Source organism: Archocentrus centrarchus, chromosome 2 (assembly GCF_007364275.1).
Source record: "Archocentrus centrarchus isolate MPI-CPG fArcCen1 chromosome 2, fArcCen1, whole genome shotgun sequence".
Taxonomy (NCBI): domain Eukaryota; kingdom Metazoa; phylum Chordata; class Actinopteri; order Cichliformes; family Cichlidae; genus Archocentrus; species Archocentrus centrarchus.
Window position 1 is genome coordinate 3310101 of NC_044347.1, and position 144179 is coordinate 3454279.

The 144179-nt window shown below is 42.2% G+C and overlaps 5 protein-coding genes and 1 pseudogene across 5 annotated transcripts; 5 read left to right on the top strand and 1 right to left on the bottom strand.

The window, feature by feature from the left end:
- Positions 1-15631: 15631 nt before the first annotated feature.
- LOC115795384 (uncharacterized protein K02A2.6-like) lies at positions 15632-18547 on the top strand (annotated as a pseudogene).
- Positions 18548-20067: 1520 nt separating this feature from the next.
- Positions 20068-50905, top strand: LOC115794027 (hydroperoxide isomerase ALOXE3-like). Its single transcript, XM_030749262.1, has 16 exons — positions 20068-20211; positions 33157-33334; positions 33584-33782; positions 33927-34011; positions 34171-34178; positions 34370-34547; positions 34639-34742; positions 35255-35421; positions 35551-35694; positions 39045-39248; positions 46872-46958; positions 47067-47236; positions 47578-47699; positions 48267-48367; positions 49478-49648; positions 49747-50905. Exons 2-16 carry the CDS (start codon positions 33179-33181, stop codon positions 49924-49926), a joined length of 2076 nt encoding a protein of 691 aa, XP_030605122.1. The 5' UTR covers positions 20068-20211; positions 33157-33178; the 3' UTR covers positions 49927-50905.
- Positions 50906-58156: 7251 nt separating this feature from the next.
- Positions 58157-63689, top strand: LOC115794924 (arachidonate 15-lipoxygenase B-like). The gene is made up of 14 exons (XM_030750633.1): positions 58157-58300; positions 58844-59048; positions 59188-59272; positions 59703-59819; positions 60132-60235; positions 60376-60533; positions 60650-60793; positions 61070-61273; positions 61436-61522; positions 61597-61766; positions 62065-62186; positions 62280-62380; positions 63195-63365; positions 63510-63689. The coding sequence occupies exons 1-14, from the start codon at positions 58157-58159 to the stop codon at positions 63687-63689; spliced, it is 1992 nt and encodes a 663-aa protein (XP_030606493.1).
- Positions 63690-69355: 5666 nt separating this feature from the next.
- Positions 69356-79704, top strand: LOC115795353 (hydroperoxide isomerase ALOXE3-like). Its single transcript, XM_030751207.1, has 14 exons — positions 69356-69502; positions 70518-70722; positions 71245-71329; positions 71847-71960; positions 72147-72247; positions 72663-72829; positions 73000-73143; positions 75446-75649; positions 75798-75884; positions 75964-76133; positions 77181-77302; positions 77391-77491; positions 79238-79408; positions 79525-79704. Exons 1-14 carry the CDS (start codon positions 69356-69358, stop codon positions 79702-79704), a joined length of 1998 nt encoding a protein of 665 aa, XP_030607067.1.
- Positions 79705-82537: 2833 nt separating this feature from the next.
- On the bottom strand, positions 82538-88739 carry LOC115794489 (arachidonate 15-lipoxygenase B-like). The gene is made up of 14 exons (XM_030750028.1): positions 88590-88739; positions 87824-88022; positions 87547-87625; positions 86819-86938; positions 86625-86728; positions 86186-86352; positions 85867-86010; positions 84896-85099; positions 84683-84769; positions 84437-84606; positions 83816-83937; positions 83589-83689; positions 82968-83138; positions 82538-82717 (listed from the first exon to the last, which is right to left on the bottom strand). The coding sequence occupies exons 1-14, from the start codon at positions 88737-88739 to the stop codon at positions 82538-82540; spliced, it is 1998 nt and encodes a 665-aa protein (XP_030605888.1).
- Positions 88740-128457: 39718 nt separating this feature from the next.
- On the top strand, positions 128458-136532 carry LOC115793504 (hydroperoxide isomerase ALOXE3-like). The gene is made up of 14 exons (XM_030748536.1): positions 128458-128604; positions 128771-128969; positions 129091-129172; positions 129638-129760; positions 129853-129956; positions 130174-130340; positions 130492-130632; positions 131136-131339; positions 131515-131601; positions 131686-131855; positions 133120-133241; positions 133361-133461; positions 134710-134880; positions 134995-136532. The coding sequence occupies exons 1-14, from the start codon at positions 128458-128460 to the stop codon at positions 135172-135174; spliced, it is 1998 nt and encodes a 665-aa protein (XP_030604396.1). The 3' UTR covers positions 135175-136532.
- The last annotated feature ends 7647 nt before the right edge of the window (positions 136533-144179 follow it).

Below are 144179 nucleotides of genomic sequence, written 5' to 3' on the forward strand. Positions count from 1 at the left end.
CAGTGGCTCCTTCTTCAGTCGGGTGTATATAAAATAAAAATAATTTTGTCATAAAAAAATATATAAACTACAACCATAGAACAAATTATCAAAATAATTTCTGCTTAATTCGTTGCTTTGAAGCACAAATTCTTCTCTGTCCAGGTAAAAACACTCGCAGCTTGTTCCTGTCTAATATCGTCAGTAGAGTCATTCTGTGATTCGATCATGTCCTATTTTAGAGAATTCAGTGAAGCCTTTGAACTGATCTGCCAGACCAGAGGCCATATCACTGCAGACCGTACAATGGTACAGTGGTGTGGATGCTTCAGGCATTGGCGGTCACATGGTAGTGCTCAAATTGCATAGTTCTGACTAATATTTTCTAACTATTTGAAAAGCGTACATTGGGCGTTAACCCCTCCCTCTTGTCATACGGTTTGTACGCTTTGGAAAATGTTGAAAATTGTGAATGATCCCTAAAGGTTTTCTGACTTTGAACACAAATAAGATTTTAACAGCTTCTCCCCTGGTAGTTATACTTCCACCATCTTTCTATCTAATATCTAGTCAGAAATTTCAGTTCAGAGTTGAGCTCCATGACTCTCTCTCTCTCATGTCTCTGCTGCTACCAGGACCTAACCTAGCAGTGACCAAGGATCCCACAGTCTGCCCTGCAGCAGTCCAACAGAGTTCATCACTATAAACTGAACCACAACACTGCAAACTACCCAGTTTAGCTGCACTTACTGTCCAGTGTAAACTTTGAATATCATGTCATTTGCTTTCAGAAAACTTTCTAGAAGATGAAACATCATGTACAGATCTGATATCTGACTAAAAACTCTAAAACGAATGATAACGTTACCTGTAAGCTTTAAATTAGTATTTTATCAAATGAGACTTGCTGAGCAGTCTTTACCTTAGAGAGAATCTCATCTTCCTCTCTTTGTTCCACCGTTCTCCAGCTCACAGAGTCAAAGTGGGATTGATTGGAAGGCTGCAGGAGAAAGTCTATATGAAATGAGCTGCATGAAAAATGAACAGACACACAAGTGTCCAAAATCACTCACTGCTCACTTATAGTGAGTCCCACAGTTTGTTGTGCTGTGTGAATGTACTCTGTATAGTCTGGTGGTGTTATATAGTATTTCATTAGCATTACTGTAGTCAGGGCTGTGGTTGAAATTCAGCTTGGTTTGGAGAGGCTTTTTATCCGATCATCCAACGGACAAAAAAATTCTGATCACCAGCCGGTTCGGCCTGGAAACGACCGGCCATTCGAGAAACCTCCCGAATTGTGGCGATGGAGACTATTTTGGTACCATATAAGCATTATAGTCTTACACTGAAGTAACTGCATATTTACAGCGGTGATAATGCAGTACTACAATTATTATTGTGCTGTGACATTATTATTGTATTACTACATTGGTAGCAGTTCAGTAGGACAGTAATATTGCAGTATTATGGTGGTATTATTGCGGTGTTACAGTGGTAGTACATTAGTATGAGATTAAGGGGTTTTTAGTATTAAATGAGTATTTTTGTTACTTACATTGTCTTTGTGTCTTTGTTTAGCAGCAGAGCGACACAGATGGATCCAGTTCTCAGTCCTGTCATCGCTGTGGTGGTGGGAAAGCGTTTCGCTGTGACCTTTGTGGGAAAACTTTCAATCATCAAGTGAACCTAGAAATACATCAGCGTAGACACACTGGACACAAACTGAACCACTGCAAAGAATGTGGGAGCAGCTTCCCCACAGCAAGTAACTTAAAACAACATGAACTCATCCACAGTGGGGTTAAAAAGCACCTCTGTGACCAGTGTGGGTCATCGTTCACCACTGCAGGTGAGCTTAAAATACATAAACGAGTCCACACAGGAGAGAAACCATACAAGTGCAGACACTGTGAGAAAAGCTTCTCACTATCAGGTAATCGTAACAAGCATGAACGTGCGCACATTGAAGGGAACTACAGCTGTGACCAGTGTGACAAGAGCTTCAGGAATCTCGATTCATACTCCCGACACAAACGATACCACGCTGCAAAGAAACTGTTTCACTGTTACCAATGTCCAAAAACATTCTCTTCATTATCTGCTCTGTCCAAACATCAGCGTGATCATGCAGAGCTGAAATCATTCCCATCATTGGATCACAATGAATCTGCAGACACACAAAGATCCTCTTCTAGTTGCAGAGTCAAACTTGAAATCCTTGAGATCCAGATCCACTGAATTCTGATGGAATCCCCTGTAAAGATTTTCAGCTAATGTCACATTTGGATCTGATGAGTTAGTTCTGATTTCTGGACTTGCAGTGAATAATCCTGAGGCCCCGTTTACACGACTCCGTTTCAAAATGAAAACGGGGTCGTTTTGATGCTTTTCGCCATTCCGTTTACATGACAACGGAGTGAAAACGATGTGTTTCAGAAACGCACCGGCCTGCGTTCTCATGTAAACACCAGGGTCATAATAGTTTTGGATTTTACATTATAGTTTAGTTTTAGTTAGTTTTTACTTTTTTTTCTTTAATTCAGTTAGTTTTAATTAGTTTTCAGAGTGGTTTTTCTCGTTTTTATTTGTTTTTATTTTTGGTTTCATGCTTAGTTTTAGTTAGTTTCAGTATTAGTTTTAGTATTTTCATACCTAATCAGGTGCAAGATTCCAGGCGCAATAGTGACTATTGTGTAATGAAAACTTGACAAAAGATACAGTTTAAAGAAATATATTCAACAACCAGCTGTTCACAAGACATGCTAAATGTGTGTAATATTAAGGACACACATGAACATCAACAGGGAGAAACAAAGAAAAACATGAATTCCCAAACTCAATAAATTCTACAATAAACTCCACAATAAATTTCAGCATCAGTGCAGCAGATTAACAACACCTACATGTGGTGTTTGACACCACCGGGTAAACGCAGACCGTTTTTGAAACGCATCAAAACGATACTGTTTCCAGTGGATACAGTGTCATTTTGTAAAAGGGGTTTGAATGTCACATTTAGGAAACTGCAAGTTTGTGTGTGTGTGTGTAGCTTGGAGCCTATCCCAGCTGACAAAATGTTGGTATTTTTAGTTTAACTCATAATTGTATTCACATTCATCTGTCTCGGTTTTATTGTGCCTGCCTGCTGTTTCCTGTTAAAACATTTTTTATAGTGTGTGAACAGCAGTCGAGGGTTTTACGTCACTCTGCAGTTCAGAGGCTTCGTTGGCTGCAGCTACTCCAGAGTCTCGAGCAGCGTTTATTCCAGAGAGCTCGGCACGTTTTACTTTCTGTATGTTCATCAGAAATTCTTTTATTTTTTGCATTTTTGGCCACAGCGGCTTTTATTGACAGTAGAGAGAGACAGGAAATGGGGGAAAGATACAGGGAAAGCCACACGGGCAAATTGGCGACGGGCCGGGACACGAACCCGCACCGCAACGCGGCGTGTGTATGTGGTCGCCGGCTTCACCACTAAGCCACCCAGGCGCCTGGAAATTGATTTAATAAAAGTTATACTTTGTTTTTATAAGAGTTCAGTGAAAATCCTTTGGATGCAATTCTTCTAAACATAACAGGAAACAGCGGATTTTGACAGTACGCATTTTCTATAATTAAATTAACTGTTTCAATGTGTGTGTCATCTATCTGCATCAGTGGGTTCATCCAGTTTCTAAATTACAAAAATGTTTCAATGCCCACAAAACCAAATAAACATTCAGTGTGGAGGAATTCTGTCTCTGTGGGGGTTACTAGGTCCACATTGCCGTGCTGTATACAGTCTTTGTGATGTTTCATATTATAAGACTTCATCTGGCAAAAATATAGTATGGCTTTATACTTAAAAACAAAAAAACATGAAGTACTCAGAAAAATATGTAGTAGATCTAGAAGTGACAGATTCACGGCTGAACCTTTTTACTGTGACGTCGGTCTTTATCATTAATTCTGACTGAGGTGCAGTTTTGTTTGCTGTAACTATAAACAGGAACGGCTCTTCTGCTGGATTTCTGGCACAGCAGCTTCTCAGGGAGCTTTTCCTCTATTGTTAAACTGCCAAAACCCAAATCTTGAAATGAAAGTTGAGGTAAATTTGTGATCTGTGCTGAATGATAAATTAATGCAACTTCAGCAAAGCAGGAACTGCTTCTCACAATCAGGTGAAGCTCTTAGAGCTGCAGCATTCACGACCGACCCATCACTAATCTGCTGGACCCTCTCACAGTAGTGTGCCCAGTTCAGTTGAAGTTCAAAACTTTATCATATGCACAGTGAAGAAACATTGTTTCCCTGTACAATGAAATTTTTACTTTGCTGCCCACGCTGGCTGTCAGAATACCAAAAATAGATAAAATGAAGCATGCAATAAAAATAAATATAACTCTGGAAGAATAACAGGTTGTGTACATTATGCATATATCCTATGCTGCAACAGGTGTGAACATACATGTGCAGCTGTATGCAGACAGATGAATAGTGACAGTCAAGTGCAGTAATGCCTATGAGGCAGTTATCAGCTCAGCTGTTTAGGAGTCTGATGGCCGTGGGAAAGAAACTTCTTTAGTCTGGTGCTCCTGCATTTCACACTTCTGTACCTCCGGCCTGAAGGTAGAAGTGTAAATAATCCATGTTGGGGGTGGGTGGGGTCTTTGATGATGGAGGCAGCTCTCCTGTGGACTCTGCGATGGTAGATGCTCCGCAGAGAGGGTTGTGCAGTCCTGGTGATTTTTGCGGCAATTGGTGATATAAAGAGAGAGCAATGGGCACGCGCCAACCGCCTGCTTCATGTATTGTGTGTGACACAGCGCCACCACAGGTGAGCTGCAACACTGCACTGCCTCACCCCGCATTTCTTCCATGTGTTTGAACAAGTGATGTATAAATTGTGTGTGTTATTTTCTGATGCTTGAATATATTAAATGTTCCATTTTTCTAATTAAAGTATTTCAGGTGTCCTCCTTCACAAACAATCACACCATAAGACTCCAGTTGATCTTTCAGAGTTAACTTCAATAGTTACTTCCTCCAAACCAGCAACATGTTTATTAGATCCCATTCCTACTAGACTGTTCAAAGAAGTCTTTCCAGTTATTGATGCTTCGATCTTAAAAATGATCAATTTGTCTTTATTAGTTGGCTACGTACCACAGGACAATGGTGTAGTCTACGTGATATGCAGGTATACGTCGTATACCCACTAGAAAACCATGGCAATTTCCATGTACCCACTAAAAGGTGCCCAATGATACGTGATTTGCTTATAAAGACCAGCGCAAAAACTCTTTACTGCTCCTCTCCGATGCTGTCCCCTGCTGCCATATGCTCCCCTTTCCTCCTGTTCATCTGAGGCTCACAGCCATTGGCAGGACTCTGGAGACAAGCAATACATTAAACTGCTTTATTACTGAGATGACAGGCAAGAGCAGAACCAGAGAGAAAACTTAAAACCTACATGGCAAACCAGGACACCGACAGCAACATCACTGAGAGGGGACAACTTGACAAAGAGCAGGAGGAAACTGAGGCAATATATACACAAGGGGTAACCAGACAATAGGAAACTGGGAAAGAAACCCAGGAAGAAAAACTGAACACACCACACAAGGACCAAAAGCACACCAAAATAAAACAGGAAGTGACAGAGACCAAGACCAAGAAACACCAGGACAGGAAGGTAAACAATTAACTGAGACACAACAAACACAAGTAGAGCTAAGGGTGAACGCAGAGACAAGGCAAGACAAGGATGGACTGGAACAAAAAAACCTAGAAATAATGTCAACAACTGTGCTATTGATCAGCTCTTATATTTCTGACAGTAAAGATATATTGAAATAAACAGATATTTTTATTGTTTATTCATTAAAACTTTTAATTATCCACACAGTGAGGAGATAGTGATCATAATAAGTTTGTTTCACTCACTAGAAGTAATCCAAACAAGCAGGACTATCACACAGGTTGAGGTGCTATGATAAAACTTTACAGTCTGAAAATCACAACTTTTATCAGCAGGATCAATAACATACAGAAAGATAATCAGTTTTCTATCAGTCTGCATTTTTCTGTTTTTTATATTTTTAGTTTTTCCCCACTCTTGGGTGCAGCTCTAAATCAGGTATTATTACCGAGACCATCCAGATTTACTGTGTTTGTGTAATTTGTTGCGTATTTCTCCAACAGCCTGCGTGTTTCTCTCACACTGCAGTAATCCCGGCTGTGTCTCGTGGAAGAGAACATGAACCTCCAGCACAATTTTTGAATTCTTTTCAGCCCATTTTCTTCGTCCAGCTGAGTACTCAACATCCCAGGTGTGATGCATCAGCACCAGAATGAGAGGTTTATCACTCTGTGACACTAAAAGACAAAAGAGAGAGACATACGAGACACAGTTCATGGATTTATTCTGTTAGAAAAATTCAGCTGAAAATGTTATGTTACACATAAATTAAAAAAGAAATTTCTCAGTTTCATAACTTTAATAGCTAAACTCAGACAGTAAGACAACAACCTTTGGATATAAATAAAAGGTTTCATAGTGGAGGAAGACCCCCAGATTTAAAGAGACACACTACATGGTTAGTGTTGATTTGAAGTCTATTGGTGGTCACTGTGTTTGGTGACTGGGTGATGAATCTGAGGGTGTATTTGAAATGTGCATGTTCAGTTCATACAGACGAAGACTCAGCTGAAAAAATAGAAGCTGTGCAGAGCAAACAGACATAAATCTGTCTGCTGAGCCTCACTTAGAGGAAGCTGAAAATAAATCACTCACTTCTGTCCTTGGACTCTGCTGATTGCTGGATCTTTTTCCTCCTGATGAGAGATAAAGTTCAGAACTGATACTGAACAGTTTAAAGGTCGATTCTTCAGCCGAACTTTGAGCTGCTCATGATAAATGATGAGTACTAATAAGTAAATGCTAATAAGTAAAAAACCTTTTTTCATATGTAAGTTTAAAAAAGTGTCTTATAATATGATATAATATAATATAATATAATATAATATAATATAATATAATATAATATAATAGCATGATATATTTAAAATACCAGATATTAAAAGTTTTAATAATGGTTTTAATGAATAGTTTTATAAATCTTTTGTATTATTTGTACTGTTAGAGTAGAGAAAATCAGTTTTAGCAGCTTATCAAGGTTTTGGTATTTTAATTTATAACAAAGTATCATCTTCTATAAACGAATCATACTGTAAGCTTTGTCTCCAGCAGCTAAAGTGTCACATGAATGTTATGGAGCAAAAACTTCAATATTTCACTTTGATTTGGTCACAGTGCTCCAACAGCAGAGTCTCTGGTTCAGATCTTTACTCCACTGTCTCTTTATTCTCCATCTCTGACGTGTTACATCAAAGAAAGGAAAAAAATGCCAAAGTAATGAAAATCTTCAGCAAAATAATATTATTAACAATACACATGAAACTGTATTAGTGTGAAAAAAGTGTAAACAAATCAAGTATGTTCCATACGTCCTCATAGCCTCAGTTTGTCTTTACTTTGACCTTCACTCTGACCTTCACCAGCTTCATGATGTCATCACCTGTCACCTGTGTCGGGATATATGGAAATATATCTTTGAAATGAAAGGTCCAGAAGATGACCTCATGAAGCCGGTTGGAGGACAGTGTTAAAACATTTGCCTGATTTTGCTTCATGACGCGTTCTTTCTTCTCCACATAAATCCAGATTTAACAGTTCTGATGTCTGGATTTATTCTAAACTCAATAAACCATAAACACATAGAACCAGAACTTTGAGTCATTGTGTCCTAACATTTGACTTGTAGTATGTTATATTATAACCTTTCTGTCGATGTCTGTCCAGCAAAACTGTGCAGAGCTCCAACACTTCACTCTGGGTAACTGAGATTTTCTGCAGCAAATGTATAGCATCTATAGAGAGAACACACACACACACACACACACACACACACACACACACACACACACACACACACACACACACACACACACACTTATTATAAAACCATCTCACATGTTAAATAACTTTTATATAAGCATTTACTATTTAAAAAAATGTAATCAAAAACGTCTGATTTTATAACCCATCAAGTATGAATAATTGTACATACACTGATACTCCTGTGGTGGTAGCACACACTTCAGCTTCTGACAGACGTCCTGCAGTTTACCTTCATTTACATCTCCAACCATCTACATTTAAGACACATGAAAACATGCAAATACAGAAACTAGCAGAACTGTACATTTACTCAAATACAGTATTTTCTGTAGTACTTTTGTGTCATAGTTTGACTGATGATGTTTGATCTTTACAGATTTGTGATGATGTCCTTCTTACTCAGTAGCTCGAACTCTGGAACACTTTTAGTCTCTGGTATTTCTGACCTTTGTTTTTCTTTCATGTAAGCTAAAACCTAAAATATTTAACTCCTCCACCACTACTACACTAAAATACTGACTCAACATGTTCAGCGGCTCTTCAGGTTCAGAGACCTGTAGAGTAATTTAAAAAGACATTTAAAGAGGTTTGGAGGTAACAGTGAGTATTTCAAGCTCACACATTCAGCTTTAAAGAATTTGTAATGTTCAAATGTTCAAAGGATGGTGGGAAGAAGTTAAGTGGAGGATTTTGTTAGAATAAACTTAAACTCTTAGCATGAACAGAAACTCTGATTGTTATGATGCTATCAAGAAAGAAGGTGTAACTCTGACAGGACCAGTAACCCTGAAGTTCACACTCTTTCTTCACAAGAAGAGTGGACTGAAGTATTAATCTGTATCCACAGTGTAGCAGAAATTAAATCAACTTAAATTTTCAATGTGACGGTAAATGTTGGGGGAGTTCATATTATCAGAACATGATCAGAGGTGGCAAAAGTACTGACATTCTGTACTTTAGTAGAAGTACAAGTACTTGTGTTAAAAACTACTCTGGTAAAAGTTGAAGTACTAGTTCAACTTCTTTACTCAAAAGTATAAAAGTACAGGCTCTGAAATGTACTCAAAGTAAGAAAGTAAAAGTAGCTCTTTGGAGGACGTTTCTACCTGCTATTTTTCTGTAAAGCTAACTGAACCTCATTATATATTATTGTAATAATATAAAATAATACATGAGAATAGAAACGTTATTCCAATCTAAATTGGAATAAATTAATTAAATGAATAATTAATAAATTAATAATTTAATGAATGAATTAATAAATCCTAATGAGTGCACTCAGCTTGAATCTGTTATGTAGGACACAAACTGTGAAAGTGAATTTAACCACAGCTCTGTTCTCTGTGTCCTCCATAGTAGAGGGTGACTGTGCCTCCACCTAAACACCAACATGAGGATACTCAGGGGTTACAGTGGGATTCAGAAGGTGGAGGAACCCTAAGATCAGCTGTAGTGTCTCTGCATGGGGAGAAGAATCACAGCTTTCTATTGTAGCTGCAGTAAATGATGTTGGTGTGCAGGCTGTGATCAGCTGACCTGCTGCTGCTGCTCTCCATCTTTCTCCATGTGAGTGAAGTTGTCGCTCATTCTTTGCTCTCCCTGTAAATACAGCAGCTCTTCTTTTAGCTAGCAGACACACTGTGGAACAAACTGCACACACTTTGTGTGCTGATATTTGTTGAGCATTTAGAAACGTTGCATTTAAAATTACCTGCTGCATGTTATTCTCTTTATGCTCGCTCCTCTTCTGTAGTGCTAGCTAAATGCTGAATTACCTTACTACTTAAGTACAGTAACGAAGTATTTGTACTTTGTTAATTCCCACCTCTGAACATGAGTCAAATTAGAAACACTGATCGGTCTGACTTACTTTCCTGAGAGGAACCAGTTTTGTTTTTGTTGACTTTTAACTGACTGTAAATGAAGTAAATAAATTCCTGACCTCTTTGGGTTGTTGAGCTTCCTGAAGTGATGACCTCTTGGTATCAGGTGACCAGTTATCTGTATCCATAGATATATCTTTACTTGTAGATGCAGGGAGGAGAAAGAGATGCAGATTTAAGGTTTATCTGCCACACCTGAAATTGAATCAATGTGATCACACTACATAATCACAGAGCTAGAATCAGCAGCAGGACATTTTTTAATTAACTCAGTGAGATCTCAGAGGCTCCTCTCAGTCTGATAAACTGATGTTTTAATCCTCTGAGATCACAGCAGAGCTTCCATTTAAGTATTAATATCACAGAAATCTGTAGCCAGCATAAAGGTTCATACAGTCAGCACAGCAGTTTCCTGTGAGGAGAGAAATGTTTACCTGCAGGCTGCTGCTCTACATTTTGTGACACTGTAACTGTGGTGTTAAGTGAATTTTCTGTTTTGCAGTTCCTTATTTTTAAAACTTTGTGATACTTTAAGTATTTAAATTTTGTGTCTTTTATATTGTTCTGTCCTATGTCTGTGCTTGTTGCTGTGATTGGTGTGTTCTACAGCTCTGTTGTTTTTAACGTGCTTTATAAATAAATTGATATGGTATTGTTTGGTATTATCATCTAATTTTTGATAAAATTTGACAAAGAGAGGATTTAAGATTATTTTTAGGGTTTTAAATAATTTCTAAAATTAATAAAATTTCATTACAACTTTTAAAGTTGAAATATAGCATAGAATAAACAAATAAAGTGTGCAACAAATAACACAGTAGCTAACACATCTAAATGATTTCATTATAACTGAGGGTATAGTTGCACGGTGGAAGGAACACTTCAAGGACCCCCTTCACCCCACTGATACGCCTTCTGTAGTGGAAGCAGAGTCTGGAGATGAAGGGAACAACTCGCCCATCATCAAGTAAATTATAAGTATCCAGTTGAAGTGCATTTTATTTTTGTCAGTTCAGTTTTTGTTGTAGTTTTAAACTGGAACATTATTGTGATCTTGAAATATTAAAATAAAATCATTTTATTTATCTATTTATTTATTTTCGTTTCACAATATATGTGTCACTCGCAGTAGCGGCTTCGGGCTTCCGCTAGTATTTGCGGCTCTCACCGTTTTATTTTCTGTGGAAACCGGGTTCAAATGGCTCTTTCCGGATTACAGGTTGCCGACCCCTGGTCTACAGTGATGCAGATGTTGCAGTGGTACTTCGTGGTTTAGAAAGAGCTGAGCAGGAAAGAGTCTACATCCCTATTGTGGATACACTTGGCAGAAATGAGCTTCCTCCAAAAGGTGGCTGGCTTCTCCCTGAGAGAGAGGGTGATGAGTGCAGTTACTCAGGAGGGGCTCAGAATAGGGCTGCTGCCAATTGAGGTGATTGGGGCATCTGACCAGGATGCCTCCCGGGCACCTCTTGGGTCAAGTGTTCCAGGCATGTCCTACCATTAGGAGGCACACTGGGCAGACCCAGGACATGCTGGAGAGATTATATCTCTCGGCTGGCCTGGGAGTCCCTCCGGATGAGCTAGAGGAGGTGGCTGCTGCCCCTCATGACCTGGCCCAGGATAAGTGGGAAAATAAAATGGATGGATGTTGTTTAAAGTTATTTCAGTGACCATTTTGTTTTGTTTTTTCTTTCTTTAACAGAATAGTCCATGCAATTTTGTCCTTCGGCCCACCCACATCTACCTTGTGGTTTACAATAAGTTGCACAACTTCTCAACAGCAACAATCACTTTCACTCTGAGTGTGTGTGTGAGAGAGAGAGAGAAAGCATGAAGTTTTCTCCGCACTCTGACTCTATGGAAGGTCATCAGGGATGGGTTCTGCAGCGGATAGTGATGCAGATTGTACGGCATCATGAGGTTTATAAAAGCAGGAGGATTTTCAGATGATCAGTCCCTCCATCTGCAGCAGAACTACTACCACAACACAATGGGTAAGACTCCATTTTTTGGCATCATTTGTGTGTTTCTTCTTTTTTTAATTGAGCTGATTTCAACCACCTTCCACAGCCTGTAAATTCTGTAGCTCCAACATTTAGTTATCTGCAGTTTACCACAGATGTTTGTGCTTGAACAAATCAGAATTATTTCATTGGCGTCGTTTTGATGCGTTTTGCCCTTCCGTTTACACGACAACGGAGTGAAAACGATGTGTTTCAGAAACAGAGTCCAGAGTGGAGCGTTCTCATGTAAATGCTTTAAACCGGGGTGATTTAAAAACGGGTGACTCGCACATGCGCACTATGGTTGCGACGGCCACAATTTTCCGCTCATGCGCAAATTGATAAACAGTACTCCCAGATTCACGGGCGCTTCTTGTGTTTTTCTTGTGCTTTTACCGTTTTGTAATTCAGCGTTGGGTGCAGCAGCGATCCAACCTCATCACCCACACAAAACCTCTCACATTGGCCGTTTTGTAAGTAATGAACAATTTGCCGCGTTTCCTACTGTGTCCTTCCACGCACGCACGTCTCGCGTAAACAAGCTTTGCAAAGAGAAAACCAACACCAACTTGTGGCCTGGCGTGGGAACTACATCGCCTTCATCGTTTCACGTGTCATCGTGTAAACACAGCGTTTCTGAAACGCCATCGTGTAAACGGAAGGCTGAAACGCATCAAAATGGAAACGGTGTCGTGTAAACGGGGCCTTAGTGTAGTCACAGTGATTATTTCCTTGTAAAATGCAGGTTGTTTCATCTTGCACATGATGTAGCTGCAGCGGTCACTGCTGCGTGTCTTTAGCTTTTTGTCTCCTGCTCTTTGTGTTTTGTCCTGTGTGTTGTTGCTGGGATCTCTGTGCTCCTCTTTTCTCCCCTCTCATTTTAGGAGTTCACTTCCTCTCACGTGTTCATCCACAGCAGCTGGACAATAAAGTTTCCTGTGACCCTGATCCTGCAGCAGATCGCTCTCATTTATTTCCTGCTCTCCTTCAAGCAGAAATGAGGCTGCAGAGGTTTGGAGCAGGCAGAGAAACAGAGTTTGTGCTCCACCTTCTGCCAGCATGCTGAGCTAATGATTAGCTGCTGTTGGTCTCCAAACACTCTCTCACTCTCCTCTCAGCGTGTTCACCATAAAGTGAACAGACACCGAGGAGAGCAGCAGAAGAGCTCATTCAGGAGCTCAGCTGCAGATGAACTGAGCTCACATTAAAGTTAGCTCCTGCTTACCTTTAGATGAAGCTGCAACTCTTTCCAAACACACGAAGAGGCCAGCGAGCACAGAAACGCGCGCTTAACGGCAGACCCACTTTCGGTTAATCTCACTGAACCGGAAGTGGCTGCGAGTGAGCCGGGAGCGCAGCAGGGGGCGCTCCAGAGTCGAGTCTGAGCTCCCAAAGAAATGAATCCAAATCCGTCCTTCCTCCTTTTCCTGATCACTTTACCTTCTGAACGTGCTCGCAGGCGAGAGGGGTTCGATCTGGAGAGAAGGTTCAGTTCTGCACGGTGAGGACGGTAACTAATGAATTTGGATTACTGGATTTACTGAATGGTTCCCCAGTGAGACTGAAGGCTGTTGGAAAAAACAAGCAGCCTGTTCCACAACAACATCTGCATTATCAGGAATTCAGCTCCATAGCGGCCTTGGGCTGGTAATCATATCTCTCCGGGACTATGTGTGATGGTCGCTCTCCCCCTCAGCCCTCTCTGTGATTTATGAAGCTGGATCTGGTGTACCACGGCCGCTGATGAACTTCCATCACTATCAGCGAACTGTTTTGGCTAGGAGCTGGCATCTGGCTCCACAATGCCCCCACCCTCTCGTCTCCGTCTGCATCCCCTCCTGCCCCCGCCCTTACCCAGCATATTGCTATCCTGGCTTTAAATGTGCAAATATGCTTGCTAAGGTGGTTTTTTGGGAACCTGGTAGCACCAGATGACTTTTTTGTTAACCTAACTACCCCATGATGTGTTTGTTTCCTTTTCTGGGGACTGATTGTAGCGGCGGCACCAGTGATAAATGGCAGCGGCTGCGGACACCCATCTCCCCATGTTAGTCTGTCTGTTCTTCTCTGGATGGCTGTTCCGAACGGAATTTCATTATATTATGATGGAATGTCGTTATATAATTTGTTGTATAATGATTTATTTCGTTGTATGTGTAATGACAATAAAGTTCTATTCTATTCATGAGGATGGAAAACGTCATGAGGTGAAGGAAAGGAGTGAAGGAGAGTTGATAAGGAGTTAGGAGGCTCAGTGTGATGTATGAACCTAGAGATGTCCTACCAATACTTACCACAGGGGGGCAGACCGCCACTAGGGCATACAGGGGTTCTGATAGCAACAGTAGCATAATAAACAAATGAGTGAACCAGCAAGAAGTTGTCCTCCATGCTCTGTGTGTCGAGTAATAATGTTTACTTAGTGACACTATAAGGGAGCAACATAACATAAATTGGCGACGAGTCGTGTATTTCGGAATACTTTTCATCGACTGGCTGTGAAAGTTAAGTCAGCTTTGTGCAAGTTTTTGGACCGAAATGAACACCCGCGTTTTTGGATAGCTAATGTGCTGATCAACTATGAGCCAACCATCATCGGAGGGCCCGGGTGCAGCTAGTGTTACATCTGCGGATACAAGGACATCGAGTGCTTCGAGTTCATCTACAGTGCACGTAATCCCAGAAAGACGTATGATGGCTGAAATATATGGACATATGGACATTTTCGATGAGTCTGGTGAGCAATGGGCAACGTATATTGAACGTTTTGAGCATTACGTGGTGGCTAATGACATTCATGAGGCTAAGAAAGTTTCAGTACTGTTCAGTGTGATGGGACCTAAAACGTATGGACTGCTTCGTAGCTTAGTAGCTCCCGTGGCACCTGGCACAATGACTTACAAACAGGCTGTGACTGTGCTTAAAGATCACTTCACACCGAAACCGCTTGTTATAGCCGAGAGGTTCAGGTTCCACAAGCGAAATCAGGGGGAAGGAGAAACGGTAGCACAGTATGTAGCAGTGCTCAAGAAGCTATCGGAACACTGTGAGTTCGGGGCTTACCTAGAGGACGCTCTGAGGGACAGATTTGTTTGCGGATTGAAATGCGAAGCTGTGCAGAAACGCCTTCTGACTGAGGAAAACCTCACGTTCAAGAAAGCTGTTGAACATGCAGTGTCAGCAGAGACAGCAGCACGCGACGTACAGCAGTTAAGTAATTCCCTGAAAGTAAACGCAGTGTTTTCGCAAGGTGAAAAATGCCGCCGCTGTGGGAAGGGAAATCATAGTGATGATGACTGCTGGTACAAAGACCGCGAATGTCACCAGTGCGGGAGGAAGGGCCACACGAAACGAATGTGCAGGAGTAAATCAAAAAGCAGTCATGAAAGAGAACATAAACACAAAGATATTAAGCCTGAACAGAAAAGCCATGCACACAAACGCAGCGTGAAAGATAGAAAGAAAAAGATCCATCACGTCGAGGCGAATGAAAGTGAAAGTGAAGGAACGAAATCGGATAGTGACAGTGACTTGGGACTGTATGCAGTGTCTCAGAAAGGGAAATATTCACGCATATCAGTAGTGCCAACAGTTAACAGAAAGAAAATGGAGATGGAATTGGATACAGGGGCTGCAGTGTCATTGATTCCTTGGGAACTGTACAAACGAAAGCTGTATAAGTTTCCTCTGCAACCCACTGATATCATACTAAAGACATACACAGGAGAGCCTTTGGCACCAGAAGGAGTTGTTAAAGTGCAAGTGGCATTGAACAAGCAACACGCTGTCTTGCCACTGTATGTGGTGAGGGCGGATGCTCCACCATTATTTGGCAGGGAGTGGCTGAGAGCCATTCAACTAAATTGGAGAGACTTAAAGACTGTACATGCAATTGAGTACAGACAGACAGACAGCTTAGAGACAGTGTTAAAGAGACACTCCGCTGTTTTCTCCGATAAGTTAGGCACCATGAGAGGAGTGAAAGCCAGGCTCACTCTAAGACCAAACAGTGTACCCAAATTCTGCCCACCACGCAATGTGCCATATGCTCTTCGACCGCGAGTGGAAGCTGAGCTGACACGCCTCACTGAGCTTGGCGTCATCTCACCTGTGGCGCATAGTGACTGGGCTACGCCAGTGGTGCCCGTGAACAAGAAGGACGGCGCCGTGAGACTCTGCGGGGACTTCAAAGTCACCATCAACCCAGCTCTGCATCGACAAGTACCCAATTCCACGTATTGAGGACTTGTTTGCTTCTCTCGCTGGAGGTCAACGCTTCAGTAAGCTGGATCTATCTAATGCATATCTACAGATGGAAGTAGAAGAGAGCGCCAAGAAGTTGCTGACCATCTCAACACAGAAAGGACTGTTCTGCTTCAACCGCTTGCCGTTTGGTGTAGCGTCATCGCCCGCCTTGTTCCAGAAGGCAATGGACCAGGTGCTCCTCGGACTGCCACACACTCACTGCTACCTGGACGACATACTGGTCAGTGGTCCTGACAAGCAGACACACCTGAAAACTCTGGATGCAGTACTCAGCAGGCTAGAGGAATACGGCCTGCACCTCAAGCAAGAGAAATGTCTCTTCTTCCAGGAATCCGTGGAATACCTGGGCCACATCATCGATGCTGCTGGGCTCCACAAGTCACCGGAGAAGGTACGTGCCATCGTGGAAGCACCAGCACCAGGCGATGTAAGTAAACTTCGATCTTTCCTAGGAATGCTAAACTATTATGGACGCTTTATCCCTGATCTGGCCACTGTGCTAAAGCCGTTGAATGAACTGCTGAACAAAGAAAAGAAATGGCAGTGGACGTCAGCCTGTGCATCAGCGTTCCAGAAAGCCAAAGCACTCCTGGTATCACAAGAGGTGCTCACACACTACAACCCTGAGTTGCCGCTCCGTCTCGCTTGCAATGCTTCACCCTATGGGGTCGGAGCTGTTCTCTCGCATGTCATGCCGGATGGCGATGAAAAACCCATCGCCTATGCATCCAGAACTCTCAGCAAAGCAGAACAAAACTACGCTCAGATTGAGAGGGAGGCGTTAGCGATAGTCTTTGGAGTACGCAAGTTCCACCAGTACCTGTATGGCAATACATTCACGCTACTCACTGACCATCACCCGCTTACAACCATCTTCAGTCCAGTGAAAAGCACACCATCCATGGCTGCAGCTCGCATGCAACGCTGGGCGCTCATGCTTTCCGCTCACAATTACACCATTGAGTACCGAAAGGGGGCCCTACATGCCAACGCTGATGGACTGTCAAGGTTACCGCTCCCTCATGCCCCCAGTGAGAAACAAGGTGCAGTGGAGGTGTTCTACACGTCACAGTTGGACACATTGCCAGTCAGCAACGCCGAGATCAAGCGTCACACCATGTCGGATTCCACCCTGTCCCGTGTCATGGAAATGGTCACAACTGGTCGTTTTCCAGCTGCAAAGGACGCAGGTGAGCTGTCTCCCTATCTCCAGCGCCGCCATGATCTCACTGTGCAGCACGGATGCCTTATGTGGGGGTTGAGAGTGATTGTGCCACCCAAACTGCGCCCCCGGGTGCTGACAGAGCTACACTCAGCACACCCAGGTGTAGTAAGGATGAAGAGCTTAGCTCGTAGCTACGTTTGGTGGCCCAGCATCGACTCCCAGATCGAGCACCAAGCAAAATCGTGCCACTCATGTCAACGAGTGCAGAAAGACCCTGGCCTAGCACCCTTACACCCGTGGATGTGGCCATCCAGTCCTTGGGAACGGATACATGTGGACTTTGCAGGTCCATTTGAAGGGCACATGTACCTGGTCATAGTGGACGCACACTCCAAATGGCCCGAGGTGCACATCATGGATAGCACCACATCCAGCAAAACCATCCAAGTGCTTAGGGGACTTTTTAGTCGCTATGGCATTCCACACAGTCTTGTAAGCGACAACGGCCCTCAGTTCTGCTCTGAAGAATTCAGCACGTTTCTGAAAGCCAATGGAGTTAAACACATTCGCTCAGCACCATACCACCCTGCCTCCAATGGCTTGGCAGAGCGATTTGTGCAAACCTTCAAGCACGCTCTGAAATCTTCCAGAGGAACTACACCAGTGCAGCAGCGTCTGGATACGTTCCTCCTGACCTACCGTAACACCCCCCATGCAACAACCAAGGAAAGCCCTGCAATGCTGTTCATCGGACGCAAGCTGCGTTCTCGACTGGATTTCCTGAAACCAAGTATGGCTGGAACAGTGCACCAGTCACAAGAGGCTCAACAGCAACGACGCCAGCTACACTGTAAACAGAGACAGTTTGAACTTGGTGAGCCAGTGCTCGTGCGTGATTATAGGAGGGGGGAGGATAAGTGGACGCAAGCTGTGGTGATCGAGAAGACCGGACCAGTGTCCTACAAGGTACATGTGGGTACACAAGGGGTCTGGAAGCGTCATGTGGACCAGATGCTGACTCGGCCCGAGTCAGACCCACCAGAGACTGCAGGGAGTTTTCCTGTGAGTTGTCCGCTGTCACTTCCTCAGACAACCACACCTGACCCAAATACACCTCAACAGAAGGAGGATACTGATACAGTGCCACACACACCACATGCACCACCAAAAACACCCAAAACACTCAAGACACCACAGTCCACAGAAATGACACACACAGAACATTCAGAGACAACAGGGACTGTACGACGATATCCTGTGAGGATCACACGTCCGCCGGTACGTTACAGGGATCAGTAAACTTAACAACCACAAAAAAAAAAAAAAGAAAAAAAAAAAGAGTTGAACAATGTTGACATTCCAAGATGTTGTAAAAAAAAAAAAAAAGAAAAGAAAAAGTTGAAGAATGTTTAAGAATGTTTGCTCTTGTAGAATGTTGTTAAATGGTTCTGAGTTTTGATATTTGAAGTGATTATAAGCTGTGACATAACTCTCCTATTTTCTGGTAATGTTGTGGAGAAGTAAAGAAAGAAATAATCTCATGTAGTTTAAAAGGGGATATAATGTCTTACGTTTGTTTCCGAAGAAATGTTTTTGTTACTGACAACAAATCTTAGTGGGGAGGAGATATGTGATGTATGAACCTAGAGATGTCCTACCAATACTTACCACAGGGGGGCAGACCGCCACTAGGGCATACAGGGGTTCTGATAGCAACAGTTGCATAATAAACAAATGAGTGAACCAGCAAGAAGTTGTCCTCCATGCTCTGTGTGTCGAGTAATAATGTTTACTTAGTGACACTATAAGGGAGCAACATAACAGACCGCATCGGTCAGCATGTTGAAAGGAAGGAAGTCAGCCATGAACCTGGCTGACTGTCTGACTCTCTCTCCTTCACGTGATCATCACACACATTAGGAACAGCTTCCCCAGGAAGTAAGAAAGGGAGTAAGAAAGGCGCCTCTTGAATGATATGGCACTATGAGTATTATATTTGAATAAACACTGAATAGGTGTGTTACAATCACCATGTCTTTGGCAAGTGACGTCATCTGAGCTCACCTGATTGCTTTTTGACATGTTGAACGTCACTAGCCGCTGATTGCACATTTGGAGGTATATGGATGCCTAGTTTCATGTTTCAATTTAAAAAAGGAGATCAGAGAGATTAATTGGCTGTAACTTAATTATTTTAGGGGCTATTGATATGGTTTAGTTGTCAAAATTAATCATTTTCCATGCTCTCGTTATCTGCACAGGTTTCAGATATAAGTAGAAATAATGACATTTTTTGTAACATACAATGTTACAAAAACAGCTCCATTATTGAAAGTCCAAAATTCAGTTAAACAACAGCTGTTATTGGCACACAGCAGGTTTGGTGCAAGACATGAAACTGTGTTTCAGTCGTCTTAAATACTCTGAACTGAACTGTCAGCTGATTCGGTCTGAATGAAGCAGTGAAGTGGTTCAAACGTCATCAGTGACGTCAACTGAAGCAAGCTCCGACCCACTGCTTAAAGATAAGCAGTGGGATAAGTAACCAATAGGTTACTTATTGGTTACTTATTGGTTACTTATCATGTTCAAAGTGTGTTTCGAAGCCTCTGTGTCAGCTCCGGTCCAGACTCGGTAATCCTTAAGTGTTTGTTCTCCTCTCGTGGCAGGCCTCTCCTCTAACTCCAGATGATTTGAGTGACAGGAAACAAGCAGCAAACCAAACCAAATAAGCACAGCAACAATAACACACTTGGTACGGGAGCCAGCAACACTAACTGTGATACAGTAAGCAATCCAGCAAAGACTACTGGCAGCTCGCCCGCTTAAATAGTGGTCTTGATGAGATCATTAGGAACAGGTGAATCGCCAGGTGGAAGAGTGCCCAGAGGACAGAGACCAGAACTGTGCCCACCCGCTGAACCACCATCCATGAGACAACACAAGAGAGGACAGAGAGAACAAGAACTGGTAGGACACACACAGGAAGACCAAGCGTCAAATTAAGCTTAAAAAGTCCTTGACCATCGGTTTGTCAGGACAGCACATGTACATTAAAATCTCCAGTAACAAGGACCCAGTCATGTTTAGGCATCATTTCAGGTAATAATTCAGAAAAGCCATTTTAATAGTCCTTAATGTATTTAGGTGACAGATGACAACACACAGCACTGAGTGAGAGCAACCCAGTTTAAAAAAAGCTCAGCTCAGTGTCCAAACTTGGTACTGTAAATGCCTCAAATTAAAAGCTGGCATGTCAGTCTTTTGCCCAAATGTTTTGAGTCTCCAGTAAAAATAAGGGGATTGGCCTCACTGTTCCAATACTTTGGAGAGGAGTGGAAATCCAGAATTCAACAGTTGTTAGGCATATTAGAGAATTACTGTGTTTCACTCATTCTCACATACAGCACGATACAAGGTCTTGAATAATCAGGCCCCACCTTGTCTTAAAGACACGACCATAGCACTGCACTTCACTCTCAGACTGTAGGGTTACTCAGGGCTGCTGAGGCCTTTTAGAGTCCTCAAACCTGTCCTCCTGTTTGATAAGACTCACCAACACGAAGGTTCAACAGCCTTTCATCAGAAGGCTGTCGGAGCAGCACAAACAGTCATTGTCTAACATGCCTAACAACTGTCACAGGTCCCATTTTATATTTAGCATTACTAACTCAGTAGTTACTCCTCCCTGTGCTGCTCCTCTTGTATTTGCTCAGGTAACATATGAACCTGTGTCCTTTCAGTGCTGGCTGATGTAGCTAGCCACTTGAAAAAAGCTCAGCATCAATAAGATGTGTGTTAATAGTCTCTCCCAGCTACTCTCTTGGCTGAAAACTGCATCGTTTCCTCAGCTATTCCTCCTGCAACCAAAGGTCAACAACACAGGCAAATTCCAAAGCAGTGGCTGAAAGCCCCTGGAATCCTTCCACTGAGAAACACACAGAGCAGCTTTTGTATCACACACCCACAAAGAAATGACTCAGGATGAAACTCATCTTGTTTTAGTTTCGGTTTCAACGTTTCCTGCTGGAGTTTATTTTATAAATTCTGATCAGCAGCAGAAACAAAGTGTGGCAGTGTGCACAAATATGGATACAAATTAAAAGAGATTTGTCTGCTGTTGTGTCTCATGTCTGTGTGTTATTGATGAGCTCTCTGTACAGTAGCTAACACCTGTTGTTTGTTTTGTGGTGAAAATCCCACTGCAGGGTTTTAGATTTAAAAATATAGAACTACACAGTGAGGAAAAAAATAGTCAGAGCCTCTGTTTCATTGGCAAAGTAGTGACAACTGCTGATGTTGTTTTAGGTCAAGGTTCTGCATTTTTCCCCTTCATAATTTAGTAACATGAAGTTTTTAAAGCCAGAAAGAATTCTGGCAAACTGTCAGGCAACTCAGGAGGGGAAAGCAGTGCTCCAATCACGCGGTCTATAGTGTGGGTGGGGTGCTGCTGACTTCAACTGAGGCTATAGTCACACGGTGGAAGGAATACTTCGAGGACAGTAAATATAAGCTGCACTGTCAGAACTGATGTGTTGGAAGCAGGGGCGGTTCTAGGGGCGGGGCCACAGGGGCATTGGCCCCATCTGAAATCTGATTGGCCCCCTGAAGTGCCCCTGTCCTGTCACTCATCTGTCCTTTATCCAAGAGTGAGGATCAAATTATAGGTGGATGCAATTCCATGCCGAAACACCAGTAGCGCGAATGAGCCAAATAGGAATGTCCAGCATGAATAAAGCTTACAGAAGAAAAAGAAGATCTGAACGATCTCGTGGAGAAAGTTTTTTAACCGACAACCAATGCCAGTGTATATTTTGAGGAATTTGTCGATAATGATAAGTCATAAATTCTTTTTTACTCACAGCTGTCACACAGCGTAAGTCTGACAAACATTAAATTAAGAAGCAAAGTTAGTTAAGAGTAATGTTAACTGAGGCCCTGCTTGTGTTTGGACATGAATGTTAGCATTTCGCTAATTCATGTACTTCTTTGTAATTTGCATTTGTGTGTTAACATTAACTATAATGTCTGGCAGTCATAGAGAAGAATATGAACAGAAAGGGTCAGTCTCAGGAGGGAATTCAGCAGTTTTTGAGCAAGAGTGAGTCTGCAGCTGAAAATGAGCAGGGTGAGAGGAGGGAGAGAGCAGCAGGACACAGTAGACCAGAGGCTGGTCAGGAGCAGAGCACCTCCAGCCCCTTTTCATCAGGTCAGAAATCATTTAGGGAGAGCAACAACAGTTAATGCTGTAATGTATGAAATGTCTGATATTGTTATTTAGTAAAATGGCACATAAGTTCACTGAATTCTTACAACTCATGGTGATAAGATTTACCATAACTTTAATGTAATGGCTTTAATTTTTATTGGTCCGTATATCACCACATCTACCACAAATACTTGGCCCCTCTATGAATACTGTGGCCCCTTGATGGCCCCTTATTCAGAAAAATCCTAGATCCGCCACTGGTTGGAAGCTGAAGGCTGCATATTCAACTGCTACCTGTGCATTGGTCCAGTTGACAATTTCTTTTTTATACTTGGAGAAAGAGCTTCATAGAGTTGGACTTTGATTTGACCCAAAGATAGATGCAATTGTGACGGTGTGGTCAAGGCCCTTTTTCCGATGTTTAAGTAAATTGCTGCGACAATGCCACCGGAGGGAATTTCACCCTCTGAAAAGTCTTACTTTTAAATGTAGAAAATAAAAAAAACAAACACCTTAATAATTGCACAGGTTCAAAATTATACACTGGGACAGAGATATAGTTCTAGATTAACAGTTTCTTTATTTGTCAAAAATGGGCATAAAACCATAAAACCAGAAATAAAACTACAATAATAAGGGCTCACGCAACCGCAAAATAAACAAAAATAAATAAACCCAAGAGATAAAAGCCAAGCTAGACTTACCAGTAGCAGGGGACCTTCACAACAAAAAGAAAAAAACAAATAATCCCAGCGATACACACACGCAAGGATCTCACCCCAAGTGCAGCACAGCAACCGTGACCACAAACTGGACAAAACCCCACCACCAAGAAGGGCCCACACTGCTACTGGCTCGTCGCTGTCCAGTCACACCTAAAGCCAAAGACAAGAAAAAAAATATAAACAAAAGCAAATAGAAACACTCACAATGAGGTGTGATAATCACACAAATGAGCACCTTATAACAACAATTTGGACAAAGGATAAAAATTAAAAAAATAAAAAATAATTCTAAAATGCCCAGTATAAAACCAACAAATAATAGTTAAAAAAGGACGCCAAGCTAAATTAGATACCACCACTGCATCACAGTCAGTTCCGGTATAATGTGTCAAACTGAAGCGATATACTTAGTCCAGGTGGGTGCGAATCCGTTAGCGAGGCGTGGCAAAACAGCCCTCAGTAGGCAAAACAGCCCTCAGTAGGCAAAACAGTCCTCAGTAGGCAAAACAGTCCTCAGTAGGCAAAACAGCCCTCAGTAGGCAAAACAGCAGGCTGGTTATAGGGGAAAATCACTGCGGTCATGGGTGAAGCATGCAGTAGGAATAGTAAGCTGCAACAGGTGCTGATAACCTGTTTACAAAGCTGGGAATCCAGAAAGGCAGGTTTGTAGATATACCACCACGCTAACAGTCAAGGCTCTTATATCCGGCAGCTACACTGTCGTATTCACACGAGGAATTAACACCATTCGACCAGCTGCTCTGTTACTTCCACACTTTAGACAAAGGAATAATCCAACTCGCAAGCCGCATGCCTTTATCCTAAGGGACGCCACTTTGCAATCAACCACAGGTGTGGTATGACGTCACGTAGAGAGCAAGCGAGAGGAGAGAGAAACAGGGAGCGATCACTCACCGTAACCCAGGTCGGCCACATCTACCCCCTACTTTTGAATCGCCGCCCCGGCGATTGATCATCCAAAACTAACACCAAGGCCTAAAAATTGACCTCTGGGTGCTAGCAATCGATGCCGAAGATGACGGCACATTCACTTGCGAGCCGACCGACCTTGGGAGGTGATGAACATTAGAATGTTGGCCTGCTGTAGTTCGTGCAGACCGTCGCGAGGGTAATTCACTGGCTCCCCCTTGCTCCGCAAGGGGTAAGGGGGAACAATGTACCTGTTGAGCTGGCATGTCAGATGTAGGCAATGGCTTGGGGACCACCGGGGTAGTGGGGCTTGTTGGTTTAGGTACAACAGGTTGTTGCGGAACCCTTGACACCAACAACACCACATCATCCTCACTACCTGAATCCGGTTCGCTGTCAGCCACTGCCGGTGGGATCTCCGGGGAAAGCACAGATGAACCTGGACCCACCTGCGCTTTTAACATGTCCCGATGGACCTGTCGAACCTTACTCGGGTCCCCCACTGGGGCAACGGTGTAAACAGCCCCATCGCCCTGAGGTGCCTTCATGACCTGATGTAAAACAGAACTCCAGGCATCCTAAATTTTGTGCCGACCTCGCACACCATGGTCGCGCAGATAAACCAATGTACCAACCGCCAACGATGCAGCATGCACTCTTTGGTCATGGTGTTCTTTGCGTCGAGCAGCAGCTGCGGACAACCGTTCACGGGCCCCTGCCAAGGCAATATTCAGCCGAGTGCGATGTTCTGGTACCCAATCCTGTACCTCTCCTGGCACGGGATCCTGAACTCGACCCAGCAGGAAGTCAACAGGGAGCCTTGGTTCCCTGCCATCAGCAGAAAAGGTGATTCACCTGTACTCTGATGGGGGGGACTGTTATAACAAAACAGCACATGTGGTAAACACGACGCCCAGTCCCGCTTCCGAGAAGAGGGAAGGGTGCGCAGCAAATCATGGAGGGTCCGGTTAAACCTCTCACACTGCCCATTTCCAGCTGGATGATAAGGGGTGGTACGAGATTTGTCTACCTGATACAGCTCGCATAGCTGTCTGATCAGGGAACTCTCAAAGTTCCGCCCTTGGTCGGAATGAATCCGACTAGGAACCCCAAATTTGAAGAACCATTCATGCATCAAAATTTGGGCTACCATGGAAGCCCGCTGATCTCGAGTGGGAACAGCAACCGTGTATTTACTGAATACATCGGTGATTACCAACACGTGTTCAAATCCATCATGAGAGGGTTCCAGGACAGTGAAGTCCATAGCCACAATCTCATTGGGTCTTGCTGCTAATAGGTGGCCCGTGTAGCTATGTGACCCAGATCCTACCCTTTTGGCTACTTGACAGCGCTCACACCTCTGGACCCATTGCTTAATGTCAGAAGACATGCCGGGCCAGTAACAGCGCTGCCTAACCAACTCAGAAGTGCGCTCTACACCCTGGTGTCCATGGTCATCATGCAACCATTTCAACATCTGTGACCTAAGCACTTCAGGGAGGACCAACTGCAGGCACTCCTCGCCCCCGTCTGAACGCCAAGTCTGGCGACACAGCACCCCATCCCTCTCTGCCAACCGATCCCATTGCCTCAACAAAACCAGTACAAGCCCAGGAACCTGCCGTCTCTCCTCTGGAGAGGGAGGCACCTGCCACTTCCAAAAGATCAAGAAATCCTTCAGCGAGGGGTCGTCTTCCTGCAACACCTGAAGCTCAGCAGGGGAAAGGGAAGGGAAGGCTGAAATGGCCGACTGCATGGTCGGAAGCATTGGTCCCGGACAAGGAGCCTGCTGAAAGAGAGCAGGAACCGGCAACCCAGGAACTGCAGACTCTGCCATCTCCTGGCCAGACTTGCACTGGCGAAAAAGCGCATCAGCGTTTTTATTGCTGCGGCCTGGTCGATACTTTATCTCAAAATCAAAGAGTGCCAGTTGGGCTGCCCACCGATGTTCAAGAGCACCCAGCTTAGCCGTCTGAAGATGACTCAAGGGATTATTGTTGGTGAAGACCGTGCACTTATGACCCAGCAAGTATTCACGAAACTTTTCGGTCACGGCCCACTTGAGCGCCAGGAATTCCAGCTTCATAGAGCTGTAGTTGGTCATGTTGCGCTCAGTGGGCCGCAGGCCCCGACTGGCGTAAGCCACTGGCCTAACCCCATTCTCAGTTTCCTGAGAAAGAACGGCGCCCAGGCCATTATGGCTAGCATCGATCTCCAACACAAAAGGTTGTTTGAAGTTGGCATAAGCTAGCACTGGGGCTGACACCAACCGGGCCTTGAGAGCCTCAAAACTCTCCTCGCACTGTGGTGTCCAGGCTTCACTCAGAGCCTGCCCCGAACCCTTCCTTGATTTCGTGCCATCTATAGCAGCGACCAACCTATGCAGAGGGGCAGCCAACATGGCAAACCTCTCCAAAACAAAACGGCGGTAATAGCTGGCGAAGCCCAAAAAGGAACGCAAAGTGGTTACACTTGTGGGATGAGACCACTTTGCCACTGCCTCAATCTTAGCGGGGTCTGTAGCAACTCCCTCCCTAGAAATCACATGACCCAAATACTTCACCTCTCGCTGGAAAAAGGCGCATTTCTCGAGCTTAACCTTAAGTCCCTCCTGTTGAAGTTGGGCCAAGACAACCTCTAGCCGCTGCAGATGTTGGGATACCGTGGATGAATAGATGATAATATCATCCAAGTATAGCAGCAGCGACTGACACTGCTGGTCCCCAAACAGCCGTTGCATCAACCGCTGGAAGGTACTGGGAGCGTTGCACAGCCCAAATGGCATGCGGTTCCATTCGAACAATCCAAAGGGCGTACAAAACGCGGTCTTTGGTTTGTCTTGTTCAACAACTGGAACTTGGTTGTACCCACTGGCCAGATCGAGAGTAGAGAACCAACGAGCTCCAGCCAGTGCGTCCAGGCTCTCTTCAATACGGGGCAAGGGAAATGCGTCTTTTCTGGTCTTGCTGTTAAGCAGCCGGTAGTCTACGCACAAGCGCAGGCTACCATCTTTTTTACGGACCAGGACAATTGGAGAGGCATAAGGGCTACTACTTTCCCTAATCACCTGGGCTTCCAGAAGCTGGTTGATATGAGCCCTGACGGCCTCATAATCTGAAGGTGGGATTCGCCGGTATGGTTGCCGAACAGGGGTGTCATCAAGTAGCGGTATCTCATGTGAAATGAGGGTTGTACAGCCCAAGTTCCCATCCCCGCTGGAGAACACGGAGTTGTACCGCTGCAAACAAGATTTTACCTCCTGTTGCTCTGACCTGGTCAAGACAGACAAATCCACTTCCTCAATTTTATCCTGACAAGAAGTGGAAGCAGCCTGCGTGAAAACTGTGGCAAGGGGCCCCTGCTCCTCACTAACCCCTGCCGGGAGGCTAACAGCCTGTACCTTGCTTAGCGCCCCGAGGTTAGTGCGCGGGTGCAGAAAGGCTTCGGCTGTCCCCACGTTGGTCACAGGGAGGTATACCGTACCTCTGGTCACCGGTACAAGACACGGGGAAGCAAGTAACCCAGCTGGCAATCCTGACCCCAAAGGTTCAAACAGGACAGTCTTGCCTGAAAACTGCTCAGCGCAAGTGGTGGCTACCAACTTCATAGTTCCTCCTGGGATGCACACTGTTCGGGGACCTCGTACCTTAATGGTCCCAACTGGGTCCCTTGGAACTTGCACCTCCGCCTGATGACATTGCTGCAGGGCCTCCACAACTGATTCTGGAGCCTGGGATACAGCACATGAATGAAACAATGCTGGACCATGCTCCCCAAATAGCTCCTTGTAACACCGGCGAATGACATTCATCCCCAAGATTCCAGGGGCAGACACCACACCAGGGGGGTCCTTTACTATCAGAACCCCACAGCCAGACATCACCTTACCACAAAGTGACACACTGAGCTCCAAATAGCCAACATAGGGAATAGCCAAGCCATTGGCAGCCCGAAGCTGTAACCACTGGCAAGACTGCAAACACTCCTGTCCCCAGGGGGCAAAATGCTCCAGAAAGAAGCTTTCGGTCACAGTAGAGACCATCGAGCCCGTATCTATTAGACATTGGACAGCTACCCCCCCCTAACAAAACATTCATCGTTGGACACGATGACATTAGGTTGCTCAGCCGTTTTTCTATGGAGCCTAGGGACCCCCCACTGAACCGTGGCTCATCAGCTCAGTGGGCGTCAGTTTTCCGACGACCCAGCAGAAGAGCGCGGGTCTACAGAGTTACCCGAAGTACCAGCCATTGCACCCACACGAACATGGCGTGATACACGCTCCCCATCGCACTCCCTAGCGAAATGCCCGGGCTGCTGACACCGCCTGCAAATCACCGGCCCCTTTAACACAGGCCGGCTAGGTGTCCGTGAACGTTGCAGAGAAGCCACTGTCTGAGTAAGCTGCTGCAACTGTTCCTGCTGGTGTTTTAACAGCTCCCGGAGCTCACCTAGCTCTGAATTAACGGGACGGAGCGGAGCGTGACCTGAGCTGCCCTGTACCCCACACTGGAAGCCACATGCTACGGGGAGTGGGTGGTGATGTTCCTGGAGGGAATGGAACCAACCGGGTCAGAGAGGGCAGCCACGGCCCCATCTACTCCTACACTTTTTTCCTGAAGAAGCTGTTCCTTATCAGCTTGCAGCTTTGCAACCAAGTCTCTAAGCTGCTGTAATTCTTCCTCCATATTCAATCATAAAAAAAAAAAAAAAAACAGGGGGAGGGGGGAAATTACCTCAAACTCAAGTACACACCCACCCCTCAGACCAGATACTGCTGTTTTGCCTAAAGTCAGAAAAAAAAAGTTTTAGTTTATTAAAATTGCAAACAAAGAAAACAAATAGATGGCACAATAAATCACAGAACCAATTCTCTGTCCCCAAGGTGTATCCTGAATGTGACGGTGTGGTCAAGGCCCTTTTTCCGATGTTTAAGTAAATTGCTGCGACAATGCCACCGGAGGGAATTTCACCCTCTGAAAAGTCTTACTTTTAAATGTAGAAAATAAAAAAACCAAACACCTTAATAATTGCACAGGTTCAAAATTATACACTGGGACAGAGATATGGTTCTAGATTAACAGTTTCTTTATTTGTCAAAAATGGGCATAAAACCATAAAACCAGAAATAAAACTACAATAATAAGGGCTCACGCAACCGCAAAATAAACAAAAATAAATAAACCCCAAGAGATAAAAGCCAAGCTAGACTTACAAGTAGCAGGGGACCTTCACAACAAAAAGAAAAAAACAAATAATCACAGCGATACACACACGCACCGATCTCACCCCAAGTGCAGCACAGCAACCGTGACCACAAACTGGACAAAACCCCACCACCAAGAAGGGCCCACACTGCTACTGGCTCGTCGCTGTCCAGTCAGAAGAATCTTGATTGGACTGATTAAATATAAATGCTAATACACCTGACAAGAGCATCATTGACAAACCAAAGATGAGATCAATTATTAATATCAATAACCATGGATCAATAGATTATGGGGATGTGAAATAACTTGGTGTGTTCTGATTTATGTGTGTAATGGTGATCTTATATCTCATGCTTAAAACACAACTCAACAAACATTTGCTTCCTTCATTGCAATATGACAGATTCTCTTACTGTACCATGAACTGCATAAATGATGTTTGCACAGCCAAATTCCAAAGTGGAGCTGGAAAGCTTCTGGAGTCCTTTTGCCAGGAAACACACTGAGCAGCTTTTGTTGCACACACTGACGAGGAGATGACTCAGAATGAAACTCATCTTTTAGTTTCAGATTCAACTTTTGCTGCAAAAACCTGTAACATCATCAAAAAACAGTACAAATAATGAAGAACGAATATGTTTCTCTGACTTTTTCATCTTAAGTAAACTACTCAAAGCAACAGGTTTGCATTTTTTATAGGTACTGGGAACTGTGAGAGCCATTTTATAAGAAGTTTGATCCAAAGTTTGGACAGACTTTTGTGAATGTGTAGTTGAATGGAGGGCTGTGAAAGGCATTAGAGTGTCCAGTTTTTCTACTGTGTGACTATGTTGTGATAATTCCTGAATAAATGTTTGAACTCTGAATTATATTATGCCCACATAATCAAAAATGGCCTCCACCTCGCCTCCTGCCCACACTAAGAAGTGGTGCACGCCAAGGCTGTTTCCTGAGTCTAGCACACTACTTCCTGTAAAGTCAGGACTACATACCAATTCACTAACCCACAATTTAATTCACACAACTGCAACACAAAGGGGATGAGACACCATGTAGGAGGGCGCGTGCAGAAACAGTGCAGAGTCAACTTTCTGGGGGCGCTCATAATAATAATAATAACAATAATAATAATAATAATAATATATTATTATTTTTTAAACATCACAAGCCCAAAATGCTCATAATTAGAATTAAATATAGTACAAAATAAGGTGTGAAAATCATATTTCTTATGGCTGCAAACCTCAATTTGCTTTTTATTTATGTTTATTTTTTCTTAAACGTCACTTTTCTCGAAACAGTCCCCCCCCCCCCCCCCCCATCATGTGACCTTCCTCCACGGTATAAAAATCCTTCTGTCGGACTTCTTGTACATTCCTGCCTGCAGACCTCTGTCTCCAGCCTGGCCACTTTCTCTGCTGCACTTTCAGGTAAACTTCTTAGTTAGCAGCTCATTAAGTTAGCAGCTTCTGTGGCGAATCTTTGTAGAGCCTTTCAACTTAAGGGGGCGACGTTGTCGGCATTTATACTTGTGTTGGTGTATTATGCTTTAAGAACCTTGGGGTCGTGTCCCGGTGTTTTATATGCAATGCCAGCCAATAGAATAGAATAAAATATGATGCTTCATGAGAAAAGTGACTCTCGCAGCCACCTTTCATCCCGGAGCCCTGCTGAGGCTTTTCCTTCACTTTCTATGAACTGACAGATTTCCTCAGGCAGCTCATCGCACCTGTGTAATAAGGCGCGTCACCAAATTCAGAAACTATTTACTCCAGAAAAGACTGAAATTGCCTCTTACAAAGTTCCCTGTCTGTGTTACTGTGTTTATGACGCGTTCTGTCTTCAGGACTTTGCTGCGCAGCGTTTCCTGCTGTGTGACGCAGTGATGCACTGTCAGCTCACCTGTGCAGGTCTTCTCTTCATCTTTTCCGTATCTGTCCCACCAATCCGCTCTTTCCCCCGCAGCAAGTGAGGAAAAGAGACAGATGGTTTACCTCCGATGTCAGCGTTCAGGTCTTTTGCCTCCCGCCTGTTTGGAAAATCCCTGTTTTCCACTTTTCTTTTGGTCATTTTTGGGGAGTCAGGCAGCTTAAATGTCACTGTGAAAAGTGCTGACCGATGTTTTATCCGCTGATCACTGATCAATCGGCAACACGGAAAACGGGATAGCGCACAGTTCGTGGCCTGCCGGTGTTGTGCCAAAAAGTGATCGTCTGCCATAAAGTGATTTTCGATGTTTCTATGTGCTTTTATGTGTAATGTCTTTGCTTATATTGGTGAATAGAGTGTAGTCAATAGGATTTATGAAGGGCTTAAATATAAAATGAAGAAATGGCCTGTTTTTCAATTATGTTTATGACTCTGCATTATTGCACGTACATTATAATAAATCCAGTCCTCTTTGGTCACTTAAAATATCTTTATAGAGAGTAATGTTATATTTGTTCTGATTTCTGCTGCTCTCTTGGCCAGATTTCTCTTTAAAATCTGACCGATCACAGTTTTTACCCTGATAAATAAAGAATATATAAAAGTCGCTGCTAAACACTGATTGCAGCGTCTACCTTGTGACAGAAATGTTGTTTCTTACTCAAAATTACTTGGTATCATTCACAAGAGAAATGTTTGACATATTTTTCACAGATTCTAGGTCAGCAAGTCATTTACACAGTATAAATACAGGCAATCATTTTCTGGCAATCACTTTTTGGCAGACGATCACTTTTTGGCACAACAGGCAGCTGCTGCAGTGCGTGGAATTTGTAGTATAAGTGGTGGGAGCACATTTACCCGTAGGCTATTAATAATAACTATATGAAATCATCTTGCTGGCCGTATAAAATTAGATCGTGGGCCGGAAGTGGCCCGCAGACCTTGAGTCTGACACATGTGACATAGAGAAAAATTGCAGTATGGAAGTTAAAATGGGCAGATGAATTGTTAGTACAAAAAATTATTTCTTATCCGATTACTTGATTAATTGATAGAATAATCGATACAGTACTCGATTCTGAAAATAATCGATAGCTGTATTCAGAAAGCCATAGTCAAACATTAGTTTTCAGCACCAGTGGAGCTGTGAAAGGCCTTTAAGAAAAATGACATGAACCTCGAGAAATGTAACTACAGGTTCACAAAGACTGTGATTACGCTTTAGGTGTGCTTTCTGGTTACATGTGTAGGCCCCGTCACTCAGTTAACAAGTGGGAGCAGCTTTTAGCGGTTAGTATTAGCTTGCTAATTAGCATTACCACCCCCGCCCCTGGGGGGGGCGCCTAAAAATGTGGCCGCATACACCTCAGAAAGTATATAGCTGCGCCCCTGCTTCTCATCATTATGTACTGCCGCAGACCTTGCTAATCCAGGTGACCTCCGAGCCTGTGTGGCCTCAGTGAAATTATTTGTTAATTAAAACCTTCCTTTTTAATCGCGCTCATAGTTAAGGCTGGATCAGCTGATCATGAACTGTCCTTTAGTTATGCTGCAGTAGACCAAGGTTGCTGTCAGTGTTCTTCATTCACCTCCTTTCACTCTGTTTATACTCCACTCTGCATTTAATCCAGAGTTATTATTAATCTCTGTCTCTCTCCCCCCTCAGCAGATGACCCCCCCTCCCTGAGCCTGGTTCTGATGGAGGTTTCTTCCTGTTAAAAGGGAGTTTTTCCTTCCCACTGTCACCAAGTGCTGCTCACAGGGGGTCGTTGTGACTGTTGGGTTTTCTCTGTATTATTGTAGGGTCTTTACAATATAAAATGCCTTAAGATGACTGTTGTGATTTGGCGCTATATCAATAAAATTGAACGGAACTGAATGATTATTAAAATTCTCGCCTTATTAGGATTTTTCTACATTCAGACAAAATGGTGAAAACGATGAACTATGAAGTCACCCTGTTCACTGGACATTTGGCCTTTGCCTCCACATTCAACGCTGTCTACATTAAGCTGGTTGGCACAAAAGGAAAGAGCAAACGCACACATCTCCTGAGCTTGGAACCATCCTTCTTCAAAGGAGGCGTAAGTCTGAAAACCATCTGCATATTTATGTATGTCTCATGCTTCCTTTACCTTTGGCTATTTGAGGTGATTTAGGACGTTAAATACTCATTCAGGAAACCTACCACCTACATATAACTCTGTCCACCCTTGTAGTAAGGGTATGCTAATTGCTGTAATGTTAAACCTAGACCTTGATCTAGATTTTATCATATACACGTGATGCTGATCCCTTTTAATTTTTTTCAAAATCTTCTCTGATTATATCAGGTGTCACGCTTTAATGTGTCCTGCCCAACCTCCCTTGGAAAGCTGGTGCTGATAGAGTTAGACAAACAGATTTATTTTTTCAAGGACTCCTGGTATCCTGCTAAAGCGGAAGTGAAATCCCCTGAAGAAGAAACCTACCACTTTCCCATCTACCAGTGGATCACTGACAGTGAGGTGCACTACTTCAGAGAGGGAAGAGGTATGTGGAAATGTGCCTGTTCAACATCCTGCCATGACAACAGAAGATATGAAAGAAAGAAAACATCGATAAAGATGATCAATCAAATTGCAATGAGAATATATTAAACCTTAATATGCTCTCTTTTTTTGTTTCATTTTGAAGCTCTCCTAATCTTTGAAGATGACAGCAATCTTTTTGGTGGATACAGTCGGCAGCAGGAGCTTAAGCAGCGACAGAAAATCTTTCAGTAAGAGATTTTAATTTTTCATATCTCAACATTAAGATGCCTGAAATCCTCTTCTGTCTCTTCTGTCTCCCTCTCTGCCGGAGGGTTGCCGGTTTGAGCCCCTGTCCCTGCGCTGCATTGTGTCCTTGGGCAAGACACTTAAACCACATTGCCTAACAGTAGCGCCGGTCTCTGGCTGCATGACCACAGATGCTCGTCTCTGGATGAGTGATCTGGAACCATCATTTCGTTGTGTGACAATGAGTTGAATCTAACATCTAACATATGAAGATAAATATACAACAAGTAAAATGTAGCAGGATTTATGAAAATGTAATGCTAATTTCATGTTTGTTTTTGTTATATAAACTAGATTAAGACTGCAGATTGACTGCTCTCCAGACTCTTGAATCCCTCACCTGTCTTTCTCCCAGATGGGATGTGTATGAGAAGGGGGTACCCCACTGCATTAAGGCAGACAGCCTTGATTCTCTACCCTACGATGTCCACTTCTCTGTGACCAAGACCGCAGAGATGAGATACACTGCAGTCACAGGGTGAAGTCCTCACGTCCTCTTACATATGTCTGAATATCTCACTACATGTCTGATGAAATGATTTTAAGAATAATAAACTTTTTCTTTTCAGACTGCTAGAGTTGGAACTGATTGAACTGGCTGAGTGTAAGAGCAGCTGGACTCGCATCAGTGACATCAGTCACCTTTTATCTGCTCATCGGACTCAAGTATTAGGTAATAATCAATCAAGTTCATAGAATACTGCATTATGGTATATGTTCAACTACTACTTCAACTACTGTTTCTAGTCATATAATGCTTCATACCCTGCATGTATAATTTTTGTGTTTTTGATTATTTTCTGTCTTTTATCATGCCAATAATTCCAAACATCGTTCTTATTTGAGTTCTTGTTCCCAGGTTAGTTTCAGCTGGCATTTTGGTACAAGCCTAGTTTGCTTTACTGTTAAAATATCAATCTTGAATTCCTTATTTGTCTTAAGCCTCCGTTCATTGTTTGAGTTTAGTAATCTTTTGAGTGTTTAGTTCCCTTAGTGCAGTGGATCCCAAAGTGTGGGACGGTACTGGCAACACGTAACAGAAATTTAGTTTAAAATTACTCACAAGTATGCATAGTTACATATTTATATTAATGTGTTTATTGATTTAAAAAGTGAGTTAAAGCTGGTAATAGGAGGTGGGTCCAAAGTCCCCAAAGTAAAGTCAAACAATATTATTTTTTCCAGACTTTGTTCAGAAACACTGGAAGGAAGACTCTTTTTTTGGCTACCAGTTTCTAAATGGTGTCAACCCCACGTTGATCCGATGTTGTAGAGCACTGCCTGAGAACTTTCCTGTCACTGGGGACATGCTGTCTCTCTATGGTCAGCATAGTTTGGCAGATGAAATGAAGGTAACAGTTTAATTTCCTTGACTGTAACATCCCTTGTCTCATATTGATCTTAATAACACAGTCACTGTAATGTCCTGGTCGCATGCATGGGATCAAATCATTTGTAATTCTTTCTGAAATTTCAAACAGAATGGCAACATCTTCCTGTGTGACTACAAGCTTTTGGATGGAGTGCAATCAAACACCATCAAAGGAAAGAAGCAGTACTTGATGGCTCCTCTCATTCTGCTCCAGAAGACCCCTGATGGTAGGCTAATGCCAATTGCTATTCAGGTGAGTTTAACAGTGAATAATACCAAAACTATAAGTTGAGACACTATCTCTGAATCACACTTAGCATTCTGTTGCATGTGTTGATGCAAAGTATGGGCTCCCACTGTATGTGTGAGTGTGTCAACTGACATTGCTCTGAATCATATAATATAGCAGGACATGTTTTTGTAGGCTTGGGCACAAAGGGGCTTGACTATTGACTGGGCTGAGTGCAGTCTAACCAGTTACAACCAGTTCTGTGCATTCTGCTCATTGTCACTGGCTCTCTGGGCTCTTGCCCCTTGACTGTGGGGGCTCTGTCTGGGGTCTCCCTCCTTCCTCCTCTGGGTTGTGTGCGTGGTTGCCATCAGGATGTGTGGCCTCGGGTCTTCTGAGCTCCGGGTGAACCGTGGATGGCCTGGGTCCCCTGGGTCTTTCCCTGTTTGCATCTGGATCCTGAGGGGCATGGTTGTGGCCTCTTGCCCTCATTATTATGTTCCATGACAGAGGCACATACACATTACTACAAACCACAGCAAGATTGTGTGTATATACGTATATGCACCTATGTACATGTGAATATGTGTATGTATGTGTATTTACCGCCTACGCCTAGAAATTCTGTCCATAAAAATTATCAACAAAATTGGTGACAAAGGGCAGCCCTGGCGAAGTCCACCACCCAGAGGGAACGAGTCTGACTTATTACCAGCTATATGGTACAAGCTCTCACTGTGGTTGTACAGGGACTGAATGGCCCACAACAATGAGCCAGACACCCCATACTCCCGCAGGACCTTCCACAGGATACCCTGAGGGACGCAGTCAAATGCCTTCTCCAGGTCCACAAAGCACATGTAGACTGGATGGGCAAACTGCCATGCACACTTGAATATCCTTGAAAGGATAAAGAGCTGCATTGTTGTATTGTACCTCTTGGATCCGGGGTTTGACTAATAGACGGACCCTCCTTTCCAGAGCACAGGCCATGTGTCGAGGTGAACTCGACTATATCTAGGTGGTATCTCTCAAACTCACACACTAGCTCAGGCTCCTTCCCCACCATAGAGGTGACATTCCATGTCCCAGTAGCCAGTCTCAATAGCCGGGGATGGGTCCGCCAGGGCCTCTGCCCTTGGCCACTGCCCAACACACACTGCACCCAACCCCTTCAATGCCTCATGTGGGTGGTGGGCCTGCAGGAGGGCGGGCCCATGTTGTCTCTTTGGGCTGTGCCTGGCCGGACACCACAGGCTAATGCCCAACCACCAGACGCTTTCCCTTGAGCTCCCTCCCCAGACCTGGCTCCAGGGTGGGGCCCTGGTAACCCTATACTGGACAGGGTAAACAGTTCCCTTGTTGGTGTTTCCATAGCGGTCTTCTGAACCGCTATTTGTCTGGCCCCTCCCCCAGGCCCAATTTGCCATGGGAGACCTTACCAGGGGGATAAGCCCTGGACAACACAGGTCCTGTGATCACTGGGGCACACAAACCCCTCCACCACAATAAGGTGGCGATTCACGGAGGAGGGCAGGAAATTTCCCCCCTACTAAATAATCCACAGTCAGCTGTTTGTGGGATTATATCAAAGTGGAAGTGATTGGGAACAACACAAACTCTGCCATGAAGAGGTAGGCCATGTAAAATCGAAGAGTGGGGTCAGCAGGTGCTGAGGAGCATAGTCCACAGAGGTCACCATCTTTCTACAGAGTCAGTCACTATAAACCTTTGAACTTCATGTGGCCTTCAGATTAGCTCACAAACAGTGTGTAGAGAGCTTCATGGAATGGGTTTCCATGTCTGAGCAGCTGCATCCAAGCCTTACATCACCAAACACAATGCAAACTGTCAGATGCATTCATGTAAATCAGTGGTTTCCAAAGTCAAGAGTGCTGTGGCCCCCTTAAAAACCAGAAAATCTCCATGGGGACCCCCTTTACAGAAAGTTTTGAAATTTTCCTTGCTAGAAAGCTGTCTTCACCTTCATCAAAATACAAGAGAAAGTGATGTATTTACTTGAAAATTTAACTTTAAAAAAATGCATGTAAAATGCTAATGCCAATATGTGACCCACTTGGCAAAGGGACAAAATCGTCAGTACGAGAGCAGCAAAGTTAGGTCCAAGCAACGAGTAATATCACAAACTACCGTATTTTTCGGACTATAAGTCGCACCAGCCAAAAAATGCATAATAAAGAAGAAAAAAACATATATAAGTCTCACTGGATTATAAGTCGCACCGGGGGGGGGGGGTTAATTGATAGAATCCAAGACCCAGAGCAGACATTCCATCTTGAAAGGCAATTTAAAATAATAATGGATTAAAGAGCAGGCCGAACAGGGTTACGCCTACGTTGTGGTAACGTAACACATTCAGCTACATGACGCACACTAAACTGAGTACGTGTCTGGTATGTTAACATAACATTAACAGTTATTCAGATAACCACAGCATAAAGAACATGCAAACAAGTTCACCAAACCATCAATCCATTGAATTCTTCGTCCTCGGTATTACTTCTAAAAAACTCCGCACTCTCCGTAGGTAGACGAAGCGCCGCTTTCTCTTCTGTGTCGCTTTCGTCAGACTCGTCGTCAATTGCAGTTCCAATTATTCTGGCCTTTCTGAATCCTGACAGGATGGTTTCAGTTGTCACTGAAGTCCATGTTTTGTTGATCCATCCAATGACTTCCAGGAAAGTTGGGTGGCGCATTCTCCCGGTTGCCGTGAAGCTGTGCTCTCCATCCATCATCCACTGCTCCCACAGGTTACACAAGACTGCCTTAAAGCTCCGGTTCATGGTTCCGGTTCATGTCAAGTGTCTGAGTATTTTGGTTAATGTGTTAATAATTTCACATATAAGTCTCTCCGGAGTATAAGTCGCACCCCCAGACAAACTATGAAAAAAAGTGCGACTTATAGTCCGGAAAATACGGTAAACACCATCTTAATTCATTTTTTAAATGCATTTTTGTAAATGTGTAACTATATGCATAATTTCATGTTTCTAAATGAGAACTGGTTCTCAAACATTTTATCTGTCTGACACCATCTTCACCACCACGACACTGTTCACACACTCTGCACACCCTTCAAGATTACTCCTATTCTGTTTCTCTTTCTATCTACACCGTGGTAGAACAGCTTTAATGTACCTTCAGTGCACCTGGACTTGCTTCCCTTCCACCAGGTATACTACACACAATATTAAATTTGTCTGCTTTTCTTCTCTCCATATCAGCCAGCTGTCTCCATCTGACAGTTATAATCCCCACATTGTCATGTTAGATTGTTTTCAATCAAATGTAGGTAAAAAAGATCAAATGCAGTGAATAAAAAAATAAAACCTTTTTCCTTCATTCTCCTTCAGCTAAAGCAGAAACCAGCAAAGGACAACCCAATCTTTGTTCCTACTGACTCTGAGACCGACTGGCTGATGGCAAAGATCTTTGTGAGAAGTGCAGATTTCAACTTCTTTGAAGTCAATGCTCACCTGCTGCGCACTCACCTGCTGGCTGAGGTTTTTACAGTGTCAGTGTTGCGCAACTTGCCCATGGTGCATCCTCTGTACAAGGTAACTGAAGCTCAGGAACCATTGTGTTTTAAGCTAACACTGTTAAATGGCATATAAAGCACAAAGACTTCCAACTTTAAGATCTGTCTTTTTCTTTAGTCCACTACGGTTGAATTCTGTGTGGTACCATCAAACCCTAAGTAGACCCCTGTGATTCAGTATCGTATAGAACTAGGGTGGGGAATTAATTTTCCCAGAGGGCCACATGAGAAACTAGGACAGTTGTATGTATACAATAAGTGCTATTGCTATTTTGCTTGTACTTCACCTACAGTTTTCCAGCTCTTTTACAGTATAACTAACTGTTAGTGATTCAGTGTTCTTAACTTGAGGAAGTCAACTATTTTAGTAACAATGTTAATGCCATGGTTCATTTTAGCACTGACTTACAGTCCCTTATAACTTTATTAGACCACCTGAAAAAACAGAAAAAACAAATATTTTAGAAATGTGTTAAAAAACTTGTTTAAAACTAGAAACATGTTATTTATTAGGTGACAAACAAACCAATTCACAATTTATACCAAAATTTGAGCCGGTACATTGGACTTCTCTGAGTCAGAAATGAATCAAGCAAACACATTTTTTCTCTTCAGGGCTGCTTGTAAAGAACATCTAGATCAAAAGTAATAATGTGCTTCATTATTTTGTTAAACAGTTTTTTTGGGGTAAAAATGCTTGTAGATTGCATTTCTCTGAGCGTAACATGGGCTGACATTGGTTTTTTTTTTTTTTTTTTTTTTTTTTTTTTTTTTTTTAGCCTGTCATGTCTGGCATCTTTCACAATCGGAATGATGATCCGAATGCACTGATGTACCAAACATATTTGCTTTGACAAGAACAGCTCTATATGTTTCCTATAGGCTCTTCTTGTTAATGTTTGCAATTTTATTTTTATTTATTTATCTTTTTATTTAGTTATTCATGCCAAGTCTGACAGGCAACAAGGAAGGGGCAAGAACAAGAGGTGGGGGGGAGAAAAGGGGGGGGGGGGGGGGGGGAGAAAAGGAAGAAAGGAGATAGAAAAAAATAAAAAAAAATAAAAGGGGTTGATATACTCACACACACACACACACACATCCATACACACACCCATATGCACCTACATATACACACACACACAAACACACACACACAAGTTTATTGTTTGTAGTAATGTGTGTGTATGCGCCTTTGTCATGCAATGTATTCGATAATGAGGGCGAGAAACTGCAACCATGCCCCCCGCGATCCAGAGGTAGATAGGGAAGGACCCAGGGGACCCAGGCCATCCACAGCACAGGAGCTCAGAAGACTTGGGGCCACACATCCCGATGGCAACCGCGTACACTCCCCAGAAGAGGAAGGAGGGAGGCTACAGACGGAACCCCCACAATCCAGGGGCTAGAGTCCAGAGAGCCAGAGACGACGGGCAGCCCACCCCCCCCGGCAGGCCGGCACCCCCAGCACGAGCCAGGCATGCGGCCCCCGAGGCCCCAAGCGCCCGAGAGCAGCCCGACACCCGGCAGAGCCCCCCCACGCGCCAAATGGTAAATGGTAAATGGACTAGTTCTTATATAGCGCTTTTCTACTCAGTATGAGCACTCAAAGCGCTTATACAACCTGTTTGCATTCACCCATGCACTCCCATTCATACAAGCACTTCCATTTTTACAAAGCTAAGTGCTTTTAATTAACTAACATTCACACGCATTCATACTCCGACAGAACGGTCGGAGAGCAACTTGGGGTTAAGTATCTTGCCCAAGGATACATTGGCATGTAGCCTGGAGTAGCCAGGACTCGAACCGCTGACCTTCCGATCAGTAGGTGACCTGCTCTACCTACTGAGCTACAGCCACCCCAAAGAGGCCCAAGCCACCCCCAGGTCACGGCCGCCAAGGGAGCAGGCCAAAAACCATGCCGAGACATCCGGCCACACATCCCGGGACCCACGGGCACCCACACCCCAGGGGGGGCAGTGACGACCAGTGGGGAGCAGCGTGGAGCGGTAGGGAGGGGTAACTCCCACCCTCCGTGTCCCACCGGTGCCAAGGCTTGGCAAGCCACCAACCCAGGCCCAGCTGTCCACACACACACACTCTCACAAGCACGCACGTACACACCCACACACACGTACCAGTCATTCCCTCATGTACACACACGCACATACACACGCACGCACATTCGCATGCACCAGTCACACACTCATGCATACGCACATGTAACATACATGGACACCTAATGTGGGAGAGCGGGTACCAGCACCAAGCCAGCGGCAACCCAGGGAAGCAGCCAACCCAGCCCCGAACAATGAGCCAGTCCCCATCCCAGGCGGGGTGCATGGAACCGGGGTGTGAGAGGGCCCGCCCGCCCCCTCCTCCCACTCAGCGTGTTGGGGGGGTGATGTGAATGTATGTACTGAGAAGAATGTGTATGGCTGTGTGAAAATTACAGTGCTTTTAAAATTGGAGGGACAGATGTAATATGAGCACTGAATAACAGCGCCCATCCACACCGTCCCCCCAAGGCCCTCAATGTCTAAAATGTAAATAAAATTGAGGTGCAGGCAGCAGTGAACAGTGAAGTGGGGCCACCTCAGCAGTGCCACCCACTAACCACTGTGTGACACACCTGCCCCCCAAGGCCCTATATGTACTATGATGTGTTGTGAGCTGTATAATGCAATTAAAAAAGGAGGAGTGGGACATCACGCAGCACAGCGAGCAGAGTCGGGGTGATGGCCCTACTCACTGCAGCACGAGCCCCCCACCCCCGAGAACCTATGTGTGCATAATGTGATGTTAAACTGAGTGGGAGGAGGGGAGGGGCCAGGATAAATATGACCGGGAGGCAGAGGACTACCCCCCGGAGGAAGAGAGCCAGCTAGCTACTGGCTCACTAGGCACCCCAGTTCCCTACACCCCCCCGCAGCCCAGGGAAGGCAGGTCCAGGGCCTGAAGTGACCGCACCCCCAGGACGCCACCGTACTCCAGGCCGGCACCCACTGCCCCCACTGCAAACAGGACACAACACACACCCCACATGCATACAAAGGACAACAAATATCGCACACACACACACACGCACGTACGCACACATACACACGCACGCACACACACGCACACACACACAGACACACACCCCCACACACATACTCACACATACACACACACGCACACAGTGGTCCTGAGTCAGAACCAACCGGCCCCGTGTGGGGCAACTGCTGCTCCCTCACCTGAGCGCCCCACCACCCCATGGGGGAGGGCACCCAGAATCCCGGAATGCCAGCCAGACACCCCGACACAGCCAACCCACCCCACACGGCGGCGCGCCCAAGGGGGCACAGACCCCTCCAGCGCAGGGAGGGGCCCAGCCAGGAAACGGGCAACCCCGGGCACCAGGGCCCCGACCCCCGCACCCCGGCCCCCACAGAGGAAGCCGGCCACCCGGACGGGGCCAGCACCGCCACCAGGGGACCCCGAGCCCCACACCCCACGACCATAAGAGCACCATCCAAGTCCCCACCACCAACAACCAGGGCCCGGACACAGAAACCACAAAACGGTAGCCACCGCCTCCAGGCCAGAGCCATCAGACACCCAGGCCCCCCCGGCCCACCCCCAGCCACCTACCGGGTGCGCCATGAAACCAGACCACAGCTCGTCACCCCCATCATGCGATGGAGCTGATCAGTGGGGACCAGAGAGATTCAAATTTTGCCAGTTGATTTTTAGAGGTGGCGGACATTCTTTCCAGACTAATGTGGTCTAAAAGTAGATTCTTATAGTGAGTAACGCATAAATCATTTTTTGATTTCCAATTCATGAGGATAGTTTTCTTAGCGATGCATAAGGTAGTAAGAACTATGTGTGATATATTTGTTTCCATGTTTAATTCACTTAAATCACCTAGAATGCACAGTTTTGGTGATGTTGGGATATCGCAATTAAAACATGTGGATAATTCCTCACATATCCTCTGCCAGAACCTCTGAACAGGTGTACAAGACCAAACTGCATGCATATAGTTTTCAGTATGGTTGCCTGAACAGTGGGTGCATATATTTGTGTCTCTGAGGCCCATTTGGAACATCCTGTGTCCTGTATAATGTATTCTATGGAGAGTTTTGTATTGTATAAGTTGTAAATTCGGACTTTTAGTCATTTTGAAAGTGTTTAAACATATCTGTGTCCAGAAGTTTTCCTCTGGGTTAATGGAAAGATCTCGCTCCCATTTTGTAGTTGGGAGGGATATTGAATCATTAATTTTTAATAATAACTTATATATTTTTGATAGTAATTTAGGGGTATAAAGATTTAGAAATTCTGTTACCAGTACAGGGGTTTCTAATTTTAAATTATTTAAATTAAACCTTGCCTGTATGATAGACCTCAACTGCTGGTATTCGAGAAATTTGCTATTGCTAATTTCGTATTTGGAAATAAGTTCTTCAAATGGAATAAAGGTCCCATCGTGAATAACATGTTCTAAGTTCTTTATTCCTTTCTCTTGCCATGTTGAGAAGTTCAGTACTGTTTTTTTCTGACATATATCTGGATTGTTCCAAATGGGTGTCAGTTCACATGGGATAAGTGAAGACTTTGTTATCTTTAAGAATTCCCACCAGACTGTCAGAGAGGTGTTTATGTTAAGACTTTTAAAACCGCTATGATGTTTAATACTGACGCTAATGAAAGGTAAGTCAGAGATTTTCACTTTTCCACAGAGTGTTTGTTCTAAATCCAGCCATGGGCTGTCTAAAGGGCTTGATTTGATCCATCTTGAAATATACTGTAATCTATTGGCTAAGAAATAGTGATAAAAGTTTGGGAGTTCTAGACCACCACTGCATTTTAGCTTTTGTAAAGTTTTTAAACTTATTCTTGAGGTTTTATTTTTCCACAAAAATTTTGAAATGTTTGAGTCTAGAGATTTAAACCAGGCAACAGAAGGTTTATTAGGGATCAGTGAAAACAAATAATTGATTTTAGGCAAAATCATTATTTTTACTGTGGCAACTCTCCCCATGATAGATATAGGTAGAGAGTTCCAACGTGTGAGATCATCCTCTACTGTTTTTAACAGAGGAATATGATTCAACCGTACCAGGTCTGACAGCCTGGGGGAAAAATTAACACCTAAATATTTAATATTGCCAGATTGTAGTGAGGTGGTCGTGGTGTTCTGAAAATTACAATTTAGAGGTAAAACGTTTGATTTACTCCAATTGATGGAGTAGTCTGATATAGATGAGAACTTATCTATAAGTGTGATTGTTTTTAGAAGAGAAGTTTGTGAGTTCTCAAGGAAAAGTAATACATCATCAGCATAAAGGCTTATCTTATGGTCTGTGTTTTCTGTTTGAATTCCTTTAATATCTACATTTTGTCGGATTGTTGCTGCTAGTGGTTCAATGAAAATGACAAAGAGTGAAGGAGAAAGTGGGCAGCCCTGTCTGGTGCCTCTCTGCAGACTGAAGCTTTGGGAAATAAGATCATTTGTTCTAACACGTGCATTTGGAGAGCTGTATAATGTTCTGATCCAGTTTTTGAAGGATGAACCAAATCCAAATTTGTGTAGAACTGCTAACAGAAATTTCCAATTTACTCTATCAAATGCCTTCTCTGCATCTAAAGAGACAACTGTGGTTTCTAATTTATTAATAGAACAGTAATCTATTATATTTATCAGTCTGCGTGTATTATTGGCAGAGTGCCGACCCTTGATAAAACCTGTTTGGTCTGGATGTATAATAGATGGAGTGATTTTTTCTAACCTTCTGGCAAGGACTTTGCAAATTATTTTAAGGTCTACATTAATCAGAGAGATTGGCCTGTAGCTGGATGGGAGTGTGGGGTCTTTGCCTGGTTTAAGAAGTAGACTAATGTTAGCAGAGTTCATGTTTGGAGAGACCGCATGATTGCTCTGAATCTGAGCCACCATTCTGAGAAAAGAGGGTCTTAGTACAGACCAAAATTCTTTATAAAACTCTGCTGGAAAACCATCTGGGCCTGGGGCTTTATTATTTGGGAGATGCTGTATTGCTTCGTAAAATTCAGATGATGAAAGAGGCGAATCAAGAGTCGCGGCCTGTTCATCATTTAGTTTAGGTAGATTAATGTTATTAAGATATTCTTCAATTTCAGCATCAGATGGATTAATCTGCGATGAGTATAAGGCTTCATAGAAGTCTCTAAAAGAGTTATTTATTTGTTGTGGGTCGTGGGTAATATTACCAGTTGAGTCTTTAATAGAATAAATGGCTGTTTTTTCTTTATTTAGCTTTAACTGGTTAGCCAAAAATTTTCCAGATTTATTTCCATGTTCGAAGTTTTCTAAACGCAGCCTCTGCAACATGAATTGTGTCCTTTTATCAATTATTTCATTTAACTCCAGTTTTAGTTTCCTCATGTTGTTAATTATATGTTCTTGTGGTGAAGCGGCATAGGCAGTTTCTAAAGATTTAATTTTCTGTTCTAATTCTAACACAAGTGCTTTTTCTTTATTTTTCTTATGCGAGCAGTAAGATATTATTTTGCCCCTCATTACTGCTTTTCCTGCTTCCCAAAGAACACATGGTGATATTCCAGGTTGATCATTATTTTCTAAATATGCTGACCACTCCTTTTTGAAATAATTAATGAAATCTTGTTCTTTAAGTAATGATGTATTAAATCTCCAGTTCCTGGTTGGTGGTGTGACTCTTTTCTGTGTCAGAGACATAGACACCGGTGCATGATCACTGATAGTGATAGGGTGAATCTGAGTGTCTGTGATATCCATCATCATGGAGCTGCTAATTAAAAAGTAATCTAAGCGGGAGTGAGACTTGTGTACTGGTGAGAAGAAACTATAATCTTTCAGAGTGGGGTGATGTGAACGCCAAGCATCGCAAAGACCAAAATCCTTCATGTACTGTTTAAGAATGTCTGCAGACTGCCAGTTCCTCTGACTCACTGCTGTACTGAGCCTGTCAATATCTGCATTAAGTACCAGGTTGAAGTCTCCTCCTATTATAAGTGTGGTGTCAGAGTGATCGGACAGCAAAGTGAAGAAGGTATGAAAGAAGGAGGGGTCATCAACATTTGGCCCATATATACTAGCAATGCATAAATCTATATTTTGAATAGTTAAATTGAGTATTATAAATCTACCTTCTGGGTCTGATGTAGTATTTCTAATGATGCAGTTTATCTTTTTGTTAATCAATATGGCTACACCTCTTTGTTTGGAGTTGTAGCAGGCTGAGTACATGTGAGGGAACTGTGGAGAGGAGAGTGTGCGCGCAGATGTTCTGGACACATGTGTCTCCTGTAGAAACACTGACATTGGTTTGAATTTACTGGGACATCCACTGCTGTCATTGTGATGATGCATTAATGAATGCTGCAGACCAGCAAACTGCTAAAACATCTGCTTTTAAAGTGGTGGCCACATTTGCTGATGATCAATTAAGTGTGTTTGATTAGCAGCACCTGGCTGTTACTGGCCCTCTTTATTCCTATGGAAGCAGTGGAGGTGTGGTTGGTATTACAGTGTCCTCTGAAAACTTTCTTTTTCATGTAACTGTATGAATAAAAACCATCAAATAAGCAACATAGAAGGAATTTCCTTACTGATGAATTTCCTTCTTTCTATCAGCTTCTCATACCTCACACTCGTTACACTCTGAACATCAACTTCTTGGCTCGGCAACTTCTGATATCCAAGACTGGAGTTTTGACTCGGGTATGAAAAAGACCAACACACTGAACACACCAGAATCTAAGCAATGTTTTCTTTTTCAGTATCATGTAAAGGATTTGACTCTCACTTGTATTTCACTTTTTTTCGTAGTTTGCAGCTTCCGGTGGAAAAGGTGTAGTCACAATCCTGCAGAAAGCGCTGTCCTCACTGACCTACAGCTCCCTCTGTATCCCAGATGATATCGCTGAGCGTGGGCTGAATGATGTACCAAACTTCTACTACAGGGATGATGGACTGAAGCTCTGGGAGATCATCCACAGGTTCCATAAGTGCTTCACACACTGATAAATGAGGCCTAACCTGATCATTAGACTGTGGAAGTGTTACCACTCAAGTACAGTACCACTCAAAAGTTTGGACACACTCAGCCATTCATATGAATGTTTGCAAAGATTTTTAGGGTACATTAGTTATATTAATTCCAAAGTCTAGAGCAAAAACTTTAAGTGATTCATACCTGTATCCTTTCCTGTCATCCATTACTATCAAGAAAATAAGTCATCCATTTAAAAAAGGGTTAAAAAATAATTTATGGTGTACATTGTGTTTAAAAACCTGTAACATGAATGGGTTTGTGTTTCATTGGTTTCATTTATCAAAGGTTTGTGAAGGAAATTCTCAGCTATTACTACAAGACTGATGATGACGTCCAGAAAGACTGTGAACTGCAGAAGTGGATTCAGGACATCTATGAACATGGATTCCTTTCACAAGCAAGCACAGGTGAGCTGCATATGGACCTATTCTGCTCACTTCCTGCTCCATACTTTGACTCTAATAGAGGACATGCGGGACTTGAAGTCCAACCATTACACAGACACAGGAGTAGTTAATGGAACATCAACAATGTAGTAGGTAATGTTTATTATAATTAAAATTAAAGTACAGAAGTAAAGTGATTAGATGTCTTGTCAACCACCAAGACCTGATGCTATGACTATGTCACAGCCCTGGTTCTTGACCAGCTCTAAACTAGCTGACATTATTATACCATAAATAAACCTAATGAAGGCATTTGTGCTCAGATGGCAGAGAATGCATTCAAACACTAATTTCATGAACATTATAATCCAGGTCAAAACTTTCAGCAGTGATTCTCGTCCTCCAAAATTCCAGCAGCTACAAAAATGAATCCGAGCAATTAGAGCAGTTTGGCTTGTATGGCCTGCTAATACATAAGCTGGTCACAGCATAATCTCAGACTTTATTATGATAATAACACTCTGTGTGCACCTAATATTCTCCTAAGTGTTTGGAAGTGATGACAGTTGTTTTCTTTCCGGTGATCAGGAATTCCACAGAAATTCACCACTGTGGCTGAAATGGTCAAGTTTGTTACCATGGTGATCTTCACCTGCTCTGCCCAGCACTCAGCTGTCAACTCTGGACAGGTGAAGCCTCCTGACTTCATTTCATTTCACTGATTTAGGTTGCAGTCATTTAAGGCCATGTCAGAATCATCAAGAGTCTTAAGTGATAAGCTGAACCTGCCTCTAGCTATTTTCTACTTTCCAAACTACTTCAGCACCCATGCTGGCTACTTTCCTAATACATGGAGAGTTTTTAAACTGTAAATATAATTTAAATGCTGATAGAATATTATTTAAATATCTAGATTGGACAGTTGAGCTCAGGAACATCTTGCTTTTCATACTGAACTCCTGCAGCTCCCTGCAAGCTAAGATTAGCTTGAGGCCCCACCCACTCTTGAGCCTACCTCTGGTGACCCACCACCAAGCTTAACCCATGAATAAGTAGTCTCATGTAGTTGTGTTTGGTTTGGTTGGACTTACTGCAGCTCCTGAGTCTGCCAGCCAAAAGTCTCCTCATACTCATATATATTCCCAATATTTGATGGGAATATTAGCACTCTAGTTTCAAGCGTGCTCTTTGTTTCCCCTCCATCAGCTAATCAACAGATTAGCCAAGTCAGGCCTTCATGTTTTTTAGACCCCTGACTCATTGGGCTCACATGGACTCAGCATTATTTAGAGGAATCTGGGAACTTCCCCACAACGGACGATTCTGGTTTAGTTTTCTGTCATTTTGTGATTATTTTTAATCACTCAGCTTGTTTCAAAGTCCTGTTAATTTTCTTCCAGTCCTTTACTTTTATTCTTGTGCATTCCTGGTTCCAATTTGATTTTCCCCTGAATGAAATTTGCCTTTTGTCGCATGTATCAAGATCACATTTGATTATAGATGTTGAATTTTACTCTTCCTCATCTTTCCTGCATGTTGGTTGTTTTCCTTGTGAATCATTACATCATGAGCTTGAGTCATCACCTGGGATCTCCGCTCTCTAAGTGTTCATAAAGATATATCCAGTTGTTTTTGAAACATTGTGGACTGACTCGTGCTACCATCCCTGGAGTCTGCAGGTTTTAGAATTTGGCTGTTTGAGCATAAGAAAGCCTAAAAACACAGAAGTATTTAAACACTGAGATCACACTGCTCTGTGCTTCAAACCCCATTCATGACCTGTTCATTATTTCCTGCAGTACGACTTTGGTGCATGGATGCCCAATAGTCCTGTCACCCTGCAGCTTCCCCCGCCAACCAAAAAAGGGAAAACAAGTGAGAAACAGATGCTGGACACATTCCCCAGCATCAATACAACAGTTCATGGCATGGCCGTCATGTGGCTGCTCAGCAAGCAGTCCTCTGACTCTGTAAGTGTTCACGTTGTGCGATGTACATTAAAATGTCTAAATGCTTAAGTCATACTCGTGTAGTTAATGTGCCTCTGATCTCATGTCACTCTCCTCAGGTCTTTCTTGGCCAGTACCCACAGGAGCATTTCACTGAGGAGTTTCCCCTCCAGAAGATCAAGTATTTTCAAGAAGAGCTCAAAAACCTGAGTGCAGAGATCAAAGCCAGAAATGAGAGTTTGGACCTGCCGTACACATATTTGGATCCTGAGATGGTTGAAAACAGTGTTTCCATTTAAATATTGGAAGCTTTTGTTTACCAGCAGGATCTAATATATGTGGTCTTGATAAATTTGTAAATTGGAGCAGTTTCAGTCACGTTGTCACAGCTTTGAGACAGTGATACAACCATACACAACAGGAAGTTCCTCCATTATCATACACTTTCCTCTTCAGCTGAATGTAAATCCATTTATGGCATCATTATTGTTGTGTGCCTGAGCATGCAGGTGTGCTACATCTGAACTGTAGGTGCGCTTCCCTTTTCTGTGAAGCACAAGAACAACAATATGTACTTAATAGGCAACCTCTTAATGCTGGATATTTTTGATCATACTAGTCAGAAGCAGGCTTCATATTATGCCTCTTAATACTGTGCAGGATTATACTGTAGCATGGTTAAACATGTGATTAACAAAGAATTAATACTCATGTAAATTTACTGTAAAAGCTGCATGTAAGCCTGTGACTTGTCCAAAATGCCCCCTGCCCTATGACCTGGAATAGGCCCCAGGCCCCTGTGACACAGAACTTATGGAGAGGGAGAGAAAAAATATGAAATGATGGTAAATTTTTGCTAAAGTTCACATTAGGAGAAATGCATAAAGGATCTTTTGGGGAGTGAAATCTCAGCAGAGGGCTGCTGAGCTGATCAATAATCTAGTTTACTGTCTGCATCTTTAAGGTGGATTCACTTCAATTGTGTGTTCATGCAATATTATCAGAAATATGGAAACAGACAAAATGATTCTTTCTGTTTAAAGCAGTTCTCAGAGGTCAGTGATTCCTTTGGACTTTAGTCATGTCACTGTATTTACTGTGAATATCACTTGTTGGTCTGAGTGTTTTTATGAGTTCAAAGTATAAATTAATAATAAATTAGAGAGCTTTATCAAAGCTGTAGCTACTTTATCCATCCACTGGGTGGAGACATGACTCTTCATTAGGAAGAGCTGAAGAGCAACTGGGAAAAATGGCTGTGAATGACTTCAGTGACAGAGAGTGTTTCAGAAACTGTTTTGGTGTCAGACCGTATCTTAGAATAAAGCAAAACAAACAGGAAGTGTGATGTCGTCTTTCTCACATGAACTAATGTCTCTGAGGAGTGTTTCATGCAGCTTCTTGAATCTGCTGCAATGAATGAAAACAGCTCTTAACACAGTGAAGTGTGCCCAATAAAGTGACCTGTTTGTGTAGACTCAGAGAACAGACAGTGGTGAACAGCAGGAAGTTAACGAGCTTCTCAAGGTGATGATTTAGGGAGCCAAGGTGACTGAAGGTCAGGTCACCTGTGAAACAGCATGGCTGCTACCTGAACAAGTGGCTGCTGACCATAAAGCTGCTGTTTGCTCACACAGTGCACCAGAGGATACACTGGATTTATTGATAAATCTTCAGATTCCCTGTTCCTGCCCACCATATTTACAGAAATATATGGAGAGGCACTGGACAACCTGCAGCCCTCGGTTTTTAGTTCACTGCTCATACAAACAGTGAAGCACTTCCACCACAGACTGAACTGACTCCAGCTCCTTTCTGTCTATCTGACGACATGTGAACATGACAGCTTTATGTGGTAATGACACCCTTTCACTTTTCACTGTGCGCTGATTACCACATATGTGATGACACACAGACAGGTTTCGTTAGAACTGTTTCCACTGTTCTTTATTACAGTGTACACATGTACAACAATATGTCTGTGTAGATTCTCAGTCATCCAGGTCATAGTAGTCTCTGGAGCTTGAAAAAGGCGACTGGACTTCTTTTTGTTTCTTGAAGACGTTTCACCTCTCATCCGAAAGGCTTCTTCAGTTCTCAACCAAATGGTGGAGAGACCCAGGTATTTAAACCACTGTGGGCGTAGTCCCCTGGAGGTGGTTATGACCCTCTATTGATCATGTGCGTGAACACATGTGCCCAGGTGTGAAGAGGGCGTGGGTCATATTTAATCAGTGGTTTCAGTTGAAACCAATTTAGGACTCCGCTCCATTGTTTCCTGTGGCCTATTGAGGTCACTGGGACAAAGGTGTGAATGGGGGTTGAGACGTCTGGGAAGGGAGCTCAGGACAGCACTGTAAGCGGGGGAAAGTTGGTGACGTAATCCACCTCCTCTGTTCAATGATGGTTGTTCACAGTGGACATAGATGGCTTCTTTCACTCCTCTTTCAAACCATCTGTTTTCCCTGTCCAAAATGTGAACATTGGCATCCTCAAAAGAGTGCCCTTTTTCCTTCAGATGCAGATGTACTGCTGAATCTTGTCCTGTCGAGGTGGCTCTTCTATGTTGTGCCATTCGTTTGTGAAGAGGCTGTTTGGTTTCACCAATGTAGAGGTCCGAGCACTCTTCACTGCACTGAACAGCATACACTACATCGCTGATCTTGTGTTTGGCGGGTTTGTCCTTGGGATGAACCAGTTTTTGTCTTAGGGTGTGACTTGGTTTGAAGTATACTGAGATGTCATGCTTGGAGAAAATTCTTCTGAGTTTCTCTGACAAGCCTGACACATATGGGATGACAATGTTGTTCCTCTTGTCCTTCCTATTCTCTGTAGTTTGTGTTTGGCCTTCATTCCTGTGCATCTTAGCTGATTTGATGAAGGCCCAGTTGGGGTAACCGCATGTTTTGAGGGCTTTCTTAATGTGTGTGTGTTCCTTATGCTTCCCTTCTGCCTTAGAGGGAACACTTTCCGCACGGTGTTGTAGGGTCCTGATCACCCCAAGTTTGTGTTCCAGAGGGTGGTGGGAGTCAAAGAGGAGATACTGGTCTGTGTGTGTGGGCTTCCGGTAAACAACAATAATACATTTCTCACAGAGCCGGCAAGATAAAGTGAAAATGAGGTCAGTGAACAAATAAGATAAAGTAATGTATTAGATATTCTGTTTCCTGCTCACCATCAGAGACTGCACAGATGTGTATTATCCATCAATTATTCTTAAATCTATTGAATAGAAAGTGGTTACTTTAGACAGAAACAAGCTGTTTTAGCTTGAGCAAGGCCTGTTGACAAATATACGATAAAGTTGGATTATTTTGAACTATGAATCATACAAAGCTACTCTATAAAAAAAAAAAAACATGGAGGTGGGCAGGAGAAGAAATGAAATGTAAGAAGTCAGTGAGTGCTGGGCTGTAATAGATATTCATGATACTTTCAAACTTTGCATATAGTTCAAATTTCTGTATGCAGAAATCAAATCAGCTGTCATGTTTTCACTTTATGAGTCCACTTTAAACAGCAAATTAAATAAAACTTCACCACAGCTGACCAAGAAGGTGACAATAACCATGGATACAGTGAGACAGCTGACTCTGCCCTGTTTTGTAACCTGGACATGAAGAACTGGAGACCCAACAGCCCACAGAATCATTCCTGTTATGTTTCTTTAAGTCTGCTGCCTGGTTGTTCATGTGTCGTTGGTGCATTGGAACCTAACTTCTCCTGTGTGGTCACAAAATGCAGGCAGGTCTGCGGACGTCTACACGACCCTCTCACTATCTGATAAAAAATTAATTCACTGGCACCCAAGTGGACCCTAGCAGGAATTATAATCCCTACTTTAGGGTTTAGTTTGATTTTAGCCACATGCTAAACAAGCACAGTTAAAAAAAAAAAGACATCAAGTATATTGTATGCATTTGGACTTCTGTTATAAGATTTCCATTTGGTGCTCCATATAGATGGGAAAAGGAGGCAAAACTGAAAGCACAACACAAAGAGCAACAGCTCACAATATAAAACAGGAAGTGAGACAACCAAAGAGCTGACACGACCTAAACACGGGAGACTTGGCACAAAAGGGAGGAATGCTTGAATTTCTTCAAATACTCACACCATCCCATTTGTACTGTCTTTCCCACTTTACACTCTTCAGGAGAGGAACCAGCAACCTTTGTTCCATCAAGACTCTGGAGACCTTTGCTCTCTGTCCACAGGTTTAATAATGTAGAAAATGGTGTCGTTATACTGTTTGCATTTGTGTAATATCGATGCCACCATTGGTATTGATATTGATCAATATCAGTGTAATGAGACCGATACTTTAGCTTCAGTTCCTCTCCTGCATGCGCTGCTGCAGTTTCATCAAAGATGCACGCCGACCCTTTAAGTTCTGCTCCAGTCACAGCACAGAGCAGGCACACTTTGCTCCCCACCCCCACTGGGTTTTGATGTCGTACCGTCACATGACTCCGTGGCGCCAGACAAAAAGCAAGTAAGCAGGCCCGGCCAGCCGGCAGCAGCATACAAACACTGGCAGTGCTGAGACGGCGCAGAGCAAAGTGAAAGATTTGGTCTCAAGTAAATACAGGGCCAGAATCACCAATACTGATACCAATACTGATAAGATACTCTTTAATAATTAAGGTGAATTCTACATGTGGGAAAGACTGTCTGAGTAAAAGGAGGCGGTTACCACAGTCCTCTGTCTCCTTGGAAAGAGCTCACTTTGCTTAATGGTCTGTCATCAGTCTCTCCACCAATGCACTGAGATCATTTGAGGAATTAACCAGGGAGATATCAACTGAAAATCATGTTTCGGTTTCAGAAGTGATTCCTGGTGTCACTGCTTCTCAGAACCACTGCAACGTCTGAGTGCCAAAGTAGCAAACTGCTGTCATCGTCATTTCAGAGGTACTGAATTGTTTTATGGCCTTTCTGTCAGCACCTAGCTGGACATTAGATTTAAAAACCTGGGAAATATTGAGCCTGTAAAAGTTCAACTTGTCACTGAAATGCAGTTTCTGAGTCAGATCTCTTCATCTTCATCATTTTCATCATCTTCATCATCTGCATCAAGCTCAAACTCTGCCATCAGCTCCTAAAACTACTTCAAGCTCATCTGCAGAGGCTGCTGCATCCACGTGTGTCCCACAGCTAAGAAGCTAGCAGAGGAACAATGATTCCAAACCAGAGTGACTGAAAAAGAATCAAATTATTGCAATGACCCAGTCAAAACTCAGACCTGAGCCTGATCAATATGTTGTGACAGGACCTGAAATCAGTACCACAATAACAGTTTATGTTCACATTCTTCAGCTGTGTGCTTCATCCCAGTTCAGAGCAATGCAGACCACACATGTGGCTGACAGCAGGGATTTGCTTCTGTTGGAACCCAGATATGAACTAAAGCCCGACTATTTTTGTGATAAGAAGAAACCTCAGCCAGAGCCAGGACATGAGCAGAAAAAACAGGTTAATACTAAATTAATCAAGTTTCTCATGAAGGTCACTTCTTTGAAATTAATCAGAAACTGAACAGACGTCAGTCTACACTACACACCAGACTCATGGAACAGCCTGGGCTAACTAGCCCATTCATGCCAACACACGTGGGCAGCATTGTGCTGTGTGTGTTGTGTATTTATTTCTTGCACCTGATGCATGTGTACTGTGTGTTCCAGTTCACACACCTTGCAGCTTTTTTCTTTTGTTGCTACTGGATCTAGAGCAGAGTTCAGATCATATCTAATGATATGGATGAACTTTTAGATGGCGTCACAAATGAAAAGTCTAACATGAGATTTGTTGTCATACACAAGCATAGCACCATTTATGCTGCCCCTTGTTGCAGCCTTTGCAGAGCTGTGCGGTGGCTCATTCGTTGGCCAAAATGATCCACTTTCATACACACTCGAAATATATAATCCGACTCATTTTCTGTTTTAATCTCTGTGAGCTGAAGTTTGAGCTAGTTTTGTTACAGGCTCCTCGTAACATCTCTGAAAAGAACTTTCTGTTCATTACTTGTCATTATTGTCATTATGCCGAGTTTCTGATAAGCGCTCGCTACGTTCACTGTTGAACTTTTCCCCGTTTCTCCTTTGTGTATTGTGAGGTTTCACTTGCTTGTTGTTAGTTGCGTAATCATAGTCTACTCTTCCAAGTATTTGCTGTCATCAGGACCAAATCACAACAAACAGTCGCCTGAAGGCGCGTTTCCTCTCACTGAAAAACCAGTTTCAGCCTTTGGGATAACTTGCAAACACGTGACCCAGAACACCATCTCTATATCAGATCATGTTAATCCAGAAAACGATTCAGTCTAGAGTCAGCTGATTTTATTTAACCTGTTTGCATTTAAAGAACAGAGATCGATTAAAGTCATTTGATGAAGTGAATCATTAAGGCAAAGGTTTGGGAGGACTCAGAGGAATGCAGGGGAACTTATCAGGCTTATAGAAGTCATCATTCTCCAAATTATTTATTAAAAAGTAAATAAATATTCAAGTTAGATGGAAATGATTAAAATTCATATTTATACAGATTACAGCAGTTCTTAGAACTTAGAGCTGGTATCATCAGCTATTTTCATTAATTAGATTACTAAGACCTCTAAAATATCCTTTTATGTATTTGTTTTGCAAGACATTTCATAAAAACATTTCTGCAGCGCATCATGTACAGATCTGCTGAACCTGCTGCCCTTAATTATATTTTCACACTTTATTTTTACACTTTTCCCAGTTCAGAACAAGCGTATTGGCGACAAAGCCAGCGACGACCTAGAATTGAATGCTGTAAGTAAGCGATGCATCTGAGTGAGCTGTCAGGAGAAGACCAGTTCCATCGAAGTTTAGGTTTGCCTTGGTCATAGTTCAGTAAAGATTAATGACATATAAAATGAAAGGAGCAGTGTTAGAGCTGATCTCTGGGGCGAGGCCTTTATTACCAATGTAGAGGTGAGTCTTAGTCCCACACACTGAAATGTGTCTGAAATAGAACTGAAAACTTTGCTAACTTTAAGAGACATATAAAAATTTTTTAAAAACTTTAAAATTCCAGCTGGTCCTGGTGAAAATCTGTGAGTTACTGTTCATGGACATCATTCCCAACAATAAATCAGCTGCTGTATCACACTCTGCGACTCTCTGAGCTGGGAAGGTGACAGTGACTGGGAGTTGCATGCGTGGTAGAACTGAGCAGCTCTTTGAAAAAGAAAGTAACTAAAAATGAAAATAAGACATGAAAGTAAAACCGATCTGTTTTAATCTCTGACTCGCACATTGAGCAAGTTATTTCCTCGACACTGGATGAATGACAGTTTCCTCATAACTTATCTGATTTGAAGAGAGCTCTCTCTTCAAGGAGGTAACTTACCTGCCATAGTGCTGGCTTTTTAGAGAGTATTTGTTTCCTCATATTGATTTCTTACTCTTTCTTTTCCTCGTGCCTCCTTTGTGGTTCTCCAGGTTTCACCTGTTTCTAGACAGTTTCTCTTCATCTCGTGTTCAAAGTCCCGTTTGTCTTCATGAGTGTGATGAGGTGAGCTGCCCATCACTGCAGGAATAGTTTGTAAAACCTTTGAGATTATCTGAATTTCTGCAAACATTGCCTCGAAAACCTCCCCTCTATATCAGACAGATAACCTGTTTAAGGAAATTCAATGAAAGCATTTCATTTGTTTAATTAATGTAATCCACACATCTTCTGCTTATCCAATGTCACTGGCATTATAAACAGCAGTTATTTCAAAGTAAAATGAAGAATTTGAAATGTTGTCATCTGTGTGACATGTCATTATAAAGGTGCAGCATGTACCAGCTGTGAAAGGCGTTTTGCTGACAGCTGACTCTCAGGTTGTTTTTGACAGGAGGAACCGTGAGACCGTCAGAACCTCCTGAAATGTTTGGAACGTTCAACTAAACGCCACCGTTTTGGTTTCTGCTCAGACTGCTGTTGTTTAACTGAACAGCTCAGTTATAAGAACATACTGCTGCATGCTGATGCTGTGGGAGTACTATTGCACAAAACTTGGCAAACACGTCCAAAGCAGTTCAAAATTGACTTCTGCTATAACAGGAAGTCACTCATTTTCAATTTGCTCTGTACTCTTAGTGCAGTTTCCAGGTGTCGTAAAAGTTGTGATTCTCTTCATATGATGCAGTTTTTCTCTCTCTGTAATCATGTAAAATGACATGAATTGTAATATGTATTGTTGGTCTTTTTTTTTTCAGGTTACTTCACCAGAGCTGACAGTTGAATTTCACAGGACACTCCCACAAAGCTGAGCTTAAAAGGAGACATCAGTGCTTTTCTCCAACAGCAGAGTCCAGCATCAGAGGACAAATTCATCAAATTCATCTTAGTGCCATCGGCAGAGGTAGGACAGATAATTTATGAAAGGATTTCAGTCAATGTCAGATTGGTGGTTATTTGACTGTTTAAAAAAAAGAATAGAAAAATCATTTTGCATTGGTTACTAAGCTTCAAGCAGCCATCGTTTTCCTACTTTCAGAAGTAAAAACGATGGATTATGAAGTCATCGTGTTCACTGGCAGGCTGGGCTTTGCCACAACTTTTGACAATGTCTACATTAAGCTGGTGGGCATAAATGGATCGAGCAAACGTAAATGCCTGTGGAGCTGCATGCCATCGTTCTACAGCGGTGCAGTAAGTCTGAAATCTCCATCTGTTTTAATGTGTGTCATACTCACTGTGCAGCTCTGATTTACCACACTCAGCATGATCAATTCAATTTTATTTATACAGCAATAAATCACAACAAACAGTCGCCTCAATGTGCTTTATATTGTAGATAAAGACCTTTCAATAATACAGAGAAAACCCAACAGTCAAACGACCCCCTATGAGCAGCACTTGGTGACAGTGGGAAGGAAAAACTCCTTTTAACAGGAAGAAACCTCCAGCAGAACCAGGCTCAGGGCCCCCTCCCTTAGCCTGGTTCTGCTGGAGGTTTCTGACCCCCCCTGGTCATCTGCTGAGAGGGGAGAGAGCCAGAGATTAATAATAAGTAATGATTAAATGCAGAGTGGAGTGTAAGGAGAGTAAAGGAAACATACATTTTTGCCATCACGTGTAGTAACTGTATCCTAATGCCTGGCAGGTTAGAGCCCAGTTCCTGGGTATCATATACATGTAACATTGATGTAACATCACTTGTAGATTTTAAAAACTGCTCTGTTGTTATGCCAGGTGTCACGTTTTACCGTGTCCAGTCCAGTCCCCCTCGGAGAGCTGCTGCTGATAGAGATAGACAAAGAACACCGGTTACTCTTTCCAGACAAATCTTGGTATGCTGCCAAGGTGGAAGTGAATTCCCCTGAGGGAGATACCTATCACTTTCCCATCTACCAGTGGATCACTGACAGCGATGTCCACCGCTTCAAAGAGGGAACAGGTTTGGGGAAATATGCCGTCCTGCATGCATTTCACTAAGAACAGAAAATACAAAACAATATAAAGTAAACTGAACAAATCTGAACCATGCTGCATTTAAAAAGAATTGCTGTCAAATAGTAGACCTTTCTATGTTTAAGCTCTCAGAGCCTCTCAAGAGAAAAACAGTCTTCTGGCCAAATACAGTCGGCAGGAGGAGCTGGAGAAGCAACAGCAGGTCTACTGGTAAGGAGACCGAGCTAGCATTTTAACATTTGGAGTCAATAACTAAAGGCCAGAAATGCTCTGTTTGACCTCATAAACACACTTTATTTCAGGTCAAATATATCAATTTACAAAAATAATCAAAGTTGACATGAAAAAAGAAAAGAGTGGCATGGTTAGAAAAGGAAGAAAAGCTGCAGAGGATAGGGACCTACTGGACTGTTTGTCAAATATGAGAAACTCATTAATGGTAGCTAATAATAATAATGTTTGTATTATTTAGTAATAAGAGCAGAAACCTGCTTATGCCATTATCATTTGTTCATTTGTGTAGTGTGAGAAACTTCTTTGTACAGTTTGAACAGGCAAGGAAATATTGATGAGTCACATGAAGACACTGTTAACAGTCATATCCATGGCACCTCAAAACTTCTGTTTTTCTTTTTTCCAGCTGGGAAAAAGAGGGAATTTCCCACTGCTTGAAGGCTGACAGCATTCAGTCACTGCCCTACGACATCCGCTTCTCTCTGACCAAGACTGCAGAGATGACCTACATATCAGCCCAAGTGTAAATGCCACATCTATCTATCTATCTATCTATCTATCTATCTATCTATCTATCTATCTATCTATCTATCTATCTATCTATCTATCTATCTATCTATCTATCTATCTATCTATCTATCTATCTATCTATCTATCTATCTATCTATCTATCTATCTATCTATCTATCTATCTATCTATCTATCTATCTGTCTATCTATCTGTCTATCTATCCGTCTATCCGTCTATCTGTCTGTCTGTCTGTCTATCTGTCCGTCCGTCCGTCCGTCCATCCATCATGTTTACTAAAAAAACTTTATTTTGTTTAATTTGCAGACTGGGACAACTGGGACTGATGCAAATCCTTGAGTGGAAAAAGGAGTTTACATGTATGGCAGATATTAGTCTCCTGTTAGGTCTCCGTAAGAATAAAACATCAGGTAATGAAATTATCCTTAACCTACTAAAGACTAAAGCGTATGCATATTTTAGCATTTCCAGTATAGACTAAAGGTTGTTTCATGCAGTAAAGAATCTGTCTGGCACATTTTAAACAAGTAAAATTAAGTTTTATTTCCAGAATATGTCCATAAACATTGGAAGGAGAACGCTTTCTTTGGCTACCAGTTTCTAAACGGTGTGAACCCCATACTGATCAGACGCTGCACTGAACTCCCCAAGAACTTCCCTGTGACTGATGCCATGGTCCAGCCTTTCTGTCTGGCAGATGAAATGAGGGTACTTATGTGGTTTATCTGTTTGGGAATTTGAATACACTGATACATTCACTTTGTAATAATGTTAACACGACATGGACTCAAATAACTGTTCCTTGTCTCTGATATTTAAAACAGAAGGGCAACATCTTCCTGTGTGACTACAAGCTTTTGGATGGAGTGCAGGCAAACACCATCAATGGGAAGAAGCAGTTCTTGATGGCCCCCCTCGTTCTGCTCAGGAAAACTGAGGAAACTGACCTGGTGCCAATTGCCATTCAGGTAAGCTTAAAACCTGTGGTCTCAATTCAAGCACTGCCAAGGTCAATGTCATCTTGGTTAATGTGTCTTATTCTTTTAAATGGCATTTTCACACTTTGTATATGATGTGTGTGTGTGTGTATATATATATATATATATATATATATATATATATATATATATATATATATATATATATATATACATACACACATGAAATTGGGCCTTTAAACATACTCGACATCTATCAGTGCTAACAAAGAGATTAAGTCAAAGCCGTCTTTCCTTCTCGTGCAGCTGAAGCAGAAACCAACAAAGGACAATCCGATCTTTTTACCTACTGACTCTGAGTACGACTGGTTGTTGGCCAAGATCTTCGTGAGGAGCGCAGATTTTAATCTTTATGAACTCAATGCTCACCTGCTGCGCACTCACCTGCTGGCTGAGGTTTTTGCTGTGTCACTTCTGCGCAACTTGCCCATGGTGCATCCTCTGTACAAGGTAACTGCTCCTGAGGGGCTATTGTGTTTCTAAGGTGTGCCACACGTCTGCATTCTTGTTGTGCAGCAGTGGACTAAACACAAAGAATATATGAATCTAATACAGCAGACAAGAAAGCAAAAAAGCCAATTTAATTGTAACAAATTTCTCTGTTTCCATCAGCTTCTCAGACCTCACACTCGTTACACTCTTCAGATCAACTACTTAGCTCGGGACCTGCTAATATCTGAGAGCGGATCTTTTGCTAAGGTATGAAAAGTCCAACAAGTTTTCTTTTTGAGTGTCATATATTTGTCTCTCATTGCAGTTTGACTGTTCTCTAGTTTACAGCTTCTGGCGGAAAGGGTGCTGCTGAAATCCTGAAGAAATCACTGGCCTCGCTGACCTACAGCTCCCTCTGTATCCCAGATGACATCAGGGAGCGTGGGCTGACAGATGTACCAAAATTCTACTACCGAGATGATGGACTGAAGCTTTGGGAGATCATCCACAGGTTCTATCACCACTCTGCCCGACAGCACATATGTTTGTTTTGGTTTTTGATGTTCAGAAGATTCTCCGAGGTTCTCCGAGTGTTTGGTGGTTCAGACACAGACAAAAAACAAACTTCCTGATCCGAGCACAGAAAGCAATCTGTGTTGAATCTTCCTCATCTTCTCTTATCATCTCACTCCGATAATCAAATTTGGAAAACTAGATGATTTTTTTAAAGAGAGTACATTTGTGGTGTGTAAATGGTGTGTTTACAATCAGGACTGTGCCTGACTGAATGTGTCTCCATTTGTCAAAAGCTTTGTGGACTCAATACTCAAACACTACTACAAGACTGATGCTGAGGTCCAGGAGGACACGGAGGTGCAGAACTGGATTAAGGAAATTTTTGAACATGGATTCCTTTCACAAGAAAAATCAGGTGATGATAATATGCACATTATATTTTATCACAATATAGCTTGAATTTAGTCTCTTTGTTGACATAATTCAGTGTATTCTTTCTGATGATCAGGAATTCCTCAGGAATTCTGCACTGTGGGTGAGATGGTCAAGTTTGTCACCATGATGATCTTCACTTGCTCTGCTCAGCACTCAGCTGTCAACTCTGGACAGGTGAAATCTTGATGACCACTGATGACAGTTTGATCAAACTGTAGTAGACTGTAGCAGAAGCTTTCCAGCATGAACGGATAAAACATGAATGTGCAGATAAATTCCACTAAAGTTTGAAGTTTATGTAACCCCCTCAGCAGCTGAAACGAGCACAATCAGACTTAAACTTGTCAACATGTCGGCACCAAGTAAATACAGTTTAATGTCTGTGCCAGTCCGCAGCCTGCAGCCTGCAGCCTGCTGCCTGGCTGATTGCTCAGACAGCCAAAAGACAAAAGTAGCTTCTAAATCCTTTCAAAATAAAACCTGCAGCATCCCAGTCTGCGTTTTACACCTCCATCTTTCTTGTGCTGGTGTGTTTATATGAGTCCAGCCATTGGATAAGTTAACATCACGTCAGCGAGACCAATTTAACTAACTCTTGAAACATCACTGATATTTAGCTTTAGCGTCATTAATTTCAGAGGTATATGCTTCTGTACAATTTAGACACATGTCTGAAGATGGAAAGTTTCCAGCTAATTTCCTGCTATCGTCTAACTCCACAAACATCATCAATCCTTTATTTTTAGATTTTAGACTTTATTTTAACACCAAGAACAACAGTCACACTGATCCTTTTATTTTAAAGAAATGCCTAGTAATCTCACATTTCTAAGCTATACTTCAAAGGCTGTTCTTCTTTTCAATAATAATAATTATTATTATATATTGAAATTTTTTAGGGAACATTTGGACTCTGTGCTTAATTAGATTAAAAATACACACCTCCTTCCAAGCCTATTAATGCATTTTCATCACTTCTTCAATGCAGTATGACTTTGGAGGCTGGATGCCCAACTGTCCTACCTCCTTACAGCTTCCTCCACCAACACAAAAGGGGACAACGAGTGAGAAAACGATGCTGAGCACATTCCCCAGTGTTAACACAACAGTGCATGCCATGGCCACCTTATGGCTACTCAGCAAGCAGTCCTCTGACCGTGTAAGTGCTCTGCAAACAATCAATGAAAAAATGATCCCAATGTACATCAAGAGCAAAGCTGATCTCTTAGAACGAGCCTGCTCAGATTCTATCATTGCACATTAATGCATCAGTTTGTCATTTATGTCATGTTGATGTCATCAGGTCCTTCTTGGCCACTACCCCGAGGAGCATTTCACTGAGAAGTTTCCTCGCCTGAGAATAATAGACTTTCAAGAAGAGCTCAAAAAGCTGAGCGCTGACATAAAAACCAGAAACAAGAGCCTGGAGCTGCCGTACACATACCTGGATCCAAAAGTGGTTGAAAACAGTGTGTCCATTTGAATATTACAAGGTGTTTCCTCCTTGTTGAGTCTAATATTAATGAGAAGGAGGAGAAGGAAAAGTGTGTGTTCTGATTTATAACTGATTCTACTGGATTTGATTTTGTTTCACATCATAATCTAAAAAATGCTTATTACCTTATCTGGGAGCACAGTGGACAGGAAAATGTAAAGAATAGAGCTGGGGCTGCTGCACTGAGGGTTTTATGATATCTCTTTATATTTTTCTATTATTTTTCTATTATTATTCTATTATTATTCTCCTTTTCTGTCAGTGAATGTCATTTTCTTTTGGATGTAATTGTAATCCTTTTTTCTCACTGCAGATTGTTGCATGTTAACTGTAGTATTCCAACTCACAGAGTTCATCTATTGTAAATTTGTATGGTGCCCCCCCCCCCCCCCCCACACACACACACACACACAACATAAATATTCACATTGTTTCAAATAAAGACATTAGCGGTGCTACACAAACACTGACTCTGAGATGTTTAATGATCTTAGTAAATATCTGATAGATGATGACTGTCAAACTGTCACATTATGTCTAAACTAAATTGCTTGTGGAGTTTGTACATTTTCCTTGTGCCTGGATGACTTCTTGCCACCACCCAAAGACATGGACGTTAGCTTAACTGCTGTTTCTAAATGAAATCAAATGTGAGAGGTTGCCTTTCTCTTGAGTTACCCTCTGAGAGACGGCCTACAACCAAGCTGTGTCTTTATAAATGTAATTACAGGGGCTTACAAGGAGGGTGCAAACCACTCGTTACAGATAAGACAGGAAGGTCAGATTAGTCTTTGTCTTAATGAAAGCACCTAGAGGGTTAAGGGCCCAGTGATGTCAGTGCAAGGATTCAAACCAGCATCCTCTTAGTGATAAACCTTCTTCTTTTCCTCTAGGCCACCTCTCCTCATTATTCTGCTCTATCTACCAGCAACTGGTGTTTTCGTTCCCCTGGGATCTCTGCCAGTTCCTTTGTGGGTCCCGCTCATCTTAGCTGCTATGACACCTTTTCTCTCTTACTCGCCCTGTGACCGACCATTGACCTGTCCAGAATACACCCTCGTCACACCTGGTACAGGCTCTGTCACATGTTAGCAGTGTGGCCAAAGAAGAACATGTAGACATACTTGGTAACCACAGATGCAGAAGGATGCTAACAGCATTAGAGTGCCAGTGACATCCTGATGGTGCTGCCCACAAAACCCTTTTTCAAGACCTGCTCATGATTTTCCTGCAGTGCTGAGCAAAAAAATGCTGACTAAGGTAATATATATATATATATATATATATAGGAAAGGGCCAACACAGACAGACACACCACAACAATTCACATTCACGTCTTTTGCTGATTTAGAATCTCCAGCAGCCTAACCCATGCATGGCTACTGGGATGGGCTCATTCCATTTTCTGCTGTTATGATGCTTTTAGTTTTTGGTTTTATTCCAGTTTTGGTTTCATTATTATTCTGTTATGTGGATCATTACAGGGCACATAAATTCAGTGTTCATACACTCCTTTATCAATGCATTTTTATAATTCTTTCTCTCTTATGTATGTTTTTATGTACCTCCAATTACAGCAAGTCAAATGGTATTCACTGTGTGGTCGTTCGAAGGCCATGACAATAGACTGAATGTTACACACATCAAATATTCAAAACAAAAATGGTAATAAAATTAGATTTTTAAGTTTCTTCACTTAAAACAAGGGAAGAGAGCAGAGTCACAACTGAAACGCTGCATCCCCACCTGGGTACACACCCTCTTCTTAAAGTATACACTGATCAGCCATCACATCACTGACAGATGAAATCAATAACACTGATTATCCATTCATCACGGCATGTGTTATATAATAGGGACCAAGTGAATATTTTGTCCACAAAGTAGATGCTCAGGAAACATGTGCAAGTGTTCCTAGACTGCCGTAGTCAGTATTCATCAAAGGTGGTCCAAGGAAGGAACAGCAGCCTGCCATAGGTGGTCAAGGCTCATTGATGCGTGTGGGGAGTGAAGTGCATCTATCAGTCGTTTGAACTATTGTAGCTCAAACTGCCAAAAAGCTTTAGTGGTGTTTCTGATAAAACTATGTAAGCGTGCACAGTCCATCACAGGTTGTTGTGTATGGGGCTGTCTTGTCAGTGTGTCCATGCTGACCGCTGTCACTCAGCAGAAGCTTCAACAATCATGTGATTGGGCCTGTGAGCATCAGAAGTGGACCACAGAGCAACAGAAGATCTGATGAATCGTGTTTTCTTGTATATCACATGGACAGTCGGATGCATGTGTGTGTGCGTGTTACCTGGGGAACACCTGGTGCCAGGCTGCGCTGTGGAAAGAAGGTAAGCTGGTAGAGGCAGTGTGATACACATTTCTGTTTTCTTTGCTTGTTTCTTTTATTTCTGCTGTGGCTAAAGCAGAAATTTTTTCACTCACATTTAAAGTGACTGCAACAAAAGCCCACTAAAGAGGAAACAACAGACAGATGAGACCATAAGCTGGTTCTTTTCACAGCACTGGATGGATGACAGCTTCCTCATAGCTTCTCTTTCAAAGAGACTGTTCAAATATTTGGTTACTTATCAGTTATGAGTTTGGTGCATAGTATCTTTGCTAAGTTTCCTTGTTTCTTTTTGTTTTGATGCTCATCGTTTCCTCATTTGTCATTTTATGGGGTTTCACCTGTTTCTTGTTCCTTGTGCAGTAATTAAACAGTCCATTGCAGGGATGGCAAAAGTGTACACAATCTTTACTTAAGTAGAAGTACACGTTGCTGTGTTAAAAGAAAAAGTACTCCTGTCAATGTTGAAATACTGGTTCAACTTCTTTACTCAAGTGAAAGTGAAAACATACAGGCTCTGAAATGTACTCAGAGTAAGAAAGTAAAAGTAGATCTTTGGAGGATTAACTGAACCTTGTGCTGAATAAAACAGTAATGTGACATGAGAATACAAATATTATTACAATCAGAATTTTAATTGCATTTAATTGAATCTGTTCTGTAGGACACAAACTGTGAAAGTGAATTTAAGCACAGCTCTGTTCTCTGTGTTCTCCATAGTAGAGGGTGACTGTGCCTCCACCTAAACACCAACACGAGGATCCTCAGGGGTTCCAGTGGGATTCAGAAGGTGGAGGAACCCTAAGATCAGCTGTAGTGGCTCTGCATGGGGAGAAGAATCACAACTTTCTATTGTAGCTGCAGTAAAAGATGTTGGTGTGCAGACTGTGATCAGCTGACCTGCTGCTGCTGCTCTGAGGTTTACTGCTCTGTGTGGATGAACTGAACTCAGCTGTAAGCTGATGTTTCACGAGCTGTCTTAGCTGATTTCCACCCTCTGACAGTATGCAGCTCATACTGTCTTTATACTGACAGTATGCAGCTGGTATGAGTGTTGGATTCAGTGAGTGAATCTAAGCATTAATGACCTTAAATTTAAATTCAGCTCTCCTCCACTTTTTCTTTTAAACCTTTATTTTACCAGGTAACATGTTTGAGAACCAGTTCTCCTTTACAAACATGACCACTTGATGTACACTTGATGTAACCTAACTATGATGGCCACAGCCGCTCAGCACCAGCCCCACACAGAGCTTTTGAAAACACTGTCACTTTTATGCTAGCTCCTTGTCTGTAGCGCCACCTAGATGTTGAAGTACTGCGACCACAACTTATGGACATCTGCACCCGGTCAGGCCCACTTTGACACTGGAGCACAGAACCATAAATGATGGATAAATTATGTTTTTGTATATTTCATCTCTTTGTATGTGATAAGCTCCAGTGATGGATACACCAATACGATTGGTTATTATATGTAATCGTTCCTCCATTTAGGCTCAAGTCTTTGAAGGTGTAATGATGTGAACCAATAATGCAGGTGAGAGTCATGTTTCCTCCAACTTAAAACAAAAAGATATGAGCACATATTTAATAAATGCATTGGTAACGACTGTTTGTTCAAAATTCTAATCTGTAATATAAATAAACAGAATCAAATGAAGACAAGAAAATTAACAGGTTTATTCTACCAATGAAAGAAGAAGGACGGTGCTGAGGAACCACCAAGTCAGAGTACTGACCTATCAGCAGAAATGTGTCAGCTGAAGCAAGAAGTCCAGCCAAGATCTCAGACCTGAAGTTGATCTTTTTTTGGAAGAACGGGCTTTAAGTGTCAAGGTGAACATGCGCTTATTAAAAAAAGAAGAAAAAAGCATGTTACTATGTGCATCTTTGGAGGGATATGATCTAACAGCATCCACTCTTCTGTGAAGGCTTTCTGTTTGAAAGGTTTCAGAAGTCTCTCTGTGGAGAATTCACCCAGAAAAACTTTTGTACTGTTAGAAACTGATGGGAGATGCTTGTTGCTTTTGATACTGTTGATACTTTTTGCATTTAAAAGTAATCTTGCTGTGATTCTACAGTAATCCAGTGGGGAGTGATTGGGGGACTAAATGGTGGCAACATTTTGAGCGGCTCACTGAACAAAGAAACAGCAAACTGTAAAAAGAATGTTGTTTGAATTACTGCGGCTTAAACATCGGGCTTATTGATAACTTCACAAACACTGGATGAATGACAGTTTCCTCATAACTTCATTCCACATCTTTCCTTGTTATGTTCCGGTGCATCTTTTCCTTGTTCCTCTTTCAGGATTTCCAGGGTTTCATCAGCGGCTGCTTTCTTGTGTCTTCAGTGTTCTGGATGTTAGTTTCAGGAGGAATCTGTTAATCCTTTCAGGTTAACTGTATTTCTGCAGAAATATGATCAGGAACACCAGCTGATTTTAACACAATCTCTACAATAATATAAAAATAGTGGAAAGAAATTATTGATTTTTTTAAAATCAATTCAGAAAAAAATTCCAATATCATCAGTAAATTTAAAGATGAAATTAGCCTAGATGTAAGTGCACAAACAAAATTTGATTTTCACAACAATTTTAAGGAAGTGAATCATGAATAACAGTCAAAAAGTCTGGGAGGACTCCAAGACCACAAACCCTGAAAGGTATTTTGTTGATATCAACTAGTTGAGCAGGAAGCAGGTGGCTCATGATTTGAAAGGAGGAACTACACTGTTAACAGAAAAGCTTTTTATTTATTTTAAATAAAAACATTAAAATGCAGCTGCACTGATTTTGATTTCTGCTGAGAAAACAAAATGAACCTTTATTGATCATTTTCCGAGCTCAAATTCGGCATTGGTGATGCTCAGTCACAGCTGTACTGGAAGATGAAGCTTCACCCACAAATCTGTAGCAGCAAACACCATAAAAACACTGCAAAAAGCGGCACAATCAATCTGATATCTGATAATTGATCTCCCCTACAAAACTTCACTGGATTGGTCCTCATCCTGTGCTCTGGCACAAGAATGCATTTTGCAACATGAAACTGAACAGGATGAAGATTCTGCCACCAGTGCTGAGAGCTGCACCTTACAGGACACGCCCACAAGGTGTGCATATAAGGAGACATCACTGTTGAGTTAAATCAACAAGGTCGCTCTTCAGATCGTCATCAGCAGCAGCAGAGGTAAGACTGAAAGCTTTATCAGCGTCTGACTGCGACTGTTCATACATAATGGAAACATTTATATTTGGGTCACTGTGATTCTCTCCCTGCCAGGATTTTTTCTTCTCTCGAGAGTGAAAATGGGCGATTATGAAGTGATCGTTTTCACTGGTGACCGTTCCTCTGCCTCCACTTTTAATAAGGTCTACATTAAGCTGGTCGGCACTGACGGAGCGAGCGAGCGCACACACCTGTGGAGCTGTGTGCCATCTTTCTACAGAGGAGCAGTAAATATGATTAATCTCAATTCCATTTTTATATATTATTTACCATTTCATGATAACAGCGTATACCCTACAATATTAGAGAAGACCTGAACAACAGGCAATCACCTTTGAGTGGCATGGAGAGAGAAATCAAAGCTCCCTTTCAAGAGAGAGAAAACCTCCAGGAGAATCAGGTTCAGAGAGGAGCAGCCATCTCCCACGACTGGTTGGGTGTGAAAGGGTGAGGGTGGGGGTGGAGACTGACAAAATCCAAACTATGGGAGGGAGATGACAAAACTGGCAACGAGTCCAGCCTCTCTCCAGGAGACTGGTTCCAGAGCTCAAACCATGTGCTGAGGTAAGCCTGACTATATCTAGCTGGTTTATCTCAACCTCACGCGTTAGCTCAGGCTCTTTCCCCAACAGAGAGGTGACATTTCATAGCTCCAATAAGTGGGGATCAGTCTGCAATGGCCTCCACCCTTGGCCACTGCCCGATACACATTTCACCTGACCCTTACGACACCTCCTGCAGGTGGTGGGCCTACAGGAGGGCGGGCCCATGTCGTCTCTTTGGGCTGCACCCGGCTGGGCACCACAGGCTAATGCCTGACCAACATGCTCTTCCTTGAGCTCCTTCCCCAAGCCTGACTCCAGTGTGGGGCCCGGGTAACCGTAAACAGTTCCCTTGGTGGCTTTTCATAGAGGTATTCTGAATCGCTCTTTATCTGGCCCCTCACTCAGGACCAATTTGCCATGGGAGACCCAACTAGGGGGACAAGCCCCTGGACAACACAAACCCCTCCACCATGATAAGGTGGTGTTTCACCGAGGAGATCAGGTTTACCTGAGAAAACCTGCAGTTTAAATATGTGTCCTGGTTATATTAAAAAAATATGGATTCATCACATCACAACAAGTTTCCTTTGTTAGTCATTGTACACAATGAGATTATGTTCCAGAACTGTGACTGTATTGTGGTTCCTCAAAGGTTACAGCTCAGTTAAATGCCCGTCTCATTCTGTGTTTCCTCTAGGTATCACACTTCATTGTGTCCTGCCAAAAATCCCTTGGACAGCTGGTGCTCATAGAGCTGGATAAAGAGCGCCACACACTCGTCCCAAACAAGGCTTGGTATCCTGCCAAGGTGCACGTGACGTCCCCTGAAGGAGAAAGCTACTTTTTTCCTGTGTACCAGTGGATCTCTGACAGCAACACTCACTACTTCAGAGAGGGGGCAGGTCTGTGAAAATGTTAGAAATTAATAAACTAAAACCAGTAAATAATTAAAATACTCATCAAGAAGAAATGCTAAATATTATAAATCCACTAACTAATTCAAACAGGAAGCATTCAGAAAGCCTGCTTATAATAAAATAAAAGTCTTTAAGAAATTAAAATATTTTCAGAAGATCTGAAACACAGGAAAAAACAACAAATACGTTCTCCTATCTGCTTCCCATGAGTGAAACCAATCCAGGGGGGAAATCTGACCTGTGAATAAAGCTTAAAAGTAAAATCAGACTTCTATTCCAAAAATAAGTTACCATCAACACTTATTATAAATGCAGTGGATTAACATTGTATCAATTCAGCTGCACAACAATATATTCAGTTCATTATAATACTATTCAAGCTGAGGTGGTTATTAAAATGAAAAGATTTTTGCAACATTGGTCCAAATTAAAGGGATCAAGATCCCAAATGAGTTTTGGATATACAGATAGCAGATTTTACAGATAGCCTTTTTTGTTTTTTTCTAGCTCGCACACTAATTGAAGACAAGCACAGATTTCTTGGTCAGTACAGTCGGGAGAAGGAGCTCGTGCAGCGACAGGAGGTTTATAGGTAAGAGACCAGAGCAGCATGGTAACCCAGAGAGATCCTCCAGGAGCAGATGGCTCTGCATTTATAACATATAAAGGAAATTTAACCACCACATGACATCTGTCATGATTTATTAAAATCTATGATGTGCTGTTTATCTTTTGTTAAGTTAAACCTAAACCTTAATATACAAATAAACATAATCTAAATATTAATGTGCCTTTACATGCTCTTTAACTCCTTATTTTCATCTTTTAGATATGGCCAAAAAAAACCAATAACATTAATGATTTAAGCAGTAAGTAATTTAAGCAGTTGTTAGCAATAATGTAATGTGTTTACATCATTTGTTCCCCTGCATGGATTTTGGAAATATGTTTTCAGGATACAAACAAAATCAGGTACGATGATGCTGATGAATCACAGATTTATGTGTACATACAGTTAGTAAACAGGGTCCATTTCTTTTCTGTATTTAAATTTCTTACAATGCTACTGTTGTTTTTTGTTTGTTTATTTATCTTATTTTTTTAACCAGCTGGGACAAACAGGGAATCGCCCACTTTAAAGCAGACAGTCTTTTATCGCTGCCCTATGACATCCGCTTCTCTTTGACCAAGACTGCAGAGATGATCTACACCGGAGCCACAGGGTGAGCTCATCATATCCACACACACACACACACACACACACACACACACACACACACACACACACACACACACACACACACACACACACACACACACACACACACACACACACACACACACACACACACAATCTGTATATATACATTTATGGTTTCAATCATCCTAAAATGGTCTTTGTTTTCTAGACTGGGAAAGCTGGGGCTGATGGGATTACTTCAGTCTAACAAGTTTACTTGCCTTGAGGATATTTATAATCTGCTAAATGTCCACAAGACTCAAGTATCAGGTAATGAATTATAATGTATACATGATAGCATGTATTAAAATGCTACTTAGAAATAATGATCCAGTCATGGACATCTGAATCTCAGCCAAGTATGGAGTAAAATTTTAAAAATTTTCCAAGATTTTCTGAAAAAGTATTTGAGCTTTCTAAAATATGAAGAACTCAGAGGCCATTTTATATTAGGACATTCATTCTACAGCTACTTGTAAATGTGCAGAAAATATTTCTGTGTGTAGTTTGCAGCAATCAAAAGACTGCAGTGTGCTTCATATAATTCAGGCTCTAACTGGCAGTTATGTTTTTAAGATCAGTTTTATTTTCTCAGTTTTCCTGCAGTCAAAAATGTTGGTCTCACCAGCGGCTGACCAGGATGGTTTAGTCCAGCATTTTCAATAAAATTATCTTTTATTTCCAGAATATGTCTATAAAAATTGGAAGGAAGACACCTTCTTTGGCTACCAGTTCCTAAATGGTACCAACCCCATGTTGATCGAACGCTGTGAAAAACTGCCAGAGAACTTCCCTGTCTCTGATAAAATGGTGTTCTCTAACAGTCAGCATCATTTGGCCGATGAAATAGAGGTAATTTTTTTCATTCCCATGAAATAAGGTTGACTGTAATATCCATCACATCTGGTTCATGCCTGCACTTGGTGAAGTGTTTGCATTGACACGTTTACTTTACACATGTATTGTCCAGACTACGTAGTTGGGGTCAAACCATTTATCATTGTGTTTGAAATTTCCAACAGAAGGGTCACATCTTCCTGTGTGACTACAAGCTTTTGGATGGAGTGGAGCCAAACATCATCAGTGGGAAGCAGCAGTATTTGACAGCCCCCCTCGTCCTGCTCTGGAAAAATGATGAAGATGAGCTGCTGCCAGTTGCTATTCAGGTAAACTTTGAACTCCGACATAAATATTAAGGCTCTGCATCTGAGCATTTTTCGATTTCACTTTCATTGGCTGTTTTTAAAAAGTATCCACCTTGCTGAATGTGTCTTTAATCAGGTAGTAGCAGTTACCTCAGGAAGTAATGGATCTAGAAAGAAAGAAATTCTCTCTATTCTCCTCAGTCAAGTTTCTTCGGTCCCTGTCTGAATTCTTTTCATTGTCATATCTGAGTTTTACTTATTGACAGCTGAGTGTGACAAATTTGTAAGTATCATTTATTTATGAAGCTCAAAATTAACAATTTCCCTTAAACAAATTTAAGACAAGAATAGTAACTTCCAAGAATCCATTGTTAGTAACAATATCAGGTACTCTTGAACACTGAACTGTGTTCATGCGTAGTTTGCTTAGGGGTCAGGAAAGGCCATAATGAAAGGATGTTTCTAATTTTAGAAATATTGCGCAAATGCAAAAAAGCGGTCCTACATATTTGTTTAATATGTGCATTGAAGGACATATCCTGGTCAAAAATGACTCCAAGATTTCTCACAGTGTTACTGGAGGCCAAAGTAATGCCATCCAGAGTAAGTATCTGGTTAGACACCATGTTTCTAAGATTTGTGGGGCCGAGTACAAGAACTTCAGTTTGATCTGAATTTAGAAGCAGGAAATTAGAGGTCATCCAGGCCTTAATGTCTTTAAGACATTCCTGCAGTTTAACTAATTGATGTGTGTCATCTGGCTTCATTGATAGGTAAAGCTGAGTATCATCTGCATAACAATGAAAATTGATGCAGTGCTTTCTAATAATACTGCCTAAGGGAAGCATGTATAATGTAAATAAAATTGGTCCTAGCATAGAACCCTGTGGAACTCCATAATTAACCTTAGTGTGTGAAGAAGACTCCCCATTTACATGAACAAATTGGAGTCTATGAGATAAATATGATTCAAACCACTGCAGTGCAGTACCTTTAATACCTATAGCAAGCTCTAATCTCTGTAATAAAATGTTATGGTCAACAGTATCAAAAGCTGCACTGAGGTCCAACAGGACAAGAACAGAGATGAGTCCACTGTCAGAGGCTCTAAGAAGATCATTGGTAACCTTCACTAATGCTGTTTCTGTACTGTGATGAATTCTGAAACCTGACTGAAACTCTTCAAATAAACCGTTCCTCTGCAGATGATCAGTTAGCTGTTTTACAACTACTCTTTCAAGAATCTTTGAGAGAAAAGGAAGGTTGGAGATTGGCCTATAATTAGCTAAGACAGCTGGGTCAGTAGAGGTTTAATTACAGCCACCTTGAAGGCCTGTGGTACACAACCAACTAATAAAGACTGATTGATCATTTTTAAGATTGAAGCATCAATAATTGGAAAGACTTCTTTGAACAGTCTAGTAGGAATGGGATCTAATAAACATGTTGCTGGTTTGGAGGAAGTAACTATTGAAGTTAACTCTGAAACATCAACTGGAGCCAAAGAGTCTAAACAAATACCAGCAGTGCTGAAAGCAGCCAAACATGAAGAATAATCTTTGAGATGGTTATGAATAATTTTTTCTCTAATGTCTAAAATTTTATTTGTAAAGAAATTCAGTTAAAGTGTTAGTTAAAGTGAAAAGAATCTAATCCCCTGAAACTGGTTGTTGGGATATGAAATGTTGGGATATTGAACCAGTGTCCTTAAATTCTGACGTTGTCCTCAGTGATAGACAGTAAACAGGGGTGCATATGCTTTATATTGCACAGACCTTGAGTGGTAATGTCTCTAATTGGTATTTAGGAACACTGTCCTGGAAAAATGTCTCCTGTATCCACCAGGGGGAGCAGTGATAATGGAAGCACATTCATTTCCATCTTTCTTAACTGTTTATTGAACCACCTCTAATGTATTGCAGGTTATATACATGATTATAACAGAGCCATAAAGGTGAACCGTTCTGTAAAACAGTCATATAGACATATATTTGCAGCAAATAAAGTAGTGGTTGTGCACCCTGAAGGTTTGCACTCAGTGGTTACTGCTGACTAATGTATCTGAACATGAAAGTATTATGTAACCACACTGCTAATGTTTTTAAACAAAAAGTAAAACTGAAACTTACACTAGTTGATAATTGCTGGTTTCTGTCAGAGAAGTGTTTCAAAAGGGCACGTCTGACAGAGAGCACTGACACTGCACAACAATACTGAGTGTGTGTGTGTGTGTGTCTGTGTGTGTGTGTGTGTGTTGCCTGTTGGTCAGAGTTGATAATAAAGCAAATGAAAGACCAGAAACACATTTTTCCTTCTCCTGCAGCTGAAGCAGAACCCAGGTGAGGACAATCCGATCTTTTATCCTTCTGATTCTGAGTACGACTGGTTGATGGCCAAGACTTTTGTGAGAAGTGCAAACTTCAACTTGTATGAACTCAATGCTCACCTGCTGCGCACTCACCTGCTGGCTGAGATCTTTGCTGTGTCACTGCTGCGCAACATCCCCATGGTGCATCCCCTGTACAAGGTACCAAAGGCTGAGGAACCGCTATGCTTCTTAGATACGACACACAGACTTGTGACTTTGATATTAGGGTTAAACATGTGACCATAAAACATCAGACTAGAAAGGAAAAGTTCATTTTCTTACTAATGAATTTCTCTGTTTCCATCAGCTCCTCATACCTCACACCCGTTTCACTCTGAACATCAACTTCTTAGCTCGGAAACGTTTAATATCTAAGGGAGGATCCTTTGATAAGGTAAAGACCAGCAAAGCCAACAACTTTTAGTTCTGAGTTTCATGTATCTGTCTTTCACTGGGTTTTGACTGTTTTCTAGTTCACATCTTCTGGTGCAGAAGGTGCCCTCACAATCCTGAAGAGATCCCTGCCCTCAGTGACCTACAGCTCCCTTTGTATCCCAGATGATATCACAGAGCGTGGGCTGACCCATGTTCCAAACTTCTACTACAGGGATGATGGACTCCGGCTCTGGGAGATCATCCACAGGTTCTCTCACCACTTTGTCTGACCACACATTTGTATAATTAGAGAATAACTTTCATTAGTTCTGGGTTTCTTTTGTTGCAGGTTTTGGTTATGTTTGGATTTCTAGTTGCTGTGTGTTCCTGGTGTGTCCCTTTGTGTTTTTAGGTTTCAGTTTTGGTCAAGTTTAGGCTATCTCTGTGTGCCAGTCTCCCTGTGTGTTACGTCTGCATTACTAGGCTTGGTTTCTTCCTGTTTTTATTTTGCTTGTGTTTAGTTTGGCGTCCCCTTGTGTCGTCTGTGTATTGTGCTCAGGTGTGCTACTCATCTGTTGTCATTCCCCTCATTATCAAGTGTGTGTATATATTGTCTGTGTCCTTGTTAGTTTATTGTCTGTTAGATTAGATGTTAGATTCAACTCATTGTCATTGTGCGCACAAGACGCACAACGAAGTGATCGTTCCAGATCACTCATCCAGAGACGAGCATCTGCGGTCATGCAGCCAGAGACCGGCGCTACCGTTAGGTTTAAATGTCTTGCCAAAGGACACAACGCAACGCAGTTGTGTCCTTTGGCAACTTTGCGTTGAACCAGCAACCCTCCGGCTGCAAGGCGAACGCCTACCCACTGCACCACTGCCACTAATTCGTCATCTATGCCTACGCGTGTGTGTCTTATGTTTCATGTCACGTTATGTCAAATCACCCACATTTTGTTTTGAGTTTGAGTTTGTGCTGCTGGCTCCTGTCCAGCCCTTCCCCGTTTTATTTATTGAATAAAGTTTAATTTAATAAGTTTAACAAAGTTTAAAGTGTAATAAAGCCTCTGCCTTTAGTGTCCTGCTCTGGGGTCATCATCCTGCCTGCCACACAGCGGTACATGACACAACCTGTGCACGTTGTACCCTGCCTTTCACCCCATGAAAAATGGGATAGGCTTCACCCCGCCCGCAACACTGGCAACAATGAGCGAAAGAGGATGGATGGATTACAATTTGTTCAGTTTTAACAATGTATTTTTAAACTTATAATGTAATCAGGAATGTGTTTGACTGTGTGTCCATTTGTCAGGTTTGTTAGATCGATACTCACCTTCTACTACAAGGATGATGCTGATGTTCAGCGTGACACTGAACTCCAGAACTGGATCAAAGAGATCTTTGAAAATGGATTCAATTCAATAGAAAGCACAGGTGATGATAATGTGCACATTGTATTACCATAAAACTTAAATTTATTCTCTGTGTTGACATAATTCAGTTTATTCTTTCTGATCATCAGGAATCCCACAGAAATTCTCCACTGTGGCTGAGACGGTCAAGTTTGTCACCATGGTGATGTTCACCTGCTCTGCCCAGCACTCAGCCATCAACTCTGGACAGGTGAAGTCCACTAATTTACCCAGATTATCAGTGATGGTGTTTTTGCACGGATCAGTTCTGGATGAAAACCCACTCAGCAGCTAACACAATACTGTAAGGTTTAATGTATTCTACTGCAAGCAGCAAGTAAGTTGAACTGTTTCCTGTTGGAATTCCACATATTTCAGTGATGAACATGTTTTTGTAGGTCTAGCACAGAGGTGTCAAACTCAGTCACAGAGCGAGCCCGTCTTCAGACTGTAGTCTGAGGCTTGGTTATTACATTTTTTCCAGGAGCTTGTCTGGTGTGCGGACTTTCTTTTTGCTTAGTTTTCGCTTTTGTTCCTGCACCCTTTTGAACTTTTTTTGGATGTGTGTTTTCCTCTTCGGTGTTCGAGAAATAAAACACTAACATAAGGCTATTAATGATCTTTGCTATGGATACACGACATCCTCACCACCGTCATGCTCCTAATGTTCCCGACTGCCTCCAATTCCAGCTAATCCCAGGGACAGATAAAAGAATGTACTTCATGTTTTTTAACAATATGTGAAAACAGAATTTATTATGTGTTATTGATGGATCAGCTCAGACTTTCTCTTGGCTGAAATTTGATCTATTTATGGCGTCTTCTTCTTGCCATAACTCAGTAACAAGGTTTCAGAACACATTACATCTCCCCTTCTGAGATTTTGAAAAGCTTTAAGAGATTTTGCCGATTTTGCAAGTTTTCCCACCTACAACGAATGGAAGGTATTGTAGGTACACTTCAACTGTGAGAGACACAATCTAAAAAAAAGTCCAGAAAATCACATTGTGTGATTTTTTTTTTTAATAATTAACATTTAAATGCATAAAAAAGTATTAGATTACCTAAGAACCAGCATGAATTCTGCCTCTCACAGACCTGTTAGTTTTCCTTGAGAAGCCGTCCTATTCTGCACTAATTAACTGTATTATTTGCACCTGTTTGAACTCGTTACCTCTATAAAAGACACCTGACCACACGCTCAATCACAAACTAACATCTCCACCTTACCCAAGAACAAAGACTTGCAAAATTGGCAGTGTATCAATATTTGTGTTCCCCACTGTATATTAGATATATTATATGAACTTATTATTGCACTTTTGTTTAAAAGGTGTGCAACAAATTTGCTTTATTTCATTCTCAACAGGGGCTGGGGGCACATCTAACCTGACTCAGTCTCGTGTTTGTTACACACCTAAAAATCCCTTATAATCCTGATGAGCTATTCTTTCATTGTTTGTCTGGCTGATGGAGTTAGCAAACTCATCCCGTACCTTTTTAGGGTCATCTTTCTGACTGCCTGTCCAGTCTAGAATTTTGTAGATGTCTCCACCTTTTCCACAAATCCATATGCTGAGCCAGCCTACCCTCAGCATGACCTGAGCTCAGACAGCAGGCCATCAAAACAAAAGTGCCATGGCTCCTGAGTCTTTCAGATAGGTTGATACACATCTGTGGTGTCTCTGACAACTTCCTGCTGCCATCTAATTCAGCTTAACATCGTGGATACCAGGATGTTAATGTGATTTTAGCACACTGGAGCTTTTTTTGAGCTAAAATTTTAAATGCAGCTGAAAGACTCTGTACCGTTTTTAACCCAACTGTTCCTGATGATTTTCTTTTCTTTTAAATTTATAACATTTGAAGGCATTTGGGTTCAGTGGTTAATGATGTCAGACTTAAAAGCTATTCTTCAAAGCCCATTACTGACTGATCCATTACTTCTTCAATTCAGTATGACTTTGGTGGCTGGATGCCCAACAGTCCTACCACCCTGGAACTTCCTCCACCAACAAAAAAAGGGACAACAAATGAAAAAACAATGCTGGAAATGTTCCCCAGTGTTGGCACAACAGTGAATGCCATGGCCACTGTATGGCTACTGAGCAAGCAGTCCTCTGACCAAGTAAGTGCTCCACTAAGACTTTCCATCCATCCATCCTCTTCTGTTTATCCTGGGCCGGGTGGCGGAGAAGAAAACCAAAACTAAACGTGTCATTGATCTCATATCGATATCATCAGGTTCTTCTTGGCCAGTACCCAGAGAAGCATTTCACTGAGAGGTTTCCAGTCCTGAAGATAAAAGAATTTCAAGAAGAGCTCAGAAAGCTGAGTGAAGACATCAAAAGCAGAAACTCAGGCTTGGATCTGCCGTACACGTACTTGGATCCAGACGTGGTTGAAAACAGTGTGTCGATTTGAACACCGGAGGGCATCCCCTCATCCTTCAGCTTCAAATCAGTGACAGTGGGCAGAGTGAAAAATGAGTGTTCTGATCATCACTGATTTCACTGATTCAGCTTTAGTTTCACTTTATGATCTTACAAACTTATTATCAGTGAATACAGTGTTGATGAAACTGAAAGCACAAATGTGGTAGTCAGAAGGTTTTCATGAACTGCGGCTCTTTGTAATCTTCTGGGCTTGTTTTGGTCTCAGCATGTGAAGTTTTCTAATCTCAGATTTTTGTTTGTGTAGCTATAAAGGATCGCTGATTTCCTCTGCCATGAATTCTGGTGTTAAAAAACATATCCATAATAATATTTGCATTTAATGAAATAAGAAGTGAAGAAAAGATAAAGATTCATTCTGTTTTAAAGGAGATTTAACAAAGCTACACTGAGATGTATTATTGTGACAACAGTTCCAACTTTATCACTTTTAATATCTTTTAATCATTTTAGGAATTATGTGATGAGTAATGACAAAATATCATGTAACTGCTGCATTGTGATCACATAAATGTAAACATTAAACTCAACGCTTAATCCACTGTGTTATCGTTCTGTGTAGGATCTCATCATCCAGGTACTTGTTTTTAACCTCTAATTTGAAAGGCTTCTTTAGTTCTCAAACCAAAAGGTGGAGAGATCCAGGTATTCAAATCCCAGTGTGTGTAGTGTGTGACCAAATAAAATCCTAGAATTTAGGAGTCACCACAGCGGCTCACCTGCCTCAATCTCACCTTACACCCAGCATCCTCCTCTGTCACCCCGACCATCTGCACGTCCTCTTTCACTGCATCCATGAATCTTCTCTGTGGTCCTTCTCTTTTCCTCATCCCTGGAAAATCTATCTTGAACGTGCTTTGTCCATTATACCCACTATCCCTCCTCGTCACATGTCCAAACCATCTCAGCAGTGCTTCTCTAACTTTGTCTCTAAATCACTCAATCTGAACCGTTCCTCTGATGTACTTATTTCTAATTTTTTCCCTTCCTCGTCACTCCAAATGAAAGTCTTAACATCTTGAACTCTGCCACCTCTAACTCCTGTCCCTTTTGTTGGTTAGCTAGTGCATGATATAGTCGGGCTTACCTTAATGCATGTCCTGGGCTCTGGAATCAGTCTCCTGGAGAGGGGCTGGACTCTGGTCTGGAATTGTCCTCGGTGAGAGGCGGCGAGCTGGGGAGCGTATTCTTGTGTCCCCTCAGCTTGCTGCCTGTATAGACTACACTGAGGGTATACTGTTTATACTGTCTTTATACTGACATTACCTTTAAATCGAACCTCTCTTCTTCCTCCCCTGTCCTCTGCCATCTTTCTCCATCTCTGAGTGAACTTCTCTCTTTCTCTTCTCTCCCGGGAAACACAGCAGCTCTTCTTTTAGCTAGCAGACACACTGTGTGACGAATGGCAGACACTTTGTGTGATTGCTGATATTTGTTGAGTTTCATTTGGCACTTTATTAGGAACAGCTCAGTGTGTGTGCAGCAGCAGCTCAGGGGGCTTTAAAACACCTGAGATTAAGGTCCAGAAGTAGGAAAGTGAGGAAAGGATCACGCTGCAGGAATAAGTGAACAGAAGAGGACGGATGTGAGCTGAAGAGCTGAAGGTGAAACAGTCATCAGTCAGCACAGCGTTCCTCTTCAGGCTGTTTCAGTAGAAACTGTTCACAGTAACTGTAGGTGTGGCTGAAGCCTGGAGCTGACCTGTGCTGTCATTAATCCGCTCTCCCTCTGACAAAATACATGTGGTTGGAGTCCAGCTTTAATGATGTTCTCGTTAAGCCTCGTTATGGATCAGCAGCGTCCACATACACCAATATAACGTATGTTACAGATGAACAGCACGAACTCTGATCAATCACCAAATGTCATATTTAAGCAATATGACTGCATCTAAAATCACGTATAACAAAAATGTTTGACTGCTTCTGGTTTGTTTAGTAGGTTCATATATAATAATATATAATATTTGCAGGTCCCTACTTTGAGCTAAACTGCACCAAACTTCAGATGTCCCCCAGTTTTAGAGGCTTTCAGTTCTTCTGTTTTTTTCTTTTAATTTAAATTATTTTTTTTATGGATGCAGCTTGATAACCAAGCTAGCCAGCATTAGGTCATTAATATTCCTTCCCCAGTCCCCCCATAACACCAAAGGTGGGGCTTCAAACAGGGAGGACACTATTAAATGGGTGACAGCACAATATGAACATCCATGTTTTATATCCAGCCTATGGCTCAGACAGAGATGAAACTGTCACCATTTCTTTGATACAAGGTCAATAATTAACTGTCAGAGAAAGAAGTTACATGACCCAGTGCTTTAAGGTTTGAGTTTATTCATTAAATCATGTGTAGCAGTTACACAGTATTTTGTACTCATATTTTCTGAGATGATTAAATGAAACATCAAAGTTCTATACTGCTGATTTTTTTAACATCAGAATTTGTAGTAGATAAAGTCAGAGATCAGTGAAAGCTACTAATGCACCAAATATGCAACACACTGCAATAAGAAAAAATAAAGATAAAATATTTCATGTGTTGACACAGAAAAGAAAATGTACGTCCAGAAGACTGCAAAGAAGAACCCATCCATAAAAACCTCAATGATGCAGTACATGTATTTCATAGTTCCCCTTCATTAATAAACCAAGAAAAGTTCAAATATGATGTAAAAAAAAAGCTAAATATATTGTATGAGCTATAAATCAGAGCACACCCTTTTCCCTCTGCCCCCTTTGCTAGATATTAAACACACCCACTGTAATAGTAGCCAAGAAAAAAAGATTAGAGACACCTCCTAATATTCAAATAGACACACTGTTTTCAATCACACCTGGATCCAGGTATGTGTATGGCAGACTCAATTTCTTGTTTCTGTCCTTGATGTCTGCACTCAGTTTTTTGAGGGCATCTTGAAATTCCTGAATCTTTTGGAGGGGAAACTCTTCAGAGAAGTGCTCGTTAGGATAGTGGCCAAGGAAGACCTGATGAGAGTGATTTGAGATGAGCAACACATTTAGTTTTAGATCCACAAACATTTAATAGCGATCTCACACACACAGACAAACACACAGACAATCACACGCATGCATGCACACATGCACACACACACACATACTCACAGATTATTAGATTGGACTGATTCTAGATCATTTTTGCTCCACTTATATCTCAGTTTGTTATGTTGTATGTGATTGATTTTCATTTTTCATGAAGTCTTTGCAGAGCACTTACAGAGTCAGCTGATGGCCTGCTGAGCAGCCACACGGTACCCATGCCATGAACTGTCGTACTAACATCGGGCAGCGTGTTCAGTATCCTTGTTTCACTTGCGTCGCCCTTTTTGGTTGGTGGGGGAAGTTCCATGGAGGTAGGGTAGTTGGGCATCCAGCCACCAAAGTCGTACTGCATAGAGAAACAGAATAACAGAATGAGTTTAGTAACCTTGATATTCAAACAGAACATTGTTCTGTGTTTGGTAACATAAGTCACTGCAGTTCTTTAGTTCATACTGAAGCACTTCAAATACTACGCTATGAAACATTAGAGATATTTTACATTATTACAGACATCGAGCCCACATGATGAGCTAACTATAAAATTCCTTGATTTTTCATTAAATCTGTTTTTCTCCTGTTTTAATTTAATTTTTACTATTTCCTGCACATCTAGTTTCTTTCCTTCATGGAAAAAACAAAGAGTCAAAAAACTAAACAAATTATTCTGACCTGAATTAATTCATCATATCCTGAGATATCACAAGACTTCTAATAAAGCTGGAATTGATTTGCAGAGTTTTTGATAAACTTAAATCATCAGTGTACAGTGATCGTTTTTGCCTGTCGAAGGCTTCACCTGCCCCGTGTTGACCGCTGAGTGCTGGGCAGAGCCAGTGAAGATCACCATGGTGACAAACTTGACCATCTCATCCACAGTGGTGAATTCCTGTGGAATTCCTGGTGATCACAGTGAATAAACTGCATTACTTCAACAGAACTAGTGGACTACATGTAAGCTGAATTATGATAATATACAGGAGCTGCATTATCACCGTAAACCTTGACACTTTCTCTAAAGCTCACCTGTGCGCTCTTTGGAAAGGAAGCCGTGTTCATAAATATCGTGAATCCACGTCTGCAGCTCAGCGTCATGCTGGACCTCATCATCAGTCTCGTAGTAGTGGCCCAGCACTGCGCTGACAAAGCTTCGACAAATGAAGACTCATTCAGTCAAACACAATCCTGATTGCATTTTAGGTTGTTTTACACAGTGATGAATATGGGACCATTACATAAAAATATGTGAATACTTCTTTAGTTTACAGTGCTTTAAAAAAACATACGTTTTCTTTATGAAACAGCTGCAGTAAGGGGAGAATTTGAAAAAATAAGATTTAGCAAAGATCATTTTCTGAATGCAGATTATGGACTGTAGGGGTTTATATTCTGTGTCTGAACCATCAAACCATCACCTCAAGACTACTGGATAACCCACATCCCACTGTAAAACAGGCTATAGCATGAAAACAACTTTGGAAAGACATAAGAGAACAGATCTAGGGAATAATGTGATGGGTTTTCTAGGGTGACTCAAACTGCAAGGCCTCTTTCATCAAAGTGTGGAGCACAGTGCAAGAATGAAGTTTATAACTGATTAAAGTTATTCTATAATTCTCATATTATCAGCAAGAGTGACAATAGAACCTGTGGATGATCTCCCAGAGCTTCAGTCCATCATCCCTGTAGTAGAAGTTTGGTACATCATTCAGCCCACGCTCAGCGATATCCTCTGGGATGCAGAGGGAGCTGTAGGTCAGTGAGTCCAGTGATCTCTGCAGGATTTGGATTGCACCTTCTCCACCACAAGCTGCAAACTAGAAAACAGTCACATCTCAGTTAAAAAAAATATTTTACATGCCTCAGAAAAAGAAAGTGTTGGTTTTCTCATACCTGTGTGAAAACTCCATCTTCAGATATAAGCTTCTCCCGAGCTAAGGCATTGATCTGAAGAGTGTAGCGAGTGTGAGGTATGAGGAGCTGATGAAAGAAGGAAGTGTATTAGTAAAACTGACTTTTTTTCTTATTTCATGTTTTATATTCATACGTTCTGATACTTTTATACCCCAAAGGAAGGTGAAATACCTTTGAAACCTAATGGTTTACCTTGTACAGAGGATGCACCATGGGCAGGTTGCGCAGCAGTGACATTGCAAAAACCTCAGCCAGCAGGTGAGTGCGCAGCAGGTGAGCACTGAGCTCATACAGGTTGAAATCTGCGCTTCTCACAAAGATCTTGGCCAACAACCAGTCATCCTTAGAATCAGTAGGAACAAAGATGGGGTTGTCCTCTGCTGGTTTCTGCTTCAGCTGCAGGAGAAGAAACAAACATGTTTTTCTTCCATTTTATTTGATCTATTATTAGTACTGTCCAATAACCGTCAAGGATCCTTGGTAAATATTGCTTAATTACTGTAGGTTTGTAACTCAGACATGTTTGTCTCCTGCCATGACTGGCTCAAAAGCCATGACAAATAATGGGAGATGATACTGTTAGCTAGGTGAAAGAACCAAAGCTTTATCTGAAATGAACAGAGTAAATTAAAGTTACCAAGATCATAATCATGGTATATATTGTGTCTATATTGTGAAACAGTGTTTGCTTCAAATCCATCAGTGACTCATATAATGGGGAAAAGCAGACGTAACCAAAGAGCTCCTCTTTACAGTAACAACCAACATTGGGGCAGTTAACCAGCTGAGTGTAATTTAATTACACAGCATGTTTCTGACATGCTTCATCAAGAGGCCCATTGTCATTATACTGATAGTAACGTAAATAATATATGCACTGCTCTCCAAGCTGCTAGAAAACATAAATGACATAGAGAATGTGTAACTTTACAGAGGAGGGTGGTCTGTGGTTGATGCTGTGATGCGGTTGATGTTAGCTTACACAAGAGAGCATGAGCTACATGTAAACACAGGCAACGAAGGTGTCACAGAAAGGAGGATTCTTTCTATCTTAGAGTAAAGGAAAGTTATTTTGATCAACACACAGCTTTAGTATATATATATATATATATATATATTTTTTTTTTTTTTTAATTTATTTTTTTTTTAAGTGCTAAACTCACCTGAATAGCAATTGGTGTCAGTTCATCATTATTAGTTTTCCAGAGTAGGACGAGGGGGGCCATCAGGTACTGTTTCTTCCCATTGATGGTGTTTGCTGGGACTCCATCCAAAAGCTTGTAGTCACAGAGGAAGATGTTGCCATTCTGTTTGAGATTTTGCAAAGAATGAGAAATTATTTGACCTCCACACATGCAGTCTGGATATTACAATTTTAAGGTTTATGTGTCATTACAATCATATTGGCCATTCATGCACGTAAGATGAACCTGATACAAGGAGCACTTAGTCTACTTCATTTCAGGAGGATCATATAGTTACCTTCATTTCATCTGTCAGACTGCTCTGGCTGTGGGTGAAGACCATTTGATCAGTGACAGGAAAGTTCTCGGGCAGTGCTGTACAGCGTCGGATCACCAGGGGGTTGACACCATTCAAATACTGGTAGCCAAAGAAAGCATCATCATCCCAGTGATGACTGACATATTCTGGGAAAAGAACATATATTGCATTTAAAACTTTGGACTATGCAAACATGAGAATAAGCTTAAAACTGTAAAGTCTCCATGGTTGATGCACATTTCATAAAGTTGCAAAATATTGTTGCAATATAAAATGGCTTCTGTTTTTTATATAGTAGTACCACTAGCAGACTGGAAAGTCTATCCCATAATGGGATTTGATATAATATAATTGACATAATGGGATAGTTGGGCATGCACTAAAAGCATGCTGTGAACCTAGAATGATAGTTCTTTACCCGATATCGGAGTCCGATGGAGAAAGAAAAGGCGACTTATATCATCCATACAAGTAAACTTCTTCTTACACTCAGCATATTCCAACAGTTCCAGCTCTACCAGTCTACAAAACAAACATACAGTAACTTTGTTAAGGTGCTTTAAATAATTTCAGTAGACATGTACACAGATAAATAAGAAGAAATATCTTTACCCTGTTACGTAATTGTAGGCCATCTCTTTTTTCTTGGTTATGGAGAAGCGGACATCATCTGGCAGTGAAGCCGCCTTTCCCTTAATGCAGTGGGGAATTCCCTCTTCATATATATCCCAGCTAAGATAGAAAAGAACAGAGCAGTAAGGGACCTGGAGAGTCTAACTCACTAATGCAGCTGCAATCCTAATATAGAATATGTATATAAATTCAAACTGAAGCATGTTTGAGATTTTAAAGTTGCTCAGATTAACATGCAGAAAATACCAGTGGTTATTAAGTAACTGCACCATTTGCTTTCAATCTGCCTGCAAGCTAAAATCTGTCAAAATAGTGATCAATAGATTATTTCTTTTAGATGCATCTTAAACAGTGATGAAAATACCAATGACACTGAGGTGCTGGAAGCATAAGTTTCATATCCTTCTGGTTTTAGTGAAAATTAAACTTGAAATAGAAACTCAAATACAAAACTAAAACTCTTCCAAAAACTCACAGTAAATCAAAACAGGAAGCAAAACTCAAGCTACCAATAATCAAACATGAAGAGAAAACAGTGAAACTAATCATTTCTAAAGCATGCCCAGAAAACCCTGAGACCAAACCAGGCATCATGACATGAGATTTATTTGTATTTATTATTTTAACATAAATCCAACCAGAGGTGGAGGAGCATTTTAAGTTTCTTAGTTCTTTGGCTGCAAAATGTTAAAACAGAAGCTTCTTACCAATAGACTTTCCTTTCCTGCTCAAGCTCCTGCTGCCGACTGTACCCACCAGGAAGAGGGCTGCCATCATCGATTTTTGCTTAAAAGATTAAAAAAAAAACAACAAGGCACCACAACAAGGCTTAACAACAAAGTGGCTTGAATTTGCTCCATAGTCTGTGTCTGTCTTTTATACACACACACACACACACACACACACACACACACACACACACACACACACACACACACACACACACACACACACACACACACACACAAACATATTTCCACAAACCTGTCCCCTCTCTAAAGTAGTGCACCTTGCTGTCAGTGATCCAGTGGTAGATGGGAAAGTGGTAGGTCTTATCCTCAGGGGAAGTCACTTCCACCTTGGCAGGATACCATGCATCATCATGGAAATAGCTCTGTTTGTCCAGCTCTATGAGCACCAGATCTCCAAGGAAGGTTGGGCAGGACACAGTAAACTCTGACTTCTGGAATAATAATGATGAAATACCTCTGAAAAATCTACAAGAGATCAAGCTCATATATCTACGATAATCAAAAACAAGGCTGTTTGTGAAATGGTCACAATCTGTAGTTTATTGATTTGTGTTGCTGAACATGAATTTTATTTTTATTTAATTACTTTTGAGTGTGTGTCCCTGGCCATGACTTTTTTTTTTAAAACGTTCTATTTTTGGTTGCAATAGTAGCACCTCCCTGATTTTTCTACACAAAATATGTGCTGCAGAGACAAAATACACTTCCTATTGAAATATATTACTTGTGTCCATCATTGCATTTTGTTCAGAGTTTGTATTTTTTAATTTTTTTGCATAAAAATGATTGAAAACCCTAATTATTGACAGTAGAAGATTTTAAAATGCCTGTCATATATAAATGAAACATCCCATGTATGATAACACAAATAAAGCCACTAAAGAATGATATACCTTTATAAAATGTAATAATGCCATCGGGTCATATTAGCCACTAAAATAACTTTATTACTTGGAGGTTAAAGATGGAGATATTTCATGGAGATAATTCAGACTTACTGCTCCACTGTGGAAGGGCGTATGTAAAAGTTTCCACAGGTGTGTTCGTTCACTCTCCCCTTCTGTGCCGACCAACTTAATGTAGACACTATTGGAAGTACCAGCCCATGCCAGATCACCAGTGAACACGGTCACATCATATTGTACCATTTTCACTCCTGAAAGTAGAAAATTTCTAATAAAAAGAGAATTTAAATAAACATTTGGACTGAAGGCAATGAAATGACAATGGCAAAAGATATTATAAGAAATTATTTAAATTTGTCTTCTCTATGGATGATTGAAATCGAATCATTGCTGTTTGAAATTCTTTCTGAAAATATGTATTTTACCTCTGCTGATGAGACCAAGAAGATGTTTGAAGCTCTGCTCTGTGGGTATGAAACATCCACATGGTCTCTCTTTATATACTTTTTTGTGGGCGTGTCCTGTCAGTTGTGACATCAGTCAGTTGGAACAACTTCAGCTAAAAGGGGAGATGCCTTTTCAGATTTTTTTTTTTTCCCATTTGCGCTGAACCTGAAACGTTCACTGATAAGAATCTTTTACATTTATTAAGTCTTTTTTCAGAATTATCCATTCGGACTGTTAATTGGTCTAAAACTGCACTCTTACCATTCTGTATGGAGAGACTAGATGTGGCAGCCTTGGTGTGAAGCTATTACTGTCAAACCAGAAATATTAAATATCTTGAGATGAATATTTACCCAAAGCTTTCACAGTATCCTAGCTTAATCTTAGTCCATTACTCAAACTGTTACAAGATGATTTAAATAGATGGTCTAACCGCCCTCTGTGAACAAATACCAAATAGTTGTACCTAAAATTAGAAAATCTTTGCCCTTCAAACTTGGGTCCTTCACCACAGGCCTGGGAGCTTGAGGCTCCTGCACAGTACTTTATAACAAAAAAAACCCTTATGCATGTTTGCAAGAGCATACAAGTGGAACACAGCCAGGGGAAACAAACAAAAAAGAACAGGAACCGAGGATGATGATATCTGGGTGTGACAGAAACCACAAATAATTATTGTATTCTACTTTTATTGCCTCAATACAAACAAAGAGCCCTAAAATTGATTAGATTTTTCCATAGAAAAAAATTTGAGTTCTCTGGAACTGACTGAGTACTCACTGGACCAGCCCCAGAAATTATGAAGAAACTGTCAGTTATCTGCTATTGTTGTTCTCATATAAAAAGATCTCAGGTCAAACAGGTTCCAGTGAATCAGTTCCACATGTGTGAACATGAGGAAAATATGCTTGGTGGTTTTTTAGCATAAAATGTAAAATTTTTGCAGAAATAAAGAAGTTGGATTCAAACCCAGGACCGTCTTGCTTTAAGGCAACAGTGCACTGCACTGCTGTCCTGTCATTTAATTAAAGAAAAAAATATAAAAAACCAGTGCAGCCTGTAGGAGTCTGATTGCAATTCTTCTGTTGGACTTTTGTGCTAATCTCAGTTTGTATTTCTCGACTGGTTTGGGAACGCCTAGTGATGAGTTCTCTGGAACTGACTGAATACTCATTGAATCCAAGAATTTATACAGAAACTGAGTTTTCCATTGTTTTTGTTCTCATGTAAGAAGATCTCAGGTCACAGAGGTTATGATGAACTAGTTCTAGACATGAGGCCTGATGGTTTCTAATGTAAAATGTAAAATTTTAGCAAAAAGAGTATAAAACTTAATACAAGGAACTGTTTATAAAAAGACCAGTATGGATTTGTGAGTGAAAGGCAAAGAGAAGGCCTTTGAATGCACTGAATGGCCCAGTGTGCTCAATGTATTTAAAAAATATATATATATCAGAAAATGGGGTCATCTCATTTCTAAAATATTAACAGCAGAAATTCTAACAAATATTTCACAGTGAATGTCTATCAAAGAAGGCTGATACCATGGAGGTCTTCTATCACCACTGCTTTTCACACTATTTTTGCACGACCTCTCAGTTTAGATGTCCCTACAAATAATCACACATTTTACTTAATAAAAAAAGGAAACTATGTCAAACACCAGCCATCATCCAGCGCAGCAGTTTCACTAAAAATGTGTTGGAATGTTATGCAGTTTTGACAATATTTGCCTCAAATATTATTAAGAAACCACTTAATTAAGGACCATTTATACGCTCATATAAAGTGTTTTCTTACATATCTGAGAGTGATTACACAACAACAGCTAGGACAGGAGGTGGATGTGGGGCCTTCCCACCTTTGATTGCCAAGTGCTAAAAGTCAGACCTAGGTCTGCGTTTGAAGCTTCAATAGCCAGCTGGTTAAGGCCGGATTATTTTCATTGGTACACTTTAACACACAGTGACTCACAAACAGGTTGGCTCTGAACACAGCAGCAGCTTCTGTTACAGAGATAAAATATGAACCAAAGCTCTGTCCAAAATGGGATAAAACACATCAAAAAAAAAAGAAAAGAAAAGAAGGAAAAGCACCACGGCTGAGATGATTTAAAAAAATTTTTTTATATAATTCTTTTCATTTCTTTTCTTGAACTGAAAAGTTTAAGATGATTTCAAAACTGAAAACCAACAGTTTTTTTTTTTGTTTTTTTTTCCTGATCTCAGTGGAGACGGACACATTTTTCTCTTCTCCCCAGCCTTCCCTATCTACCCCTGCTTTTTGCTGCTTCGCTGCTTAGAGCATCTCTTCACACATCCCCGAACTGGAACTTAAATTATGGATCTGGACCTATGCTCTAACGTGAGAACCCGCGAGATCTCGGCAGTATCCAACATGGCGGCCTGTCACTGACTGCTACACCTCTATTGATTAGTTTTCTCCGCCAAACGTCTTGTTAGACAGTGTCATAGGCAATTAAAAATTCTAATCACTTTTTTTTTCTCTCTTTTCTCCGACTTTAGCACTCTGGAGCACGACAAAGAGGATCTGGACGGCTTACAGGTGTATATTGACGAGTGTCTGTGTAGATTCTCAGTCATCCAGATCATAGTAGTCTCTGGAGCTTGAAAAAGGCGACTGGACTTCTTTTTGTTTCTTGAAGACGTTTCACCTCTCATCCGCAAGGCTTCTTCAGTTCTCAACCAAATGGTGGAGAGACCCAGGTATTTAAACCCCTGTGGGCGTAGTCCCCTGGAGGTGGTTATGACCCTCTATTGATCATGTGCGTGAACACATGTGCCCAGGTGTGAAGGGGGCGTGGGTCATATTTAATCAGTGGTTTCAGTTGAAACCAATTTAGAACTCCGCTCCATTGTTTCCTGTGGCCTATTGAGATGAATATTTACCCAAAGCTTTCACAGTATCCTAGCTTAATCTTAGTCCATTACTCAAACTGTTACAAGATGATTTAAATAGATGGTCTAACCGCCCTCTGTGAACAAATACCAAATAGTTGTACCTAAAATTAGAAAATCTTTGCCCTTCAAACTTGGGTCCTTCACCACAGGCCTGGGAGCTTGAGGCTCCTGCACAGTACTTTATAACAAAAAAAACCCTTATGCATGTTTGCAAGAGCATACAAGTGGAACACAGCCAGGGGAAACAAACAAAAAAGAACAGGAACCGAGGATGATGATATCTGGGTGTGACAGAAACCACATATAATTATTGTATTCTACTTTTATTGCCTCAATACAAACAAAGAGCCCTAAAATTGATTAGATTTTTCCATAGAAAAAAATTTGAGTTCTCTGGAACTGACTGAGTACTCACTGGACCAGCCCCAGAAATTATGAAGAAACTGTCAGTTATCTGCTATTGTTGTTCTCATATAAAAAGATCTCAGGTCAAACAGGTTCCAGTGAATCAGTTCCACATGTGTGAACATGAGGAAAATATGCTTGGTGGTTTTTTAGCATAAAATGTAAAATTTTTGCAGAAATAAAGAAGTTGGATTCAAACCCAGGACCGTCTTGCTTTAAGGCAACAGTGCACTGCACTGCTGTCCTGTCATTTAATTAAAGAAAAAAATATAAAAAACAGTGCAGCCTGTAGGAGTCTGATTGCAATTCTTCTGTTGGACTTTTGTGCTAATCTCAGTTTGTATTTCTCGACTGGTTTGGGAACGCCTAGTGATGAGTTCTCTGGAACTGACTGAATACTCATTGAATCCAAGAATTTATACAGAAACTGAGTTTTCCATTGTTTTTGTTCTCATGTAAGAAGATCTCAGGTCACAGAGGTTATGATGAACTAGTTCTAGACATGAGGCCTGATGGTTTCTAATGTAAAATGTAAAATTTTAGCAAAAAGAGTATAAAACTTAATACAAGGAACTGTTTATAAAAAGACCAGTATGGATTTGTGAGTGAAAGGCAAAGAGAAGGCCTTTGAATGCACTGAATGGCCCAGTGTGCTCAATGTATTTAAAAAATATATATATATCAGAAAATGGGGTCATCTCATTTCTAAAATATTAACAGCAGAAATTCTAACAAATATTTCACAGTGAATGTCTATCAAAGAAGGCTGATACCATGGAGGTCTTCTGTCACCACTGCTTTTCACACTATTTTTGCATGACCTCTCAGTTTAGATGTCCCTACAAATAATCACACATTTTACTTAATAAAAAAAGGAAACTATGTCAAACACCAGCCATCATCCAGCGCAGCAGTTTCACTAAAAATGTGTTGGAATGTTATGCAGTTTTGACAATATTTGCCTCAAATATTATTAAGAAACCACTTAATTAAGGACCATTTATACGCTCATATAAAGTGTTTTCTTACATATCTGAGAGTGATTACACAACAACAGCTAGGACAGGAGGTGGATGTGGGGCCTTCCCACCTTTGATTGCCAAGTGCTAAAAGTCAGACCTAGGTCTGCGTTTGAAGCTTCAATAGCCAGCTGGTTAAGGCCGGATTATTTTCATTGGTACACTTTAACACACAGTGACTCACAAACAGGTTGGCTCTGAACACAGCAGCAGCTTCTGTTACAGAGATAAAATATGAACCAAAGCTCTGTCCAAAATGGGATAAAACACATCAAAAAAAAAAGAAAAGAAAAGAAGGAAAAGCACCACGGCTGAGATGATTTAAAAAATTTTTTTTATATAATTCTTTTCATTTCTTTTCTTGAACTGAAAAGTTTAAGATGATTTCAAAACTGAAAACCAACAGTTTTTTTTTTTGTTTTTTTTTCCTGATCTCAGTGGAGACGGACACATTTTTCTCTTCTCCCCAGCCTTCCCTATCTACCCCTGCTTTTTGCTGCTTCGCTGCTTAGAGCATCTCTTCACACATCCCCGAACTGGAACTTAAATTATGGATCTGGACCTATGCTCTAACGTGAGAACCCGCGAGATCTCGGCAGTATCCAACATGGCGGCCTGTCACTGACTGCTACACCTCTATTGATTAGTTTTCTCCGCCAAACGTCTTGTTAGACAGTGTCATAGGCAATTAAAAATTCTAATCACTTTTTTTTTCTCTCTTTTCTCCGACTTTAGCACTCTGGAGCACGACAAAGAGGATCTGGACGGCTTACAGGTGTATATTGACGAGTGTCTGTGTAGATTCTCAGTCATCCAGGTCATAGTAGTCTCTGGAGCTTGAAAAAGGCGACTGGACTTCTTTTTGTTTCTTGAAGACGTTTCACCTCTCATCCGAAAGGCTTCTTCAGTTCTCAACCAAATGGTGGAGAGACCCAGGTATTTAAACCCCTGTGGGCGTAGTCCCCTGGAGGTGGTTATGACCCTCTATTGATCATGTGCGTGAACACATGTGCCCAGGTGTGAAGGGGGCGTGGGTCATATTTAATCAGTGGTTTCAGTTGAAACCAATTTAGGACTCCGCTCCATTGTTTCCTGTGGCCTATTGAGATGAATATTTACCCAAAGCTTTCACAGTATCCTAGCTTAATCTTAGTCCATTACTCAAACTGTTACAAGATGATTTAAATAGATGGTCTAACCGCCCTCTGTGAACAAATACCAAATAGTTGTACCTAAAATTAGAAAATCTTTGCCCTTCAAACTTGGGTCCTTCACCACAGGCCTGGGAGCTTGAGGCTCCTGCACAGTACTTTATAACAAAAAAAACCCTTATGCATGTTTGCAAGAGCATACAAGTGGAACACAGCCAGGGGAAACAAACAAAAAAGAACAGGAACCGAGGATGATGATATCTGGGTGTGACAGAAACCACATATAATTATTGTATTCTACTTTTATTGCCTCAATACAAACAAAGAGCCCTAAAATTGATTAGATTTTTCCATAGAAAAAAATTTGAGTTCTCTGGAACTGACTGAGTACTCACTGGACCAGCCCCAGAAATTATGAAGAAACTGTCAGTTATCTGCTATTGTTGTTCTCATATAAAAAGATCTCAGGTCAAACAGGTTCCAGTGAATCAGTTCCACATGTGTGAACATGAGGAAAATATGCTTGGTGGTTTTTTAGCATAAAATGTAAAATTTTTGCAGAAATAAAGAAGTTGGATTCAAACCCAGGACCGTCTTGCTTTAAGGCAACAGTGCACTGCACTGCTGTCCTGTCATTTAATTAAAGAAAAAAATATAAAAAACCAGTGCAGCCTGTAGGAGTCTGATTGCAATTCTTCTGTTGGACTTTTGTGCTAATCTCAGTTTGTATTTCTCGACTGGTTTGGGAACGCCTAGTGATGAGTTCTCTGGAACTGACTGAATACTCATTGAATCCAAGAATTTATACAGAAACTGAGTTTTCCATTGTTTTTGTTCTCATGTAAGAAGATCTCAGGTCACAGAGGTTATGATGAACTAGTTCTAGACATGAGGCCTGATGGTTTCTAATGTAAAATGTAAAATTTTAGCAAAAAGAGTATAAAACTTAATACAAGGAACTGTTTATAAAAAGACCAGTATGGATTTGTGAGTGAAAGGCAAAGAGAAGGCCTTTGAATGCACTGAATGGCCCAGTGTGCTCAATGTATTTAAAAAATATATATATATCAGAAAATGGGGTCATCTCATTTCTAAAATATTAACAGCAGAAATTCTAACAAATATTTCACAGTGAATGTCTATCAAAGAAGGCTGATACCATGGAGGTCTTCTATCACCACTGCTTTTCACACTATTTTTGCACGACCTCTCAGTTTAGATGTCCCTACAAATAATCACACATTTTACTTAATAAAAAAAGGAAACTATGTCAAACACCAGCCATCATCCAGCACAGCAGTTTCACTAAAAATGTGTTGGAATGTTATGCAGTTTTGACAATATTTGCCTCAAATATTATTAAGAAACCACTTAATTAAGGACCATTTATACGCTCATATAAAGTGTTTTCTTACATATCTGAGAGTGATTACACAACAACAGCTAGGACAGGAGGTGGATGTGGGGCCTTCCCACCTTTGATTGCCAAGTGCTAAAAGTCAGACCTAGGTCTGCGTTTGAAGCTTCAATAGCCAGCTGGTTAAGGCCGGATTATTTTCATTGGTACACTTTAACACACAGTGACTCACAAACAGGTTGGCTCTGAACACAGCAGCAGCTTCTGTTACAGAGATAAAATATGAACCAAAGCTCTGTCCAAAATGGGATAAAACACATCAAAAAAAAAAGAAAAGAAAAGAAGGAAAAGCACCACGGCTGAGATGATTTAAAAATTTTTTTTTATATAATTCTTTTCATTTCTTTTCTTGAACTGAAAAGTTTAAGATGATTTCAAAACTGAAAACCAACAGTTTTTTTTTTTGTTTTTTTTTCCTGATCTCAGTGGAGACGGACACATTTTTCTCTTCTCCCCAGCCTTCCCTATCTACCCCTGCTTTTTGCTGCTTCGCTGCTTAGAGCATCTCTTCACACATCCCCGAACTGGAACTTAAATTATGGATCTGGACCTATGCTCTAACGTGAGAACCCGCGAGATCTCGGCAGTATCCAACATGGCGGCCTGTCACTGACTGCTACACCTCTATTGATTAGTTTTCTCCGCCAAACGTCTTGTTAGACAGTGTCATAGGCAATTAAAAATTCTAATCACTTTTTTTTTCTCTCTTTTCTCCGACTTTAGCACTCTGGAGCACGACAAAGAGGATCTGGACGGCTTACAGGTGTATATTGACGAGTGTCTGTGTAGATTCTCAGTCATCCAGATCATAGATAGTCTCTGGAGCTTGAAAAAGGCGACTGGACTTCTTTTTGTTTCTTGAAGACGTTTCACCTCTCATCCGAAAGGCTTCTTCAGTTCTCAACCAAATGGTGGAGAGACCCAGGTATTTAACCCCCTGTGGGCGTAGTCCCCTGGAGGTGGTTATGACCCTCTATTGATCATGTGCGTGAACACATGTGCCCAGGTGTGAAGGGGGCGTGGGTCATATTTAATCAGTGGTTTCAGTTGAAACCAATTTAGGACTCCGCTCCATTGTTTCCTGTGGCCTATTGAGATGAATATTTACCCAAAGCTTTCACAGTATCCTAGCTTAATCTTAGTCCATTACTCAAACTGTTACAAGATGATTTAAATAGATGGTCTAACCGCCCTCTGTGAACAAATACCAAATAGTTGTACCTAAAATTAGAAAATCTTTGCCCTTCAAACTTGGGTCCTTCACCACAGGCCTGGGAGCTTGAGGCTCCTGCACAGTACTTTATAACAAAAAAAACCCTTATGCATGTTTGCAAGAGCATACAAGTGGAACACAGCCAGGGGAAACAAACAAAAAAGAACAGGAACCGAGGATGATGATATCTGGGTGTGACAGAAACCACATATAATTATTGTATTCTACTTTTATTGCCTCAATACAAACAAAGAGCCCTAAAATTGATTAGATTTTTCCATAGAAAAAAATTTGAGTTCTCTGGAACTGACTGAGTACTCACTGGACCAGCCCCAGAAATTATGAAGAAACTGTCAGTTATCTGCTATTGTTGTTCTCATATAAAAAGATCTCAGGTCAAACAGGTTCCAGTGAATCAGTTCCACATGTGTGAACATGAGGAAAATATGCTTGGTGGTTTTTTAGCATAAAATGTAAAATTTTTGCAGAAATAAAGAAGTTGGATTCAAACCCAGGACCGTCTTGCTTTAAGGCAACAGTGCACTGCACTGCTGTCCTGTCATTTAATTAAAGAAAAAAATATAAAAAACAGTGCAGCCTGTAGGAGTCTGATTGCAATTCTTCTGTTGGACTTTTGTGCTAATCTCAGTTTGTATTTCTCGACTGGTTTGGGAACGCCTAGTGATGAGTTCTCTGGAACTGACTGAATACTCATTGAATCCAAGAATTTATACAGAAACTGAGTTTTCCATTGTTTTTGTTCTCATGTAAGAAGATCTCAGGTCACAGAGGTTATGATGAACTAGTTCTAGACATGAGGCCTGATGGTTTCTAATGTAAAATGTAAAATTTTAGCAAAAAGAGTATAAAACTTAATACAAGGAACTGTTTATAAAAAGACCAGTATGGATTTGTGAGTGAAAGGCAAAGAGAAGGCCTTTGAATGCACTGAATGGCCCAGTGTGCTCAATGTATTTAAAAAATATATATATATCAGAAAATGGGGTCATCTCATTTCTAAAATATTAACAGCAGAAATTCTAACAAATATTTCACAGTGAATGTCTATCAAAGAAGGCTGATACCATGGAGGTCTTCTGTCACCACTGCTTTTCACACTATTTTTGCATGACCTCTCAGTTTAGATGTCCCTACAAATAATCACACATTTTACTTAATAAAAAAAGGAAACTATGTCAAACACCAGCCATCATCCAGCGCAGCAGTTTCACTAAAAATGTGTTGGAATGTTATGCAGTTTTGACAATATTTGCCTCAAATATTATTAAGAAACCACTTAATTAAGGACCATTTATACGCTCATATAAAGTGTTTTCTTACATATCTGAGAGTGATTACACAACAACAGCTAGGACAGGAGGTGGATGTGGGGCCTTCCCACCTTTGATTGCCAAGTGCTAAAAGTCAGACCTAGGTCTGCGTTTGAAGCTTCAATAGCCAGCTGGTTAAGGCCGGATTATTTTCATTGGTACACTTTAACACACAGTGACTCACAAACAGGTTGGCTCTGAACACAGCAGCAGCTTCTGTTACAGAGATAAAATATGAACCAAAGCTCTGTCCAAAATGGGATAAAACACATCAAAAAAAAAAGAAAAGAAAAGAAGGAAAAGCACCACGGCTGAGATGATTTAAAAAAATTTTTTTATATAATTCTTTTCATTTCTTTTCTTGAACTGAAAAGTTTAAGATGATTTCAAAACTGAAAACCAACAGTTTTTTTTTTTGTTTTTTTTTCCTGATCTCAGTGGAGACGGACACATTTTTCTCTTCTCCCCAGCCTTCCCTATCTACCCCTGCTTTTTGCTGCTTCGCTGCTTAGAGCATCTCTTCACACATCCCCGAACTGGAACTTAAATTATGGATCTGGACCTATGCTCTAACGTGAGAACCCGCGAGATCTCGGCAGTATCCAACATGGCGGCCTGTCACTGACTGCTACACCTCTATTGATTAGTTTTCTCCGCCAAACGTCTTGTTAGACAGTGTCATAGGCAATTAAAAATTCTAATCACTTTTTTTTTCTCTCTTTTCTCCGACTTTAGCACTCTGGAGCACGACAAAGAGGATCTGGACGGCTTACAGGTGTATATTGACGAGTGTCTGTGTAGATTCTCAGTCATCCAGGTCATAGTAGTCTCTGGAGCTTGAAAAAGGCGACTGGACTTCTTTTTGTTTCTTGAAGACGTTTCACCTCTCATCCGAAAGGCTTCTTCAGTTCTCAACCAAATGGTGGAGAGACCCAGGTATTTAAACCCCTGTGGGCGTAGTCCCCTGGAGGTGGTTATGACCCTCTATTGATCATGTGCGTGAACACATGTGCCCAGGTGTGAAGGGGGCGTGGGTCATATTTAATCAGTGGTTTCAGTTGAAACCAATTTAGGACTCCGCTCCATTGTTTCCTGTGGCCTATTGAGATGAATATTTACCCAAAGCTTTCACAGTATCCTAGCTTAATCTTAGTCCATTACTCAAACTGTTACAAGATGATTTAAATAGATGGTCTAACCGCCCTCTGTGAACAAATACCAAATAGTTGTACCTAAAATTAGAAAATCTTTGCCCTTCAAACTTGGGTCCTTCACCACAGGCCTGGGAGCTTGAGGCTCCTGCACAGTACTTTATAACAAAAAAAACCCTTATGCATGTTTGCAAGAGCATACAAGTGGAACACAGCCAGGGGAAACAAACAAAAAAGAACAGGAACCGAGGATGATGATATCTGGGTGTGACAGAAACCACATATAATTATTGTATTCTACTTTTATTGCCTCAATACAAACAAAGAGCCCTAAAATTGATTAGATTTTTCCATAGAAAAAAATTTGAGTTCTCTGGAACTGACTGAGTACTCACTGGACCAGCCCCAGAAATTATGAAGAAACTGTCAGTTATCTGCTATTGTTGTTCTCATATAAAAAGATCTCAGGTCAAACAGGTTCCAGTGAATCAGTTCCACATGTGTGAACATGAGGAAAATATGCTTGGTGGTTTTTTAGCATAAAATGTAAAATTTTTGCAGAAATAAAGAAGTTGGATTCAAACCCAGGACCGTCTTGCTTTAAGGCAACAGTGCACTGCACTGCTGTCCTGTCATTTAATTAAAGAAAAAAATATAAAAAACCAGAGCAGCCTGTAGGAGTCTGATTGCAATTCTTCTGTTGGACTTTTGTGCTAATCTCAGTTTGTATTTCTCGACTGGTTTGGGAACGCCTAGTGATGAGTTCTCTGGAACTGACTGAATACTCATTGAATCCAAGAATTTATACAGAAACTGAGTTTTCCATTGTTTTTGTTCTCATGTAAGAAGATCTCAGGTCACAGAGGTTATGATGAACTAGTTCTAGACATGAGGCCTGATGGTTTCTAATGTAAAATGTAAAATTTTAGCAAAAAGAGTATAAAACTTAATACAAGGAACTGTTTATAAAAAGACCAGTATGGATTTGTGAGTGAAAGGCAAAGAGAAGGCCTTTGAATGCACTGAATGGCCCAGTGTGCTCAATGTATTTAAAAAATATATATATATCAGAAAATGGGGTCATCTCATTTCTAAAATATTAACAGCAGAAATTCTAACAAATATTTCACAGTGAATGTCTATCAAAGAAGGCTGATACCATGGAGGTCTTCTGTCACCACTGCTTTTCACACTATTTTTGCATGACCTCTCAGTTTAGATGTCCCTACAAATAATCACACATTTTACTTAATAAAAAAAGGAAACTATGTCAAACACCAGCCATCATCCAGCGCAGCAGTTTCACTAAAAATGTGTTGGAATGTTATGCAGTTTTGACAATATTTGCCTCAAATATTATTAAGAAACCACTTAATTAAGGACCATTTATACGCTCATATAAAGTGTTTTCTTACATATCTGAGAGTGATTACACAACAACAGCTAGGACAGGAGGTGGATGTGGGGCCTTCCCACCTTTGATTGCCAAGTGCTAAAAGTCAGACCTAGGTCTGCGTTTGAAGCTTCAATAGCCAGCTGGTTAAGGCCGGATTATTTTCATTGGTACACTTTAACACACAGTGACTCACAAACAGGTTGGCTCTGAACACAGCAGCAGCTTCTGTTACAGAGATAAAATATGAACCAAAGCTCTGTCCAAAATGGGATAAAACACATCAAAAAAAAAAGAAAAGAAAAGAAGGAAAAGCACCACGGCTGAGATGATTTAAAAAATTTTTTTTATATAATTCTTTTCATTTCTTTTCTTGAACTGAAAAGTTTAAGATGATTTCAAAACTGAAAACCAACAGTTTTTTTTTTTGTTTTTTTTTCCTGATCTCAGTGGAGACGGACACATTTTTCTCTTCTCCCCAGCCTTCCCTATCTACCCCTGCTTTTTGCTGCTTCGCTGCTTAGAGCATCTCTTCACACATCCCCGAACTGGAACTTAAATTATGGATCTGGACCTATGCTCTAACGTGAGAACCCGCGAGATCTCGGCAGTATCCAACATGGCGGCCTGTCACTGACTGCTACACCTCTATTGATTAGTTTTCTCCGCCAAACGTCTTGTTAGACAGTGTCATAGGCAATTAAAAATTCTAATCACTTTTTTTTTCTCTCTTTTCTCCGACTTTAGCACTCTGGAGCACGACAAAGAGGATCTGGACGGCTTACAGGTGTATATTGACGAGTGTCTGTGTAGATTCTCAGTCATCCAGGTCATAGTAGTCTCTGGAGCTTGAAAAAGGCGACTGGACTTCTTTTTGTTTCTTGAAGACGTTTCACCTCTCATCCGAAAGGCTTCTTCAGTTCTCAACCAAATGGTGGAGAGACCCAGGTATTTAAACCCCTGTGGGCGTAGTCCCCTGGAGGTGGTTATGACCCTCTATTGATCATGTGCGTGAACACATGTGCCCAGGTGTGAAGGGGGCGTGGGTCATATTTAATCAGTGGTTTCAGTTGAAACCAATTTAGGACTCCGCTCCATTGTTTCCTGTGGCCTATTGAGATGAATATTTACCCAAAGCTTTCACAGTATCCTAGCTTAATCTTAGTCCATTACTCAAACTGTTACAAGATGATTTAAATAGATGGTCTAACCGCCCTCTGTGAACAAATACCAAATAGTTGTACCTAAAATTAGAAAATCTTTGCCCTTCAAACTTGGGTCCTTCACCACAGGCCTGGGAGCTTGAGGCTCCTGCACAGTACTTTATAACAAAAAAAACCCTTATGCATGTTTGCAAGAGCATACAAGTGGAACACAGCCAGGGGAAACAAACAAAAAAGAACAGGAACCGAGGATGATGATATCTGGGTGTGACAGAAACCACAAATAATTATTGTATTCTAATTTTATTGCCTCAATACAAACAAAGAGCCCTAAAATTGATTAGATTTTTCCATAGAAAAAAATTTGAGTTCTCTGGAACTGACTGAGTACTCACTGGACCAGCCCCAGAAATTATGAAGAAACTGTCAGTTATCTGCTATTGTTGTTCTCATATAAAAAGATCTCAGGTCAAACAGGTTCCAGTGAATCAGTTCCACATGTGTGAACATGAGGAAAATATGCTTGGTGGTTTTTTAGCATAAAATGTAAAATTTTTGCAGAAATAAAGAAGTTGGATTCAAACCCAGGACCGTCTTGCTTTAAGGCAACAGTGCACTGCACTGCTGTCCTGTCATTTAATTAAAGAAAAAAATATAAAAAACCAGTGCAGCCTGTAGGAGTCTGATTGCAATTCTTCTGTTGGACTTTTGTGCTAATCTCAGTTTGTATTTCTCGACTGGTTTGGGAACGCCTAGTGATGAGTTCTCTGGAACTGACTGAATACTCATTGAATCCAAGAATTTATACAGAAACTGAGTTTTCCCCAGAGACTCCCCAGAGGCAGCTTCTCCACAAACCAGCAACATGGTGGACATTCTGGAGTCCATAAATAACAAACTGTCCAGCTTTGACGCCCGCCTGGCCCTGGTTGAAATCCTCCACAAGGAGTTTCAGGCCTTGCGGGAGTCCGTAGAGTTCAGTCAGCAGGTGGAAACACTCGCTGCTGAAAACGCCTCACTTAGGGAGTCGGTGAAATCCCTCACCGAGGGAATGACCCAGCTCTCGGAAGAAAATAAAAAAATAAAGGAAACCGTTATTGAGCTCCAGGCCCGCAGCATGAGAGACAACCTCGTGTTCTTAGGCATCCCAGAAAAGGCTGAAGAAGACCCAGAAGTAATGGTGAAATCCTTCATTCAGACCCACCTGAAGCTCCCTGAGGACACCGTGAAGACCATCGCCTTCCACAGAGTCCACTGCCTGGGAGGAAAGCGACCCAACGGACGCAGACCCAGACCAATCGTGGCCAAATTTGAGCATTACAAACAAAAAGAGCTGGTGAAGAGCCGCGGCCGGGAGCTGAGAGGAACCGACTTCAGCGTCAACGATCAGTTTCAAAAAGAGATCCTGGAGCGACGCAAGGTCCTGTTCCCGATCCGAAAGAAGTTCATGCAAGGAGGCTCCCGGGCTGTGATCGCGGTGGATAAACTTTATGTTAACGGTCAGCTTTACCGAGACCAGAGTACAACGCCATGGCTCTACTGATCAAACAGGTGATCTGTGTACACACCTTTCTCTGAGGTTTTTGTTTTTTTCCAGTTTCTGCTCTACTAGTATTCAAAATGTATACACATTTGTCTAAATAGCATCATTAACGCCGGATTAATCAGCATAGTGCTGTGATCTTTTGTTGCTGTTGTGTCATGGCCGGGGAGGAAACAGGCGAGGAAGGGCAACCGCGCAGGACACCAGAGGTAAACATCACTTAAAAGGGTATTTATTTACATAGGGAAAAACAAATACAAAAACCTTGGAAGGGGGACGAAGGGAGACGACGGGCAGACACAGGGAGCACAGGAACACACGGGCACACAACGTCAACGACGCGACAAGGAACACATGGAAACTGAGGGCTTAAATACACACTGGGTAATCAGGGCAAGAGGAAACAGCAGGGAACAACAGGTGAGGCAAATGAAACTAATTACACAGGGGAAGCAAAGCTGAACACAAAGCACAGGAAAACCAGACTGTCAAAATAAACAGGAAGTGACAAACCAAGGAACATACTGACTAAACACGGGGAACAGGCACAGACTCAGGACAGAGACGCAGACATATCACAACACTAGCAAACACAATACATCAACCTACTGGGAGCACACACTCAGGAAATAAACTAACACAAAACGCTGGGCCAACGGCCCAGGACATGACAGTACCCCCCCCTCAAAGGCCGGCACCCGACGGCCAAAACAAGAAACAAAACCAGACCAGGGCGGGAGGCGGGGGACCAGGAAGGAGGGCCCGAAACAAAAACAGACAGGGAGCAAACAAAGTCAGGAACAAACCCAAAAACACAAGGAAGCACTGGAGCAAGGGTAGAGCACGAGGGCAAAAAACAATAAGCAAAACGAACAGAACAAAGAAAAGCAATGGCACAAGCTGAATAACAGTCCAAAAACCAGAGCAAAACATGGGGATGAGAAAACAAAAAACAACCGGACGAAATAAAAAGCGACAGCACAAGGCCGGAGAGCTCCAATGTCCAAAACAGGGGGTCAAAACAAGGAACAGTTCAGGAGCTATGACAAAACAAAAACAGCAGGGGAAAAAACAGTCCACAGTTCAGGGGAGTCAGTGGGAAATCCAAAACAAAAAACACACAGTTCAGGAGCCCGCAGGGGCCAAGGGGCCACAAAGCAAAGTCCCAACGAGGGAGGCTGACCGCGCTCCCAGCGGCGGCGGCGACGAGGACGAGGAGGAATCACTGGAGGCCGACCGCGCTCCCAGCGGCGGCGGCGACGAGGACGAGGAGGAATCACTGGAGGCCGACCGTGCTCCCAGCGGCGGCGGCGATGAGGACGAGGAGGAATCACTGGAGGCCGACCGCGCTCCCAGCGGCGGCGGCGACGACGAGGGGGAGTCACTGGAGGCCGACCGCGCTCCCAGCGGCGGCGGCGACGACGAGGGGGAGTCACTGGAGGCCGACCGCGCTCCCAGCGGCGGCGGCGACGACGAGGGGGAGTCACTGGAGGCCGACCGCGCTCCCAGCGGCGGCGGCGACGACGAGGGGGAGTCACTGGAGGCCGACCGCGCTCCCAGCGGCGGCGGCGACGACGAGGAGGAGTCACTGGAGGCCGACCGCGCTCCCAGCGGCGGCGGCGACGGGGAGCAGGCACCGGAGGCCGACCGCGCTCCCAGCGGCGGCGGCGGAGACGAGGAGAAGACACTGGAGGCCGACCGCGCTCCCAGCGGCGGCGGCGGAGACGAGGAGAAGACACTGACCCTGGGGAAGCTGAGTGCGTGGAAGCAGGCCGGGAGACGACTGGCTGCGTGGAAGCAGGCCGGGAGACGACTGGCTGCGTGGAAGCAGGCCGGGAGACGACTGGCTGCGTGGAAGCAGGCCGGGAGACGACTGGCTGCGTGGAAGCAGGCCGGGAGACGACTGGCTGCGTGGAAGCAGGCCGGGAGACGACTGGCTGCGTGGACGCAGGCCGGGAGACGACTGGCTGCGTGGACGCAGGCCGGGAGACGACTGGCTGCGTGGACGCAGGCCGGGAGACGACTGGCTGCGTGGAAGCAGGCCGGGAGACGACTGGCTGCGTGGAAGCAGGCCGGGAGACGACTGGCTGCGTGGAAGCAGGCCGGGAGACGACTGGCTGCGTGGAAGCAGGCCGGGAGACGACTGGCTGCGTGGAAGCAGGCCGGGAGACGACTGGCTGCGTGGACGCAGGCCGGGAGACGACTGGCTGCGTGGAAGCAGGCCGGGAGACGACTGGCTGCGTGGAAGCAGGCCGGGAGACGACTGGCTGCGTGGAAGCAGGCCGGGAGCCAGAGAGAGCGGGCTGTGAGCTAGAGAGAGCAGACTGCGAGGAAGCAGACTGCGAGCCAGAGAGAGCAGACTGCGAGGAAGCAGACTGCGAGCCAGAGAGAGCAGACTGCGTGGAAACAGACCGAGAGCTAGGGAGATCTGGCTGCGTGGAGACAGACCGAGAGCTAGGGAGATCTGGCTGCGTGGAAACAGACCGAGAGCTAGGGAGATCTGGCTGCGTGGAAACAGACCGAGAGCTAGGGAGATCTGGCTGCGTGGAAACAGACCGAGAGCTAGGGAGATCTGGCTGCGTGGAAACAGACCGAGAGCTAGGGAGATCTGGCTGCGTGGAAACAGACCGAGAGCTAGGGAGATCTGGCTGCGTGGAAACAGACCGAGAGCTAGGGTGGGCTGGCTGCGTGGGAGCAGGCTGAGAGCTAGGGAGATCTGGCTGCGTGGAAACAGACCGAGAGCTAGGGAGGGCTGGCTGCGTGGGAGCAGGCTGAGAGCTAGCTGACACTGGGGCCGGAGAGGGAGCTGACACTACTGGAGCTACAGAAGGAGCAGGAGCTGAGGGAACTGGGACCAAAACCGAAGGAACTAAGACAGGGGCTGAGGGAACTGACTGAGAGGGCACTGAAACAGCTGACACTGGGGACCGAGGAAGAGTTACTGGAGCTGACTGAAGGCGAGGGAGAGCGACTGGAGCTAGAGCTGACTGAGACCCTGCTGCTGCAGCTAACACAGAAAACCGATGCGAAGGCTTGGACCTGGCTGCCCCCACCCGCGGAACAGGTGCGAGTGCCGAGGTCAGCCCGTCCGTGGCTGCCCCCACCCGCGGAACAGGTGCGAGTGCCGAGGTCAGCCCGTCCGTGGCTGCCCCCACCCGCGGAACAGGTGCGAGTGCCGAAGTCAGCCCGTCCGTGGCTGCCCCCACCCGCGGAACAGGTGCGAGTGCCGAGGTCAGCCCGTCCGTGGCCGCCCCCACCCGCCGAACAGGTGCGAGTGCCGAGGTCAGCCCGTCCGTGGCCGCCCCCACCCGCCGAACAGGTGCGAGTGCCGAGGTCAGCCCGTCCGTGGCCGCCCCCACCCGCGGAACAGGTGCGAGTGCAGAGGTCAGCCCGTCCGTGGCTGCCCCCACCCGCCGAACAGGTGCGAGTGCAGAGGTCAGCCCGTCCGTGGCCGCCCCCACCCGCCGAACAGGTACAGGTGCAGGGGAAGCTGGAGCTAAGGGAGCTGGAGCAGGGTGAACAGAGGGAGCTGGAGCTAACTGAGGGGTCTGGGACTGCGACTGAGGAGGAGCTGGAGCTACAGCTGACATGGAACACTGCGACTGAGTGGGAGCTGGAGCTACAGCTGACATGGAACACTGCGACTGAGGGGGAGCTGGAGCTACAGCTGACATGGAACACTGCGACTGAGGGGGAGCTGGAGCTACAGCTGACATGGAACACTGCGACTGAGGGGGAGCTGGAGCTACAGCTGACTTGGAACACTGCGACTGAGGGGGAGCTGGAGCTACAGCTGACTGGGAAGACTGCGACTGAGCAGGCGCTACAGCTGACTGAGGCGAGAGTGGCTGGGGAGGAGCACGGCGACGCCGGGAGCGCTGCTTCCTTCGCGTTCTGTTGGAGTGGGAAGCACTATTCTCAGCATCCAGGATGTCCACCAGCAGAGGTGAATCAATAATCTCCACATCATCTGGCAGCCAAGAGAGGTCTGGGGAGGCGGTGGGCTGTGGGTGAAAGGATGAAAATGACGAGGTGGGAGAGGTGAGTTGAAGGGATGACGGCGGATCCGGAAAGCGAGGCAGCGCCTGTGGTGCTGAGCTGCAGTGGTGCGGAGGAGACGACGGAGGTGAGATGACCGGCTGCAGGAGAGGTGAATTAGTGATGGCTTGGAGGAAAAAGGTTGTGTCCTTGCCCTGGACAGGGCGACCAATATTATACAGTTTAGCTTGTAAGTTTTTCCGGAGCATGATTATGGAATGGGCAAGGGAGGCAGTGTCAGGATGGGTGAGGAGCCAAGTGGAGGAAGAAAAAAGTCTGCAGCAGAAAATTGCCTGAATAATCTGACGGGGTTCATCAGTGGCATGAATGATGTTCCTGGAGAGATCTATGAGCTCCAAAATCACTTCCTCTTGCTCGGAGGGGCTCCTGGTATCCGCGGGGTCCATAGTCTGGTTGCGTCGTTCTGTCATGGCCGGGGAGGAAACAGGCGAGGAAGGGCAACCGCGCAGGACACCAGAGGTAAACATCACTTAAAAGGGTATTTATTTACATAGGGAAAAACAAATACAAAAACCTTGGAAGGGGGACGAAGGGAGACGACGGGCAGACACAGGGAGCACAGGAACACACGGGCACACAACGTCAACGACGCGACAGAGAACACATGGAAACTGAGGGCTTAAATACACACTGGGTAATCAGGGCAAGAGGAAACAGCAGGGAACAACAGGTGAGGCAAATGAAACTAATTACACAGGGGAAGCAAAGCTGAACACAAAGCACAGGAAAACCAGACTGTCAAAATAAACAGGAAGTGACAAACCAAGGAACATACTGACTAAACACGGGGAACAGGCACAGACTCAGGACAGAGACGCAGACATATCACAACACTAGGAAACACAAGACATCAACCTACTGGGAGGACACACTCAGGAAATAAACTAACACAAAACGCTGGGCCAACGGCCCAGGACATGACATGTTGTAGTTTTTCTTTCCCCTTTTGTAGTTTTAAAAAATGGTATTTTGGTGTTTACAAAGTTCTGCTTCACTTAGATCACTTTTTTTTTAGCCTTTTTCCTTTTTCACCTCTTTCTGCACTCAGCAATATGCTTACTTCACTGTCAATGCTGCAGTTTGACACCAACATACAGTGTACACACATGCACACCAACATACAGCGTATACACACAGATACCAACATACAGCATATACACACACAGATGCCAACATACAGCGTATACACACACACACACCAATATACAATGTGCATACACACACATACCCATCTTTAGTAAACGCACAACAGTCCATCAGTTAGTTTAAACATGAGCACACTGAGGTTTATCTCATGGAATGTACACGGCGCTGGTTCGAGGGAAAAGAAACTAAAAATTTATAATCAGTTAAAAGGCTTAAAAGCAGATGTTGTGTTTCTACAGGAGACACATGTGCCAAAAACATCTGCACACACACTCTCCTCTCCACAATTCCCTCATGTGTACTCAGCCTGCTACAATTCCAAAAAAGAGGTGTAGCTATATTGATTAACAGGAAGGTAAACTTTAACATTAACAACACTACAATTGACCCAGATGGTAGATTTATAATACTCAATTTATCCATCCAGAATACAGATTTATGTATTGCTAGTATATATGTGGACCAAATGTTGGTGACCCCTCCTGTTTTCATATCGTTTTTACTTCACTCTCTGATCACTCTGACGCCACACTTATAATAGGAGGAGACTTCAACCTGGTACTTAATCCAGATATTGACAGGCTCAGTACAGCAGTGAATCAGAGGAACTGGCAGTCTGCAGACATTCTTTTAAACAGTACATGAAGGATTTTGGTCTTTGCGATGCTTGGCGTTCACATCACCCCACTCTGAGAGATTTTACTTTTTTCTCACCAGTACACAAGTCTCACTCTCGCATAGACTATCTTCTAGTTAGCAGCTCCATGATGATGGATATCACAGACACTCAGATTCATCCTATCACTATCAGTGATCATGCACCGGTGTCTATGTCTCTGACACAGAAAAGAGTCACACCACCAATCAGGAACTGGAGATTTAATACATCATTACTTAAAGAACAAGACTTCATTAATTATTTCAAAAAGGAATGGTCAGCATATTTAGAACATAATGATATGCCAGGAATATCAACATGTGTTCTTTGGGAAGCAGGAAAGGCAGTAATGCGGGGCAAAATAATATCTTACTGCTCGCATAGGAGAAATAAAGAAAAAACACTTGTATTAGAATTAGAACAGAAAATTAAATCTTTAGAAACTGCCTATGCTGCTTCACCACAAGAACATATAATTAAGAACCTGAGGAAACTGAAACTGGAGTTAAATGAAATAATTGATAAAAGGACACAATTTATGTTGCAGAGGCTGCGTTTAGAAAACTTTGAACATGGAAATAAATCTGGAAAATTCCTGGCCAACCAGTTAAAATTAAATAAAGAAAAAACAGCTATTTATTCTATAAAAGACTCAACTGGTAACATTACTCATGACCCACAACAAATAAATAACTTTTTTAAAGATTTTTATGAAGCTTTATACTCATCACAGATTAATCCATCTGATGCTACCATTGAAGAATTTCTTAACAATATAAATCTACCTAAACTAAATGAGGAACAGGTTGCAGCTCTGGATTCACCACTTTCAATGTCTGAATTCCAGGAAGCCTTAAAGCATCTCCCAAATAATAAAGCCCCAGGCCCAGATGGTTTTCCAGCTGAGTTTTATAAAGAATTTTGGTCTGAGCTAGCTCCCATTTTTTTCAGAATGGTGACTCAGATTCAGAATGATCAAACACTATCTCCAAATATAAACTCTGCTAACATTAGCCTGCTTCTTAAACCAGGCAAAGACCCCACACTCCCATCTAGCTACCGCCCAATCTCTCTTATTAATGTAGATCTTAAATTAATTTGCAAGGTCCTGGCCAGAAGATTAGAAAATATTACTCCACTTATTATACATCCAGACCAAACAGGCTTTATCAAGGGTTGACATTCAGCCAATAATACACGCAGACTAATAAACGTAATAGACTATTGTTGTATTAACAAATTAGAAACCACAATTATATCTTTAGATGCAGAGAAAGCATTTGACAGGGTAAACTGGAAATTTTTATTAGCAGTCCTACACAAATTTGGATTTGGTTCATCCTTTATAAACTGGATCAGAACACTATACAGCTCTCCAAATGCACGTGTTAGGACAAATGATATTATTTCCCAAAGCTTTAATCTGCAGAGCGGTACCAGGCAGGGCTGCCCACTCTCTCCCTCACTTTTTATCATTTTTATTGAGCCGCTTGCAGCAGCAATACGTCAACATGCAAATATTAAAGGGATTCAAACTGAAAATACAGATCATAAAATAAGCCTTTATGCTGATGATGTATTACTTTTCCTTGGGAGTTCACAATCCTCTCTTCTGAAGACAATCTCACTAATAGATAAGTTTTCATCTATATCAGATTACTCTATCAATTGGGCTAAATCAACAGTTTTGCCTTTGAATTGTAACTTTCAGAATACCTCCCGGATTCCACTAAAATCAGGAAATATTAGATATTTAGGCATCAATTTTTCCGCCAGGCTCTCAGACTTGGTACAATTAAATCATATCCCCCTGTTAAAAACAATAGAGGATGACTTATCACGCTGGAATAGTTTACCTATATCACTGATGGGGAGAGTTGCCGCCATTAAAATGATTGTTTTACCAAAAATTTATTATCTATTCTCACTGATCCCTAATAAACCTTCTCTTCCTTGGTTTAAGTCACTAGACTCAAACATCTCAAAATTCCTATGGAAAAACAAACCATCGCGAATTAGTTTGAAAACTTTACAAAAGCCAAAACACTATGGCGGTCTAGAGCTACCAAAGTTTTATTTCTATTTCTTAGGCAGTAGATTGCAGTACATTTCAAAGTGGATCAAATCGAATTCATTAGACAACCCATGGTTGGATTTAGAGCAGGCACTCTGCGGAAAAGTTAAAATCTCAGATCTACCTTTCATTAGCCCCAGTATTAAGCATCATAACTGCTTTAAAAGTCTTAGTATTAACACCTCTCTGTCAGCCTGGTGGGAATTTTTAAAAATAACTAAGTCTTCACTTATCCCCTGTAAATTAACGCCCATTTGGAACAACCCAGATATTTGTCAGAAAAAGAAAATGCTGAATTTTCCATTATGGCGTGATAAGGGGATAAATAAGTTAGAACATATTATCCAAGATGGAAACCTTATGACATTCCATGAACTTATATTAAAATATGGAATGGGCAACAGTAGATTTCTCGAATATCAACAACTGAAATCTATCCTGCAGGAAAGATTTAGTCTCAATCAACTGAATTTAGAAATACCTACATGGGTATCTGAACTTCTAAACCTCTGTACCCCCAAATTGTTATCAAAATTATATAAATTATTATTAAAAACTGATGATTCAGTCTCCCTCCCGATTACAAAATGGGAAGGTGATCTTTCTATCAGCCCGGACCAAAACTTCTGGACAGAAATATGCTCAAATATCTTCAAAATGACTAAAAATCCCCAATTACAACTTATACAATATAAAATTCTCCAGAGAACACACTATACTGGACAAAGGATGTTCCAAATGGGCCTTACACACTCAAACATATGCACCCACTGCACAAGCAATTCAGAAGAGAACTATATGCATGCTCTGTGGTCTTGTATTCCTGTTCAGAAGTTCTGGCAGAGGATATGCGAAGACTTATCTACATGGTTTAGCTGTCGTGTTCCAACTTTCCCCAGACTGTGTATTTTAGGTGACGTTAATGAATTAGTGATGGAGTCATATATATCACACATAGTTCTTACCGCCTTGTGCATCGCTAAGAAAACTATCCTCATGAATTGGAAATCAAAAAATAAACTGTGTATTACTCAATACAGAAATCTACTATTAGATCATGTTAGCTTAGAGAGAATGTCTGCTTCTGCTAAAAACCAATTGGATGAATTTGACTCTCTCTGGTTCCCACTGATCAGCTCCATTACTTAGCGGGGGTGGTTGGCTGAGGGCGCTGCTCCTGGTGTGCTTTGTGGGCGGTCTGGGGTGGACTCCCGGGGCCCGTGTGTGTCCGATAGCCCCTGGGACTGGAATCCTGCATCTGCCTTCTTGTGGCGTCCGTGTGCTTGTCCTGGTTGATGGTGGTGGGGGGCTTGGGTGGGTCCTGCCTTACGGGCTCGGGGCGTGGGGTCTGGGACCTGGGGCCCTGGGATCACGCCAGCTGCTGGTGGGTCCCCCCTGGTGCTGGGGGGGTCTCTGCTGTCCCGGTGCGCCACTAGGTGGGGTGGGTTGGTCCGGCCTGCGTCGGGATGTTCAGTCGGCGCTTCTGGGGCTCTGAGGTGCCTGCAACGTGGGGTGGTGGGGGTGGCCGTCGTGGAGTGGCTGGGGTGTACGGGGCACCGTTTTCCCAATTCAGGCCAGGTTGTCTTGTCTCTTGTTTGTGTCCCTCGTTGAGTGAATGAGTATCTGGAGTGCATGCTGCCCTCTGTGGCAGTGGCTGTGGTGCCGATCTCGGGCGCTGCGGTGCTCCGTGGTGCTCTGTGGTGCTGTCACCGGGGCCCCGGGTCCACCTGCGCCTGCCCTGTGCTGGGGTGTGGGGAATCGGTGTGCCTACTGAACCAGCGGACAGCTGGCTCTCTTACTCCAGTTTTCCTGGTCATAAGCCAGGAAAACTGGAGTACAATACACTCTGATACACATAGGACCTTGTGGGGCAGGCATGGGGATGATGAGAGGGGGCCACTGTGATGGCCCCACTCTGGTCAAGTCTACCGTCAGCCCCCCAATTTTAATGGCACTTTAGACATTACGGGCTTTGAGGGGGTGGTGAGTTCGAGCACCCATGGATGCTTGAGGCACAGCTGTCCCCTCAATTTTAACTGCAACTTAGACACTTCATGCATTCACAAACATGAAGTCATACACTTCAACATTTATAATTTGGGTGGGGGGTGGGGTGGGGTGGGCCATCCCACACCCGGATTTCCTGCACCTCGCCCGGGGTGGGAGTCGGGTGGTGCTTCGGGTGCCGGGCTGGCAGCATTGTGGGGTCACTGTTGGCCTGGGTGGGGTGTCTACTTGCCCTGGCCTCAGGGGGTGGATAGATGTGGATGAATGTGCATTTGTCACAGTCCTCGTGGGTGTATTTGGGTGGGTAAATGCGTGTGGATAGGGTTGTGTGTGTGTGTGTGTGTGTGTGTGTGTGTGTGTGTGCATGTCTGTGTGTGTGTGTGTGTGTGTGTGTGTGTGTGTGTGTGTGTGTGTGTGTGTGTGCATGTGTGTGTGTGTGTGTGTGTGTGTGTGTGTGTGTGTGTGCGCGCATGAGCATGTGTGGGTGAGTGTGTGTTCATACGTGTGTGCATGGCTGGACCTGAATCTGGGCCTTCTTGTGCCTTGCCTCCCGGCTGCTTCTCGGTGGTCGCTCCTGTGTCCCCCGCTTCCCCGGGGTGTGGGTGCCTTGGGGTTCCTGGGCCGGGCTGGATGTTCTGGCGTGGGTGTCGACCTGCTTTCCTGGGGGCTGTGGGCCGGGGCGGCTTGGGCTTCTCCGGCATGGGGGGGGCTCTGCGGTTTGTCGGGCGGTTCTTGGGCACCTGGGACCTGGGGCCCTGCCGCCGGCCTGCACAGGGGGGCTGGCCTCTGGGGGGGCCGGTTTCCTGATGCCTCGAATTCCTGGGGGCCCTTGCCCCTCGACTGGGGGGGCTCCATCTGGGACCTCCCTCTCCCCTCTGCTGGGGTGGGTATGCGGTTGTCGCTGGAATGTGCGGCCGCGGGTTTTCGTGGCTCTTGATGGGCTGCGGATGGCTCAGATTTCCTGGGTCCTTCTCTGCCTGCCTCTGGCTCCTTGTGGGTGGAGCGGCGGCTTTCTGCCCTCGTTGGTAAGTGCATTCCATGACACAGAGACTAACACAATCACAGCATAACAAAATTGTTGTTCCTATACAACCATGCTTCATTTTGTTGTGCCTTTTCCACATAGTTATTTTTCTAGGTATTGCTTGTTCTGTTTTGGTATGTTGTCTTTTTTCTGGTTTTTTTGCAGTTGCAGCATTTGAATTGTTTTGGTTAGTGTAGTGGTGCTCTGTCCTCTTTTTCTGTCTTCTCCCCTCTCTCTCTCTCTCTTTTTTTTTTTTCTTCTTCTCCCCCAGCCTGTCCACTGGAATTAAATGTATATGTACACAAATAAATAAATAAATGAAATAAAACAAACAAACAAATAAAAAAAAAACAAAAACACAAAACATTAACAAGAAAAGCTTATAGAGACTCTATAGAGCTTATCTTGGAAGAATAAATATGTTTGGCACAACAATGCATTCAAATCACAATTCTGCTTGCAAACAGTGCCAGACATGACAGGCTTTAAAAAAAAAAAAAAAAAATTATGGATCTGGTCAGCTGGTCTCTCAACACTATTGATGATCAAATTCTCATCACGAGGAGATTGGGAGAAGGGGAACGCTCTTTCCTCTGGTCCGACTACACACCTGGCTGGCTATGTTATGGATTCCTGTGGGGATGGAAGATTCCTGGCTGCACTGTGTGGATGTGGCATATATATTGATACCAGGATTTCTTTTCCTGAATTGGACCTGGGGATACCTGGGATCTGGGCAGCTGTTCAGGCCCTAGTAAGGCTGCCTATGAGGGATGCAGAAACAGTACGAACTCAATCAGACTCAGTAGAGCTGAATCGAAGTGGATTACATCTGGAGGAGTGTTGGAGTCTCTGTTCTGTGTGGTGGAGTAGAACCAAATTTGGATTATTGGACTTATGAGAGGTAACAGAAAACTGTAAGTCTGTCAGCAAATAGTTATGACGGCCTGAACCAAAACAATTGCAGTATTTGGAATTTGTTTCCCAGACGGCCTTGGATGCTGTCTGTCTAAATCGTCTCCATGGAGATATTTGTAAACAGATGCCCCCCCCCCCCCCCCCCCCCCCCGCCCCGTGTTGTGACCTGTATGAACTGGTATCCTGGTAACCAAGGCTGACTGTACCATCTTATCATGAACATCATCATGAACTGCTGGTCTGGAAGCTGTGTGGCCATCACAGTATCCTGTTCGTCTCCGCTGGCAGCCCCTCCCCTACCCACCCTAGTGCTCTCCAGGCTTTAACTGTGCTGCTGCTTTGCTGAGGTGTTTTTTGGAACCTCGTAAGGTGTTCATAATGAACACAGTACCAGATGATTTTTTTTAAACCTACCTATCCCAGTGTATCTCTTCCTGTCTTCCTGCTAAAGGTGGCGCCGGTAAAACGGCTGCATGACCTCAGACACCTGTCCCCCCTGTTTGTGTCTGTGTTTGTTTTTCTGTTGGATGGTGTTCTGGAAAATTTCATTATATGTTTACATATAATGACAATAAAGTCTTCTTGAATCTTGAATCTTGAGTAGCAACTGTAAGAGCCAGATTCACTAAACAGGGCAAATTAATGTGAGGCTACAATTACAAATTTGTGCCGATTGGAGTGAAAAACTGATAGGTTCAGATCATTTTAATAACTCAGAGAACAAACACACAACTCTTTTGAACTTGCGCAAGGAGGAGAGATCCGTTCCTTGAACTCAGCTCGCGGCTGAGCGGAAGTTATCTGTCCTGAAGGACCGCTTCCTGCGCAGCGCTTTTATTCGGATTTTCACAATAAGATCACGTGGGTTACACCAAACGCAGTTTACAACATGTAATAAACAACATTCCCTTACCATATATGGTCGTAAGCATACTGTGACATGTGCGCATGTAACATGGCGTATACGAGACACGTATCCTATATGTGTTCTCTGCAGGCTGAGAGCAGCCTGCAGGTAACTACAACTTCCTTTGTAAGAAATACCACCACGTGTTCCCATTTCAAACATAAAAACAACAGTATCATATGTACATAAAACAACTTATAGAAAATATACAAACAGAAGATATGATAATTTATAATAAACAGAATGGAATTTATACCATAACTCCAACATTTCCCCCCTGTTTAACATAACTTCACTGGTGTCTTTTTTCCACACCACTTGCTTGCACATTTTCAGTGTGGGTTTCATTCACTGCCAAATATTTACATATTTACAAAATATCTGCAGTCATTTCAGCGTCTTGGTCGACCATCTGAAGCTGCAAATATGACACAACATAACCTGTGAAAACCTTTGTTATCATGGATCTGATGCAGGGAAGAATGCACATTGCAAACACACAAATCAACACTAACACACACAAAACAGGAGTCAGGCATTTCAACAATACCTGCCACCAAGTTCCCGCATTTAGCCAGGAAAACCAATCACTTTGGCTTTCCTGAGTGTGCTGCTATACATATTTTTGTAATTCAGTCAGTCTGTCGAGTGCCTCCCTTATGGCTCCATCAGCATTATCTTCATCTGGGATGTAAGTACAACATGTCTTACCAATAATCTTACACACGCCACCCTGGGACGCTGTCAAAAGATCTAATACTATCCCATTTTGCATCACCATTGCTCTGAGTGAACTTAACTCTTTTAAAGTTCCTTGTCCTAGAGCTATGGTTGTATTTACCAGACGTAATAGTGCATAGCGATTTATTTCCACTTGGTCACGCACAAATCCCAGTCCAATTCCTGGAAAGATAGACTGGGCAATCTTCGCTCCGACTCCCCAGATCCGGAGCTCCTCTGGGACTTCTGAATGGCTCGTGAGTCACTCTCCAACCTGTCGCTTCGTCTTGTGATGTGGATGACTGGCCTGGTACTGCATGAAAAAGACATGATCTGACACATATGCAACACTACACAGGCCTCCCCAATCTGGGGGAAGGGACACGTACGCTTTGTGACCACAGATGAAATACCAATCCGCTAACACTCTTGTTCCCTTGGGTCCTGGTGCTACTCGTGAGCACTGACTCAGCTCTCCAGTGTCTATCTGTATTCTGTAGGCCAGGTCAGACTGACAGTCCTCCCTCTTGGTGGTTCCATTTGCTATAACACATGCTGGAAAAGCTTTCTCTGGCAAATGATTCAACATTAGCACCTCAGGAAGGGGGTTGGCTAGCTGAGGCCAAATGAGCAAATCTGTTAACATAGAACAATTTCTATTAATAGGAGAACTTATCCCCTTTACATTAAGAATTGTGGTAAAATTATAATAAGATTTGCTTCACTCCATTTAGCTCTTCTCCCTGGATGTGTAGCCAACCCATAGAGGCACCATAGAGGCCTCAGTCCAGTATTGTGTCCTGCCACTGGTATATGTGAACACACATAACAATTTGTCCAATTATTAACATGAGCTGTGACGTTCATTAACTGCCACCATTCATTGGTTGCATATTCATGTGGGTACTGGGTGTAATTTAATGAAGATGTTCCTCCTAAAACTAGCAGTGTGCTCACGCTGAAAATAGTTATGAAGCTGCAGAAGGGCGCCATTCTAAAGGAGTAGGGATCAGTTGTTGTCTTCACTGGGTTGAGACGAAAAAACCACTATAAGGAATTTCACCCTTTGTAACCAGACTTCCACCTTTACTCCGAAGTAAGTGGCTCCACCTTCTTGCAGTGACTCAGATGAATCCATGTAGATCTTTCAGCGATTTTCACTCCTGTTGGTGTGGTCAGTAGAACTTGATATAGGCCGTCCCACCTCGGGTTTGACCAGCACTTCCGTTTGATGACCTTGACCAGCACCCAGTCTCCTGGCTGTATCTGTGGCACCTGTGAAGAGAGAAAAAGATGCTTCTGGCACTTTGTTAGCATCAGTTACTTGTTAGCTTTGTAGAAATTTCCTCATCCAGTCACTCAAATCACAGCTCTCTTCTGCCTTCTCTTCCTCCGTATATACAGGCAGCCTGAATGGTCTGCCATATAATATTTCATACAGAGTAAGTCCTATTTCTGATGGTGTTATGCGCATGTACATTTTCACTAGGTCTATACAGTCCACCCAAGGTCTCTTCCTCAACCTGTTTTTTATCGTCCCATTTGTTCCTTCCACTAACCCTGCACTCTGCGGGTGGTCTGCACAATGGTTCTTCAGTTCAATGCCTAAATTTTGAGACACCTTAGATACAGGCTATTTCTATGAAAATATGACCTAAACACCAACCGATTTCACCCACACTCTACAATAATATAGGAAAAACAATGCCTCCAGTAACACTGTGAGAAATCTTGGAGTCATTTTTAACCAGGATTTGTCCTTCAATGCACATATTAAACAAATATGTAGGACCGCTTTTTTTGCATTTGTGCAATATTTCTAAAATTAGAATAAAAAATAATTAGGAATAAAATTAATTAAGATTAGGCTTCAAACCTTCCTTCTTGATCAAGCTTATAGTTAGGACTGGATCAGGTGACCCTGAACCCTCCCTTAGTTATGCTGCTATAGGCCTAGGATGCTGGCAAGTTCCCATAATGTACTGTTTGATTTAATTCTCCTTATTTTCTTTCTTTATACTCCACTCTTCATTTAATCATTAGTTGGAGTTGGAATCATTGTGTTTCAATCCACCCTGGCCCGGGCCTTTCTGTGTGGAGTTTTCATGTTCTCACTCTGTTTGTGTGGGTTTCTTCACACAGTCCAAAGACATGCAGACAGTGGGGTTAGGTTAATGGGTGAATCTAAATTGCCAAAGGTGTGAATGTGAGTGTGAATGGTTGTCTGTGTCTCTGTTTTAGCCCTACAATGGACTGGTGACCTGCCTGGGGTGTGCCCCAAGTCTCACCCTATGGTAGCCACAACCCTGAAATGGATAAGTGAAAGATTGGATGGATGGATGGATGGATGGATGGATGGATGGATGGATGTGTGGGTGGGTGGATGGATGGATGGATGGATGGATGGATGGATTGTCCACAGAATATAAGAACTCTGTAGGTTGTTGAGAATATTTAGGGTGGATCTATATGTGATCCTGTTTGATAAGAACCACCAACATTGAAGGTTTACAGCCTGTCACAGCATCAGAAGGCTGTCTGAGGAGCAGAAACACAGTAATTCTCATATTAAATCTTAGAACTGTCATAAACACTGTGTTTTCTTCAGCATCAGTAGTCACTCCTCCTCAGGCTCCTTCTCTCATAGTTTCTTAAGCAACAGGTGAGTGTGTTTTTTCTGTGTTGTGTTTTTAAAACTTATCTTTATGTGTAGATGAGAATTTTGTATAACAGTGGGATATTTTCCATCCACCCATCTTTTTTCTATGCTGAGACAGAAAAAAAACCCAAACAAAAGTCCTTTAGGTCTGTTTTTAGTAGTTTTCCTGATCACTCATAAAAAGCAGATTTAAGATTATGATGTAAAAACTAAAGCTAAATATATAAACTCAGTTATAAATCAGAGACCCTCTCCCCTCTGTTCTCTGAATATGAAACACATTGCAATAGTAGCAAAGAAAAAAGGAATATAGATTCATTTCTATGATGAGACCAAAGAAAAAAGTCCAGATGAAAGAAAATCTCATTCATCAAACTTCTTACAGCTGTAGCTTCACATCTGTTTTCCTGTTCATGGTGTTCACTGATGAGCTCAGAAACAGATTGTGGATTATAATAATAAACAAAGGCTAAATCAATACAATTAGTTATAAATTAGGGCAAACATTTTTCCCTTTGCACTTTTTTTTGTTATTATGAAGCTGAAGGATGAATAAATGCCATCCAATATTCAAATTGACACACTGTTTTCAATCACCGCAGGATCAAAGTATGTATATGGCAAGTCCAGTTTCTTGTTTCTGTCTTTGATGTCTGCACTCAGCTTTTTGAGGTTTTCTTGAAACTTGAGTATTTCCTGCAGAGGAACCTCCTCAGTGAAGTGCATCTCTGGGTACTGGCCAAGAAGGACCTGATGAGATCAATATAACAGTATGAGCTGAGATGGATCATTTTGACTTTCTGATCCACACTGTACAATCTGAACATGTACCTTCCATTAACTCTATGCAGTTCACTTACACGATCAGAGGACTGCGTGCTGAGTAACCACGTGATGGCCATGGCATGAACTGTTGTGTTAACATCAGGGAATGTGTCCAACATTGTTTGCTCATTTGCTGCCCCCTTTTCTGTTGGTGGGGGAAGCTGCAGGGAAGTGGGACTGTTGGGCATCCAGGCACCAAAATCATACTGCATTAAAGACGTTAAGAGGTAAAAAAAACTGTCATGTTCTGAGTTTTGTGACCCTTTGTTTCTTTGTTAAAGGACTTTTGTAGTTATTTGGCCTTCATGATCACTGTGTCATTTTGTTACATCCCCTTATTTATTCTCAGTTAAGTTCCCAGATGCATGAAACTTTAGGTCTCCCCTCGTTCCCTCTGTGTATTTATTGTCTCAGTCTCTCCCTTGTCAGTTGTCATCCCTGCTGTTGTTGTAGTGTTTTTGCTCCTGTGTTCCTCGTGTTCCTTAGTTTTCCCCCAGGTTAGTTCTTTTAGTTTTGTTATTCTCCTTTTGGCTGATTTTAGTCATCAGCAAAAATAAAGGCTCTTTGTTGTATGTCGACTGCCTGCCTCTGAGTCCTGCATTTGGGTCCTCTCCTTCCACACACACCACACAGTCAGCTTCATGCGTCATGATAAATCAACCCAACACAGAGTTAAAAACATTCCAGTTATTTCAGCTCCAGTAACATGATCTGTGTGGCCAGGTGTGACAAAAAAATCAGCATCCAGGCATCCATGTAAAGAGGATACTGAAGGCATCCTCAATTTGAGAGACTCATAAGCAATACCACAGCTAGCTACTAAAGACAGGTTCACTAAGTTCATATTCACAGAACACTCAGATGAGGACATTTGGGGGCTTGTTATTGAGACCTGATTCCCGCCTGTTAGAACTCCAGACATGGTATTATGTTGGACATCATATTACACAGACTCTCAGAGGGCGTGTAGTCAAATGCAAAGGATGCTCTGCTTCTTGTTAGCCGTCATCTGCTTTAGAGACTGTGCAGGAACTCTGTGAAATGACAGGAAGTGGCTGCACTGCCAAAGTTTAACAGCTCACAGAACAGGTTAGTTCCACGGTGGGAACATACCAATTTGCTGGGATCTTAGTAATTTAAATAAAGGCATATTACACCATTCACACATTTATCTGGATCAAAGTGTGGGCTGGGAACATTTCAGTGGATAATTTATGGGATGCTAGAGAGCACAGCTGGAGCCACAGCCATTATGGTTGATATTCTGATTGATTAATGCAGAAACATTAACATTCTGCACACGTCATCAAAACCTGAATGTACCACAGATTCTTCAGAATAAGCCTTTTGTCATGTTACTGTTGACAAGGTATGTTGACAATATTGTCAATAATTACACATAACAGCATTGTGTTGGCTGTTAATGGGGTTGTATACACTCCCTGACAAAGCTGAGTAAATTAGAAGGCTTCACCTGTCCAGCGTTGACAGCTGTGTGCTGAGCAGAGCAGGTGAAAATCACCATGGTGACAAATTTGACCATCTCATCCACAGTGCTGAATTTCTGTGGAATTCCTGATGATCATGAAGCAGGAATCAATACAGTCAGAGAGTGAATTAATGCTGCTTTGTGGTAACATACTTCCATACTATCATCATGAAGTTTGAAACTTTATTCAAAGCTCACCTGTGCTTTCTTGTGAAAGGAATCCATGCTCAAAAATTTCCTGAATCCAGTTCTGGAGTTCAGTGTCCTGCTGCACCTCATCATCAGTCTTGTAGTAGTGGCGCAGCACATTGGAGACAAAGCTGTGATAAATGGAGACACATTCAGCCAAGCACATCCCTGGCTGCATTTTAGGTTTTTAAATGCATTATTAAAAACATGTGCTATGTATAATGTGTTGTTATGAAATATATTAAATGGGTAAAACTTGTTTCCACAATTTCCACAAAATTTGAATATTTGTTTTTGTTCTTGTTTGTTTAGGTGTTTGTACGGAACCCCTCAAGAGACATGGGGGGGAAAAAAGCTGAGAGGAGAGGGGGCGGGGGAGTGCTGTGTGTGTTTGTGTCGAATGAGTGAAGCGGTGATGGCGTGAGAGCGAGACAGTCAGCCGGGTTCATTCATTCATGCCTGTACAGTTTTGCTGTATCAAGATTAATGCAGAAGCACATGTCCTAATATCAAAAACTTTTGCGAGAGCTTCTTTTTTTTGTCTCCCATGTTTTTTTCCCGTGTCCCTTGCAGGGTTCTGTATGTTTGTTTGTTTCTCAAAACCCATGTTTTATTCACAATTAAACATGGAAAACTTATCAACTGTGAGAAAATACACCATTGTAAGAAAAATATTAGCTCATATTGAAATTTATGGCAGGCCCATGTTTATCACTGTGAATCATCCTTGCTTCTTTTAACAATACTTGTTAAACATCTGAGGAGACCAGCTGCTTGACTTCTGGGAAAGGAATGTTGTCCAGTTCTTGTCTGATGGAGGATTAAACTTTCACTCCTAGATCTTTGTCATATTTTTTTTTGTGTGTCATGATATGTCAAATGTTTTCAGTTGGTGAAAGGTCTGGAGTGTAGGCAGAGCAGTTCAGCGCCTGGATTCTTCTACAATGAAGCCATGCTGTTGTTGATAGATAGAGCATACGGTTTAGCATTGTCTTACTGAAATGTGGAAGCCCTTTCCTGAAAAGTTGCTCTAAAATCTGCATATACCTTTCAGAACTGATAGTACCATTCCAGCTGTGCAAACTGCCACACTTATGCTCCTCCATGAATCGCCACCTTATCATGGCGGAGGGGTTTGTGTGTCCCAGTGATCCCATGAGCTATGTTGTCCCATGTCAATTTGGTCCTGGGTGATTTGCATAATTTGGACTCCTTTCCTGTGAGTGTTGGACTCTGTCAGGGCTGCCCTTTGTCACGATTCTGTTCATAATTTTTATGGACAGAATTTCTAGGTGTAGCCAGGTGGCAGAAGGCTTCTTCCTTGGTGGCCTCAGAGACTTGTCTTTGCTCTTTACGGATGATGCGGTCCGGTTGGTTTCATCAGGTGGTGGCCTCCAGCTCACAGTGAAACATTTTTCAGCTAACTGTGAGGTGGCTTGCATAAGAATCAGCACCTCTAAGTCTGAGACCATTGTCCTCAGCCAGAAAAGGGTGGAGTGCCCTCTCCGGCTCAGGGATGAGTTCCTGCCTCAGGTGGAGTGAAGGAGAGAAGGGAGCGGGAGATCGACAGACGAATCGGGGCTGCGTCTACAGTGATGCAGACATTGCACCAGTCTCTCCTGTTGAAGCGAGAGCTTAGTGTAAAAGCTAAGCTGTCGATTTACCGATTGAGCTATGTTCCTACCCTCACCTACGGTCATGAGCTTTGGGTTGTGACCGAAAGAGTAAGATCGCAAATACAAGCGGCAGAAATGAGCTTCCTTCGAAGGGTGGCTGGCCTCTCCCTTAGAGATAAGGTGAGGAGTGCAGCCATCCAGGAGGGGCTCAGAGTAGAGCCGCTGCTCCTCCACATCAAAAGGAGCCAGTTGAAGAGGTTCAGGCATCTGATCAGGATGCCTCCTGGGCACCTCTTGGGTGAGGTGTTCCGGGCATGTCCCACCGGGAGGAGGCCCCGTGGTAGACCCAGGACATGCTGGAGAGATTATATCTCTCGGCTGGCCTGGGAACGCCTTGGGGTCCCTCCGGATGAGCTGGAGGATATGGCTGGGGAGAGGGAAGCCTGGGCTTCTCTGCTTAGGCTCCTGCCTCCGCGACCCGGCCCCGGATAAGCGGAAAAGAATGGATGGATGGATGGATGGAAGTCACCTATCATCGTCCTGGGCTGTGTCCTCCTGTTATGTTCCTTGTTCATATTTGATTTTGATTTTTTGTTCATTATAGTTTCCTGTTCGGTTATTAGTTATCATCATTGTTATTGGCTTCCTGGTTCCCTTTGTCGTTGTGTCTGTCTTGGTCTGAGTCTTGTGTTTAATTTGACTTCCTATTGTTCCCTGTGTGTTTAGGTCTCTGTTCAGTCTTGTTTAGATTCCCTTTGTGTGCCAGCCCTTCTACAGGTCAAGTCTGCATTATCATGTTTGGTCTCTTCCTGTTTTATTTTGACAGTCCCTTGTCCTATGTGCTTAGTGTTTAGTTTTGCTTCCTTTGTTTCCCTCCCAGCTGTTTTCCATTTGCCCATCCTCTGATGTTCATATATTGTCTGTATGGTTTTCTGTAGCGTGCTCATCATTGCTCCCATCATTGTTTCCACCAGGCTGGCCGTTGTTCCCGCTGTGTGCCTCATGCTCTGGATTCTGCTCTGTTTTTGTTCATGTTAGGTTTCATTTTGTTTAGCAGTGGATATTTTTGTTGCTGGCTCCCGGCCAGGTCCTTTTTGGTTCAACTCAAGTAAATAAAGCAATTAATCAAGTAATTAAAATTAATCTTTTCAACTCGGGTGTCCTGCATTAGGGTCTTCTGCCTCGTCTGCCACAGCGTTGCATGACAACACCGCTCTATTATTTGAGGACACACAAACTGACTGACAAAAGTGTTAAAACAGAATGGATGCACTCAGGCATCTCTGTGCCTCACAGGAAGGACATGTCCGATGTATTTGATGGCATAATGTTACGCTCATTGATCTGTATATTAATTTTAAGAGGACAGATCTCACCTGCACAGTTCCTGCAAACACACAAACACCTACGCACAAACACACACACAGTGTGCTGTTTATCATTAACGATAATCTAAAGAGGAAAATGTGATGAAATAACTGTGACTCACATAAACAGACCTGAGTTTGTGCTCAGACAGTGGAGATATGAGTCATCGAGGTTTGTGCACAGGGTGATAGATGGATCTGATAAAGGTTGTGTAACATGCTCTAAGTGAAGAACCTTCTCATGCGTGTGACACATTAATTTGTCAGGGAGATAAATAACAGAAAATCTGCATAACGGTTGAAGGGCTGTGTGCAAAAATTGTAGCTTTGTGATAAGAAGCCCCTCAATGCAGCTTGAGCCCTTTCATGTGAGTCATTGTGTACCTGTGAGATGTGAGCGTCATGCTATCTGAAATAATCTGCTGGCTGCAGCTTCTATAACGGCTGTTGATGCTTGAGGTAAAAGATTTTAGAGCAAAGAGAGTCAAACAGTCAGTGGCTATAAGATAAACAGGCCTAGTTGTTTCCTGTTTATGGAATCACTTGCATCGACCTGTTTTAGAGTCGTTAATTTGTTTCTAGTGCCAGCTGGTTGTTGCAGAAAGTCTGCATGGATAGAGACATGGAGGAGGCGGGGCGGTGGGTCCTCCCATTTTCCCTTCCCTCCATACTTCTCCTCCCTTGGCATCTATACCCAGCATACTCATGTTTGACAACTCTGTTTGTTGAGAGTGGTTTAAGTGGTGTGCCTAAGTGTGAATGTGGTTGTGTGGTTGGTGTTTGGTGGTGGTCGGAGGGGCTGCAGGTGTGAATTGGCAGCCATGGTTCTGTCAGACTGCCCCAGGGCAGCTGTGGCTACATTAGTAGCTTACCACCACCAGGTATAATTGAAGTGTGAATTAATAGTGCACTGAATTGTAAAGTATCTTTGAGTATCTTGAAAAGCACTGTACAAGTCTAATGCATTATTATTATTATTATTGAATATCCATCAGTTTAGCAGTCTTTTCTTGAAGTCATGTCATGGATGGAAAATTGTGTCAGGCGATTCTTAAGAGCTGGGCACTGCCTTCAGCATTAGTGGGGCGTGTTCCGCAGTTGGTGGGGGTCCATCCAGGGCGTCACACCGTTTTGGGATGAAGTGCATAGGCATGCAGTTGTCATTGGTTTTTTTTGCTGGTGCAGCGGTTGGTGAATCATTGTGGGTTTTTAGTCACCCTCTCACCTTTTTCTTCCTATTTTCTGCCCCTTTTTTACTTTTTTCCCCACATATCAACTCTGGCATTGCTACAAAACACACACATTTATGTGAAACCTAACAAATAAATAAAACAAAACGAACAATGCTAACAAGAAGAGCCTATAGAGAATCTATAGAGCTCGTCTATAGTATGTTTGGCACAAAAGTGCATTCAGATCACACTTCTTTTTGCAAAACCTGCCAAACAAGACAGGCTGTAGAAGAAAGAACAAAGCTGTCAGTGTGAAGGGTTATCTGCTTGTCATAATACCACATTTTTCTAAAGTATTTATCAGGCCTATTTCTTTTTAGTTCCTTGCTCTTTTTTTTTTATTTGTTTACTTGTTTGTTATTTCAGTGTTTTATTCTGGTCCCTTCCAAGTTGTCATCAAGATTTACAGCAGCACAATAAGGTGTGCTGTCTGTAGCTGCAGGAAAATTTGGTGAACGCATTTATCTGCAATACTGTAAAAATACAGTCTAGACCATCACAGCATCTTTATTTTAGACAGTCAAACAAGTGAAATGAAAAGATTAGTTTGGAAGGACTCTAAGAAATGCAGAAGAACTTGAAAGCTGCTGAAGGAGTCTCTCATCAGCTGATGTTGCTACACAGTCCACACATCTTTGGACTGAATCTGAAGATCAAGCGGGTCACACACCAGAATGTTAGCAGAAGAAGAAAGTTCTATTCAAACCAACCAACACAAGCTAGCACCTCATGAGAGGATCTCAACCAACACCCCAGAGCTGAAGTTGTCCCTTGCAGACAGACAAGCATACTGGCAGGTGTAAAAGTTCATATTTAACTAAGAAAACAAATGTATGCTTGTGTATGGACTTATAAGAAAGTTAAGGTGGAATATCTCAGCACAATCTGTGCTGAGATATTTTTGAAGGACCTTTGTTTATCCAACTGGCTGAGCAGGAAACAGCTTTCATGTCCTGACTTGAAAACTTAAAACGTACTGTTAGTAAAGCTGAACTGTGTCCAACTGCACTGGCTTTGGTGTGTGAGACTGAGACGCTCTGCTGCACAGTCACTCTGCCAAAGAATTTAGCCAAGTGTGTTGACCTGGAGCAGAAATAAAAGCTCAGATGGGTTAGATGGTGACTTAAAGTGACAAATTAGTTATTCACCATTATTCCACATGCACAGCTGAGGCAGAGCTGTTTGCAAGTATGTCCTGGTGGAAATCTGTCACTGAGTGTTGAGAAGAAATGATTCCCAAAGCTTAAGGCCTGCTGTTAGACATTTTACTGTTGTTCTTTATTTTGTTATAGCACACATTCTTTAAGCATTAGCACATACTGTATTATGACACTTTCTCTTTGCATTTTAAATCAATCTGAACACAGTCGTTCACTGAGCTTTAGTTCAGAAGTTGTAGCAGAGAAACGAGCAGTGCACCGAAAAGCAAAATGGAAAAAAACAAACCAACAACAACAAAACAACTCAGAAATACATGAGAGACATTTTAATTACTGTGAGCCAAATATTCAGTTAGTTCTTGTTAGATGAGAGTATTTGGCAAGAATGGATGAATGACAGTTTCCTCATAACTCCTCTGGCTTTGTTTCAATTTTTTTCTTAGTTTTTGGCAACAACATTGTTTTTCAGGTCCCAAAATTGGAACATTTGTTACTCGAGCTGACGGTTCCACCTCACAGGACACTCCCAGAAACTTTGCATAAAGAACAGACATCAGTGCTGACTCGTTATACCAGCGGCACAGTTCATCAGAGGAACTTCTTGGTCTCATAGCAAAGGTAAGACAGATGCTTTATGAAAGGGGAACTGATCATAGAAAAAACACAATTTAAATCGGTTTCATCTTTATATTTAAGATATATTTAATGTATCTGTGATTTTAAAGTTGTTAAAGTTTTTCTTCATTGAAGGGTGAAGATGGTTGATTATGAGGTGACCCTGTTCACTGGCGATCTGGCCTTTGCCTCTACGTTTGATGATATCTACATTAAGCTGGTCGGCTCAGGCGAGAGCCAGCGAACACTTCTCCCCCGGAGCTGGATACCATCTTTGTTTAAAGGAGGAGTGAGTCTGAAATCCTTCACGTTTACATTTGTGACATGCATCCTCAACTTTGTGTAGATGAGATTAAATCTTGAATTAGCAAATTTGTTCCCATCTTTTAAGTAACTGTGATTACTAGGAGGTTACTGATGAGTTCTTCTGATGAGCTTTTCTGTTGTTACTGCAGGTGTCAAAGTGTACCATATCCTGCCCAAAATCCCTTGGAAAGCTGGTGCTGATTGAGTTACAGAAAGAGACGATGTTCTTTAATGACTCTTGGTATCCTGCTAAGGTGGACGTGAAATCCCCTGAAGGAGACACCTACCACTTCCCCATCTACCACTGGATCACTGACAGCGAGCTGCACTACTTCAGAGAGGGGGCAGGTGTGTGGAAATGTGCTTGTCGCACGTCATGTGTGCATTTCACTGACAACAGAAGATCTCAAACAATGACAAAAAAACTAGACAATTGGACTGATGAATCTCAAATTTATTCTATTTGAAGCTCTCCTGGTCTTTGAAGACAAATGCTCTGTTGATGGTTACAGTCGGGAGCAGGAGATTAAGCAGCAACAGGAAGTTTACTGGTAAGTGATCAGAGTTTGTGTTAGACTCTAAAAATAATCGACTTTCCATGTGATGCAAACATGATGTTTTACTCTAAATCTAACAGCTGTTGAATGCCGTTTTCACTCAAAATGCTGATACACTGTGGTAGTGTGGTGTAAGCACTGTTGCCTCACAGCTAGACGGTCTGGGTTCGATTGCACCTTCCTCCAAGCCTTTCTGGGTGGAGTTTGCATGTTCTTCCTGTGGCTGTGTGGAAAAAAGCTTTGGTGTGAAGTATGCTGAATACTGTTTCTTCAGACAGACTATTGTCATGTGTATTGAAGTCTGCGTCATTTATTTGTATGCATGCTCTCAGGCAGTTCTAATTTTTCTCAGAGAATAAACAAACTTACTGATGAATCACAGACTTTTGCAGACAAACTGTTTTGATAACCCCTCACCCCTCCATTTATCCACGTCTTTCTCTCTCTTTTCTTTTTCAGCTGGGGTGTGTATGAAGAGGGAATTCCTCACTGCATCAAGGCAGACAGTTTGCAGTCTCTGCCCGATGACATCCGCTTCTCTCTGAGTAAAACTGCAGAGTTGGCCTACACTGCAGCCACAGGGTGAAGTCTTTATTTCCAGTCATATACACTTATCCATACCTAATAAAAATCTTTAATGGATATTAAAAAGTAACTGTGCCTTCCTTTTCCAGATTGATAGAACTGGAACTGATAGGAATTTCTGAATGTACGGAAAATTTTACGTGTGTGGAGAATATTGATCGCCTGCTATGCGTCCATCAGTCTAAAACATCAGGTAATGAGTGCCACACTTTACAGTGTACGCATACTGGGACACCTTAACCTACTACCTGAGAACAGGTTAATGTGGCAGAGACACTTGGTTCCCAGAAAAGATGCAAGTCCCCTTTGGGGGACACCTCCTTGGAAGTTCAGCTATTTCAACTAATTGAAAAAAAAATCTAAATTTGTAGATTTTGAAGTTTGAAGCTGAAAGATAATTCTTTTTCCAGAGTACGTCAGACAACACTGGAAGGAAGATGATTTCTTTGGCTACCAGTATCTAAATGGTACCAACCCCATCCTGATCCGACGCTGTGAAGCACTGCCGGACAAGTTTCCTGTCACCAATAAAATGGTTTTCCCTGATGGCAAACACAGACTGGCAGATGAAATGAAGGTAATTGTTTAATTTTCATCAAATGAAGGTACATTCCTTGTACCTGGCTGATCTTACCTGCATGTTTAGCGATATGACTGCACTGACACATTGACTTTGACTACATGCAAGGGGTCAAATAATTCCTCATTCTTTCCGACATTTCAAATAGAAGGGAAACATCTTCCTGTGTGACTACAAGCTTTTGGATGGAGTACCTACAAACACCATCAATGGGAAGAAGCAGTACCTGACGGCTCCTCTTGTTCTGCTCTGGAAAACTGGTGATAAGATGAAGCCAGTTGCTATTCAGGTAAGATTAGAGCTCAGACAGATAACACCAAGAATAAATTTGACTGTTGAGTACTTTTATTTGAACTTTATAAAAGTTTCCACCTTGCTGATTGTCTCTTTGAGTAGATAGCTAGATAGCTGTGAACTGTGAAAGTTGTTTTCATCTCCAGAAAAGGAAAGGGAGCTTGTGTCTGCCTGGACTTCTTGAAGTCCCTTGATGGGGCATTCAAGGACCGCCCATCTGGGGGCTTCATTATCCTCCTGGTGGACCTCAAGGTTCAAGTGGGCAACAACAATAAAATGTAGAGGGGTATGAGTGGAGGACTTTTGTGTCTATGGAGAACATATACTCAGATGTTCACTGTCACTCCCAAAACATCAAAGTACAATCACACAGGGAATCAGGGCATGAACAAACTGTAAACAGACAACATTTACTTGGAGTCCTTGATGGTTATTGGTCAGTATTGATAAAAGATCAAATTTGGTGAATCAAAAACATGTTTGTTGTTTTTCCTTCAGCTGAAGCAGAAACCAGCAAAAGACAACCCGGTTTTTCTTCCTACTGATTCTGAGTACGACTGGTTGATGGCCAAGATCTATGTGAGAAGTGCAGATTTCAACCTGTTTGAACTCAATACTCACCTGCTGCGCACTCACCTGCTGGCTGAGGTTTTTGCAATGTCAGTGCTGCGTAACCTGCCCATGGTGCATCCTCTGTACAAGGTAACTGAGGCATATATTAGATATTACACACACAATTGTTATAGAAAACAAAAGTTTCTAAGTTTATTATCAGTACAACAATGAAAGACTGGATTAAAGATCATATGATTATAAAGCATCAAATAAGAAAGCAAAAAGTCATGGCTTTACTGATCAGTGTGCTTTGTTCCATCAGCTTCTCATACCTCACACTCACTACACTCTGAACATCAACTTCTTAGCTCGGACACGTCTAATATCAAGGACCGGAGTTTTCACTAAGGTATGAAAAGACCCACAAACCTAAAAAAAACCTTTTCACTATAATCTAAAGTATTTGTCTGTCACTGAGATTTGCCTGTTTTAGTTCACAGCTTCTGGTGGAGAGGGTGTTTTCACAATCCTGAAGAAATCCCTGTCCTCACTGACCTACAGCTCCCTCTGTATCCCAGAGGACATCACAGAGCGTGGGCTGAAAGATGTACCAAACTTCTATTACAGAGATGATGGACTGAAGCTCTGGGAGATCATCCACAGGTTCTATTACCACTTTTTCCAAAAACACATATGTAGAATTAGAGCATGACCTTTATACACTTATTAAAATTTCATCCAAGATTATGTTCCACAGCCTAAAAAATGAGGCCTTGAACTTTTGTTTCCAGTTAGACTTTTTATGTAGACTGAAGATTTATTCTCATAGGGGGTTATGAATTTAAAACCAAGACCAAAGAACAAATATCCACATATTCTGATACAGCCTGGAGGTGTGTTTAGGGTCATTGTCCTGTTGAAAACAAATGATGGTCCCACTAAGCTCAAAGCAGATGGGATGGCATGTTGTTGCAGAATACTGTGGTAGCCATGCTGGTTAAGTGTGCCTTGGATTTGAGTAAACAGTGTCACCAGCAAAGCACCTTCATACATACACGTCCTCCTCCATAACTCACAATGCGAGCTACACATTCAGGAACTGTCAACTCATCTTCCCTGCGTCTCACAAAGACATGGCGAGACAAAGACATGTCAAATTTGGACTCAAAGGACAGATTTCCCCTGGTCTGATGTCCATTCCTTCTGTTCCTTGGCCCAAGCCATTCCCTGCATCTTGTTGTTCTTCCTCAGAAGTGACTTCTTGGCAGGAGTTTGACTATATGGTCCAGATTGAACAGTTATATGGTCATCTTTGAACAGCTGATGTTGAGATGTGGCGGTCCTGATGAGAGTCAGTTTTATCATAACATTTGATGGTCTTTGCGACTGTACTTGAGGAAACTTTCAAAGTTACTGCCAGCTGTATTGCTGTTGCAGATTTTGAGTGCTTATTCTGCAAATGACTCTGTGCTGACTGCAGTTGCTGGAAATACACCATAGCCTGATCATTTTCCCCCATGGCTTCCTGTGATTACTTTTGTTCTCCATGGGGCACTCTTCCAACGTCAGGGGTGGGAGGTAACGTATGCAGAAAATTAAATATATTTATAAATGTCCAAAAGTGCTGGAATGAAAGAAAAAAGCTGAAAAAAATCTTGATTCCTGACACACCTGTTGTAAGCTTCTGTGTTTAGTCCCAGTTTTTGGTGACTTAGACAAAACCCTCAATGTTTCTCTGCCGAATCTGCCTCATTTTCTATTATCTCCTCACTATGATTATGAAATGAAGAACCTGCAGATTTTTTTTAAAAAACAAAGAAAGTGATCCAGTATTTGCATATTCTATTATTTTTCATATAAATCAATTATAAATTGTAGGTATAAAGTCTCTAATGTGTTTTACTGAATGTGTCTCTGTTTGTCAAAGATTTGTGAGGGGAATACTCAGCTTCTACTACAAGACTGATGCTGAGGTCCAGCAAGACTCTGAACTGCAGAGCTGGATTCAGGACATCTTTAAATATGGATTCCTTTCAAAAGAAAGTACAGGTGAGCTCTGAATAAAGTTTCTGATTTTATGATTATAATCTGTATGTTGAATATTACCATAACGCATCTTAAAGTTACTCGTTGTAGATTTGAGTCCATTTATTCTTATCGATCATCAGGAATTCCTCAGAAATTCAGCACTGTGGATGAGATGGTCAAGTTTGTCACTGTGGTGATCTTTATTTCCTCTGCTCAACACTCAGCTGTCAACTCTGGACAGGTGAAGCCTTTGAATTTACAGATTATCAGATTTTGTAGTTTTTCCTCTGTCATGCATCTTCTTCATACAGCTGCTCACTTTAGGGGTTCCCAAAGAGGATCATCCGCTTTGTCGCCCTATCCCAGGTGTATTCAATAAAATTCAAAGAGGTCCAGTCAGAGAAAATTTCATGAGGCTAAGGTCCGGCTAAGTCAAGCTGATAGATATGCAGAATATCATGAAAATGCTCTTTTATATAAATATATATTAGTAATAATAGTTTGGGATTTCACATTTCAGTTTAGTTTTAGTTTTCAGAGTGGTTTAGCTTGTTTTTATTACTTATCATTTTTGGTTTCATGCTTAGTTTTCGTTTTTCATACTTTGTCAGGTGAAAGAGTGACTATTGTGTAATAAAAACTTGACAAAAGATATTGTTTAAAAAAATTGCATTCAACAACCAACTGTTCACAAAATAGCAGCATTACGTGCTAAATGTGTGTAATATAAAGGCCACACATGAACATCAGCAGGGAGAAGCATAAAGAAAGACATGAACTCTGCCATTACTTTGTGGACCAGCACGGTGAGCACGCACACAGCTGCCTGATGGCGCTCCCAGCTTCAACTGCCCGAGCGGAAAAAAAGGGTTCATATCAATCCACAACAGTTTTAAATAAAACGATGAAAACAAAAGTCATTTAATCTATAATTTCAGTAAGTTTTACTTAATTTTGTAAAATTACAATACAGTTTTGTTAGTTATTGTTTTTTCCTTTTAATTAAAGTTTTCATTTATTTTAGTTTTTTTCAATTTCAGTTTGCATTATTTGGTTCGTTTTTAACTGTAATAACCCTGTTTGTTACAAAGTTTACCAACAGACACGGCAGGAAAGAGCTCGGTGGTATCACATGGTATGGCCAAACTTGCATGCAATTGGTCAGTGGGTTTCCTTGGACACTTCACCCCTACCGTAAGGACTGTAAAAGCTGAACCAGAAAGCGCTCATGATATTAAATGGGCATTTCTGTTTCGGTATTAGTTTCGGGTCTGCATGAGACATTATTTCGGTCTGGGTCCGGACCGAGGTCCACCTCTGCCCTAGATCAAACCAAGAACCCATAACACACATACAAAACACAACTCCAAGTCCAAATAACTCAGAACACTGGACAGCTAGCCCAGGACCGTGACATCTGACCTGGAAATGGTGAATGGTATCAGACTACAAAAACTGTTAATGACTTATCCATCTTTCTTCAATGCAGTATGACTTTGGTGCCTGGATGCCCAACAGTCCAACCACCATGCAGCTTCCTCCACCAACCAAGAAGGGGACGGCAAACGAGAAAACCATGTTGGAATCATTCCCCAGTGTTGACATAACAGTTAATGGCATGGCCGTCATGTGGTTACTCAGCAAGCAGTCCTCTGACCATGTAAGTACTCTGCAAAGACTGAAAAATAACTTTTGTGTTGCACAGTAAAATTTCACTAAAAGATTGTGAAAAAAAAAAAACTATGTGTCATTAATCTCATGTTAAACTCATTAGGTTCTTATTGGCCAATACCCAGAGGAGCATTTCAGTGAGGAGGAGCCTCTTCAGAAGATAAGAGCATTTCAAGAAGAGCTCCAAAAGCTGAGTGCAGAGATCAAGGCCAGAAATGAGAAGGTTCCACTGCCATACACATACATGGATCCAGATGTGGTTGAAAACAGTGTGTCCCTTTAAAAAAAAAAAAAAAAAAACTGAAGGAAAGTGTGTGCTCTGATTTATAACTGATTTTTTACTTTCTAACTTTCTTATAATTGTTAATCTTTAGTTTATGAACACAAGGACAGGAGAACTGCAAAAACAGCCATGAAGCTGCCAGAAGAAGTGGTCAGGTTTTTTTCACCTCGAGACATGAAATAATATTTTTTTCTCGATTATTATAGCAGTGTGTTTTGTGTTTATTATCATTTAGTATACAAAAAGTGTACAAGGAACAGAATTTCACTGCAACTGGCTCAACACAGGATTAGAAAAAAAAGTTGTGCCAAAAATGCAATTATAAAGGGCAGTGATAAAAGTGATCTTTCAGTAGGAGGCACTGCAGCCTCCACAGCACACATATGGTGAGTCAAAATGCCCTCTGTGGTGCTGCTGTAAAATACAGGGAGGATGGGCAGGGGCAGGTGGGGGTCTTCTCTACACCAACCGTTCAGGTTGGTGTCGACTAGTCTAATCTTTTCACTTCTCTGGTTGCACACTCGACCTGCTGGTGGAAATGTGGGGGAACTGTCTTCATCTTGGTTTTAACCAGGCCAAGATGATGACAACAGTGAGGAAGAGCGCAATGTCTGCTGAGCAGTGGTTGAGACAAACTCAGCATTATTAGACCAGCTGTTCTTGAAGTAAATAAACAAACCACCTCCTCAGGATTTAACACTGGGTACACAGCTCCTGTCAGCACAAAATGTAGCTAGTCTCTCAATACTGATGGCATTGTGAAATATAATAATAGATGGGAAACTGCCACTGTGAGGTTTCATGTTCATGTTGTTGTTTTCCACTTCCCTTGGATTTTTTTTTTGTCTCAGTATAAATTAATTGAACTATAGTTTTTTTTTCTTTTTGCAGTATTTTGCATGTTTAGTGTTAGTAACTTTTGTTGGTGGTGGGGGGGGGTAGTTAATGTAAATCTGCAAATTCTGATATTTTTTCTAGTCTAAAACCTGATAATTTCATTCTTTCAAATGAGAAAATGAATCATTCACTACTGTTTTAACAAAGATACAGACACAGACACTGAAATCGCAGTCTATGAGTAAGATGTTGCTTCATTTAGTCATGCCAATTATCTTGAAAATGACACAATTCTATTGTTTTTGCTTTGTTTTGCCTCTTTTGTAACAGCAGCGCCTCTCGCTGATGGCAGCACGGCCGCAGACACTTATCTCCATGTTTGTCTGGCTGTTTGTCTTTTCTTGGATGGGTGTTCTGTTAACTGTAATTTCCCCATTGTGGGATCAATAAAGTATAAGTAAGTAAGTATAATACTGTGTAATCACCACATTGTGATCATGTTTAAACATTAAACTCAAAGCTTAAACCACTGTTTTTTGAATGAATTCAAGACTTTCTTTAACAGTTGATTATTGAGCTTTTATCATATAGCTATAGACAATATATAAAAGATGGATGTAGATAATATCATATGTGACCCAGCTGAAATCCCTGTTATCCCAGAATTATGGCTATCATTGTAATGGCCAGTGGGCAGGTGGATTCAAAAGGCAGGACTCTGGGTAAAATTGGCAATGTTAAGTTCAGCTTTAACAGAATATGCAGGTGTCTTCCAGTGGCACTGGAATCCTTCCTCTGGTCCAGGCAAAGGAATCCGTAATGAGTCTCCTTCAGATCTCCTCTCCAACTCCAGGGGTGAAACAAGGAAAACTATGACCAAAACATAGCACAGGTGCATATATAGCACACCAGCTTAAATCGTGGCCTTGATGACAGCATCAGGTACAGGGATGTCTTCCAGGTGAGTGTAGAATCAGAGCCCCCCCCCCCACACACACACCTGTAAACCACCAGACAGGAGTCACAGAGAAACACGAGAGCAGAGGGCAATACCAGGCACTTATTCTGGTCCTTGGTGCTCAGCATCACTACCCAGGTTGCTATCTACACCGGCTGCCACCACCGCAGTTGATGCTAGAGAGATGGTAAAATAAGAGCTCACCTTCGACTGCTGGGAATAAAGGTGATTGAAATTCCAATAAATCTTGGAGGGGAGAAAGTCCAGTAGCCAATTCCATGACCAGTAGAGGTCGTGGAATTGTGTGCATATTCAACTCAGGGCAGGTGGGCACTTCAGGTGGATTGTTTGGATGATTCCATGCAGTGGATGGTGGGTTCCAGTTCCTGGTTGGATATCGCAGTGGATGGGAGCTAGATTAGAGACTAAGCTGGGTGCCAACTCCTGAACAAAACTCTCTCTACATACAAGCCATGAACTGAGATCCTTGGTCAATTACTATGTCCTCTGGGATTCCATGTAACCAGAAAACATGGTTGGCCAATAGCTGAGCAGTTTCTAGAGCAAATGGTAATTTGGGTCAAGCAACAAAATGAACAGCCTTGAAAAATAAATTATGGTGATGATTACCATATTGCCATTGGATGGAGGAAGACCTGTCACAAAGTCCAGGGCAATATAGGACCAGAGATGACCTGGAGTTAGTAGGAGCCTCAGATGACCTGAAGAAGGTGATCTTGAAGACTTGTTCTGGGCACAAACACTACAAGTATTCTTGGGCATCTTTAGTATGAGACGACCACCAAAACAGGCATTGAAGGAAGGTGACTGTGCATTCAATTCTGGAATGACAGGTAAACTTGGCAGTTTGTGCCCTTTAGCTCTCACCCTTGAGGGTACATAGAGCTGGTTGGGTGGTCCATTTCGAGTGTCCAGTTCATCGCACTGGCCAGCATGAATTATGAACTCGATCTCCCAGGTTAATGATACAATTACAAAGGAGGCTAGCAAGATGGTATCATGGTGGTGGTTCTTTCAGAAGTAGAGTACTGTCGGGAGAGCACACCTGGCTTGATGTTACCAGACCCGGGCCTGTAGAAGGTTGTGAAATTAAAACAAACAAAAAACAAAGCCCACCTGGCCTGACAAGCATTGAAGCGCTTGGCGGCCTGGAGATAGACCATAAAACAACTAAATGTGGTGATGGCTGGCAAGGCAATCCTACTCAAGTCTCTGATGAAGCAACAGTAAAGGTTTGCAAGCCTCAGAAACCACTGCCTGAACTTTGCCAGATCAGCCTTTATCTGACCCTTTTTCGGGATGAAGCCTAAGAATGACACTGACTCCACATGAAACCCACACTTTCAGCCTTTACAATACAGCTGGTTCTCTAGAAGACGTTGCAGGAGCGGTTGAACATTGATCTCATGTTCCTGTAGAGATTTGGAGAAGATAAGAATGTCATTGAGGGAAACAAAGCCAACATGATTGAGGAAGTCACAAAGGACATCATTAACAAGGGCTTGAAAAACAGCCTTGGTTAATCCAAAGAGAATGACTAGTTACTCAATGTGGTGCGGAAAAGTGGTATGGGCAATGAGGAGGCAGAAAGAGAGGCAGATCTTTACTAAACACTGTGGCTAGGTCATGATAACCAGTTGTTAAAGATGAAAGATCAGGAGCTTCATGTGGTGGCAGCTGTGTGGGTGACTTTAGTTGCGGGATGGCTGACTTCAAAAAGCTTTGGTGGCACATGAGGCTCCAACCAGAAATGTGGTTGTGAATCCAATCTATATATTTGGGTTATGTACATTTAGCCATGGATGTCCAAGAACTATTGGGTGATTCAAACAGTAAAAATGTGATTTGTTCAGAATGGTTTCTGGAGAGAGTGAAACAGGATGAGTCTTGTGGGTTGTATATCAGGAAGCTGGCTGCCATTTATAGCTGTGACTTGAAGTGGTTCAGACAATGTGTACAGGAAAATATCCATGCAGGCCAGAAAATAGTCAATGAAACTTTGTTCTGCTCTTGAATCTATTAGCACTTGAACCAGATGAGATTTGTTTTTTGTGTGTGTTTTTGCAGGAACTATTGGGTTTGGTGGAATTGTTCATTGTTTTGCCCACAAGTAATCCCACTCTTACCCGAGTGGGTCCAATCAGTTGGCTGGACCTGACAGGCATCAACATCCACCCTCTACTAATCTCTTGTTCTGTTCTAAGGTAGATAACCGAGCTCAGCTGTTCCTCTGTATCTCTGAGCTCACTTCCATCTCGGGTGGCTGTGGCACAGGAGGTAGAGCAGGTCATCATAGTCAAGTGATACATTCACTTTGACTACATGCAAAAGGCAAAATAATTCCTCATTCTTTCTGACATTTCAAACAGAAGGGCAACATCTTCCTGTGTGACTACCATATTTTGGATGGAGTGGAAACACCACCAATGGAAAGAAGCAGTACTCTTGTTCTGCTCTGGAAAACCGATGATAAGCTGAAGCCAGTTGCTATTCAGGTAAGATTAGAGCTTCTGATTACCTGCAGCCCTTTTTCTGCTTTTGTTTCACCTCTTCCTGTCTCCTGTCGTAATGCGGGTACCCCAGCAGACCACTTGATAAAAAAAGGTGGATGCCACCACAGAGTCATAAAAAGTCCTTAGGAGTTTCCCTCGTACTCCAAATGACCTCAGTCTCCTGAACAGATTATCAGTCCAGATTATCATTTATGTGAAACCCATGTATTTATAAGAGTACAATATGAGTTACCTGGATGTTCACTGATTGAGGGGGATGTCTCCACCTACGGAACACCACTCCACAAACTCCAAGATCAATCTTCTGTACTTGCTGATTGTAGCTTATTTTGCAGTATCTGGGCACCTACAGTAGGACTTAGTGAACTGACCATGAATTCATCTGTATTAGAAAATATTCTGCAGTCAAATTTGAAACCGTCTGTGTACCAGCTAAAGCTTGTCTTAATGACCTAATTTAGGTCATGCAACTAGCTGAAAAAAGAAAAGAATCAAGGTACGATGATCCAGTCAAAGTCCAGACCTCAACCTCAAACCTGAAATGCTGTGGCTGGACCTTCAGTAAGCTGTGCATGAACAAAAGTCTGTAACCCTCAATGAACTGAAGCAATGATGTTAAGAGGAGTGGACCAATATTAGTCTCCAGTGATGTGACAGACTCATAACTTCACATAGAAATCTATTACTTTGAGTTAATGCTGCCAAAGGCAGTTCTACAAGCTACTGAAACACAGGTTTTACTTTGCTTTCACAGGACAGTTCTTATGAAAAGTTTAATATATAAAAATTCTATCTATCTATGTGTCTATCTATCTATCTGTCTATCTATCTATCTATCTATGTAACCCTGTTGAAATCTGTTCATGTAATGTATGCTGAAATAAATAAGTTCATAGTTCATAAATAGTATTTGTTAAAAAATCATTAAACAGCAAAAGAGGTTTGATATTTCAATTAATTGGTGTGTTTATTGACTGTTTTGATTAGGGCTGCATAAATCGATTATTTTAGTAATCAAGTATTCTATCGATTATTCCATCAATTAATTGAGTAATCGGATAAGAATCGGATAAGAGTTCATCTGCATATTTTAACTTCCGTAATGCAGTTTTTCGCCTGTGAACAAACAGCGGTGGATGGAGCAGCTACAAAGTTCTCTTTTCTTCACCTTAACACTTGCTGATCAGGTGCTTGATGAAGGACCTCCAGCTGTTTCACAGATTTAATGGTGGTTACTAAAAGAAAAAGCTGCTGTTTTTGGATGCTGGAAAAACGTTTCCTTTTTCACTACTTGAGCTCACCGTCACAGCTTCGCCTCTTTGTGCTGCGCAGTTCAAACCGCTGCCTGCTATGAGTGTTTTGAAAAACTAGTGGCTGCGGGAGCCATGGCGCATGTGTGAGTAATGGTGTAATGCTTTGTATTCACAAGCATTCTCGAAAATACGTTTCTACTGCAGGTCTATATTTAGTCACTAATAAGGGATTAAAGTATAAAAAATATTTTGAAGGAGCCCCTCGGTCCTGGGGGTACCGAACCATCGCTAGTGCTAATGGCCCGCGCTCGCTAGCAAACCAGTTCTGGTAGCTACAGCTGAAGTAAAGACAAAAATAGCAGCTGAAATTCTCAGCGAGCACAACACACACAGACACACAGAGAGCAGTGGAGGCGTGGAAATGCATGTCAGCGATAGTGGCCACCCATCCCGTAAAGTACGGAACCCTGCATGTTACGGAGCCGTATTCCACGGAGTCCCGTAACATACGGGTTCTGTATTTTACGAGACAGGTGGCAACTCTAGATGATCCACTCTGTGTTAAAGGAAATCCATCACAGCGACGGAGAGCTTTTTAGAACGTGTGCATGTGTGTACGTGAGTGATTCACACTCCAGTCCAGTAGGTGGCGGTAATGCAGTTCTATGTTGGTTTGCCAGCCACCAATAAACCCACAAAAAGACGACGGAGCGCTGTATGGCATTCCCTGATGGCTGGGGCCTCTTTCAGCACCGTGCCACAAAGCAAAAATTGCTCAGGAATGATTTGAGGTGTTGAGGTGCCTCTAAATTCTTCAGATCTCGATCCCGTGGAGAATCTGTGGGATGTGCTGGACAAACAAATCCAATCCATGGAGACTCCACCTCACAACTTATAGGACTAAAACGATCTGTTGCATGGGATAAACAAACACATCACACCTTCTCAACCTGAGACACACAAAAATCCACAACCAAAGAATAAACCAGGAATCAAAACTAGGAGCCAAAAAGAAGCGAAAAAATAATGCAGCAAATCATAAGAAAAAACATTGAAAAAAACAAAAACGAAACAAAAAATAAAACTCCTGGGCAAACAGCCCAGGATCATAACAATAGCACTAGATAAATGACAGTTTCCTCATAACTCCTCTGGTTTAAACCAATTTTTCAAATGACTGATTACTTATCAGTTCCTAGTTTGGTACATAATGTTTCCTCGTTTCTTTTTGTTTTACTGTTTATCTTTTCCTCATTTCTCCTTTGTCATTTTATGGGGTTTCACCTGTTTAAGTGTCCATGGTTATCATGACTTCATACCAGTGTGATGAGGTGTGCTGATTATTATTGCAGGAAAAGTTTAGTAACCCTTGAAATTATTTGTATTTCTGCGAAAATATAACCCACTGCATTATCTCTATATTAGAAGAATGTATTCTAAAGATAAAATAGAACACACAACAAGACAGCAATCATCAGCACAACTGTGGATTGCATCGCTCAGACGGACATTTTCTCCAGCCTAAAACAAAAACAATAAACAGTTAATTAATAAATTGGCAATCACGGGTTGTTGGACTGACAGTGGCCATTTTGAAAGACATCCTAATCTAATTTATATTGTATATAAACAGAATCACATAAAGACAACAACCCTCAGCAAACAAGTAAATTCTACCAAAGAACAACAAAGAAGAAGGACGGTGCTGAGGAACCACCAAGTCAACGTAATGAGCTGTCAGTAGAAACGTTGTTACAGCTGAAACAAGAAGACCTGAAGTTGTTCTTTTTAGAGGAATGGGCTTTAAGTGTCAAGGTGAACATGCGCATGTTATTATGTACAACTTTGGTCTAAAAAGTGCTTATTTTCAAAGCTGTTGGCATTTTAATTCTTAAGTGGTTGACTGTGTGAAGTCATGTCATCGTAAAGGTGCTGAATATACTGATATGAGTCCAAAGTACTGTGCTACGTATTCCATAAGAGTAACTTCAATAATTATGCTCTATAATTACTCACCAGTCTGGATACTAGTACACCTGTGTGGGTACACCTTCTTCAAGCCAATCAGTCTCCACTCTGCATACTCACCCCTTACCTGTCATTCTACCTTGCAGACCCATTTATGCAACCCACCTCCTCCCCATTTCCATGTCACCCAACTCACCCAATGCTCCAACCAAGCTTCCATCTTTATCTTAACCACCACCAGCATCTAGACTCATAATTCAGTGGGCTCAGGTAGTGATTGGGGGACTGCAGTGTGGTTGTAGGAAGTAACAGAATGAGCAGCTCGCTGAAAAAAGAAACAACAAACAATGAAATGAATGTGAACCACCTTGTTTTATTTGTAGCTTGAACATTGAGCTTACTGAGGGAGAATTTTACAAACATTAGATGAAGGATAGTTTTTTCATAACTAACTTTCACATCTCTCCTTGTTATCCTCTAACGTATCTCTTCCTTGTTCCTCCTGTATGATTTCCGTTGTTTCATCAGCTTCCTCTTCCTTGTTTCTCAGACTGTTGCTCTGAATGGTAGTTGCAGAATTGCAGGAAGAGTTTGTTAATGCTTTGAGATTATCTGTATTTCTACAAAAAACCTGACCTTGAACACCAGCCAATTTTCACACAATTTATACTATAAGATTAAAAAAATTAAAATGTCATTTGATCAATCAATTCAGAAAAAAAAATCCATCATCAATAAATTTGGAGGTCACATTAGTCTGGTGATTCCAGTCGAGTGTAGGTAGGCAAGCTGCTTATGTCATGGTCTGCAACTAGCCGGTCTCACTGTCACTCTGGGCCAGGAGGGTTAAGCTGGTTTCCACTCTTCTCAGCTCAGTTTTCGAACTCCTCCAAAGAGCCAAAGTGTTCATGAAGAATCTGTGAGGGGGATGAGTGGAAGATGGCATTTAAAATGCCTCTGGGGTATTTCAAATACCTTGTTATGCCTTTTAGGCTCACTAACGCCCCCACGGTATTTCAAGCTCTGGTAAACGACCTACTGCGGGACTTCCTGAATCTCTTTGCGTTCGGATATTTAAATGATGTCTTTATCTTTTCAAACCACCTAAGAGACCATTAAGTTCACGTTCGTCAGGTGCTTCAGAGACTTTTAGAAATCCAGTTATATGTCAAAGCAGAGAAGTTTTTTTTGTGTGATCGTAGTCACTTGTTTGGGCCTAACATGTGGGTTCATTGACTTGAGTTCAGCCAGTTTAAGGAAGTGAATCATGAGTAACAGTTAAAAAGTCTGGGAGGACTCCAAGACCACAAACCTTGAAAGGTATTTTGTTGATATCAACTAGTTGAGCAGGAAACAGGTCTCATGTTTTGAAAGGAGGAACTACACTGTTAACAGCTGCCGAAGAGCTTGCTATTTCTTTTAAATAAACATTAACATGCAGCTGCACTGATTTTG

Coding starts and splice junctions, on each gene's coding strand:
- LOC115794027 (XM_030749262.1), top strand. CDS start 33,179: ATGGTGAAAACGATGAACTATGAAGTCACCCTGTTCACTGGACATTTG. Junction 35,695..39,044: donor TAATGCCAATTGCTATTCAG/GTGAGTTTAACA, acceptor ATTCTCCTTCAG/CTAAAGCAGAAACCAGCAAA. Junction 47,700..48,266: donor CCTTTCACAAGCAAGCACAG/GTGAGCTGCATA, acceptor TCCGGTGATCAG/GAATTCCACAGAAATTCACC.
- LOC115795353 (XM_030751207.1), top strand. CDS start 69,356: ATGGGCGATTATGAAGTGATCGTTTTCACTGGTGACCGTTCCTCTGCC. Junction 76,134..77,180: donor CTCTGGGAGATCATCCACAG/GTTCTCTCACCA, acceptor TCCATTTGTCAG/GTTTGTTAGATCGATACTCA. Junction 77,492..79,237: donor CAGCCATCAACTCTGGACAG/GTGAAGTCCACT, acceptor TCTTCAATTCAG/TATGACTTTGGTGGCTGGAT.
- LOC115793504 (XM_030748536.1), top strand. CDS start 128,458: ATGGTTGATTATGAGGTGACCCTGTTCACTGGCGATCTGGCCTTTGCC. Junction 128,605..128,770: donor CATCTTTGTTTAAAGGAGGA/GTGAGTCTGAAA, acceptor TTGTTACTGCAG/GTGTCAAAGTGTACCATATC. Junction 130,633..131,135: donor TGAAGCCAGTTGCTATTCAG/GTAAGATTAGAG, acceptor TTTTTCCTTCAG/CTGAAGCAGAAACCAGCAAA.
- LOC115794924 (XM_030750633.1), top strand. CDS start 58,157: ATGGATTATGAAGTCATCGTGTTCACTGGCAGGCTGGGCTTTGCCACA. Junction 58,301..58,843: donor CATCGTTCTACAGCGGTGCA/GTAAGTCTGAAA, acceptor TTGTTATGCCAG/GTGTCACGTTTTACCGTGTC. Junction 62,187..62,279: donor CCTTTCACAAGAAAAATCAG/GTGATGATAATA, acceptor TCTGATGATCAG/GAATTCCTCAGGAATTCTGC.
- LOC115794489 (XM_030750028.1), bottom strand. CDS start 88,739: ATGGTACAATATGATGTGACCGTGTTCACTGGTGATCTGGCATGGGCT. Junction 84,607..84,682: donor AAGATGGAGTTTTCACACAG/GTATGAGAAAAC, acceptor ACTGTTTTCTAG/TTTGCAGCTTGTGGTGGAGA. Junction 82,718..82,967: donor GCAGGCCATCAGCTGACTCT/GTAAGTGCTCTG, acceptor CACTCTCATCAG/GTCTTCCTTGGCCACTATCC.